The following is a 144179-nucleotide window of genomic DNA, read 5'->3' on the forward strand; positions in this document are numbered from 1 at the left end:
TCTTCTGAAAGTTCTTGTCATTTTCACTGCAGCAGCCAAGAAGAAATACAGGACATGTTTGGGTGGCTCGTCAGAGAGGGAAGATGACCTGCAGGATACAAAGAGGACAGAATGACGAGTGTCAGCCGAGCAGCTTTAGATAGATTGCACGTATCTCTGGAAGTGACTCAAGGTAGCTGTTCATTAACCCACCACACAAGTGTCACACAAAGCAACACGTCCTTTCCGACAGTAAATTGAGTTTCCATCATCCAATGAGCATTTATTTGAAAAACAAGCGCTTCTTCATTTTGCCAGCCTCCTCCACCAGCTCCACGTAATTACACAGCATAAATAATTAAAGAAGTGAGCAGCTGATTATTGCAGACTTAATGACTCACTCAGTCTCTCACTAACTGCTTCCTTCCACCGAGGACTGACAAAGCCTGTGTTATCTTCCCTGCTGGAATGTCTCGCTTCTGATATTTGCAATTTCTTAATTATACGTTTTATGGAATTCTGAGACAGATATCAGATCTCAGCTGTATTTGCTTTTCCACTCATTTGATATCATTTTGGTTATTGAGAAAATTCTAAATGAAAATTTGGATGACTTTACTCAACCCAAATCTCATTAAGTTCTCAGCTTATAAAGGAGGATGTAATATCTTTGTTTTTGAAAGTATTGATGAGCATTTTAGACATTATGAATCTGACCTAGTAAAAGGGACTATATGCCTACTGTATATTCAATAAAATAAGTAATTGTAAACTCAGTGTTCATAATTAAACAAACAATGCCATCTAGTGTTCAATGAAAATAACAAATTATTACAAAAAAAAACAATGGTTGTTTTATGGTCATTATGAGGACAAACTACTTCACTAAGCGTTATTTATCTTGAATTAAGTAATAAGGGAAACAATATTTTGAAAAATGTGTATAGCCTACAAAATGTTAAATTCTTCTAACACACCCATGCTCTTAAGGTCACCACGAAATCAAAACTATTCTTTTTTTTGTGGAACATTACAGTATTTGTTATAAATGATATCCGTGAACATCATTATTTTTAATAATAGTGCCCTAGTATTCTTTAATTAAATGAATCTCCACTACCCATTGCTTCTCTTCTCTTCTCTTCTCTTCTCTTCTCTTCTCTTCTCTTCTCTTCTCTTCTCTTCTCTTCTCTTCTCTTCTCTTCTCTTCTCTTCTCTTCTCTTCTCTTCTCTTCTCGAAATTGTTCACACTTGTTTCCAAGTCAGCTCAGATTGCACAGGTGACACAGCTGCACTGACTGTTGATAACAACAATATATGGAGACAATCAGAGAGGAAGAGGAGGAAGAGTAAGAGGTGGTAGACAAGGAAGAAGAGGATGTGGACGAACAAGGCGTGTTGTCAAGGCTGGATCTTTTTTGAGTGTACCGTAAAATGATTTATCTTTGACCTTTTGGGCTTTTGCATTTGGGCTAGATGTATTTTTACAGTATGCAAGTGCCGAATATACAGACATTCGATACTACACAATATTCAATACAATAATATACTTGCAGTACACATTATATTCACCTTAAATGCACTGTACTTGTACCTGTAATTTTATGGCTTTAAACAGAATGGCCGGACAGAATATATCTTAACTGTCAGAGATATAAATCAGAAACGAATCCAAAAAAATGGCTTCAAAAGGAAGAAAGGGTCAGTGAGGTTGATACAGAGAGCACACTTTCTCATACTGCCATTCATTTCATAATACAAAAGTGAAAAACTTTCATTCTACGTCATTCCACATGTCAGAAAAACTGTCTGCAAAAGATCAAATGCAGGTGTTACTGAGGGTGGACAGTCATCCCGAATCTATCACAGCAGGACTCAAATGAGCCGGACACCCTCAGAAACCAATTACCGCTCTGATCTTCATATTCAACGGATATCTGTGCCAGAATATTTTTAGTTATCTGTTGCAGAATGTTTTAATGTTCATTACTGTCTTGTTGAAAGTTTATTTGATTACATTTGAATGTAATTTATTATTGTATATATTTTTATTATTATTTATTTTTCCAATTCTGGCATCTTCCCATCACAGTTTTTACTGTGTATTAATATTTTTTCAATTGTAGTTAGCTGAATAGTGAGTTCCCACTCAACATTTCCTATCCAGATAAAAAAACAAAGAAAAAACGTTTAATTAGTATTGATATTTTCTCAATAAAGAATAGAGCAGGCACTACTAGCACACCACAGCTGAAACCCTTTCACTTTGGTGAGGTAGTGTGTGTAAAGAACCCAAACGCAAATGAGAACTGCTTTATTTACAAGATATTCAATGAGAACTTGTGTGATTTTCATTGAACTGTTGTGTTATTAGGTGTCCCATTTCTTTTAGCTGATGCAATGTATGTACACACATATTTGAGGAAACAAAGAATGTACTTTTGAGTCATTTTCACGTTGTATCAAACCCGTGGTAACTTACCTAAGAAATTGTGCATTGAAATATTGATGCTGAGGTCTGGTAATTATCCCTTTTTTGCAGCTCACAGGTAGTTTAGTAATATTACAGACATATTTTCCAACACTAAAGCTCCTGTCATAATAAAAGTGATGAAAAAAACACAAGACATGCATCTCTAAAGGCATTAACTGTATCACTCGGACCATTCAATCAGATTACCAGATATGTTATGAGCCATAAACATGCTGAAAACAAATAATAACCCCAGTCATAATGGGTTCATTTAAACATTGTAATTAGCATATCAGATTACATCAAATAGCAAGTCTTACTGTTTATGTTAAATGTCTTATACAATCAAACTGTAAATGTAGGCCATAAATGAATAAAATCCAATTTCCAAATAAGATAAACATTTTAGTACATAACAACCAGCTTTTTTCAACATGTGCCCTGAATTAATATTAATTTCTGTCATTGTTCAGTAACTTAAACGTACATTTAAATACATTAAAGGCATATATTAATGTCAAGTCCTGAAAAAAAATCCTTCACCCGCAGGAAAACTGAGGAAAAAACCACACAGTGCAGCAAGTTGTGTATTACACCACAATGTTATTCAGTGACACATTGGAACAATGAATAATTCAGTGGTTTGGCCTCATGACTAACAGTTTTAAACACATTTATATAGGGGTCAAATAAGAGCCAGAGTGCGTGTGTATAACACAGGACAGCTAAATAATGCACCACTGAATCTCAAGGGGACACTAAACTGACCGGTTTCAAGAAATGGACCAGAAAGTTGCACTCTCAACTACCAATGTATCGACTGTGCTCTTTCTCAGGGGAAACATTCACACAGCAGTCTTATTATAGAGCCTCATTTAAGTCATACAGCTAAATGCAAGAATGTAACGTGTAAATCATGACATCCAGCATTGAAGAACAGCTCATAATCTTTCATCGGGTTCAGATGAAGGCCTATCCATTTCGTAGCTCTTTTTACTTTACATCCTATTTCACAGCTGTGGGTCTTTCATAATAACTGCATCTGGATGTATTCCATTCAGTGTTGGATTCATCAGCATCAGCACAGAAAACATATTTTGTGTATTTCAATAGTATTTCAATATGAAAGTCAGATTGTACCTATACTGTATATCTGGCATGTGATACCAATCTAATCTTATACAATATGCTTTTTTTATCATTCCTCAGAGGACGCCATTCTTTCTCTAGATCAATGAGGACAGGGCATAGATCACACAGACAACTTTAATTGAACCCCTGGGTTTTACCCTGATTGACTGTAATCAAGAGAGACTAAACCCAAACATAATGGCCTGGATGCCCTCATGAACTGAGATTCCGTGGACATCTGCGTCATTTTATTGTCTTGCCAGAAAGCATTCAGGAATAACATCTCTGTTCTTCCTAAAGGCAATAAAACTGCAGGATCTTTAAATTAGTAATTTTCTAGTTCATTGACTTTAAACATCTGATGCACATAGCCAATGATTAAAATTTGGAATTTTGCACTTTATACTTCTCATTTTCTGTAGACTAAATTATTGCTTATATTTCTGCAAATCGATTTGTGATGGGCGTTGCATGTTCCAATCAAGTTCACAGTGAGAATATGAATTACATTGCCCAGAATACATCTGACTTGCTTGTTTGTGTACTCCCACCATCCTATTCTGCTGAAGAGAAACACCTCTGATGGCTGTACATCCTTGTCTAAGCCAAGGGTGTATATATATGGCGAGCGGTGACTTTTTTAACCGGGTATGCTGGTTGACGTGTTATGTCCAAAATGCACCTGGTGCATGTTGGGGTGGTTTATAAGAAGTGCATTCACTCTAGACAGTATTCGCTGCTCAGTTGTTTACGCTCATAACACAAAGTTTCCTATATTTGACCATTTATTGAAAGTAGCCTACATTTACATGCCTTGACAAGCATCAGTAAAAGCTGTTGAGTTGAGTCAGGCGCGGATATATATGGATGTACAGTATATGTATCCCTGCCTATATATATATATATATATATATATATATATATATATATATATATATATATATATATATATATATATGTATATGTGTGTGTGTATTCCAAATCATTTTAACTGGCCTGAACATTTTGGTGACCAAATTTTCAGTGCTTTAGTTATAATTATAGTATTATAGTTGTTATTGACTTTTTAATCAGGCTACTTGTCTGGTCACTGCTGGTACTGTGATGAATTGATGTATAAAGTTTCAGTACACTGGAAGTCACTTGACCACCAAAAAATGAAAAAAAAAAAAATCTAATGTGTGTGAAGAGAAATACTCTAATCATTATAAGGAGGAAAAGTACCATTCATTTTCATCCATTTGTTACTTGTGACAGATTCCCGGGTTGAATATTTGCTGAGATTTACAAGTGTTAAGCAGTTGAAGTTGAAGCCTAGGGCTTCTACCTATCCCTTTTCTAACAGTTTGATTATTATGCTACACTGTAAAAAGTGAACAGTTGGATCAACTTAAAAAAATTACTTCAGTTGGTAACACCTAAAGAAATGAAGTTTTCTCAACTTAAATTATCACGTTTTATCGTGAAAAATGTGATAATTTAAGTTGACAAAACTTAATTTCTTTAGGTGTTACCAGTTGAAGTAATTTTTTAAGTTGATCCAACTGTTCACTTTTTACAGTGTAAAAAAATTGTTTTGTTTTTCTTGTTTATTGTTTTATTTTATTGATAGATATTTCATGTGTTGCTGTCTTTTGTTCAATTTATATTTTAATTGTTCGAAATAAAGATTTCATTCATTCATTCAAGTTTCTTTTTTAAGTTGATGACCCCCATTGTATTGATGTACATTGCTTTTACTCATCAAAATAAGTTGAACAATTTTCAACCTTTTTTGTATAAGTAATACAAGACTCAACTCTTTTAAGTCAGTTAAATGTAATTTAAGATGACTTAAACATCCAAGTTGATTGTGCTTAAAACATTTAAGGCATCAACTTTTTTTTTTTTCAGAATTAAAACTAGTCTAATTTTCTTTGTTAAGGGTGTATTAAACAACTGCACAATTCATGAAGACCATAAGAAGTGCTGAAGAATAATAATGTTTATTGATAACACAAGACAACCATTAAAAAATAAATAAATAAATAAATAAACATAAAACCCATGCTGTTTTCTTACATTCTGCGTTTTGATAAATACTTGTTGTCATAGATCTCGTAAGTGATTCAGAAAACAGATTTCCACCCTGCGTCTTTCAGGCATGACATTATGCATCAAGAAAGGATGATGGATTTGCTTCTTTTTATTGATTCAGATGCATTTCAGAAGAAATGAGTTACAGTTGGATCCTCTGACACATTCACACAATTTTCCAAAGCGTGAACCAAGTCTCATGGCGCAGCGGGACCCCACAGCACACTACAGAAAGACACAGAGAGAAAGAATTTCATGATCAGATGTGAAGAAGAGCGTGATCATGTTGTTTTACAAGACCTTTGAAGCAAATGACTTATAATATGCAGAAAAAAAGGTGACAAAGAAATGGAGCAATATTTACCTGTGCAATGCCACGTTTTTCTGAAGTTGGTAAACTGGTCTTATATCTCCCCAAAAGTGCAGTCATAGCCTCAACCTATGCAAAAAAACATTTTTTATTTGAGATATAAATGAAAATACTTTTTATTCCAGTCAGATGAAAACAGTCTAAAAATAAGCACAAACAATTTTAACACTTCACCAACCAATTAGCAGCCTATTCAGTTTTTGGTTCACGTCCAACTGGCCACATGTCAAAAGATATCACGCTACAAAGAAATATAAACAAAGCTATGCAAATGCGTTTCATTTCGCGAATACTCACTAATTCGTTCTCCGTTTCATCCTGGGACAGTTGTGTGTCTTCCGAGGACAGTTCTAGTGAAGTTTGTCCAGAGCACATGACGATAAAAAGGCCGACTATGATCAGTCCGGGCAGTATCTCTGAGCTCGACATGGTCCAGACTCCAGTCAACTGTCCGGGTCACTGAGGTGAGGGGAGGTGGGCCACTTAAGTAGTAAACACGGTCTGTTGGTGTTTAACAGGTCACTGGCTGCTTTATAAACTGGTTTGCCCCGCCCTGACTTATATCGTGTCAGCTATTGGACAAAGAAAGGATATTTATTTTCCTGAAATTGAGATTGGAGGCAAACATGCGGTTTATTGCATGTTTAACAGGCAATTCTCCTTCCTGCTGTCGTTTACTATATGCAGGCATATACTGCAGCCGTAGAAACACGAATAGAATAGGATAGGACAGCCTTATTATACTGTAAGTAAGGGATAATGTATAGCGAGGCGGTTGTTATAGCAAATAACAACCCCGACAGGCTGAACGGGGTTGTTATTCGCTATAACAACCGCCTCGCTAGACATTATCCCGCTTATTACATGGCTACCTACAAAATAAATAAATCATTTGACAAAAAATATTGATTTAAAAAGTAGTTTATTGATTTAAAAACGATTATATTGCTTCCGCTAAAGAAAATAGTCCGCTCCGCGTCCATAGCAACGCTCTGTTTTTCATGGCAACGGTGTGTTATACTTCGCAGCGGTCTGTTATCAAGAAATAACAGACCACATTCTACATTGGAATTCAACCAAGCCATGTAATAATAATTTTTATACCATGGTCTGGGTGAATACTCGATTCTGATTGGCTGCAGCCTGGGTGTCCATTAAAAAGTGATAATGTACACCTAGGAAAGGCGTCCCGTCAATTTGCCTGATGACAGTTCTAAATGATTGCGCTGGCTCAAACTCTGATCAACTGCTGCGGTCTGGTCGCTGTGGCCACGTTGCTTGGCAACGCCTGTATACGGGAGATATTAAATAGTGCGCTCGACTTAATAAATTAAAACCCTCACGATTTTTACTCTAAAACACATTAAAGTATTATTAATTGATTAAATATTTCTTTCTTTCGTAAGTGACCATGGTATAAGCGGGTTAATGCCCTTCGAGGTGTCCATTGTCAGGTATTAATGGACATCCGCTGCGCGTCGGACGGTTCACGCCTCGCCGTCGTCCATTAATATCTGATAATGGACACCTCGAAGGGCATTAACCCTTACATAATTATTTTATGCCGTTTGTGTGAGCTCATATTAGGCTACAATTTTTATGAATTGCTAAAACATGAAATCCCATTCTCTGAGCCTATTCCAATTTGTTGAATAAATCACTCTTTCTGTAAATTATTTAACAAGTTCAGGTAGTTAAGACACCATTTGTAAATCTCAAGCACTCATTTTTTTGCAAAACTCTAAACACATTCTGCACTGTGATGCACTAGTGTTTTTAAAACGTTAAACACAGGCAGGCAAAAGTTAAACACAACTACAACACAGTTGTCATCGTTTACACACAACGACTCAAAATCGTTTACACTTATTTCTAATTATGTGGTCAAACCAACTGTACATAATACAAGTCAGTTCAGAGTGCCACAATTGACTCGAAATGTTGCACTGAATGTTGATATGGATGGAAACAAAATAAGAAGGAGAGGAGGAAGAGTATGTGTAAGAGGTGGTGAACAAGGAGGAAGAGGAGGAGGACGAGAAAGAGCGAGATGTGGAGGATGTTATCAAGGCTGGATCTGGCTTTGTCTGTGATGTGGACAATGTGGACCCAACATGAAGACATGAAGCTAAAGCAGAATCAATCTCACTGACCTTGATTCTGCATTTGCACAACTCTTCTGAGTGTACTTTAACATGCTTTTTCATTTAGAGTTTTTTACTGTAAGCTTTTTGGCTATTGTAGTTGGGTCACTGTATTTTCACAGCATACAAGTGCTGAATATATAGACATTCAATACTAAATATGTTTAGTACAATACTATACTTGCAGTGCATACAGTAAACAATTTATTCACCTTACTACTGTAAGTTGTCATTACTATACTTTTTTACGTAATTGCAAAATTGATTTACCTTGTTACTATACTTTTTTGTGTAACCCAATGCTTTAGATTCTGTGTTCTCCATTTTTGATCAGTAGTGCTCATAATATTGACTCGCTGTGTGTGTATGATCTGAAAGCATTGTTTTATTTTGAGCACAGGTAAAATGATTTTGAGGCAATTGTTTGATTTTGCCAGAAGAGTCAGAGGTTCTCTCAATGTGGTTTCAAAAATTTGGTTTTGTGTTTAAGGTTTTGAGAAATTGAGTGATGGTTTCAAGAAATGTGTTGGAAGTTTGCTTAGGCCCCCTGCTGGAGAATCACTGGTATCACTGGTGGCAGACGATGACCGGTGTGGCCTGTAGAGGGCGCTGCAGTCACGGTTAAAAGTTTTCAAGTGATTTCTTGAAATGGGTGTTTCCTGAAACACATACTTCAGGATTTAGGAAGGAACACGCCCATGACATCAGTGGGTTTTCAGAAGAAAAAAAAGTAACTGAAACCGTGCAGCGAAGTAAGAAGGGGGCCAGAGGTGCCTTCTCAAGGTCTAAATATAAATCCTAAAGGACACAGATCTGCGTTGAGAACTCAGAAGGAAATAGGACTAACTTTTTGAGAAAACATGTCAACTTCTGAAGAGACAGACGGTCAACGACCGAGATATGGGTGTAAGTAATATTAATACGTTTTCTTTAGGCGTTCTGAAACATGTTGCTCAGTGTGTTACAAGAAAACTTTTCATTTTCATTTTATACAAATGCTTTAATTCAAAGAAAGTGCCGTTCAATTGCTTTTGATGCTTTTAATACCGTTGCTCGTGTTTTTAATGCTCAAGTTTGCATCGGCATGGTTAACAACTTCCGCATTATAATACTGTATGTGCTGGGGCGAACCGAGCGGGATCACATGGACAGCGTTTTTGAGCAAGCAAACATGTTGTTTTTAATGTAATTTTACACAAATCATCGACATTCAGTTCTCTATGCTGAGAGAACTGCTGTACTACTCAAGAAATATAAACATGAAATATCTGCGCACGGCGTACATACTCTCTGCACACCCTTGATATAGACAAGACCGTTTGAAAAAAAAAAAAAGAGTTTTATTCTCATTTTGAGAAGTTTTCTCTCATTAATGAGTGTTGACTTTATTATTCAGAAAACCAATCAACCTAAACCTAAACGCACCAATGAAGGTCGGACGTCACTACCAGTGAAAAACGCGTCTTTGTATCGTGCGCTGCTATTTATTTCCACCCCAGTCAAACCAAACAGACTAGCCTAATTATGGAGTTACTTTGCTGCAGTAAAGGCGGTTAACTGTTTCTGGTACTAATACAGTTTCAAATATCTGTTTCACTAGCTGACAACTCTGCGAAACCACTCATTTCGAAAAGTATTTCGCTTTAGTGGTGTGAATCACCTCACCTGAATCTTTTGAATCAATTAAAATGATTCATTTAGATGCGCTCACTGATTCGTTAAGTAGGGCTTTATGGCGGTGGGTGGAGCCGAGTCTTTTTGTGCGTTATGAGCGAGTCATCGAATCATTCACTCATCGATTCGTTAAAAAAAAACACTTGGTTGACTGAAACAAGGGTTTAAAGAAACTGCACGATTTTAATCAAAGTATAAAAATTAAACTCAGACCTAAAGTAAATAGGAGTTTAACCCCTGGTTTCACAGACACAGCTTATAGTCTCAGACTAAAATGCATGTTTGAGCTGTTTTAACTGAAAGCAAGTTGCACTGACATATCTTAAAATGTCAGTGCCATTGTTTTGTCTCAAGAAAGTAATGTTTATTTTTTTCTTTCTAGGGCACGTCTTCAAAAGCTACTTAAATACCCTAATTGAATTCAGGCCTAATCCTAGTTTTAGTCTAAGCCCTGTCTGTGAAACCTGGCCTAAGTGATGTAGGCCTACTTGGTGACTTTATTTCTGCATGGTCATTGGCCATCAGTAACTTTTAAACATTCAGAATCATTCAGCCCCCTTTGCTTCTTTTCTTTCTGTGAAGGATTGACTTGCATGATAAACTGAACAAACAATATTTTTTGTTAATGTAGATGTCCGAGTTCATTCTGCTTTTCCACAAACTGAGTTTCACACTCTCATTCAGTCTGAACACACTGACTCGCCCAAATTAAGACTTCTATTTGGCAAGTAGTTTGTTTCAGCTATAAATGAAATGTAATATTAGTCATTAAAGGCACTTAAAAAGGGAGAGACTTCAGTGCATGGAAATTAATGAGAATGATTTGTTCAGAAGAATCAGATTGGTTCACACAAATGAAATGCCAGATTTTACATGTTTTCTTGTTGCAAGCTAGTTATTACTTACTTAAAGGTAGGGAAATATAACAGTTCAAAGGAGGCTTGAGTCTATTTAGCTCTGAACAACAATTATTTGGTGGTTGAATCATGTAATTTTATTATCTTCTAGACTTTTTTTTTAATCTGTATGCAATGGAAAAATGCCATTAATAGTCTTGTTTTTGGAAAACCTTCTAGAGCAGTGCCTGAAACAGTCACTGAAGAATGTAATGAGTGACATAGTACCTTAAGATTACCCTCGTCATAGATCTGTTCACGTCTGAACATGCAAACATCATTTTGAATTGGGTTTCTTTGCAGTTTGTTGCAGGGTAAAGGATTGGTTTGAGGTTTAATAATTCTAAATCTAAGACTGGAATACTATTATGGTTCGCTCACTCTCTTTTAAAATGTAAAATTTATTAAAATTCACAATTTAGGATCTACTCACTCTGACTGCTAGGGATGTGAATCCCCTCAGATGAAAGCTGTTTTCAGAGTAAGAGCCTTGCAGCCTGATTTATTCCCTTAATGTTTATTTTCCAACAGAGGTTTGACTTACAAATGCATCAAATAGGTCCAAAGTGGATCATAACAGTTCAGACCATTTTGAATGTTCCTGTACGACTCTAGAGACCGAAATTAGAAGCTTTTCAAATCTCAGGCCATATTTAAATTTTGGCAGGAATAAAAAAATAGGCATAGAAGTACAGTGTGTTCAATAGATTGTACTGCTGTGGTTCATCTTTTTAAAGAAACACTTTCAGTCGACAAAAACTCCATGAAACGGTTTTGAAAGTTGTGTGTTTTAAAAATTACATGATAGACTGTAAGTCTGTCCCTTACGGTGTCATTTTCATTCGCATAAAATTCAGTATGGTGTCTGTCCTGACTAAGGTCTTTTACAGATGACTGTGTATTTCCAAAGTTTCCTCCTTATTTCTTCTGTCTGAAGTATGTGCAGCCATTAATAATTCAATTTATCTTCTTTTTGAAGATTATATGATTTCAGTATGTGGAATAATCACAGAGGTCAGGCTCATAAGACGTTATATATATTACAAAGTTTGCATAAACTGCTGAGACGGTTTGGTTAGAATGGAGCAGTTTAATTACATTTTATTCTAACCATTTGAGGGTGACTGTATTTAAGTGATTATGTACAGTATGTGAGAAATATATCTAGTACTGTTCTCTTTTTGAACAAAGGCTGTTATTTTAATATATTTTAAAATGTGAATTTTCAGCATCATTACCCCAGTCTTCAGTGTCACATGATCCTTCAGAAATCATTCTAATTTGCTGATTTGCTGCTCAAGAAACATTTCTTCTTTCAAAAGAAATAAAAATCTTATTGAACTCAAACTTTTGAACAGTGCACAGTAAGTGTGTTTCATTCTCATGTCTCGTATGTTTCCCCCGTCATTTTAGCTGTCCTGGATGGTGTGGAGCGGCTCACTGCCGAGGAGATGGATGAGCGGCGTCAGCAGAACATGGCCTATGAATACCTGTGCCACTTGGAGGAGGCTAAACGGTAAGAGTCCAAATCTCCATTTCAGCCCCTCGGCAGTTGTGCTACTTGATGACGGTTAACAGTTACGGTTAAAATAGCAGCTTAGCTTTCAGTTGGTGGTTATTTAATGTCTGGATGAATACTTGTCACATGATTTTGGGTTTGTATCTGCATGTCTCAGCAAGACCTGACTACAGTGAATTTCTAAATAACTCAGACTCTCCATGAAAAGATAGCCCCCCCCCCCCCCCAAAAGCCGTTGTTTTCTCACCCCCATGTCATTCATTACAAACCTGTAAGACTTTCTTTTTTTCTGTGGAACAATTGAAAAATATTTGAGTATTTCAGCTGTTTTTGTCCACACAGTGAAAGCCATGAAGGCCCAAAACTTCATTGAACCCTAAAAGTTTTCATTTTATGTACAAAATAAGTATAGAAACATTCTTAAAAGTATCTTCTTTTGTGTAATGCAAATGGAAGGTCAAACAGGTTTGTAATGACATAAGGGTGAGAAAATAAGGACAGAATTGAAATGTTTGGGTGAATTGTCCTGTAAATTAAAACAGGTTTTCAAGGAGTGTGTGGAAAGTGAGATCTGAGTGCGTAATACTACTGTTGAAAAGTTTGGGGTTGGATTTTCAGCATCATTACTCCAGTCTTCAGTGTCACATGACCCTTCATAAATCATTCTAATATGATGATTTGCAGCTCAAGAAACATTTCCTATTATTATCAATGTTGAAGCGATATAAACAGCAGTTGTGCTGCTGTTTATATTTATTTGTAAACCATGATAGCTTTTTTTTTTTTTCAGGATTTTTTTGATGAATAGAAAATTCAAAAGGGCAGCATTTATTTGAATTGGAAATCTTTTGTAATATTATGAATGTCTTTACTGCCAATTTTGATCGACTTAGTGTGTCCTTGATGAAAAAAAGTTAAAGGGGTCATGAACTGGCTTTTTTAATTTTTTTATATTGTTGACTGAGGTCAACTTATGACGTTCGTTTGTTTTTTTACATTAATCAAAATGATTAAGTAATAGGCTATTTTCTACCCTGGTTTTTTTATGGGCGTGTCACATTGAAGACTTGGAAGTAAACGCTCACTGCTATGATTGGATAACAGTTTTGCATATTATAATGAGTTTCATGTAATGTGCGAATCGGTGGGCGGGGCTAAACAGGCAGTGTTGAAGTAGGCGTTGATCTTCTTCTGCGGAGGCGGTGTTTTATACCCTGTGACATCATAGATCCCCATTGTCATCATAGTCGTTCGCTGTGCCTGGTGTCAATAAAAGCTTTTATTGGACTAACAAGGAAGTTTTCAGTTCTGAAACTTACAGGATATTCTATATGTCAAAAGCTCAAGGAAAATTTGATTTCTCAGTTCATCACCCCTTTAATTTCTTAATAAAAAAACCCTATTTCTTACTGACACCGTTTGAATGGTTGGGCAGATTTGTACATTTTCATAGGTAAATTTGAGTAGTGCTTCCCTCAGGGTGTTTCTGTGCGGTTGCTAATGTGTTGTAAGTGATTTTAAGCATGTTGCTGTGTGGTTAAGCATTCTAGATCATTACTAGGTCCAGTTAGGTGGCTTGGATAAGAAATGGCTCACCTCCATCAAACCACACAAGGTGTGTGATGAGTTACATGCCAAAGTAGAAGTTTATTTAAGTCTCTAATCAGCTGTATCTATATTTTTGGGATCTTTTGGAGATTAAGGCCTGTCAGTGCATTCATTACATACACAAAGACACATTAGTGGTGCAAGAGGAAGTGAGTCAGTCCCTGTTGATTTCAGTATCTCACTTTGTAACTGTGGCAACATGAGGTTGTCATAGAGACTGGTTCCGGTGTCTGCGTGTTTGAGGGAATGAGTGCGTGACATAGTGGGAGAGAAAGAAACTCCACTGCATAAGTGGGCAGATAAGGTCAAAAGAGTCAAAGTCATTCTGCTGTTTATACCCTCTTCAGGTGTCCTCATTTGGCCTGCTGTGGCATCCGAAATTTACAGTGCGCCTGCACTTTAATAAATCAACTAAAACTCCAAATTGTTGCTATTCTTGACGTCAACCATCATGCTTTTGCCTGGAGGACGAGAGAAAGTTTCTTTCTCAGACCTTGTTGAGCTGACAGTATTTGCCCTCGGGCTTGATCTCTGGAATTCTTGGAGTTTGCAGCGAGTGTGACGTACGGCGATCTGCGGTATGATGGGAATTTTGCAGGTTTATATGCAGTGTCTGAAAGCAAAAGCTTGTGAATTTGTGTTAGTTGTTAGAATACCGCTGTGCTGATATTTCCAAACGAGCTTTTATCTTTGGTTTATTTCCATACCACAATTTACTTTAAAGCATGAAAGCCTGCTCTGTATGACGGTTTGCTCAAATGAATTGCGTTGGTCTCTGAGCTATGTAATGCAAATTCTGCACTTACTTTATCCATTCTTATTTCCATCTGTGACTATCTAGGAACCACTGTGCCATTTCTTATTTTGCACTCTTGAGCACTCATTTGGTTCTAAATGGTTCTAGAATAGGTTCTTTGGAACAATAGCGTAACCCTTTTTAAAAGTTTCCATTAAGAACCATGCTTTGAAAGTACTATAGAACCCTAATGATTTTATGAAGAACCTGTATGTGTTTCTTTGCTCTGTTGAACACAAAAGAAGATATTTTGAAGAATGTAGGTAACCAGACAGTTGATACTGACTTCCATAGTGTTATTGCTCACTTTTTTTTTAAGTGCGGGTATAAAGAACCCTAAACTGTTACTTAAAGAGCCATTTCAGCATTAAAGGATTCTTCAGGACAATGTGGTTCTAAGAGTGAATGATGTCTTCTGGAAATTTAAACAGTATGAGTTCAACAGAAGGAGACCTGCTGTAAAAATTGGTGTCAGCAAGGTCAAGAAGATGCATGAAGGTCAGGGCACAAGGTCACAGTTTTGCATGTAGAGTTGCATGCCCCCCCCCACCTTGTGGGTGGGAGTCAGCCATTTTTGATTACCTTGCAGTTCAGATGCTTTTGTTTCCGCTTTTTTTTTCTTCATTTTCTTGAAATGTTTTTCAAAAGAATATGAAGGAGTACATTTATAAGAATTGACACTCTTATTCGTCATTGACCTTACAACATTACTCAGCTGAAGTGCAAAGCATCTTGGGAAGACATCTGTGTCATGATGAGGTCTACTGGCAGTTTGCCGTCTTTTTTGGAGTGTTATACAAACCTCCCATTTTGCCTGCTGTTAATTGTAGGTTTTTGTACTGTAAATGTTGAGAAGAGATTGATCCTGAGGATGCAGGGAAAGAGAAGTGTGAGCGAGGATTGAGAGAATATAACCTGTGGTTTGTATCTCTCAACATAGTTGTATGGTTCACCACTGCTATTACTGGCAGTCACACTGGGATGTGTGAATATTTGGTCCAGCCCTTCAAAACTGGTCCTTTCTAAACTACACCCGCCCCTCTCATAACTTTGTGAAGGTGTAGCCTATGTCAGATTCCTCTGTTATGTTGCATAGTATTATACATCTTAGTATCACGTCAGTAAAAAGTAGTTTGTTACATGCTTTCCTTTTTTTCCTTGAAAAATACTTAGTTCTCTTTTATGGCTATTAAAGCATCTTGCATGCTTAAATCAGTTCAGTGCCAGGTCAGTTCAGACCTTAAGCTGAAGGCTGTCGCCTTTAGCTTCAGATAAATTCTTTAGAGTTCCAAGGACTCAAGTTATTTTCATCATCCATTTGAAAAAAAAAAAGAGAAGTGTGAAATATTACACATTAATAAACAACTGTATAGTATATAAAAATATTATATTTAATTTACAAGTGTCATGTAGTCATTTTTATTCATCATTTAGGGTATACTTTCTTACTATTAAATTAGACACGTGATTTTCGGGTGTATTCACACACACTAGGCACGGTTGCCTTGTACCGTGCCCTGTCGCGATTGTCCACCTCTTCCAAGCTGGCCAGGGGCGGTTCAGCAAACAGCGCCCGGGCACGGTATGAAGCGATCACACTAGTCCAACAAACCAGAATTTGGGGGTCAAACATGCTCTGGCACAGTTCAGATCGCCTAGTGTGAGTACACTCTTAAAGGGGTGATGAACTGAGAAATCAAATTTTCCTTGAGCTTTTGACATATAAGAGATCATCATACTATAATAATATCCTGTAAGTTTCAGAACTGAAAACTACCTTGTTAGTCCAATAAAAGCTTTTATAGACATCAGGCTCAGCAAACGACTCCTTTTTCAAAGTGGGGATCTATGACGTCAAAGAGGATAAAACACCGCCTCCACAAAAGAAGATCAACGCCTACTTCAACACGGCCTGTTTAGCCCCGCCCACCGATTCACCCAAACATGCTAAATAACATAGGATGACATGATGATTGCTAAACCGGATCGAGCTACTTCCAAGCAATAAACATGCTGTTTACTAAATATTGTGCGTGCCTGTTTGTGGAAGAAGACAGTCTGCATAAGCTTCCTTCGGACTCCAGCATGGTTAAACTTTATTAAATCAGTCAATCACAATTTCCCGACGGATCTGCCAGCAACATGTAAGTAAACCATGTGTATTCTAATGCCTGATCTGCGATCAGTGATTTCTGATGTGTAATTATTCAAGTTCAGATATCTTTCTCTTAAAATCGTTCAATACTATTAATGCATCAGTGACTAAACGATCAACTTCACATAATTTCTCGTAGTATTATGAAAATAATCTTTTTTAAACTGTTATTAAATTATATACAGAAAGCGATCAAAGAACGATCCATTTCCATTCGCCCAAGCTGTCAATCAAACAGCACAGCGCGAGCCGCGAGGGCTTATCTGGACACTTACCAAACTCGTGATGAAATAATGACACTGTTACACTACACAACGAAGCTCTTACTGTGTATTCACATCGTGTTTGCATTGTGATTTGGTGTAAGCATTTGTGAGAGTGCAAAAATTGCATTGCAATGATAAGATCTTTATTCACGCGATCAACAGACTGTCTGTCATCCGCTCAGTGCTCATCATGCTGCAACCTTTCATGTGATGGAATAGATTTACATATAATGCTTTAAACGATTCTTTTCACGATTTGTTAATCTCGATAGCTGTAATAGTAAAAACGTAGTAAAAGTTTTCGAGAGAGTTCATGTAATACTAGCTATTTCATATGCAAGCATGTCAGCCAATCACAGCAGTCGGCGTTTGCACTGCAGTCTCACAGCAGACACGCCCCTTAAAACGGAGCGTTCAAACCTGAGGCTGAAATCAGGCTTGGAAAAATGGCTTTTATTTATAAATTATGACAATTTTTGATATAAAAATCATACTAACATTATAAGGGCACCCCAGGCAACATTATAAAATAATAAAACAATCCAGTTCATGACCCCTTTAATGATATCAATTCCTGCTTTATTCAGGAAAAAGAAGTAACTTATGTTATTTGTGTTTTTTACTTTTCTTTTTATTAGACTTTTCTACTGCCCCCTTAATAAATAAAATTCTTACTTGGTGGGCACTAGGACCTGGAGGGGGCTGTTGCACGCGCTAGTGACTGTTGACAGGTATAGAGTGGTGCAGGGATGATGTATTTTTGTAGGCCAAAACCCGGAAACAAGTTAGCATTTTAGCACTTCCGGTTCCGTCGTCCTAAAGTAGGGGCTTTGGAGGAACGTTTTCATTGTTCCTATAACTTTTGGCAGTAGTACACTTTTTGCCGTGTTTGCACCGCAGGAACTGGGAACGATTTTAGTTATAGTAATGCCTTTTGGGTGGACTAAATAAGCTCTTAAGAGTAGAGTCTTAACCCAGCACAATAGGAACTATTTTTGAGTAAGTGTATGTTGATTGGCTGAACACATGCCATTGTGTTCTTGTGTTCTTTTTTTTTCAGCCTTGATGATATAGTAGCACTACAAGTTGTCGTGGAAGGTTTAATCTCTTAGCCCTCATTTTTGCTCGTTTAATCACATAACTTCTACTTCTACATTCCATCTGTTATCACAAAACCCACGACACACAACACAGCTCCGATCACGGCGTCCGGCGTCCTCCATCCTCCAGTTGTGGATGCTGTTGAATACCACGATTAAATGACATTGCTGTCGGCCAGCTTACATCACTTCAGAGTTCTTAATGGTGGTGTCAATGCAATCAAGACAATGGCTCTAGGGGAAAATTAATTTAGTTATCGGGGGACCGCCGTAGTGGCTATTTCCAAAACTGAGTTCCTATAAACTACTCTGTGAGAGAGCCCCTATTGTGTTTTAAAAAAATAAATAAATGTATTATCGGTTTTTGGTTAAATGCTTGAAATAAGGTCTGTGGTGAACACAAGCCCAAGATATTTTCAATACTCAATCAATAAAGCCTTTAGGCTACTTGTCTTGTAAAAGGCAATTGCTAGCAAGTGGCTAAATGGGACTATATGACATTAAATGTCAACAGGTAAACTCATCTACTCAATAGTGCACTTTCATAGCCTTGTTGTGTTTAAAATCGGTTCTTGCAAACTATTACAACTCAAACTTTCTGAGAATTTCTTTTTTAAACAAAGACTGAAAGAGTTGTTGGATGCTTAGTGATGGTGAATAATCCAAAAGCCAGTGGACATATCCTATTGGGTTTTTGTAGAGGGAACCAGGGTAATACTAACTTCCAGGTTTGCCTACAAAAATATGTCATTATAGAGTTGTGCAGGGATGACATTAAATCCCGGAGGTCTAATTCGCCACTGGTTCCCTCAAGATTGTCCTATGGGTTTTTATAATATGGTTCTTCAATTTACAGTAAAATAAGGTCTGTGGTAAAAATAACTTGCTGATACTTGAACATTTTGCTCTACAATGTTACACACAACCATATAAAAAACGTGAATTTTGTAGCTGTTCTGTTTATTAAAAAAAAGTATGTTTCTAATAAGTAACTAGATAAGAACGTTTGGGATGTGAGTGTGTGCGGTTTACATTGTAGAGCAAAACATTGAAGTATCGCCAACGCCAAGACATGATTACCATAGACCTTATTTCACTCATAAATTGAAAGACCCATTAAAATCTCATGGAAAAATCTTAAGAGCACCAATGCCGAATTAGGCCCTGTCCCAAATAGCACACTTCATATAAACTTACGGTCTTGTGGACTTAAAATGGCCGCCATGTACGCATGATTGTGATGTCCAGGAGTCCATAGGGTGTACCATTTGTCATTTTAGGTTTCCGATATGCACCCTCGATGCGCACTTTTGCAGAGCCCTCACTGAAGGCTTCGTCCCGGCAGTCAAAGCAGCGTTACATCGCGAAAGTGTGGACTTGTAGGAAGAACGTGAGTGTTTAGGGTGCCATTTGGGACTGGGCCAAAGTCTTCCTGGTTTTGACATCATCCCTGCAGTACTCTATTCAAACCAGTCACATCATTCTGCACTCGCATGCTCAAGGTCAAGGTGGCAATCCGAAAAAGTGAATCTAATAGGGCTGCAACAAACGATTATTTTGATAATCGACTAATCTAACGATTATTAGAACGATTAATCGACTATTCATCGATTATTTCGCCGACTAATCAGTACTTTTGGAACGATTATTCAGCCTTTTCAATTAGCTAAAACACTGAGTTATACATATTCTAACTATAATATATATATAAAAAAATCACTTCAGCTTTTGAAATGGTTGTTTTAATGAACTTTGAGCAACTAAACAGGTCATTCTATTTAAGTTTTCAGATTTCTGTCCAACTCAAATCACACACAAATGCTCTCTAAGCAACATTGGTTAAATATTCTGTTCACTTTAAATAGAAAAAAATAAACAAAAAAATTATCAGCTGCATTACAGACACACTTAAACTGCAAACAATTATTATAAGAATTTTTTTTTTATTGATATGACAATTGAGCTGAGCTGACAGAGACATTCTCATTCACCTTTTAATTTACAGTATAAAAAAATAACTGACATGATATTCTTCATAACATCTCCTTTTGTAAGTCTTCATGAATATGTAACAAAATACAGGCAAGGGATAATACTGTAATAACGTTACCTAATAGAGCTACAATAATAAAAACAGCCCTGACTCCTAAGCTCGATCAAGCTTTATTCTATGCAAAAATAAATCATCACATTACTGTAATTATATTATTATTGTTAATATTATTGCTATTAGTAGTATTGCATTCTCTAAAAAGAGATTTACTGCTAGTTATTTAGCTTCAGCTGGAGAACATTCACCTCTCACTGGCTCGTCTTGTGCCGGTGTGTTTCCTCTTTAAGTGCTTTAACATGCATGTTGTGCTCCCGTGAAAAGCAAGTTACGCCTTGCATGTATTGCATACGATAGTTTTGTGAAACTTTACACACCTTGCTAGTTCGGATTCGTTTGCACTCCGTCATAATTCGCGCTGTGTTTTCTTCTACCGCAATAGCATTTGTAACGGCTGCATTACACTCTAGCGCTACAGCGCCGTAGCGGTCAAATCCCGATATTGCAGGCCCTTACATTAGGTCACGTGGGATCAAACGACTACTCGACAACAAAGATATTTGTCGACAATTTTTTATTGTCGACGTTGTCGACAATGTCGACTAATCGTTTCAGCCCTCAATCTAATCACCATATTATGTTCACTTCAAGCATGACACCACAGCTGATCTTATCACTAGCACTCCTTGCACACATGTGAGTTATGCAGACGCATAATCAACAAGTCGTCTTATCAGCAAGGCATATTCATATAATCTTTTCATATCAGACCAATATGTTACATTTTAATATGTCAATATGTTACGATTCCGATGACATTTCAATAATATTGTGCATCTCTAAAGTTAAACTTTTGTCAACTCTGCCCACATCACGCCACAGGTGCTGTTGCTTTCCTTGAAAAGAAGGGATTTCAGAATTCACTTTTGCTGCAGATCACTGCCAGTGTGAATGGCATTTAGGCTGCTCTCTGTGCTTAAACTACCACCACAAAATACTGAGAACTGAATAGGTTGGAAAATAGCTATTTTCCACAATTTTTTTTCCACAAATGGTAAAATGAAAGCAGACTGAGAAAGGTCAGGTTTAATGATAGTTTGCTTGTCTGTCCAAATTTTTTATTAAATTCACTTATAAAAACAGTGACCTGTTCCTCTTATTTAAAAAAAAAAAAAAAAACACTTTCATGCAATTTCCTGTTGAGCTACAGGCAGTTTTAAATATGCTCTCAGAGTGAGGTAGAGAAACCTTGGCTGTCTTTAGGGAATAGAGCTGTAATAATTGTAACAATACAGAGGATGTGGGGAACTGTGCAATACGCTGCCCATTGTTTACATCTTTTTAAAAATATTTAAACACAATGTAACTTAATTGACATGAAATGAAAATGTAATCTATTTTTTAAATGCATCTTATTGTGAACTTTTCATCCATGCATGCATGTTTTATTTTTTGACCTCATATTGTAAATCAACACTTAACTAGATCCAGTGACAATGACAGACTTCTCTTTATGCTCAATCATTTAGTTAGTTGAAAACCCCACTCAGGGTGTACGTATTTGTTGCTACTTTCATTTCATTGTGACGTTGAACTCTATGGACAGCATCTGTTAATTTGCCTCGGAAAATACTTTAGACTAGATCAAGAAAAAAAAAATATTTGCAGTAAGGGTGGGAATCTTTAGTTACGATTTAGTTTTAATTCAGGAGTCCTGGTCCAAAATGATTCTCAGTGCATTTCTGCCTTTCTGTAGAAATGTAGGGTCAAGCTTCGGTGTTTTAGCTGCTGGTAATTACCTGTAAATCACCAGGCAATGGTGGTGAGAAAATGAATATTTTTGGTGTCAGGGAGGGGGAACCAATGACATTCACTCCCTAACTTCTGCTACGTTATAGAATTATAATTATACTGAAGCATGAGGTCATTGTTCATTATGTGATTTGCTTTAGTACGGCTCTCGTTCACTCACACATTAGACAGCCTCTCCCTTGTTTGGACAGGAAAAAGCCCACACCCCTGTGTTTGTCTGCTCCACCCTTCATTACCCACTGCTTTTTTTCCCTCAAGCCTTTCACAGGTGCTCTTCCCAGGAAAATGGCAGCGTCCACTTGGCTCTGGTTTCAAGAAATGAGCCTTAGTTCGTGTTTTTATGATGACTGTTTGACCTGACAAGTTACTTTAGTTTATTTATTTGATACATATTTGGTTTTAGACTTCTGAGACTTCCAACATTTTCTGTGAGAATATGTGGGGGTGAGATTATTTGTCCTCCGTGAATGACTTTTTCTCTTGAAACAGAAATACTGTACAGGGTCTCTTGACCCCTGGGTCACAGCTGTGATACCAATGAAAGAAGCACACACTAAGTCCATTGTCACACACTAAAGTGAGGAAGGGGAGACTGTTCGTTTTAAAACCAGAGACCCATTTTGATGCCTAAGCTTGTCTGTAATGTTTGGGAAATTGGAGATGTTGGCTGCAAGGTTCATTTCCTCTACTCCAAATGCTTATAGTGGCCCTAAAAGTGGTATATGAGGACACTTACACATTAAATGTCATTGCATTAGATAACTAAAATAAGTGATACTTGAATTGATATTTATGGAAATATATTACAATCACTTTTCAATCAAAATATTTAACAAATAGAAGTTCGATTGGATTTTACAAATAATGTTCAAAATGAAGACAAATTTCAAAACATTCAAAAACAGTGAATCATGTTTAAGGGTGGGTGATTTATGACAAATTGAATGTCATCATATGAGTAATTTCTTGTTTATTTCACATTTTTGTTATTTTGTTTCAACTTATTATTAAACTTAGGGAGATTTCACACCTGAAAGTCCGAACCAAAGTTCACGTTTTGATACATTTTATACATTCGGTTATTTATGCAATTATGCATTCGCAATTATGCGAGCGCACTAAAGAACTTTACATGACATACTTGCGTCCTGTGGTCATCATCTTGACATTGATTGGTTTGTAAACGGACATGCGTCTGACGTCAGCGTGTTGTCAATTTGGTGGGTAACTTTGACAAAAACTTTGACAAGAATGAATGAACAGACGCATATCGTTGCCACTATACTGTTATTATTACGGCATTAATACCTGCAGCACCAACTAATACTCGAGGCTAATAAATTCGCCAAATGAACATCCTCGTTGTGCGAACATTTTATCGCCGCCGGCAGGAAAGAAGATGAAGACTGCAAGCAATCCAGCGAGAACCACCGGAACTTCCTGTAAATGGTCTGAAAGTTCGAACCATACAGAAAATTGTTTCACACTAGAAACGAGCCAAACCTTTGTTCAGTTTGATCGGGACCGAGACTACCACTTTTCGTCTGACCAAATTTCGTCTGTTTGGTCCGGACCGTGGTCCGGGGGAGGTTTCACACCTGTAATTTTGATTTGGATCAAACTGAAAAGTCAGAAAATCTGGACCAAACAAGGTAGGTGTGAAGGGCCCTAAGTTCAACGATGCAAATTACAAACAACAGGGCAAATACAATAATACTAAGAAAGACACAAATGAAATAAATTCTGATTACTTGAATACTATTGACATAAGTTTGCCTGCATTTGACCATTCAAGTGCAAAAAGCCTTGAAAGAGAACTAAATTCAGAATCAGGTTTGAGAGAGACTTTCTGTACATGCACTTGGGTGTGTGTCAGACAGCATGAGTACATTGAGTATTTTTTCACAGTGGTGTATTGTGCTTAACTCTGTTTTTTTTTTGGGGGGGAAATGTGTTGTATTATTTATTTGTAGATATTTGATCCAAATACCTCTTGGGACCAGTGTATTGGTTCCCAGATGTATGCAATAGAGTGCAACAATGCTCGCCCCCCTTTTCAGCTGCATTGGTTCCAGAAATATTTTTTCCATTCATTTCTCCCATAGGGATTTAAAAAAAAAAAGAGTCTTGGTTAAAGAGTTATAAGTCGTGAACCAAGCCAATCAGCTATGAGGTGAATCACACCACTACAAACTTTGATATGAAGACAAACATTTTTGGAAAATCCAACAAAAATCCAAAGGTAGAAGACTGTGTACTTAACAGCTTCAGTGAGGGAAAGAACTACAATCCCATGAAGTACTGTGAACCGCATAATCATAATGAAGCATAATGGAGAAATATAAAACTACATTTTACAATTTTTTTTTTTTTTTTTTCATTTATATTTATATGTGTCCCGGGCTTAACATTACCTTAATACCTTCCTGCAAAGTTCAGCTCCAACCCTGATCAAACACAACTGAAGCAGCTAATTAAGATCTTCAGGGGCACTAGATAATTAGGTGTGTTGGATCTGAACTCTTCAGGTAGGTAGATCTCCTGGAATGTTGTAAATATGTCACGTAATGTTACATTAACCTCAAAGCCATTCAATGACCATAAACTTGTTAGACATCTAGAAACTCTAGAGAACTCTAGACTAGAGAGGAGCATTTTGCTAAATATATGCTCTGTATTGCATATTCATTGTATTTTTATGTACGTTTTATGTATGTTCTTCAATATTTAATGTATGTTTAAATAAATACATTTTATGATGACAGCCACTATTTAAATGCTTATATTTCAAAAAATGAGTAGAAACATTATTATGCCATTAAAAAGTTATAATCAGGCTTGACATCGACACTCCAAATGCGGCTGGATTTCAGCAGTGGCGTGTTACGCAGTCCTACTAGCCACTTTGACGGGTTGATTCTTTTTTTTAAATATAATATATACATTTTCAATTGTAGTCTTTTAAAGCTATCTGAAATAATAAACTAAGTGCCAAGGTAGTGTTGTCAAAAATATAGTTTTTTCGATACATATTGATACTGAAATATCTGAAATGCTGTCAATACTCATTTTCTGCAGAATAGATAAATGAAACCAGTTGCGCTTTCTCGCTCTCTCATCTCTCCGACAGTGAGTCACACGCAAACCCGCCTCCCCTCACTCATTCGTTTCTTTTTCTACAGATAAATATTGTTGCTGTTACAGGGCTTGAATTACGGCGGGGGATTGCGCATAATTTAATTTATTCCTGCAGATTTTGTGCTCACACCCAAAGTGTGCGCACATAAAGCTGCCTCTCAGTATTAAATTGAGTTATTTTGTTGAGTTGCTAATGACTTTGGAAAACCACAACAACCTGTAATATTATAGTAATGTACTAACTGGGGCTCCCTGTATTAGTTTACAGAATTAGTTGAGACATTTTTCCCCTTAAATTTGCCATGTACTGTACCTGATAAATCGCAATCAGTCAATATCGAATGGAATTTAAACAAAATTGTAATTTAATTGAATCGCAAGCTTGGGAATCTAAATCAAATTATGAAATTTGTCAGTACCCAGCCCTACAAGCAGAGTGTTTTCATGGTAAAAGTTTAGTGATTGCTTGATTGTCGAACACGACTGACTGAATTAATTCTTTACTATAAGCGAGTCTCTTTTGAACTTCATTAAACGAATGTGCGTGTGCCACTCAAACCAGCAACAGATAAAGGAGCAAACAATCATCTAATTCAGACTGTACTTTGTGGTTTGATAATGTAAATGCTGTCTGGTGATCATGCAACATCAAAGTCATGTGTCAGAGGTGAATATATGCAGGTTATAAAGTTTTTTCTTAGGTTTCTTATGCAAACTACATGTTATAATTTCTAGAAAACAATGAAAAACAGAGAAAATACAAATATTTACAGAGTACTATTTGCCTAAAATAATGCTGTGCCAAACATTTATGTTAAATTTGGTCTGAAAAATTGTCTGGAAGGAGATCTGGAATTTTGAGTCCGGAAAAGTCTGGAATTTTTAAATGGAAAATGTGTACGAAGTAGGAACCCTGAGTTGAAGATGTGGCAAACAAGCAGCAGTTCATAGGGGTGTTTCAGGGTGAGTGAGTTTCAGACAGTGGCTTCCTGTAGAGAGGTGATTCAGCTCAGTCTGTTGCTGTGTCTAATTTCGTAGGCTGCATCCTCCTTAGGTCGCATTTGTCGGCTGCTTTTGAGGCTGATTCGTTTCAGTAAACTGACCCCTACATTCCAAAGTCATTAAGAAGTTACAACAATTTATGCTTCACTAGGAATAAGTCAATTTTATAATGGTTACTGTTCTGAAATAAGGCAACCTTTATGATGTATGCGGCTGACAAAAGCTTTCGAAATGAGACACAGCTTTTGCGTGTCTGTGGCACCTGATCATGGAGGTCGTCCTGCACTGAATTCCTCCTCTGCAGCTGAGCATGTAATGGAGCATTTGGCTACTGCACGCTGTGAAATGCTCTCCTTCTCGTGCCAGGGCTTTTCCTGTCATTATCTTTCTGCCACAATCCAATCTTTTTTGATGCATTTTTAATGCTTATATGAGACGAAATGTAGTTCTTTTAGTTTTTGCCGTCACAATGAAATGCTGCTGGGTAGAAGGTGTGTCTGTGCCTTTCTCGGATATTAGTCAAGATATTTCAATATGGTCAGATAAGCTCCACCACTGATTTGCCTGTTCTCTGCCCATCTGAACTGGTCCAGACAAAGGTGTACAGCTGGTTGTTTCATGGCACACTCTGTTTATAGTGAGAAAAATATGTTGTGGTCACAGACAGTTTGTGGTCTTTTGGAACAAGCAAACAATGCTAAGGCATATTGTTGTCTAATATGTGTGAACATTCTGAACAAAGTTGAGCTAGTCACATTTTCTTGGTCTAGTCTTAAGTCAAAATAATACGGGTATGTTTTCAGATTAAATGAAGTGTTTACATGACATTTTAGAAGACATGTAATTGCTTAATCTAACTGCAGTCAAAGTCCAAGTAAGCCTACATTTGCCCAAAGAGGAAACGCATGACAAAAAATAAAATTGTCATAATTTACTGATATAATCTGTCATTCCAGATCCATAAAACTTTGGTTAATCTTCGAAACACAACACAAGTTGATTTTATTTTCGGTGTTTTTGCCTTTATTTCGATAGGATAGTATCGAGAACTGACAGGTAACTTAAGTGGGAGAGATATAGGCTAGCCCTTCATTGAATGTCAAACAAAACTTAAAAGATCCCAAAAAGTGATAAAGACGTCATTATCATTATTACAGACTAGGAAGAAGTTTAATCAAAGTCTTTTGAAGAGATTCAAGCACTTTATATAATGAACAGATTCAATTTAAACAATGATTGACACGCATACATACAAGTATGGCACTCATGTATACTCACTGTTTTTTTTTGTGCATCACACTCACAAGAACCAATGAGGTTTATTCTAGCGCATCACACGCACAAGCTTCTGTTTTTACTGTACAATATGTAATGTGCTGTCTGTATGCATGCATGTATGTATGTTTACATGTGAATAAAAGCTTCTAACCCTACCTTTTTAAAATTAAGTTTTGGTTAGCTGGACTTTCAATGGAGGGGACAAAAACCTTTCAGGAATCAATAAAAAATCTCTTCATTTGTTTCAAAGATGAGCAAAAGTCTTATGGGTTTGGAATGAGTAAATGAGAGAATTTTCATTTTGGTTGAATATGCCTTTAATATCTAAGGGAACTTCTAACCCTTTAAAGGATAATTTGTATAAGTTTCTTTATAACTGAGAAAAGTATTCTATGTAAAATAATTTATGTATATTACATCATTCAGATTTTGCAGGGTAAACTTATGAGCAGAATTGTAACTGCCTGTAAACTCAAATGCTGGAGCAGTGGTGTTAAGGACTCCCTCTATAGGCTCCTCCCCTTCGTTCAGTGCTGTGCTTTGACTGGTGGAGTAACTGTCTAGGACTTTGCCTTTGAAGTTTTTTTTTAATGTGTGAGGAAGTGACTGTTTGTGGTCTGCAGCTGTGAGGCGGCTCAAGAACCAAAGGGGTAAAAAAGTGCAGTTAATGCATTAAGAATCGTTGAGTCACATTCAAAATGATGTTTACTGATAACACATTTACTGATAAGTGATTCTCAGTTATTAATATGTTTATCCTGTGATTTTATCTTTTTTTTTTCTCCCCCCATTTATGTTCAGTTTTTTTGTAAAACAGTTACTTTACTGTTTCTAACTATTCCTCTCTCTTGGATGTAACCTTTTTTTTTGAGGCTGTGCCTTTAAGACTCCTATATAATGCCCTCTTCTCATATGACATGTGGAACAGTGCTTACTGATGGGTTACAGATGTGTTGTCTTATCCAATATTCAGTTGTTTTTAACTACCCCATCCTTTAATAACAGTCTCTTTGCAAAGTAGGGGTGTAATGGTTCAAATTTCTCAAGGTTTGGTTTGTATCATGGTTTTAGGGTCACAGTTTCGGTACGGTTCAGTGTTAGGTTCAGGGAAAAAAGGACTACTGTCAATTTTTTTTTTTTAAGAAAATAAGAACAAATAATCAAACTACAAGAAATGGCACAAATAAATACAATAGAGCAAAGATACAAATAAAATAAACAGTGCTTTTCATGTTTTTCAGGTAGGTCTAACAGTAGTTTTCAGGTACAGATTTTAATACAGAAATTAATAATGTCGTTGTCATGAAAATGTGGAGGGATTTCTGACTTCATAGATCTAAATATGTTCTTTTTGGACTGGTTTTTCCGTTCTTAGTACTTCTAGGGCTGGGAAATAGGTAAAAATTCATATCTCAATATTTTTCCAAATTTTTATGATAATGGATATGATAGATATTTTTGCATTTGCTCTTGAAAAATGTAAAAAGGTGATATTCCCCTCCTAAGTGGAAAATATAGAACAGTTAATGTTACAAAGTACAAGTTGTTTACTGCAAAATAAAGAGTTAATTTTTTTTTATAATTTAGACATAGTGACCACTTACTGCTGTTTACTAAGTGGACACAAAAGGAACATTTTAAAATCATATTTAAAATTACGAGAACGTTTGAAGCAGATGCATATCAGCTAGTCGTGAGATGGAAAAAGGGAAGAGAATTTGGCTTACTCTCTTTATGAATTAACTTTTAACATCACAATATTCCCTAATAACAATCGCAGTAATATCACTAATATTCATCATCTAGTCCAGGGTCCTGGAGGGCCACTGTCCTGCAGAGTTTGCTCCAACTAGCCTCAACATGCCTTGATGGAAGATTCTAGTATGCCTAGTAAGACCTCTATTAACTGGTTCAGTGTTTAATTGGGAGCTGAACTCTCGGGGGACTAGACACCCCTGATCTATCCATAGTTGAAACTTTAATTTCAAAAGATCAAGGAAAAGTTGGACAAGTTGATTCAATGTTCTCACTGTATGACCCCGATATTTTTCTTGGAGTTACATAACCGGAGGGGGAAGCCTCTGTGTGTCTTCCTTGGAAGCTCACTCTCATCTCTTCTCTTCCTATTGGAATGACCTGTGAACTGTGTGCAGCTTTTGTCTTCCTGTGTCACTGAAAGGAAGTCTGTTGTTGTAGATACTGTTACACTTTCTCAGCTACAGTCTCAGTTTTTATTGGATTCAATTTGAAATGTCTCCATATTGTATGGTATAATTAATGAATAGTTTCATTTCTGTTAATGATAGAATTCAGCTTTTTTTTGTGTGGTTTTATTCTCTGGCCCCATTAAAAGCATCGCCTTTGGTGTGTCTCCTGTGTGTGTCTCCCTCATGAAGAACCATTGCAGTTTTTTAGATGAGAGAGGGAATGAAAGGAGGGTTGTTGTGCTGCTGCTATGAATGTGTGTCCTGTGTGGACGTTCACAGCTTAGTTAGAGAGCCTTTCTGTTGCTGCAGTTCATGCAGTGCAATAATGATTCCCGTTTTCACTTTCATGGAATAGATCACACCAAAATACATGTGGCAATAGAATCGCCATTGGCCAATTTGATTTGATTTGGTTTGGTTTACCTGGCAGCTTTTGACATACTATAAAAGTAAATATATATTCCAAATCAAATCAGCTTTGATTTGATTGGCCATCTCAATTATTTTGACATTGGGTGAGCACTTATACTGCTGAGGCAGACCAGCAGTTTGACCATTTCTAATTATTGGGGGAGACTTGTCCCCCTAAGTAGCCGCCTTTCCACTGTTGGGCCAGTGCGAGCCAGGGCTTTCAATGGGCCGGGCTGGGCTAATAATGAATTTATGTCAAGACTGTACATTAGTCACACAGAAATAAAGTGGTATTTACTGTTATTTCTCAAAAGAAAGATGACACATGTACTTATTCAGTCGCATCTGTTTCTGTTTTTTGTTGTTGTCACAGGACAGTGTTTACATCACATTTATAAAGAATGATCATTTCTACAAATTTTCCACCAAAAATACGACCTGATGAGCTTTAGCACTCTCGCAGTGACAGTTCCACAGTTATATTTTAAGTCAGAGAAACAGAGGAAGGTCCGAAAAAACGGAGTTGCTTTATTTTAATGCGAAGCTAAATATGGATATCAGACAGTCCGGTATAAAGAGATGATGAGACACACTGAGAGATAAAATAAATACACGATTGTGATAGCCTATATGATTTGTCTTGATTTCTTCAAGCGGACGTATTTACCATGTTTACTTTGGTAATGGTTAGCACCTATATTCTTTTGCATCGCATGTAAATATGTCTGCCTTATGTGGTGATCAGAATCCACATCGGATCACAAACAGAAGTTATTTCAAACACTCTGCTGTCTGAAAGTGAGTTTTGAGCTAAAATGGTTTTAAAAGTCTTTAATGCTGATGTTAGCTGATCGCTATGTGAAATCATCCTGCGCTGCCGTCTCCAGACTCAGGTAAACTCCGCCTCTGTTCGTAACCACTCCTCAAGCCCGAGTTGGCCCGCTTTGGACCGAGGTTGTCGGCAGGCCAAAAATTCCTGGCCATTGGCCCAGAGGAAGTCCCGACGAGGCCCGATCAAACCCCGGAAGTGACAGTGGAAACGCGACTAGCTCTGGCACGCACTAGCATGACCGCTTTGGTCCCGACAGTGGAAACGCGCCTAGTGTCTATGGTGGGCCTACAGCCCAGCCACAAAGACTCTTCCACTACATTTAAGATTGTGTTGTTTGAATTTGCATGTTGGTAATGTTAAGTCAAAACATGAAGCAGCTTCTACAAAACTTTTTGCTCTTACCTGTGAAGTTGATTAAGCTCATAGTGTGTGACTATCTAGATATGAATTAAATCAGGCTAGTTTAAAATTACACCTAACTGTAACGAAAATCACCTGTAACGGCAATACCTAGAGAGATGATCTGGCTGATGTAAATTGTTCAGATCGTTATTTAATATTTGACTATTTGCATAATACCTTGCACTCTTTCACCTTTAAAACTGAATGCTGGAATTCGCACTTGTATACTAGTACTTCTTTGCTTTGATTGGCCAACTCAGACATTTTGACATTGAGTGCCACTAGACTGCTGAAGCTGACCAGCCTAAAAACGTTTTGTCATCCTAACAACAAACAGCAGTCACAGTGTGTAATGGAGGGCGGCAGAGCAGCATTGATAATATTGGGGGGTACATTTTGGTCATTTCGAATTATTGGGGGGAACTTGTCTTTGGTAACATCCATGTTGTTCTCATGGCCACTTAAAATGCATCAAATAATTTAGGGCTGGTCCGAATACCATTTTTTGAGCTTCGAAGCTTCTGTAGTAATGAACATCGAATATTCGAAGCTTCGGAGAGAGGGGGATGAACACATTCTTCTCTCTAATAAAGGCAGGAATCTCTATGTGTCTGTAAATCCGTTTGCATTTTGATTATTTCGAGAACCGTTCATCCAATCGACTTCACAAGGGAGTGCAGTGTTGCATTTGGTGCACGCGAGATGCGACACGTTCAGAATTAATAAACTTTTAGTAAACTACAGAACAGCGTGAGCGGGAAGCGGCGCGCCTCACGCGGGCAGGGCTTATATGCTCCGAGAACGGACTGCACTATAGTGATATAAAACGCACACAAACAGGTCTGTTAAATTAAGCAATACTTTTAAGGTAGTCTAATATTTTTCTGACTAACAAATTACTGACACAGTAAAGGGTAGATTTAAATAAAGAAAAACGAAATTTAAATAAAGAAAAACGAAATTTAAATAAAGAAAAACGAAATTTAAATAAAGAAAAAAACTAAATTTAAATAAAGAAAAACGAAATTAAGTTAAATTAAAAACGAGATTAATTTAGATTGTTAATAACGGGTAAAAAGGCTAATACATTTTGTTTCTATTATTCTATTTTCCACAATGTCAAAGCAAGGCAGCTTAACCCAAAACACAAGCTCAGGCATGCACTTCGGTCCATACAAACTCCGCTGTTCTGCGCTCTAGCCAGAGAACACTGCCTGCGTCGGTTCTATTTCTAGCATGCACGCGTTTTCCGCGTGGCTGAGACGCGTCTCACGCAGGCAGTGTGCAAACTCCAACCTGTTAACATGGGAGCCGAAATAAACGGACACGCAAGGCAGCCTGTGTGTCGCAGGCCTTATTCAAGCGCGAATGAGAACCGTTTCGCGGGGGATCCCAGGTGTGCAAAAAAAAAAAAAAACGATTATTCGAATGTCAAATTTTCAAATCGAATACCAACCCACCGAACGAATATTCGAACATTCGAATATTCGGGTCCAGCCCTAAAAAAAGTGCAAAAGTAAATTCCTTATACAAAGATATTGTATGGCTTTATTTGGATGGCACAGTTGTATGGATTACTTTGATATTTTTTGAGTCCTTTTTGAAGCTAAACTGTCCCCTAGTCACATTCTTCTTTCTTCTGAAGAACACAAAAGGGAAGTGATTCAGTTTTGGAGCATCATGACATTTGAGTTGAGTTAATCTATGGGTAACTGTGCCTTTAAGAAATGGACATAGCGAGTCTGCTGCTTTTCTAGAACAAACAGAATTAGCCTTTGCAAAGCAGACAACTAGCATTATGTAAATTACATGTAAATCGCATGGGAACTTTGCATCATCATCTATTGTTACGTCATCTATCTGACCCGCAAGTAGATGACAACCATAGCAGAGCAAGATATTTTGTTCTCCTTTTCAGAACCTGGTTTTTGTTTTTAACATATTTTCCAGATGTTCAATATTTGATGTATCTTGTCAGGTTGTGTGGTTTCTTTTTGAAAACATTTCTTGGCCGCCTTGGAATGTTTTTGTCTATTTCAGCAGGTTGAAATGTACAGGAGAATGTTGTCAATGTGATGCACATGATATAACCAGTTGGTATGTGGTATTTTGTTGGTCTTTGGACAACCAAAGCCTCATAAAAAATGAAAAAGAGAACAGGGTGTGCTAATGTTATGAAAATGAGTGCCACCTTTTGTACCGGTTCTTTTATATTTGACTTTTTATTTGAGTACATCCCCCAGAGGTTTAAACTATATAAAGGTATTCAAATGTGTTTGAAAACTCTGCCAAGCCGTACAAATGCAATATAATGAGCAAGCCTAACACGATGACTCCATAGCAAGTCTCTTTTATAATAGCATACTTTTGCATTGGTAGTTGTAACTTAGTAACTTGCATCGTGTACAGAAGTGTGCATTACCTTGCTGAATATAATGCCGTGTGTCTTTGTGTTTCAGATGGATTGAAGCGTGTTTAAATGAGGATCTTCCGCCCACCACCGAGCTGGAGGAGGGCCTGAGGAACGGCGTGTATCTGGCCAAGCTGGGAAACTTCTTTGCTCCCAGTGTTGTCTCTATCAAAAGGATCTATGACCGCGAACAAACACGTTACAAGGTAAAACTTAAGTTAAAAAACATTTTCAAACGCACTAATGTGGAAAAGCAGAAGGTATGGATTCACTTGTTGCTTCTTTGTCCCATTTGTAGGCCACTGGGCTCCATTTCAGACACACAGACAATATCATCCAATGGCTGAATGCAATGACAGATAAAGGCCTTCCTAAGGTGAGGAGTGTAGGTGGTGAACACGAGTCTGCATGGTTCTGTCATTTGCAGCATTTCTACGGCTTTGAGTCACTTACATGACAGAGCTTGCCTCTGATCTCCTTTCCCATGTTTGGAAACAATCCTGTATTCAATCTCATCAAAGTACATATACTTGTCTCTCCCTGTCAGATTTTCTATCCTGAGACAACAGACATCTACGACAGGAAGAACATGCCCCGCTGCATCTATTGCATACATGCTCTCAGGTACCTAGTGTGTCTCTGTGCTCATTCACAAATATGGGAAAAAAATATTAGTTTTATTTTTATTTTGTGTTGCAGTAGTTCTGCTGTGTTCATAATTGTAGAGCTTATCCAGTAACAAAATATTAATGCACGCACACAGCACTACAATTAAACATTCTCCTAAATAATTCTCTCATTTATCTGGCTCTGCTAAGTTTACATACACCACCGTTCAAAAGTTTGGTGTCAGTTTTTTCTTTTATTCAGAAATGACGCATTAAATTGATCATAAAAAAAATGTATCATGGTTTCCACAAAATATTAAGCCGCAAAACTGTTCTCAACATTCATAATAATAAATGTGTCTTGAGCAGCAAATCAGTATATTAGAATGATTTCTGAAGGATCATGTGACTGAAGACTGGAGTAATGATGCTGAAAATTAAGTTTTGTTTATAATTAAAATAATTTTAATTCAAATAATTAGCATTTTTTAAATGTATTACAATAGAAAAGTTATTTTAAATTGTAATGGTTTACAATATTACTGTTTTTACTGATTTTTTTTTTTTTTTTTTTTTTTTAATCAAATAAAAGCAGCCTTGTTGAGCATAAGAGACTTCGTACCACCCAAACTTTTGAACAGCAGCAAATTAATACGTAATACTGAATCATTTAGTTAGTCTGTTCATTCTCACACTTTTAATTAATTTTAGTAAGCTAGTACATTCAGGGTTTCATGTAAATTAACCACTTCACTAAATCTACCCTGTGTAGATTTGATCTGCATCTACACTTCCTCAACTTGGATTTAATGAGTCAGAATTAATGAGGAAACCTGTTCTGATTTCTGTTGAGGCGCTTAACATGAGGCTAGAGAATCCTGCCATTTGTAACTCTCACATTCCTGCTCAATGCAGAATTGACACTGGGCCCAAAGGCCATAAATCTGGCCTTCAGAAACAGGAAATAACAGCATTTAGGGGGCGAGAATTTGGCAGAGGCCTGGCGTGGGGTGAGGGGTACTGAATCCAGTTGTGGGTCTCTGTAGCAAATGTTGATGAAGGGATGTGGGTTAAACTTGAAAGTCATGCAGATAACATCTGACTCTCTTTTCAGTAGTGCCTTTTCCCGCACACACCTGTGGAATAGGATCGCTCTCCTCTGGGAAATTAGTTTCTCATGATCTCTTTCTGTTTTCTCTACAGCCTCTACCTGTTTAAACTTGGCCTTGCACCCCAGATTACAGACCTGTATGGCAAGGTCGCCTTCACAGGTGAGTCAGCTCGCTGTGGTATCAAACAAAAGCTTGAGTTTATACAATAACAGCTGGAAAAGCCCCTGTTCCTGGGAGCTGCGGTCAATGTGAAAATCATTATCAATTGTATGAGTGTTTCCTGCCATTTTGGCTTGCCCGAACTGCCTGCCAAGTCCATGAATGGAAAACATTATTTACCAGACCTATTGAGAACAATGTCCAGCCAATCACATTAAAGCGAGGAAAAACACACAGCCAAGATTACCTTCCAAAAGGTTACCATGCTTATTACAGCATGACATTGCAGTGTTTATCCTGAGTCTATCCAGATACTTGTTGTATAAAAAAATGAAAACAAACAGAATACTTTCCACTGAGACAAATAATCCCTTTTTTTGTGACATTTCTCAAATAATCCCATTTCTTGTGTGCTGTGTTTGTTTTTTGTCTTTTCAGAGGAGGAGATTAACAACATGAAGATTGAATTAGAGAAATACAACATTCAAATGCCATCATTCAGCAAAATTGGGGGGATTTTAGCTAATGAACTGTCAGTGGATGAAGCAGCCTGTGAGTATTGTTTCTGCTTTTAAAGTCGAATTCCTCTTTGCTCTTTGGCGCAACTCCTTCCCTTGTAAACATAAACAACTAGACTTAACTTGCACAGCCAAGAGTTTAACAGCACAGTAATTACGATCTGTTTTACATTGAGAACAGCATTATTTTCTGTTGCAATGATTCAGTGCACGCTGCTGTTATCGCCATCAATGACGCCATTGACCATGGAGTCCCTGAGGGTACTCTAGCTGCCATGAGAAACCCAAACGCCATGTTACTGCAGATGGATGAAAGCGCTGCCCAGCAGTACCAGGACACCCTGTTCCAGGCCAAGACTGAGAAAGTGGCCAACTCCCGAAAGAGAGTACGAACTGCACTCTACTGTTCTTATTAAAAGATTTGTAATAGTTGGGTAACTAAGGTTGTATACAGGGCTTAAAGTATTCCGGCACCGTGCCGGATCTCCGGCGTGCGGCCGTGAGGAAGAAAAAAAAAATCAATATTCAATATTTTCGAGTCAATTGATTTCACCTACCAATCATATGAAAGGAACGCAGCTCTTACTAACGTTACAAGCCTATCAGAAGCAGGGCGGGGCCTGGCAACACAGTGTGATTGAGATTTATACGTCACGTTAACGTTGTGGGGGAAAGGAGCGCTAGTTCATGAAGCTTGGGGATGATGTCCTACCCACGGGCGTAATTTCCTATGGGGACACTTTACAAAATCCCGTTGTCCTCCCCACCCCCACTCATATTCGTTTGTTATGATGTTTAACCGCACGCCGTCATTGACACGGAGGAGCAGGACCGAGCCTGTGTAAAGTAGCTCACTGAATGTTCTAATGAGCAAGTAACTTAGCGATTGCAGCACAGACAGCGATGAAACGCCAGAAACAACAGGTAACGGTACGTGACTTTAATGTCATCATGGATGAAAAGAAAGAAAGGAGATGTGAGTTGGTTCAGTAAATTAGCTCAGGTCAGGATAATCATATCTGTCTACACCTGTTGATAACTGAGCTAACGTTAATACACTGCTGCTTGGTAACTTCAGACTTGGCTAAATATTTAATTTTAATATTTAATTAAATATTCTGTGTAGCTTACAAAAAAAAAAACATTCTGTGTAGGCCTACCATGAAAACGAGTCCACTTTAAACCGCAACATTTTCTGTCAGCAGCGGCGGGTATTAAAGTGACAGCAATTCTCTCTGTTAGTAAAGTTAACCAAAGAACAATGGGAACAGAGAAAATTACTAACTGCTCAATGCTTAAGGATTAATCTATTTTTCATTTATAATTTATGCAGTGCAAACTGTTTTATAAACGTATTCAATTTCTATATAATTCACATCGGTTAGACAGGTAAGGTACAGGTAAATATTACATTTATTATCCGGGTTTAAGTGATGATTGTTTTAAGTTTACTTAAGTTGTTATTTTTTTTAAGCCTAATAAATGTTTCAAATTTTGGAAAAATACATTTTCATCGAGACATAAGTAGCTATATCAGTGATACTGGTCTTCATTCATAAAAATATGCCATTAACATGCTTGAAAATAAATGGTGCCAATAAACGCCAAGCCCCCCCCTGAAAAATTTCAGGCTCAGGATTTTTTCTCACTTTAACCCCTGTGTATATCTCTGTCAGTAAACCTAGCGACCTGGCTAGCTAGACAGCATTTTAAGGCATCAGATGTAGATTAATTTTTTTTTCCTAACCGACAACCGAAACTCGTTAAATGATCATTTAACCGTTAACCGACAAAATTGTTAAATTAGAATGGATAAGTGTCTATGACCCATTAAAAATTACAAAATTTGATTTCGAGAGGTTTTGTTTTACATCACGCACCTGCAGCTCTTCTGTGAACGGACTTTTTATTACGGTATAAAAGGACTAAATACGCAAAATATATATCACTGAAATAATTCACAGATTGACAAAATGAAAGAAAAAAATGTGCAACAAGTAGTTGCCTATATGCGGAGTTTCGGTTCATTTTTGTGACGCGCTCCCAAAACATGGAGACTGAGACGGAAGAAAGAGCATCCTGTTGGTTTTCTTCATTTTACAAAAGCACAATGTTTTGTCTTTATTGTGAGTGAATAAAAGTAAGCCCAGTTTCTAATTATGTTGTCTTACTCTTATCTGTATAACCATAAATGACGGAGTATTTTAAGTTGTTTCCACTGTTATAAGAGAAAAAAAAAAATTCAAGTGATCGCGCAGACGCCTCATGCGCACACACAACAAAGCCTATCAGCCCTTGTGAACATGACATCACAGCCTGTTCATTATCAAAATAAAATATAGTCAAACCAAACATACGAAAAGTTACACGGCTTTATTTAAACAGTCCATAGTGCAATCTGTGCCGTTCAGTGTGAGCACCGCCCGACTGGGAAGTTATGCCAAGCACATTTCTGCGTATGTGAAGAATGATGTTTCATGTGGATATTCTAACGTGAGTGAAGTACAAAGCCTAGTTTACATGATAAATAATAGCTTAGCATCCAAATACATCGCGAATATGGAAACATCTGAATTTGTACCGAATGAGAGAGGTTATTTACGTGAGCCCAACGTCGGTTTCTGTTTCAGTTTCGCTTTAAATTAATGTTCTGAATACCGTTAAATGTAAAGTATTTATTGTGGAGAGAGCTGTGTTTTTAATGTTTATAAACATTTCATTTTATTTAGGCCTGCTGGTATTTTACATGAATGTAATAAAATGCGACTTTTCAGATTTTTTTCCCCCCTCTCAAAAGCTAAATTTTATATGTGTGGCGTTTTTTTTTTTTTTTTTTTTTTTTATCAAGCAGCAAACATTTTCAAAATATCTAGAAAACTTACTTTCGAAATTCGGAAGGTTTGTAAATGGTTAATTATGAGCATCCCTAATCAGAAGTGTGATGTGAAGGTTGTTCTAAATAGTAGGCTGCATGATTATTATATATTTATAATAAAAAATTCTCCTAAATTCTGTCCACTATCTTGGATAAATTTAACTGAAATAACAAATTCTGGCCAAGCATGCACCCCTCATGATTCATGAACATATATTCAAGACAGCAGAATGCCATAAACATGCTTACATTTTACTCAGTAAAATGTATCAATAAAAACAGCGCCATTAAATAAATAAATGTCCTTTTTTTTTTTTAGCTTATCAACAATATGTCAGATTATATATTGGAATTAACTAAATATAGAGCGCTATTTGTGTGATGCAATCAGCTAAAAAAATATTGACAATCAGTGTAATTTTATTATTATTTATATACCATTATAGTATAAATTAGCTGTTTATTTTTTCAGTTTTTATTTTAATTTAAGTTTTAGTAATTTTATGAGCTTATTTTTATTTTTGAATATTCCTAATTAGCTTTCATTTATTTTTATTTCAGTTTTAATAGTACTTCAAACTCAGCTTATTTTATATCAGTTGCCAAGGCAACATTTCTAATATTTGTTAAAACGTTTTTCTAATTTTATTTCAGTTTATGAAAACTATACTTTTAGTTTTATTTTACAATAACAACATTGTTGATAATCTATCCATTGTGTCATAGTATAAAGATAAAGATTTGAATGAAATGTGTATTTCTGTGGTATAGATTGGCGAGAATGCTGAGGCTGAAAGGGATGCTTACGATGAGCTGCTTACACAGGCTGAAATCCAGGGAAACATCAACAAAGTCAATCGTATGTTCCTCACCCATGTCTACATCCATCTCTCTGTGCTCTTCTGAAGTGAATGATGTTATCTGAGTTCTGTGCTTGTGCGGATTCTCAGTGTCCAAGGCCTTGAATTCGGCAGAACAGGCCCTGCTGGGCGAGGATGAGGACAAGCTGTATGACGCTCTCCGCACCCCTGCGTTAGGCCTGCAGTCAGTGCAGGCTCAGAACAAGGGATGGTACCTCAAACAGCTGCTGGCCGATCGAGAGCAGAAGGAACAGGTAACAGGTTCTGCTCCTTGCAATGCTTTGCCACTTATACAGTAGTTTGGTCAACTTTTGTCAACGAGGTTCGATTTTTTTTTTTTTTTTTTTTTTTCATGATGCCTTTAGAATTCTAAATATTGAATGCACATGCATTATGTGCTGTCCCTTTTCAAGAGTTCAGGGACAGTTAGTCAGACTGCACATCTCTAACAGAGCTCAACAGAAATATATGCTGGTCAAGATAACCATTAGCCTGACAAGCCAGACCCACATCAAGATGTTGGGTCTGGGAACACACCATAGACACGGCTCAATCCGAGGGGCGGGATAAACGGTTGTCTTCCCTCTGCACGCGATAGGATAGCACTACAACCAACCAGAGCGTTTTCCCACCAGCGGAGCTAGTTGATAGATTCAACTTTTGCCGTATGCGGTCGGCAAAACTCCAAACACATCTTCCTGTTTTAAGATTGACTTCAGTGCCGTTCTTTGTTCTTTTCTCAAAGAAAAGCTTAACTCCAAGTCCTCCAGAGTCGCGGCCAAAGCCGATTCGAAAGACTGCTGTTCGCCAGCAGCAGGAGCTCTTCTTTGTTTTCAAGTAGCAGGGAATTCACACGGAACCGTCACAACTCTGCCGTCATTATGTTAAGCCCGCCCACCGACTCTATACACGATGTGATTGGCCTGACTAGAGTTTGGTTTTTTCAGCTCGCAATTCAACGGAGAGTTGCTAGACGACCCTGGCTGCAAAATAAAATTTGCTGTAATAACGGCACTGAGACGTTTTTTTTTATTAAAATGCTTAGTTATTAGTGATTTGTGCTACTTAATCCTAAACAAAACTCCAAAAAGGGTAAGCAAATTGTAGATATCACAAAATATTAATTTTTGTCTGCAAGAGTTTTTTTTTCTGCAATATACAGAACTGTTTAAAAATTTGGTGTCTGTAAGAAGTCTTCAGAAGTCTACAGAGAAGAACAATTATATTTTGAAATATTTTTAGTTTAAAATAAATTAATATATTGTATTTATATTTTTACTTTAGTCTTCAGGATCCTTCAGAAATCAATCTGATATGCTGATTTGCTGCTCAAGAAACATTTCTTATTATGATTATTAATGTTGAAAACCGTTGTGCTGGTTAATATTTTTGTGGAAACTGTGAAACATTTTCTCAGGATTCTTTTATGAATAGAAAGTTCAAAAGAACAGCATTTATTTGAAACGGAAATCTTTTGTAACATTGTAAAAGTCTTTAGTGTCACTTTTAATCATTTAATGCATCCTTGATGAATAAAAGTTTTAAAAAAAATTCTTTTTCTTAAAAATCTTACTGACTCAAGCTTAGAACTGCAGTGTATGGCTTAATGTTTTTTAAGCAGTAAATATTAATATCACTATCAGATTTACATTGGCCTGTGTTTACGATGTTAAAATTTTGGTTATCTGTATTGGTCTCAGATTTCCTAATCATTGCACACTCCTATTAATTAAGTAACAATTCTTTACTGTACCACAACAGATTCATGATACAAACCAAACTGTGAAAAATATGAACGGTCTCTTCTAAATTAAAAGTATCTCATCATTTTGGCTTGTGTCATTCTTCCTCATGCCTAGAATGCCCCAGGAGAGCCGCTGGTGAAGGAGGAGATACAGAGTGGAGTAGAGGCAGCCAATTCGCATGCAGCGGACTATCAAAGATGTGTGTACTCTTTTATGTTTCACTACATTATTTTTAAACTCATGAAATATTTTGTGTGTTCAGAGAACCGTACATCAGAGACGCCAGTGTTTTCTTTGTCTCTCTTTTATGCGTTCATTTATGCTGTCCTACAGCTGTCACTCTGTGAAAAGAACAATGAGATGTGTGTGTGTGTGTGTGTGTGTGTGTGTGTGTGTCTCAGTGCTTCGGGCAGTGGAGAGGATTAATGGTGCCATCAGAAAAGGTGTAGCTGAGGAAACAGTGAATGAACTGATGAACCCAGATGCCCAGCTGCCGCAGGTTTATCCTAGTGCTGCAGATCTGTACCAGAGAGAACTCGCCAGCCTGCAACAGCAGAGCGCAGAGGTTAAAACACACAATCTCTGCTCACTCTTGCACATTATTTTCTAATGAGACAATAACTGTCTCCAGAACCAAGAGAGCTTCCTATGGCCTACACAGACAGCTGTGTACATCACCTTACATTGCAGAATCCTAATGGTCATGGCCCCTATTAAGTGCTCAATGTGGATCAAAACAAGGCTGTCGCAGTACAACAGAATTTATGATAATTGTGACATTTAAAATTATTATTATCATCATCATGTTAATACTACACATCCAATAATATCGTAAATAATCCAGCACCACTCTGGTTGACCCTCTAACATAGGTGGTGATATTGTCACCCCTCTTAAAATGGAAAAAAAGAAGACACTAACACAGTGTGTGACTACTACGGTCACACAGAATCCTGTTAGTGTAGATGACGGATGAAAGTGAGACACTCTACCTGCGGCAAAAAAAAAAAAGATCTTGCCAGTTTTTTAAATTCCGTAAAAAAAAAACCAAAAAAAAAAAACAAGGAGCTAGACACTAGGGTGCAGGAAGTGCCGATCATCAGTTTTTGGTGTGCGCTTGCCAAACTAATGCCACAATACTGTAATAAGACTCTCTCTCTGCCACTCTGCACAGTTGTATTTTGAGTGTGATTCATTGGCCAAAGATTAAAGATGAATTTGATAGCATTGACTGATAAAATTTGATTGACTGAAAAAAATACCATGATAATACCGTTATTGTGAATAACTTGGTTGTGAAAATCTGATACTGGGACAGGCCTGCTCTTGACATATCTCTCACGATGTCCGTGTATTTTTTCACTTGTCAAAATGAATTCTGGGATTGCTTTCTCCGAGAAGGATACATGTAATTCTGACCTAGAATACAGTCAAAATTTGGCATCTTAAGAGACAGCATATTTAAAGGCCAATTCACACAGCACAGACAAACACCAATAAACAGATTTTTTGGGTTTTGTCGGATCATTGTGTTACCCCTGTCAGCGTTGGTCAGGGTTTGTATTCACACGACTGAATATGTTCAATCAGCGTTTGTCGTGTCTTTTGGGGCAGTGTGAACATGACAGTTATATTTCATAAAATTCTAAATCCAACGACCAGCTTGTTTGTTGGTGTTTGTCTGTGAAGTGTGAATTCAAGTTGTGCACTTATGATGCCTTTGAAAGCAGCTCACTAGGTTTTAGAGCAGAGCAGATTTTTACATGCAGTTTACATAAGTTGATGAACTGTAACCTTTTAGTTTAGTGTGAGTGATTTTGGTGCTTTGCTGGACTGCACAGGGCTCATTGTCTCACCCCGAGCTGTTGGTTGCTGTGGAGATGCTGTCCTCGGTGGTGCTGATAAACGAGGCGCTGGATGTCGGGGACCGGGCAGCAGTGTGGAAACAGCTCAGCAGTAACGTCACTGGCCTCAGCAATGTTGAGGACGAGTACGCCCAGAGGTGAGAATGAGGCTTGTGGTTAAAGTCAATTTGCAATTGAAACGGGTCCCATTTACTTCAATACACATTATTGTGCACAAATTTTTTTTGTGATCTTAATCTTGGCCTTTCATCAAAATACAGCAACTTATGTCACGGTTGCCACCCATACACTTCATGGCTTTCAAAGGCCATATTTACACTTTTAACTTAATAATATAGTGCTAACCACTTTTAATGCAAAAGACTCCAAATGTTGAATTTCATTCGTGGCAGCGTTGTGCGTCTGCTTGCTGAAGAAATATGCTCAACTGTTCATCTCTGGCCGGCCATAATGTAGTGATGCGTATTACAGTAGTGCTGTCATATATGGCCACCAGGAGCTGGTAACCGATAACACACTCTCATATATATATATATATATTTTTTTTTAACCATTTTTGGAGGAGTTAAGTTTACATATGTGCCTGCAACAACCAGATGCATTTACATTTGTCCGGTTTCATCTGGAACGTGTCTCAAACCAGCTCTTGAAGTGGTTTGAGCGATCTGATTTAAATCCATCTCAAAAGCATTTCGGAAGGCATTTGCACCTTGTTTTTTTTCTGATCGGATTGCTTTGTGGGGCAGGCATTGTCCAGAGGTGTGGCGACATTGGCATTAAAGTCCTTGTAAGAAAAATAAACTAAAAAAATCTGAACAAAGATTTTTTGAGCACTTGTGATCCATAAACAGTACCTGTGCAGTATTTCAATGACTAAAAACCGCTATCTTGATTGTGAAAATACCAGAAATAGTCAGGTGTAAATGGGGCCCAGAGTCGTCAGATTACTGTTATTTTTACACCACATCGCCGATGACAGTTCCAGTCAAAACACATTTCACACTACAGTACTCGCAGACCATTCTAGATATATGTAACTTGATAAATATCTCTTGGTCATCAGCGGTTCATTGGATTTCTCATCGTCTTTGATCATTCAAACAGAGATTGTCATTCGCGTGAACGAGCACCGAATTTCCAATTTTGGGCTTTTGTCTGCAATCTCCATTACCTGTCGGTGAGCTGAAAAGCAGGGCTAAAATCATTAAGTGTGTGTGTGATGTTATTACTTGGCCTCTGGAATATCTTTCCTTTCAGCTGAAAGTCACAGGCTATGCATGGGCCATTACATTGTAATGCCTTACTAACTTGCAGGCTGTATTCTTGTATGGAACACCCACTTTTCACGATCAAATTATTTTCCGATTGATAAAATTAGGTCCCAGCCTACTTTGTTTTGCTCAGAAATATGCCAAACCACGGAAGTAAAATGTGTTGTGAATGAGTTTCATGTTGACTGCAGAAGATGCCAGTCTGCCAGATTGTTTCCTGGTTTTAGCCACTGCTTGTTGATTCCCTGCAGGTATATAGATGAGCTGATACGTCTGAAGGCAGTTGCCCGTGAGGAGGGCAGTGACTATCTCACCTGGAATGACATCCAGGCCTGTGTGGACCAGGTCAACGGTACTGTTCAAGAAGAGCATGAAAGTAAGCATGGCATTCGTCCTCATTATGAGCGGAGCAAATTCAGATTGTTCTCCATTATGAACAGTGTACGTGTCCTCTTGCATTTTCAGGGATTGCTGCTATTGGTCTGATCAACGAGGCTCTGGATGAGGGTGACCTACAGAAGACAATGGCTGCTTTACAGAACCCAGCCGGCAAGCTAACAGATATAGATCCATCTTTGGCCCAGCATTACTATGATATACTGCAGGAGGCAAGGAGAGAGAAGGCCCACGTACGTACTCTTATACAAACCCATAACAATAACAATAATAGTTTTTAATATCTATTTTGAACCGTTCAGCATGTTGGTTCACTCCCACTGCTTTCATCCACTCATATCCGGTTCCATTTTTTAGTTTTTGTTTCCTCCTCTGTCCAAACCCTAATGGGAGTTTGTCACACTTTCTGAACACACAATAGCATTTTCTCCCATTCTTTATAACCTGAGGTAGGTTTACAGCTCTAACTTTACTGATTGCCATGAAGTGCGCGTTATGTCATACAGATGTCAGTGACATCAAAGGCAGCTAGTTGTGGTTGTATTCAGTGAACGCATATAAACATAATTTTCAAAATTCAGTTTTAAATCTGAAAATGTAAGGCATTTAAAAAAAAATTTTATTTAGCTCTTCAGACATATTCTGCTGATGTGTGAAGATAGCCGTAGTTAAAGTGATCTGGTGAGGAGGGTCTGCATTCTTAGTCGTTCAATGAGTTCGGCTTATTTGGAGAACAGCTGATTGAATCCCTTCATCAAGAGAAGTCTAAGATCTGAAAATAGGGCTGCATGTTTTGGGTAAAAAAAAATCTAATTTCTATTCGATGTTCGTTTATTTATTTATTAAGCTCTAGGTTTGCTGTGCATTTTGACCAAACATTTTTATGATATTACTATATGTAAAATAAATGTTTTGGAAAAATATAATAATAACTTTATTTTACAGTAAAACTGTAAAATTACAATATTAATATGTTTGACTTTTATTTTGGCTGAAACCCACAGAAAGCCCTTAAAGCTCTTTTGTTGTTAACAGCGGTTTATAAGTGCTTCTCATTACAAGGTTTGGAAGATTCCCAAATGTATGTTATAAGCGACTCACAATGCTTACAGAGATAGAGTTCGTGTGGTGCAGAAGTTTCGGCACATATTTATTTGATTCTATTTTATTTCGATTAACCGTGTAACCCTGTCTGAAAGTCTGTGTCTCTCTCTCTGTCTCTCTCTCTCTCTCTCTCTCTCTCTCTCTCTCTCTCTCTCTCTCTCTCTCTCTCTAAACTTGCATCATGTGGGTTTTCAGTCTGAGCTTCTCATGACTCAAGTCTAATGACATCATTTGCGCTCATACAGTCTCATTCCTCACCCTCGTATTTTGTCTGGCTATTATTGGCCAGCTCGCCTCTTTTTTTTTTTTTTTTTTTTCTTTTTTTTCTCAGTAGAAACCCCCTTACATTTTCAAATGACTGTAGTTTCTAAAAATGACTTTATTACGATTCATCTCACCTTTTGAGGAAAGTCATCTGTCATTCGGATGAGTTGGTAAACCGAGGTCCTGACTCTCTGTGGTCATTAGGAAAACCATGGCACTTCTCATAAAGAGTTGGAGATGTAACCCCAGTGTCCTGGCCAAATTCCCTCCATTGGCCTTTATCAATCTTGGCCTCATAATAATCCCCTCCACCTATGGCTGGTGTGTGGTGAGCGCACTGGCGCTGTTGTTCTGTGGCTGCCGTCAGATCATCCAAGTGGATGCTGCACACACTGGTGGTGGTTGAGGGGAGAGCCCCTGATAGGATTGTAAAGCGTTTCGGGTGTAAAGTATTACATAGTAAAGTGCTATACAAGTCCCTCTTTCAAAAGGTTTCTGTCTGTATGATAATAGAACATTTTGGTTCTAATCTGAGGTTCATGTTTAGGGTATTTCAGTTTTGTTGTAAGTCACGCCCCACATGTTTCCTGTGGACGTGAACTGAAACCTCAGAGATGCAGGTGAATGGGCACAGGCCATGGTTTACCACAGCAGTGTACCACTGTGGTTCAGAGCTGAACTGAAGATTCTGAGGCAAAGAGCAATCTTTTAGCTCTAGAGAAAGTATCCAGAATACCCGTTCACAGGCATTATGGACACCAAATCCCAAATTTTGGGGATTTTCTTACTAGTTTAAGTAATGATATTTACCCTTTAACTACTCTTTTAATAGAGGGTCGCATGATAAAACATTTCTTGGGACTCGTAATTGCTGCCAAAGTCAGTTCTGAACCCATGCGCCCCCCACAAAAAAAGAAAAACATGGCTGGAAAAACAAAGTGTTTCCTATCAAAAAGATTTGCACAAGCATCGGAAATAACAAGGCTGATGGCTTTTTCTCTGCCTTAAAAGGGCAAAATTCTGGTCCTGTTAGCTGGTGTAGCTCAGTAAAGGGTTTTTAGCGCTGACATCACTCCTCCAGGCTTACGTTAGCTTTAGGTCACTACGAAGTGTGAAGCACAGATAATACCAGATCTGCTCAACTGACAGGAAGTGGTTTGGAAGGAAGTTTGTTCATTTGTTTTTTTAACTTCTGCAATTTTAAATGATCTCCAATAAGCAAGGATCTCAAAAGATGGAGAGATATGTGACCTGACAGAGAATAACAATTCAAGGCATTTCTGTTTGACTTCAGTAATCACAGCAAATATTCATATGGATTTTAGTAGTATATTTGTATAACATCCTGTGTTAAAGAAGTAGTTCCTCTTCTGTCATTCATGGTTGTAAACAAGCTCAGAAAAGATGGTAATGTAATCTTGGACATTACACTCCACACCCTTTTTCACTTCCTTAGTTACAGTTGGCAGACTTTATTCAGATATTCAGATCCTGATCATTGCTACTCCACCCCACTGGGACACATTAAGTCTTATTTGCACTCTAATTCAGCAGGCATTCGTTTTATACAGCCGACGAACTGTAACACAGTGAAGCGGAGCCTTATCAACCCTGAAGGGACAACGTTTTCCTCTGTTGCACAATTTGCCACACCCTCAGGTTTGGTGTGCTGCGCTGCTGTACGTTTGCAAGAAAGGCGGGCGGACTGCATAGAGGGACCTTTGCATTCAGCAAATCAGAGAGCCGCGAATCGTGCTCCGGAAACTGAGCTCAGCATGCGGTTAGGAGGACTACTATGATAGGGCAACTGCGCCACCTGGTGGTAGTAGTAATGAACCCCTCCATTAGTATGTGTTTATCCTACAACTCCCTGCAAATGATAATAGAAGCAGGTGTGATTCATCTAGTGGTGAAAATTATACAGGTACCCCTACATATTTAGATTATTACAGCCAAAGAACATGATCTGATTAAGTCAGTCATCTCAGTGTTGTTTATAGTTCTCCTCAGCACTTTCAGAAGGACAGTGCTATTTTCCTGAAAGGCAGTGTAATTGTTTATATAATTTTGGAAGTTATATTGTTGAATAATTAAATACCATTTCTCTCTACCAGTTCTTACAGCATTTGTTGTGACTTAAATTACCTTGATGTGTTTTACATTCATTATTCTGTTCCTGTTGACAGTCAAAACATTTTTGTTAATGGAATTAAAGTGACAGTTCACCCCAAAATAAATACTGTCATCATTGACTCCAAACCAAACCTGATTCCAAACCTGGATTTTGAAAAATGTATGTAATGACATTTTTTTAATTTTTTTGGGTCGACTATTCGTTTAATGTCTAATCTCATTACAAAAGGTTTAACTGTGACTTAGTGCCCATATGAGTGTTATTCCTAACCAACTACTAAATCGAAACCTAGTTGGAATTGCTTAATCCTTATTGAAAACATGAAGATTTTTTTGCAATTCTGTTTGGTTGCACAGAACTTGCTTCGCCTTGGAACAGAGTTCCCATAATCCTGAAAAACCTCCAATTTCAAAAGTGTGATTTCCAGTCCTAGATAATCCATGGAAAAATCTATAGCCAATTTAAATGTTTATAGTTATGCTTAGTTCTCAATCATTTTTTAGCTAGAAATTACTTAAAAATTATAAATCCTTTTTCAGTCATCAAAATTACAAGTCAAATAATAGAAATTAATTTTCCACAAAAGTTTCACTAGAGTGACCAGAACACATCTTAATTCTTTGAAATGGTCATTCATTGGTAATTGATTCCTTGTTTTGTTTTCTTGTCTTTCCAGGAATGCGGAGATCCTTCTGCAGTGCTTTGGCTGGATGAGATCCAGGATGCGATCATGAGAGCCAACAAGGACTCAGAAGAAGCTCTGCAGTGTAATAATCCTCATTTCAATCTTAGCTTTAATATGAACGATGATTCTTTTCGTTGAATAATCTCAGTTTTTCTAAAGAATGATCTTCTTGTCCACCTTCAGTCTCTCAGGCGATCCAGGCCATTAATGAGGCTGTGGATAACAAGGACGCTTCTCAAACACTGGCAGCCCTGCGTTCACCTTCTTCTGGTCTGTATGGAGTCACATCTGAGTGTGCGCAAACCTACCAGGATGACCTGTTTCGCATTAAAGAGGAGAAGAATAAGGAAGGTGAGATGGGTTCATGTGCTGATTCTGTGGTATTTGGTATAAAAATCTATCGTAATCTCTAAAATCTACTTATGTTCTCAGTTAAAAGAATTTATTTGAAACTATTTGGTGATAAATATACACATTGTGACTGAGAGTAATAGTGTTTTTTTGGTAGGGGATAATGGCAGTGAATGGATGAAACATTGGGTGAAGGGAGGACACAACTACTACTATAACCTCAAGACTGGACAGGGCACCTGGGATACTCCTGCAGAGTTCGTTCCGAACAACACTCAGCTCAACAAGGAGGAAATACAGGTAAATCTTATACTTCTCTGATACTTATATTTAATTATATATCATTTAAAACAATCATAATATATTTAATTCATATTTTTGTTGTTATAATTAGATCATTATTATTTTCTTTTTCTGATTTACGTACTGTCTGTGTCTTTGTAGTCTGTTGTGTCAGGAGTAACCACAGCATATAACCGAGAGCAACTGTGGTTGGCCAACGAGAGTCTGATCGCCAAACTGCAGGCCCGGTGCCGTGGTTTTCTGGTGCGACGTGGAATGAAAGACCGTCTTGGGTTTTTGACGACTCAGGAGCCGTCTGTTACATGCATACAGGTCATTCTCCTCTTTCTTCCTTCAGTTAGTCCTAAACAAGACTTCAGGACATTAATGCAAAAAATATTTCATAACATCTATGGGTCTGTAACAAGTCAATCATGACCATCTGGTTCTGTTTGCTTTATAGGCCCACTGGAGAGGCTTTAAGGAAAGAAAGAAGTACAATAACAGGAAGCAGTACCTGAAGGATCACTCTGAAGATGCTGTCAAGGTAAGATGATGAGAATCAGCATGAGATATTCTGATGGAATATAAGAGCCATGCTTCTTGCATCATAAAATGTCAGGATTATACTCGCTAGGCTATACACTACACAGCTGAAAATATGTGGTCATCCCCTAATTATCGGGTTTGGCTCTTTTATTTGAGTTAAGATCAATCTTAATATGGTGAAATTTGAGTGTGGGTAAATATATGATTTTTTTTCCTGTAGATTCAGTCGATGGTCAGGATGCACCAAGCTCGCAAAAAATACAGAGATCGTCTTCAGTACTTCAAAGACCATGTGAGTTTTAAGTCAAACCACAGGACTTGTGTATTTTTATATTTAATATAATCTGATCTTTGACCACACAGTGGACGGTCTTTAATGTTCTACCTCCAATTTTCTCATTTCAGATAAATGATGTGGTGAAGATTCAGGCTTTCATTCGAGCCAACAAAGCAAGAGATGACTACAAAACTCTCAGTAAGCATTTCATGTACTTCCTTTAAATTTTGTTTCACATCCTCTCACTTAGAACATTTTAAAAAATCTATGGAGATTTATGTCATGCATTTGTTGTGTCAGTATACTGTTGCAATTTTGAAGTGACCACGAAATGGCTTATTGACCGGAGTTCCTCTCCCGTGTTGGCATTTGGTTTTAAGGCTTTTTTTTATGTCACAGCTAAAGAACATTGATTTTCTACTTGCTGGTCAGTTGCAGATGGTATTAAAGGAATAGTTCACCCAAAAATTAAAATTCTTTTATTTACCCACCCTCATGTCATTCCAAACCTGTATGACATTATTTATCCTACAGAACATAAAAGAAGGTATTTTTGATGAAGGTAATTTTTTTTTGAGTGAACTATCCCTTTAAGGGGAGGGACATTCAAGAGAACATTTGATTGGACAAAAATTAGAGTGCAGGATGAGTCATCAATATTTTTGTTCTGTTGTCCCAGAAGAAAAAGACTACATTTTAATTGTGTATACCTGCAAATGGTTTCCACCAGCTAGTATAGAAGTCCATTAGCATAGACACACAAAAAAACACAAACTCCAAATTCTGTTTTTAACAGTCAACGCAGATGATCCTCCAATGGCAGTCGTCCGTAAGTTTGTCCACCTGCTGGACCACAGCGACCAGGACTTCCAGGAAGAGCTGGAACTGATGCGGCTAAGAGAGGAGGTGATCACCAACATCCGCTCCAACCAGCAGCTGGAGAACGACCTTAATCTGATGGACATTAAGATTGGCCTGCTGGTAAAAAACAAGATCACCCTTCAGGAGGTGGTCTCTCACAGCAAGAAGCTCACCAAGAAGAACAAGGGTGAGCTGTCCAACCTCATGATGATGAACAAGCAGAAAGGAGGCCTGAAGGCTCTCAGTAAAGAGAAGAGAGACAAGCTGGAGGCATATCAGTTCCTCTTCTACCTGTTACAGGTAAACCTCATCAAATCTAGTCCAACAATTGTTTGAAAATCAGTGTCTTAGCAGGCCTGTTCATTTTCCTCTCTGTTTTCCTCAGACAAATCCAACCTATCTGGCCAAGCTGATCTTTCAGATGCCCCAGAACAAATCGACCAAGTTCATGGATTCTGTGATTTTCACATTGTACAACTACGCTTCCAATCAGCGTGAGGAGTACCTCTTGCTCAATCTCTTCAAAACAGCCCTGCAAGAGGAAATCAAGTAGGAACTGAATGATGTTCCATAAATGATATACTCTTTCCATATTTATCAAGATGCATTTGCACTCTTTTACCAATTCTCAGCGATCTCTCTCTCTCTCTCTCTCTCTGTCTCTCTGTCTTGTAAATGCAGATCAAAAGTGGACCAAATCCAGGAGATTGTCACAGGAAACCCCACAGTCATTAAGATGGTGGTGAGCTTTAACAGAGGAGCCCGAGGTCAAAACGCCCTTCGGCAGATCCTGGCTCCGGTCGTGAAGGAAATCATGGATGACAAGACTCTCAACATTAAAACTGACCCAGTTGACATATACAAGAGCTGGGTGAACCAGATGGAGAGTCAAACAGGAGAGGCCAGGTGTGTTCCTCAGCCTTTTTGACTTGAAGGCTTCTCGGCATGGATCACAATATTTTAAGGCCCCCCTAATATATTCCTGCTATATATATATATATATATATATATATATATTTATATATTTATATTTATATTTATATTTATATTTATATATATATATATATATATATATATATATATATATATATATATATATATATATATATATATATTAAATTAAAGTGGTTAATTTTTTTAATATATTAAATTATGTAACTATAATTAATTTTGTGATTCTAGAGGTTATGTTCTGTCTTCCAGAACTGTGAGTTCGTCAATAAAAACATTGAGGGAAAATATAAAGAAATATGATTTGTTTACATCCTGATTGGGTGTTTCTTTTTCTCGCATTTTAATTTAGTTAGATTATTATTATATTATAATAATAATAATTTATTAATTTAAATTATTTGAAGTATGCTGAGGCCCCCTTATTCTGTTTTGCAGTAAATTGCCATATGATGTGACTCCAGAGCAGGCAATGAGTCACGAGGAGGTTCGTACCCGCCTGGAAGCCTCCATCAAGAACATGAGGACGGTCACAGACAAATTTCTCTCTGCCATAATTGTTTCTGTGGATAAAATCCCGTGAGTTTACACATCTGCCACTGCTGGATAAAATTGTCTGTGTGTGTGTGTATATGTGTGTACCTAATATCCACCACCTGAATTTCCCCCTGGGAACACACCTGAATTTCCCCCTGGGAACAACAAATTCCATGTCTTGCATCTATATTTAAAAGCACCTACCATAAATCATTCTTGAATATATGAAAATGACTTTTAGCAAGCCCAGATTTGAATATTCAAATACATATCTGTTACATGAGCTGTTTCTTTGTTCATGCTTTTGTACAAGTTAATGTTACACCGCTGTTAAAAAATGTTGCTGTGCCGCAGCTGAATCATATTTTTCTGAGCTTTCAGTTTGAAATAAACCTAATGAGTTAAAAAGGCAGAGTACCACACACACAAAAAAAGTTTTTATATGGCCTTTACTTCACCGATTGGTACAGCAAATGACTCTTTATGAATCGGTTCTTTTAATGACTCATTACAAACTAATGAACTCACATGTTATCACTTTTGATATTATTCTAATAAATAATTAACTGAATCCATCAGAGCTCAATTAACAATTATGAATTAATTATGATGCAATTCACCGATTCATTGAACACAAACTCATCATAACATAAATTTTTGAGTGAAAGTAATTCAGGTACCGTTGAACCATGTTAAGTGTACTATTTTTAGAATAAGTGGTATTTAAACTAAAGCAACATTCAAATATATATCAAAAGCAGAATTCTGTAGGAAACACTGGTGTAAGTCTCTGCACATTTGATTGATTTTGTTCCCCTGTAGATATGGCATGCGATTCATTGCCAAGACGCTGAAGGACACACTTAATGAAAGGTTCCCTGATGCCACAGAGGATGAGCTTTTGAAGGTTTGTTACATCACAGCTGCTAGAAATCGCAGCAACGTTTGGCTGATGTAATTGCACACTTTAGTCTCCAAACTAAGACAGGCTTTATTCAGATGTCTTAAACACTCTGATTACCTCTTTGCTAAACTGGCACCCGCTGCTGTCCCACTTTGGAACATTGTCCTAAATCCTGAGCATGTCTCTGCTCTCGTGCGTCTATTCTGTTGTGATAATACAGGCTACTCGCTCTGAATACTAAATGTGGTTTCCATCTCTTTCCTTTTCTCCTGGAAAGAGATTCCTCCTCCTTTCTTTTTTTCTATCTATCTCTCCCACACTTGCTCTGTCTCTCTCTTTCTCTATGCCCTGGCTTAAGCTCTCCTCTTGGCCCTTGCTTTATACCCTTTTAAAGAGGTTTTTGATGAGCACCCAGCCCAGGTGAGCCACATCTTTCTTATTCTTGCCTTGCTGCTTCTCTTTTTCCTCAGTAATTGTTTACCCCCTTGTAGAAGCAGACGATCTTTAATTGCACAAATATAGAAACATATATAATAGGTTTTAAAAAATTCCAAATATATTGTACTTGCTTGAGAAGAAGAACATACTCATCCTTCATATCTTTTAAGATTGTGGGCAACCTGCTGTACTACCGCTACATGAACCCCGCCATTGTGGCCCCCGATGCCTTTGACATCATAGATTTATCTGCTGGAGGTCAGCTTACCACAGAACAAAGGCGAAACCTGGGATCAATTGCCAAAATGCTGCAGCATGCCGCCTCCAACAAGATGTTTCTTGGAGACAATGCTCATCTGAACCCCATCAATGAATACCTCTCCAACTCCTACCAGAAATTTAGGTACAAGTGACATCAAAATGCTTCTGTTTGTTTCTTCATTTTTAGCAGCTTAATTCATAATATACCCATGCTGATGCAAGAACGTTTCTGTCTCCCAGACGTTTCTTTTTGTCCGCTTGTGACGCCCCTTCTCTGGAAGACAAGTTCAATGTGGATCAGTACTCTGACCTGGTCACCCTGACCAAGCCTGTGATCTACATTTCCATTGGGGAGATCATCAACACTCACACGGTAAAATCTGAGACTAAAGGTCCAGTCACATCAAGAGGAATCCTTTGAGCAGTGCTTTAAGCATTGCCACACTATTGATAATAGACAATGGATCCTTTTTCCTTTGAATTTTCCTTTGAATTTTCCTTTGAATTTTTTGACCACACCTTTATGGAAGAGATCACATCCAGTATAGTTGGTTTTCAGGATTGAATATTTTGTGTGATCTTCTTTAGCTCTTACTGGATCACCAAGATGCCATCGCACCAGACCACAATGATCCCATCCATGAGTTGCTAGATGACCTAGGAGAGGTGCCCACCATTGAGTCTTTAATAGGTGAGCCTTTGAGAAATGCTTTAAAGGGGGGGTGAAATGCTCATTTTCACTCAATCTCCTGTTAATCTTGAGTACCTACAGAGTAATATTGCATCCTTCATATCTCCAAAAAGTCTTTTGTTTTATTATATTTTTAATTGAAAGATTGGCTGTACCGAGTCTTTCCGGAAAAAAACGAGCGGCTGGGGGCGGGCCGTGTGGGCGGAGCTAAAGCTGTGCTAACGCGCCGAGCTAACAACACACAGAGACATTTGTTCAACAGTTTTACTCACCGTTCCAACGCACGACCGCGAACCTTTATCATTGTGACTGCTCGATCCTTAAGCATTAGACGATCTGCAAATGTCGATCTGGGCTTTGTTTATAAAACAATCATCGTCGAAATGCAGGGAACAACAGTCTTACACAACTCCGTTTATGCTCAGGAAAACAAACTCCATCCACGGGTTCCTTAACGCTGGGTTCTTTGGGAATCTGTGCAGGGTTGTCTTGCCCTGGCAACCAAAAACACACTTCTTTGGTGACATTGACTTCCCTAAAGCCGAGCAGGGCGCTTTGATGGGCGTACTGCTTTCACTCTCTTGCTCTGGTCTACGGTTGCGCGCGCGCCCGCGATCTTACCGGAGAAGTGCCCTTAGGACCCATATAAGGAAATTCCGCTCTATCTTACGTAAGACAGATCCATACTCGAAAAAAACTTTCCGAAACTTGTGACAAACCGGAAGTAGTATTTTTGGAACAGAAATACTCCTTCAAACGTACAACTTAGTTTTTGAAACTTTGTCCATGTTTAGCATGGGAATCCAACTCTTTACCAGTGTAAAAAACTCAGTATGCATGAAATAGCATTTCACCCCCCCTTTAATGTGTCAGGACGCTGAGTTCCTGCCGAGTCAGAGTAATGGATTGTTGCTCTCTCATAGGTGAGAGCCCACTTCCCGCTGATGATCCCAATAAGGAAATGATGGGTAAGACAGAAGTCTCTCTCACCCTCACCAACAAATTTGATGTTCCTGATGAGGCCAATGCTGAAATGGATGCTAAGACTCTCCTTCTCAAGTAAGGACAAAGCCTTACTCAATTGTTCTGTTCCAAAACCTAGTGAGATATCTTGATAGGCAGTTGCATAAGGTATGATGCCTCCTAAGATACTTCATTTTACCAAATCCTTCCCAGAGAAGACAGCTTGATAATGCAATGTGGCATGTTCTGGAACGAATGTTTTTACTTGTTAATGCGGTTTTGCTTCTTTTCTAAGTATTTACCATGAATCTTTGTCCATTCATCTTGTTCATTTAGCACCAAGAGGCTCATAGTAGATGTGATCAGGTTTCAGCCCGGAGAGACACTTACCGAGATCCTGGAGACTGTAGCTGCACCAGAGCAGGTAATATAATGGGTATTTCAGAATGAAAAAAAAACTCCATCAAAGCAGTGTTGTTTTGTTCATGTTGGTGTTTTTATTTGAAACAGGAAGCAGAGTACCAGCGTGCCATGCAGCGACGAGCCATTCGTGATGCTAAGACCCCGGAGAAGATGAAGCAAGCCAAACCAGTTGTGGATGACAGCCTTACCTTGCAAGGCAAGAAGGACAAGATCAAGAGCAACTTGCAAAGACTAGGAGAGTTGGGTAAAGTTCACCCTGAGAAGAAATACCAGGATCTTATCAATGACATTGCCAAGGTACCGATCCTATGTCCTCTGACCTCTGCGTTCTGGGATTTTTCAGACTGTACTTGAATGCGAAATTTCTATTTCGCCCTTTAATTTTATACTAAAGCGTCTTGATTTATTTGTTGATGATTTTTGTAGGACATCCGGAACCAGAGGCGATATCGTCAGAGGCGAAAGGCAGAATTGGTCAAGCTTCAGCAGACCAATGCTGGTCTGAACTCCAAGACCACTTTCTACAATGTGCAGATTGACTACTACAATCAATACATCAAGACCTGCATGGACAATTTAGCCAGCAAGGGCAAGTGAGTGTTCGGAGTATTTACTGTCCATTTTAGTTCACGTCATTATCTCTGATTGGATAATTGCTGTTGAGCTCTTGTCGTGCGCTCATGGAAAATGCCTTTGCTTCACACACAGAGTTTCTAAGAAACCTGGAGACAGTAAGGCAAAGAAGAGCAAGCAGGTATCGCAGAAGTACACTGCAGCCCGTCTGCATGAAAAGGGAGTGCTCATCGACATTGAGGATCTGCAGACAAATCAGTGAGTTTCAACAACTTGTTGTGTATTTGGATTCATCTGCTGTATTCATATCTTATCGTACTATGCGTTTATATATCTGCATTTCCTCTTGTTGTCCTTGATAATGATATGCTTTATCTTTTACAGGTATAAGAACGTCATTTTCGAGATCTCACCATCTGAGATTGTGGGAGTGTTTGAGGTGAAAGCTAAGCTTATGGGAGTCCATTTGGAGACATTAATGTTAGAATACCAGGTGAAAGTTCTTCCCTTGATATTTGTGTGTGTGTGTGTATCTAATATAGTCGGAAGGAATGTTTGATTTTTGCAAGGATTAATGGCCCATTCACACCTAAAGATAACTATCTATAAAGTTTCAAAAACTGTAAGAAAAGGGAAGTCCACACCACAACTATAACGATACCAACACAGAAGAACGATATTGTTGAAATGACTTTCAGAGTGATTTTTTTTTTTTCAGCTGACATTGACAGCCAATCATAATCCAACAGACTGTAAAGAGCTTGAGCGTTTAAAGCAGCAGATGACATGACTGCAGTGCACGCTTATAATGACCAGAACGTTTTCGCTCATGTGGTTTTATATATATATAGATGCCTTTTTAGACTTGTCATTCTTGGAGTGAATGGGCCTTAACTGTATATGTCTTTTTTTGTCCTCTTTAATATCAGGACCTGCTCCAGTTGCAGTACGAGGGGGTGGCAGTGATGAAGCTGTTCGATCGAGCTACTGTAAATGTTAACCTCCTCATTTTCCTGCTCAACAAGAAGTTCTATGGCAAATAGAGACTTGACAGACTGTTGCACACAAAGTGAAGCCCAGACCACATACATCTTTACAGTTTAAATATGAGTATGTCTGTGTACCTTTTGTGCCTTTCTCGAAGGATAGATTCCTTGAATGTACATTATTATACTTGTCGTAGACCGCCAATCTGTATCTTCCAGATATGTAATGGTTGACTGTTTTCTGTTTTTATTGAGATGATCAGTGTCCAAAAGAGTATCAATAGTAGTTTGCTTTGATCTTTTTGCAAACTGTCCTTGCATGAGCTTTGAATACTTGTACATGATATATGTAAAATTAACATTTTTATTACCTAATCTATTCTTTAGGAGAAACTAAACAGTTTCTTCGTATCCCTATCGTATAGGAAAGTGATGAGTGTTATAGCCACATTCCTCGAAATGTTACCAAAATATATTTATCAGAGCAATTGGTTTTTTTTGTTTATTTGTAAAAAACCTAGCTATGAATGGGTTCATTGGCTGGTCAAAAATGAGGACTTAATGGATTTTTTTTTTTTTTTTGTTGAGCACTTGGAAACTGCATGCTGGATGAGTTTAAGTGTATGTCCCTGTAATTTTTGCAGCCTTGTGTCCTTTTTTTTCTTTTTTTTTTTTTTTTTTTAAAGGTGCCTTAACTTGAATAAACTGCTGGGAAAATGTTATCCTATCAACACATTGTACTTATAATGTCAGTCCATCTCATTGTCTGCTGTTGCAGTTAATGTCTCTTTATATATATATATAATTAATAAATATATAAATATATATATATATATATATATATATATATATATAGAGAGAAAGTTGAATGATGATTACATATTTTGACTGATTAGTAATGCTGGTTTATACACTTATAATGTTCATAAAATGCAGTAATGACATAATAAACGGAGCAATTATTACATTTAATAGATGTACAGACACATTTTCTTTGAATTTTATTCAAAAACCATTGCAAATATCAAGTTGGATTTGAATTCAGTCCATTAAACAAAATTATTCAGGTTTTAGAGCAGAACATCAAACTTATGTAACTGGTCTTATGTCTGACTGGGATGTTTTCAATTACTGTACTTTTGAAACAAAATGCCACACTTTTTTCTATTCAAAGGTTTTTATAAAGCAGTATGAAGGTGTGTATTTTTTTTTCACATGTGCATCCGATATGTTTTAATGTAAACAGTCATTTTGCTAATGTTACCAGAGACACTTTAAATGCAGTTTACATAGATGCTGCATGAATGACACGGGATGATAAATTTCACTGTCCAGTGTTTCATACGGCAGAAAGTAATCAAACCTGATCTTCTTTGACCTCAGTGTATGGTTCAAAACACAAAGTGCATGCTTGAATATCTTCTCAATGTAATGTTTTTTTTTTCCTCTTCATGAATTGCGATAGCTCAAGCAGTCAGTTGTTAAAGTAGCTGTTTCACTGAAAACTTAATAAACTGTATAAATGAATTTGCTTTTGTTCAGAACCCCAAACACATTCAGATGATCATTCTGTTTTTTTATATTTGAAAGGTGCAATTAATTAGACTTCGATATTAATTTGTATTATGCTTTATACAATGTAGGGATGCTGTAATAAGATAAAAATCTGGTGTAATATTTGGGCATTTCAATTGTTTGATGTGTGTGTATATATATATAAATAATATACATATATATATATATGTATAAACATATAGCCTTTGCTGCAACAGTATAATTATACTATACGGATCTGGAAACTGAGCATAAAATAATAAATGAGATTTTTGAAAAAGCATGTAATGTAAATGGTACATATTGCATTTCCAATACTGAAGCCCTATTAACAGATTTAATCACTAGGCATTTCTATTAATAAAAGTTGAAAAGTATAAAGGCCTCTGAATAGTTTTAACCATTTGAATTCATGAGAAAAGGTTGTAGGTGTGTTTTTTTTTTTTGATAAAAAATTAAACTTAAAAAACAATGACAATTGGTAATGTTACTTGTGCAACTAAGTTGAAGAATTAAAATAAAAACAAATGAAATAAATACAAATGAAAGCAAATATTTAAAAAAAATTGAAAAATACTAAAATTGAAATGAAAACTGCAAATATATATATAAAAAAGCTATTGAAATTAACAATAAATACAATAATATGTAAATTATACAACAGAAAAACTGGTATGTTGAACTAGTTAATGATAAATAGATAATGAAAGTGTACAGTTAATATAATAGTTCTAAATATTATGCAAATATTCCAATTCTGCTTTTCACAGAATCAACTGGAAGCAAGGACAGTATAGCCACAAATTTTATGATCTCAAACTCGGGTCACCTGAAGCCTCGCAATGTGTCGGGGCGCTGCAACGTTAATAATGGAGTTATATTTACAGCACAGGGAGTAGAGAAGAGTGCTACAGTATATAATCATTCTAGTATTCAGAGACTGAGTTGAGGATGTTAGGATGATTCAGTGGTGCTTCAAACCCCAAGCCTTGGAGTTCATGATGAATATCGAAGTCACTTTGATATTGAATGCCGAGTTATATTTTTAATATGATCATTCTCAAATGCTCCTCTCATCTGAGCGTGACAAGACACTATGGACTGCAGTGGCCATATCATCCTCCTTTAATCTCTTTTGCCCATAGTGCCGGGCTTCTTAGAACGGGCACAATGGAGGTCTTCTTTAAGTATAAAGGAACTATAGACTACATGAATGTCGCAGGGTTTATTTTTTTCTTTGTATACGAAAAGAAAAATGGCAGATGATCTGCACATGCCTTCGCAACAAAACTGAGGATGAAGTTACAGCCAGGAGGCCCTGAGTAAATATGATCAATGGTGGAAGATTTCTGGGTAAGTGGCACGGACGGTCCTGAAAAAAGAACGAATAGTGTTAGGAAAAAAGGCAAACTGATATCGCAGTAATGGTAGTCACTCTGTCTACTCTTTTATTTTACTGAGATCATGTGGATTGAAATATCAATTCATGTGTTTGGGCAACCTATAGAGTCTTTTAATTTTTATATTTTTAGTTTTCCTGTTAATTTTAGTTTAATTTGTATTAATTTCATTATGTGCTTATGAGTTTCAGTTTTCATATTAGTTTTTATTTAGTTCCAGTAACTAATTTTAGCGCTTCATAAACTTAATTCAGTTTATTGCCAAGACAACAACAGTATTACATAATGTAACAGTATCATAATGCACACACATACATTTTTGCATCTTAATTCATGACCACATTTTTGTAGGATTTGAAGAGTAGAAGTTTTCAATTTCTATTTTTGCACGTTTTATATGACACCTTTAACATGAATAATAGGGCTGTGTATCCCTTTAAGAGAACTCCACTGCCTCCTTGTGGACACAACTTTAAAAAATTGGTGTACAGTTTTGGGGCAGGCTAGTGTATTTTTTCCTCGGCTTGTTTTCACTCGGAGTGAGGGATCGAAGTTGACCAAACAAATGTGTGCCGTGGAGTCACGAGTCGGTGTATCACAGCTCAGGTGGATCTAGATGATGGACACGGAGAAGAGAGTCCAAGGGAGTACACGCGGACTACACGATCAGATTTCACCGCTGCATTTCACGAATCAGTAACATCTAAACATTTTCTCTGACTCGAATGACAACAGCGCTCGATCACTGGCCACTGGTTGTCCTGCCGCAGGACAGTGAGTGTCTGTCTGGTGCAGAGTTTAATTTGCTACCTTGCTGCAAAGTTGCTGTCGCGCTTAGGCTACCTGTTTATATGAGTTTTGAATGCGTAATGAGGTTTACATCGGCGAGACCACTTGTTGAAATCTCACGAAACTAAGTTCAGTGTTGTGAGCAATAAGATTGATTGAATTGACCACATAAATGGGTCGCTTGCTGTCATTTACAGTTCGTTTGTGACATTTCGTTGGTGATATTTTGATTGAGTCATATCGCTCATTAGCTGGTTAGCTGTTACGGCTGACTTTACCCTGTACCTGACCGAGCAATATCTGTCAATTACACACATTTAGACAGTTATGTTATCAACTGTCTACCTTAATTCATAAATAATGGTAGGCAGTTAAATATTTATGCGTAAATCGTTAAAAAAAAACCACACAATTAAAATGCTTCTCGTAAGAATCTAAAGTATTTAGCTCGCTAGCTAGAGTCGTTACTCAACTTGTTTCGTAAAGCCAAGTGATTATTTAAGCTTTTTTGTTTGGCATTGCACAGTATTCCACATCTCATCCTCTTTCCCCCCCACGATACAAGACAAGAACTTGTTTTAGTGATGCCAAACAAAACTGTCATAACGCTTGAATATACAGCGACGTCCAGTTTCCTGACAAACTTTTAGCAAATTCGGCTCATCGCCTGTATACAAAAAATAGCGTTATAAGTTTAAGGAATTCCTTTATATCATCGTTACTTTGTACTTCAGCTGGTTTAAGTCCATTAAGTTGTTATTTATACGGTTTCGTCGCGTTTTCCAGCTCATTAATGGTGGCAACGCTCTTGTCATTAAAGCGACCTCGTCAAACCTCTCTAAAGCATCAGGACTGCACTCTTACACGCTTTTCAGACATGGAGGGACAACTTAAACACATTTGACTGCCATATCGACAACATTCAACAGTCAGTTCCCTGCGAAGTTGATCTCGAAACTCTGCGGCCCAGCCATGTCTGGATCCCCGGGCTCGAGTGGCTCCAACCCGCGGAAGTTCAGCGAGAAGATCGCGCTGCACAACCAGAAACAGGCGGAGGAGACGCGGGCCTTCGAGCAGCTCATGACAGACCTCACCGTCTCAAGGGTAAGCACAGCCAAATTAGGAAGTTACCTCACTCCCTCGATTTCACACATCAAATGCAGATGCCTAAATGTGTCCTATGCGCAACTGAATCACTGTGAATGTGAAATGCCCGACAGATCGAGCTCATGAGGAGGGATGAGAATGTCAGCGGCTCTCTGACCGCTGTCATTCACACTGCGCGCATTCGATTCACACGGACATAATTAAAGCGATCATACTTTTAATTGATCTCATCATATTTTCTAGTCATCACTTCATGGTTTGTTCTTTATGTTTAGTCTCAGCTGTGAGTAGCAACAATCGTCTTTTTTCTTTAAGTACAGATGTTTTTGATAGTCATGACCCGCCTAGACAGTCAAGTCACTATGGCAACCGTAGTTTTCAGCCAAGATACCATAGTTACCACAGCTATTGTTACTACAATAAAACTGTGTTAATAACATGACAGAATGAACACAGAAACAGAGATGTTTCTATGATGTATGTGGATATGTGGGGTGGGGGGGTAGTAGCTCAAGTCTAGGAGAAGTTTAAATAAAATGTTGTCTTTAAAAATATTGTTTGAAATAATTTTGTATGTGATTTCAAACAGAATCACAATGTAAAGTAGTTCACTTGAATACACTTTTATTATTACAATTTTGGAGTGTGAGGAATCTGATGTAAAGGTTTTAAATTTGCACCTCTTTTTGGATATGTGGACGGAGGGAGTTTATTTGCTTGCGTTTTGTAAATGGATAATGTGCAGTCAGTCAATTGTTATTGGAAAATAAACACGTCACGGTTATCGTGTGTAACCACTGATCTATATAGAGTGACATGTCATTATATAGATCAGTGTGTGGAACGCACCGCAAAAACTAGCCTGACAGATGCTCGCTGTCGGCCTGGTGTGTCCCTGCCTTAAAGGGATGGTTCGGAGTAAAATCAACCTAGGGTCCTTTGCACTGTGACCTCGAGCCAGAACCTGCGCAGAATTCACTTTATAAATCCCAGTCAGCGGAAGATTGTGCGCACATGCGTCTCCACCCCGAAATAACCATATATGGAGCTTACAACGCCTAGTTTTACTATGCAGATCCTCATCTGGATATCATTTGGATATGATTATTCATCCACATGATAACGTTTAACGGTACAAGACACATTACATTAATAAAAATCAAGTCATCGTCATCCATAAGTCCGTTGAGCTCTCCGCAGGACTCATGATACACTGTTGGCAGTGGCAGCAAGCCACCCATTCCTCATTGGCTTTCGGGTCGCTTGCATCCCCATAGACCCCCTTGCAACCAGTACAGGGGTCACTTCCCTGTTGAAGTGCTGGGTGGAGAGGGTGGCCCAGTTGTGAGGGTGGTAATTCAGGATAATAAGGTTGATAATTCTGTTACTTATGATGTAACAATAAAACTTTTGCTTTTACATACATTTATGCTGTCTGTGTATTAGAGATTAATAACAATGAGCATCTAACTGTATAAAATATTTGTGAAAATTAGATTCACAGCACTGTCCCACTCAACCTGAAATGCACTGTCCCACTCAACCTAACACTGTCAGGTTGAGTGGGACAGTGCTGTGAATCTAATTTTCACAAATAGTTTATACAGTTAGATGCTCATTGTTATTAATACCCAAAAGCTTAAGTGTCCCACTCAACCTGATGTCCCACTCTACCTGAATTCACCCTAGTTGCCTATCTTTGCCTTGTTTTTGAATACATAAATCAAATAGTGTAAAATACATTTCAGAGAAAGTTTTTCTCAATCTTTTCCACTGGCCGAATTGTATTTTTAATTGATTTATATTTTTAATGGAAACAGATAGGCCTTGGGCATTATTTGCACAAAACTATTTTCTCAGACAATCTGCTATTATCATGATAAGCAATTATCTCTGTGGTTAAAACATTAAAACACGCCACAGGAAAAGTGTTCAAAAACAATCGCATCCAAAACAAATATTTCTATTGATTGAATATAAAAAATGTTGTAACTTCTCAGTAATGATTTCATGTTTAAGTGTTTAACTCCATTAATTTGAATGGCATATTTAATCGAAATGTTTATATCATAAGTAAAACATAGTTTAAATAATTATTTTATTTATTTCAACTGTTATTTGCGTCAGTTTCACTAAACGGCCAATTTAAGACATTTAAGAAGGGATGGATATTTGCTTCAGTGACAGGCTTGGTGAGTGAAATTATATTTGTGTTATCTTTCTGTATATGTTTAATTTTCTTTAGATTTTCTGTCTAAAAGTGACCAAAAAGACATTTAACTCCAGTTCACCATCGGTGTCGCCAAACTGCTCCATCTCCAAAACGTTCGTACGCATGGGTCAGAGTTTACGTGCAGGTGCGCAAATTTTCCCGTCAAGTTTGTTTTTATAAATCACAACTTATGCGTCGGAAGTGGCGTACGCCTCTTTCAGGGCCTGTTTTGTGCGTACGCAACGGTTATAAATGAGGCCCCAGGTCTATGCAGTGTTGCCCTTGACATCAATCATTATTCAGAAATACATGATGTAGCGACTGAACCAGAATCAAGTATTCCAATGAGTGAAAAATCAGCAGAATAGAACGTAAAAGCCATTTAACACTCTTAAATATAAAGGCTTCCAAAAAAAAGTTTTCGCAGTAATGCCATAGAAGACCACCACCACATACACACACACACACACACACACACACACACACACACACCCCACCACCACAGTTATTAGAAAAAAACTTCTTCTTTTTTTTCTCAGTGAAGAACATTTTAATAATCTGAAGAAACTTTTCCCCCTCATATCACACATGGAATCATCAATGCCAATAAAGAACCTTTATTTTTTTAAAGAGTGCTAAAACTTGACTGATTTTATATTGTGTGGTCACTGACCACCCTTACTCATGCCCCCGAGAAGATTCACTTAATAGGCTAATTTATGATTTTAAACAAGAACTAGTAGCCTAACTGGTGTTTTGTCAGAAGCTGTGGTAAACATTTGTTGGGGTCATGTTGTCAAAGGCTTTTATTGTGCTGAGCTGCTTTGCATTTTCAGTTTAATTTACATGGACTGCATGTAAACATTTAGAGTAGCATTTGTAATGGTGAACATCATCCCCCTAGCTTTGGACTGACCAGTAGAAGAACATGTTCAGGCCGCTTTACTACTTTTAGTTGTGGAAAAATGCTTGTGTGTATCTTGAGTTTGTTTTTGTTGATGTCTGCAATGGAATTTTTTTTGAAGTATGGCTTAGAGAAAGGTTAAGAAATGTCGGTCAGGTGTAGTGGTTCAACTGGAGGTCTTTCACCAGTGGGAAGTGTTTTACCAGAAAGCAGCGTCAGACAGCGCTCTGTCTCTGTGTGGAGTCTGTAGGCGGGAATGAATGAACATGATCTGCCAGTTCATGATTTGGCTGCCTCCTCTTCTAGGGCACAAGTACATGGTTGTGTTTGTGTTATAGTACGTTGTCAGAGTTTAAAGTCATAACTCTTTACACACAATCTTTCTTGACAATGGAATGAGCCCTAGAGGAAAATGCTTGCATTTCAGAGAGGTAAAAAAAAGAGGCAAGTTCTCTCAGCATTTCTTGAATTTTACACATTGTTCATTTTTAAACATTGTGATCTTTAACAAAACCGCTCAATACTACATCAATAATTACAAATGTTTCTGTGTTGGAGAGCTGACAGAAAAAAAAAAAGAAAAAAAAAAGATTGTTGTAGGAATTGCACTTTTCAGAAACATTTACATTGTATTGTATCTTTCCAAACCTTGTTAGCAATGATCCACCAATGAAATGAGTGTATACTGTATGGCAATAATCCCAAAGTAAGCAGCAAAGTGTGTCAATTACAAAGAAATGACTAACAATGCTTCTGGCATGTCAAAGTGACCACTTTTCTTTGTGTTTGGTTTCTCAACATTTCTCAAGAAGCTAAAATAAACAGCATTGCCGCGGTGTTTACTCTGTAAACTTTGAGGAAGTGAATCTACAAAATGCTTCACTATAATTAATTATGGTGTCTGTCTGCACATTAAACTTAGGTCTCAACAGAGGGATCATTTGACAATTTTTGTCAGACAGTTGTCTTCTTTCGAAACAAGAACACGCTGCAGAATTGGAGATGCTTTGAATGTCTTCTTGTAGAAACAGATTTGATACCTTCATGTTTTTTGTGGATCTGAGAGATTTGGCGGAAAGCAAAGACCAGGTGTTTTGTAGAGCTGTAGTGATTCTTGCAATTTTGAGTAGGATGTGATAAACAGAAATGTAAACCGAATTTGTCTGTGTGCTGTTACATCACTTGTTGTCCATAAGCCCACTACATGTTTGCAAGTCATCCAGCTGCAGGCGTGCTGACTGTCTTTTGGCATGCGCAGCCTATGCAAGTAGTGGATCAAGGTGTCTCTGTTAGGCCACGGTCACTAGACTTTGAACGTGATTTACTGCACTTTACTTCTTTTAATTCAGCTAAGAGTGTCGTATCAATCTTCTATTGGTCAGACCTTTTCAATTGACACAAATTGTCAGAGTTCACCAAACTTGAACTTTGGAACGCTGCAAAAAGTTCTTTGCATGAGCTTGCGTTTCTTGTCTCCAGCATTCACATTCATATGAATGAAAGTTAATGGAACAAAAAGTGTAGTGTCCGCCTTTTTATTTTTAGATACCAGTACCATTTTTCATCTCAAGTGTTTCTTAGTAAAAGTTAACAATATTAAAAAAAGAAAACTGAGAATTTAATGCACCACTGCATGAGGAAAATATTGAATTGGGGAAACTAAAGTGTGCTTCTCTATAAACTCTCTGTGTTTAGTTAATTTTTAATGGAAAATAATGGAAAACAGTTTTTGAAGGATGTAATTCACTCAACAATATTTAGGCCCAAATTTAAGATTATGTATAATTGTTATTGCATATAAAATTTCCATATTTTTTTTTTACTTAAACTACTTTGAGAGATTTTTGTCAGTCATATATAAATGAAACGGGTTTCTCCCCTAAAAATCATGGCATAGTATATTACTATCTGTTTGACTTTGAAAATGACTATATAGAACAAGCAAGCAATATTCAGTTAGGCTAGTTAAAATTGAGATTGAAACAAATTAGATTTATTAATGAGAAATATATAAACCTGTTTGCTGAGTATTTAAAATATAAAATCTAATTATTAGTACTATTACAGAAATCTTACCTGTCTTAACTCTTTTTCTTAAATCATTTTTATATGTATGACAAATGTGCATCACATTAAAATTATTAGTTTGTTTATGTTAAAACTGTGTAATCAAAATGGATGGACGTTTTATATGCAATTCAAATTCGTAATCTTAAATTTAGGCCTACATTTTTTTTATCCATATCCACCATATCGGTATCAGCCGATATATGTTAATTTTTAATGTTATAGTTATCGAACCGATAAAACAATTTGGCTGATATATAAAGATGATAAATTATGGATTATTTCCTTAAGCTGAGATGCTTCAGATGCCCACTGTTCACCATGATGTTTTTGAATTGCTTGAAATATGATTGAAATCATTTTGAAAAGGAAAATACAGTGCAACATGTGCAGCGCAAGTCTGTCATATAGGCAATATAAAATTATAATGAAAACACTCCTGTTTAAGAATGTTTAGAATTATTTGTGCGCCTGTGTTTTAGCACGTTGTTATGGGAAGAGCGCATCCACAACGGAGTTACACCTTTATGACAGGACAGTCGAGTTTGCTTGTGCATTCACAGCCTTTTGTTTTGTACAAAATAATGTTAGTTGTAGTAACATTGTTTATTTTGTGTATATGCATTCAGAACATGTAGCTCAAACAGCAATGCACAACATTAACAACTATGATTGGGGGACTGTCATATTACATAACATTATGAGAACACTATTGTAATATTGAATTCTTTGGGGTTTAGTCACCGTGTTTCAACACGTTGTTGTTATGGGAAGAGCGGATCCACAGCAGGAGTTACACATTCTGATAAGCATGTAACTTAGTTCAAGTTCACTTGTGGATTTGCATCATTTATGCAGATTTAAGTTGTAGCCTAATATGTTTATGTTGTATAAATATCTCATTAATCTCAAATAGGATGCGTTTCGTTGATTTAATTTACCCGCTAACAGAAAGCTTCAGTTTACGGCGTTCATTCAGCTTCAGCGCATGCAGCTCAAACAGCAATGCTGTTATTTGAAACAGTAATATTAATTTCAGATGTTTGTTTTTCAAAGATATTGATGCATTCATTATTATTAAGAACTAGCTCTTTTATTTTTCTCGTGTCATTTTCATCAACAATATGGTTTAATTAAAATCATTTTATGATTTTCCGTGCAGAGGCTATTTAATTGCATTTATCCATGGCACATGCATTTTGATTCTTTATACGCAAGTAATGTTGTCCAATGACTTGTTTGCATTATTTAGTTTATTTGTAAGGCAATAGATTTTTTTTTTTTTTATTAAGGTAAGTTGGCCATAGGAGTGTAAAATTAATTTTAAAAGTTAAGGAATCAGTGGTTCAAAGTAGGCTACTGCTGTATATGTTTGATTTATGTTGTGAAAATTGTTCCCAAGTGCTTGGGACATTTCTTTTAATGTTAAATCTTTTGTTTTTGAAATCAAGCTCTCAGAAATTAAATACAAATTAGATTTATCAGCCAAAATATCGGTTATCGTCTTTCAAATACGTAGAATTATCGGCTATCAGTATCGGCCACATTTTTCATATTGGTGCCACCCCATGTAGTAACCATCCTCTGCAATGTTGTGATGTCGACAGAGGAGAGGAAGAGCATAAGCTTAAGCACGCTCCCCCAGGGAAATCCTCGGCTTCACTAAGCAGCTTGGTCCTACTCCACAGCTGGGGTGTCATTGTTTTGATAACGCTGTACATTGAAAGGCTGGATGTTAAACTCCATGGCGTTTCTGAGCTGTCTGTCTGGGACAGTGTCAACACTGGATTTGAAGCAGCATCTTGCTTACGCTTTGAAACGGTGTGTGTGATGAGTGGGAGATCTTGTGTTTTGTTGTTTTATGGCCATTTTTTTTTAAAACACAATAATCTAGAGTGAGGTTATATTGGTAGATGCCACTGTGGACAAAGCCATGATATATGAGTTTCTGACATCTAATTACGGCAGCACAGTTAATTGGTAAAGTTTGCTTTTTAAAATTATTTTAGGGGAAACGGGCCAAAAAGATTAACACATCATGCACTGACTGAACAGATTTTTTTCCAGTCAAATGCTCTCTAGAATGAAAGTGTCCCTGCCTCTAATACTACCTGTCATAGCAGATAGCAAATTTTGGTTCAATGCAAGTAAAGCTTGTTGGGTGTCTTTTTACAAAGGGGCAAGAGATGTCAAAAGGAAATATGTCACAAGAAAGCAAGCTGTTTTGACCCAAATCTTTTTTCACTTTATTTTATTGTTTTATATCTTTATTATAAATTGGAACAAGTATGCCAAGACGACTGCGTTCATATGAACACTGTGTGTTTTTGACATAACCTTGTGAGCAATTGACAGTATAAGCGCAATAAAGCGCAAAAGTTCTTTTGTTCAGTACACGCGTAAAGTGAATGCGTAAATGTGTTTAACATTTGAAACATGTAGGGCCTAAGTAGCAACTTCACATGCCGGCTCGCTCTAACGTTAACCTAGATTAGGCACATATCCAAGTGTTTGTGCGGATTGTGGGGAAGCTAAAGTATAGCGTGTTTACTGCATGACATGGAGGCGCCAGCGCGATCACAACAGCGAAAACGACTAAAAATACTCATTCAAAACTGTAAAGGGTCTACTTTTATTTGTGTAAACTCACAATAACATGAAAATGTGCTTTTGTAAGATAAAGAAATCAAACAGGATGTGCTTTCTGCTGTCTCGGTCTCCATGAACTGGGGCGCTTCACAAAAATGAACCAAAGCTCAGCTTATAGGCTACTTGCCTCACTGACATGAGAAATATATCTTTAGAAAGATTGAAATGTCCACTTTTATTAAACCAATTCAAAACGAAAAGAAATACTCTCTGTTTATGTAATCCGTATGAAATGTGCATTTATCTATATAGGCACATTGACTATGTTGCGGAGATGGCGAGTCACCATCAAAAAAAAATCTTTAGTCGAGGGCAGCCCTAATAATAAAAAAAAAAACAGTCATAGAATGTGCACTGTAGCACGATACTAACAGTCTCTCTGTAAAGGCAGATCCTGGAGATCATCACACACACCCATCCCATAGACAGCTGTACATTACAATAGAAAAACTTCCCACTGGTGACGTATGCCATACATCGACCACCAATAGATATAAATCTCCCCTACATTTTTTTTCTCTCGTATGTACGAAGGAGAAGATCTGTCGCTACTTCTGTTTCATCGCAATTTTAAAGAGCAGCTCTATTTATTGGCAAAAAATGGGTTTCAATTTGTGTTTCAATGGAATTCTTGTATTTCATTGATATCTTAGCAGCGATGTGTTTCAGATTATGCAATATATATATATATATATGACCAAGTATCAAGGTGTCCATGAGCAGGACACCTAACCCCAGCTGCTCCCAACGAGCTTGATGGCGCCTTGAATGGCTGACACCGCCGTCGGTGTATGAATGAGTGAGTGAATGGGTGAATGTGAGGCTATATGTAAAGTGCTTTGGTCAGTTTGGTGGCCATAGGTCTGTGAAAGCGCTATATAAATGCAGTCCATTTACCATTTTTACCATATATATATATATATATATATATATATATATATATATATATATATATATATATATATATAATATAACATAATGTAGCCCTTACAACTAAGCAGGACGTAGCTCAGGTTTTATGCTTTGGCTTAATGTCAGTGTGTTGGATTAAAAAGAGGACTTGAGCTTATGTGTAGTAACCCATTGATATCATTAAATGAGGTCAGTCTTTGAGATTCAAATTTTGTCCTTTGGTTAGTGGGAGGAAGGAACGCCTCCTGATTTGCTTGTGCCTGATCAGAATTGATAATTTTCATTGTTTACTTTTGCCGAACAACAAAATTCACACTGTCCTCCAGCTTGGGTTCAGAAGTACACTTAAAACCAAACTCACTTCCAAGAATTTCCACTTTAGTTAAATACAAATATGTTATAGCAACACCCTATAATATGCCTGGGTAGACTCTCACACTCCTTTCTTTTTCAAATGCATTCATTGTGTCTTCCTCTTGATTAAAGGTGCAGTACCAGAAGATCCAGCAGCTCCGTCTGTCTCAGAACCGGGCACAGTACTACGGTGGCTCGCTGCCCAACGTCAACCAGATAGGCAATGCCAGCACTGATTTCCAGGTACCCGGCTTGCCTTCCATCCTCTTCTCAAAGTCTATTAAATCTGTCCAGCTAGTCATGTTCATTTAGGAGAAGATAATCTCCAGCCATATACTTCGCTTTTCTACCCTCAGATAAACGATGTCAAGAGACGGTAATTGCAAACCTTCTCCTTATAAAACAAAGAGTGTGTTTGTCCTCACCTCTTAGTTTGCCCTCACTTCGCCTACTCCTTCAGTACACGGCTATCCCCACAAGTACACTTGATACAGCGGTGCGCTCCAAGAGCCGAAGAACTGTATCTGTGTCTATCCCCTATGGAGAACAGTGTTGTATACCTTCAGGTGAAAGTGCTCTTGTTGCTCTGAATAAAGCTTCTTTGAGACACCGAGCAGTGATCCCTACTTTTTGTTCGCCATGAGAAACCAAACCTAGAGAGGTAAAAGCACTTTGGAGTAGACTGAATTCACCTGGGGACGCAAGCTAATGGTGGCACTTTGAATACTTTACGTGTGTGTGTGTGTGTGTGTGTGTGTTCTGCATGCTTTATCAGTCCTGAATTATGAACACTGTATTTTCATTGACAATTTTTAGGCTGTTACTATTAAAGGCGTTTAAAACAGATTCAGGCATTTGTGTGCAGAATGTTAACCAACATTTTATTTCTCCACAGGGGGGGTTTCCCTCCGGCCTGGACTCTGTGCGAGGGACTAGACACCATGGTCTGGTGGAGAGGGTCCATCGAGACCGCAACCGGATCAACTCACCGCACCGCAGGCCCATTGACAAGCACGGACGGCAGATATCCTTTAAGTTCACTGCTGTAAAGGCCTTTGTAGAGGGAAATAGTGAATTATAATCTGTGAGGGTCTTTATTTACGCTAGTAGATGCATCATTATTATGAGCTCAGAATGTTGTATGTGTGTGTGTGTCATACATGTTGACCTTTGCTCATGTGGGAAGCTTTTTTTAGGCTTCAGGCTGTTGATGATCCTCTATGTATTGATATTCCCTCTTTTACAATGTGGGTGTGAATGAGTGGGTAACTGCAATAACCTGCTGTTTTCTCCCCACTCATGAGAACCGTTTAGAAATGTAAAAATCAGTACTCTGGTGTCCTCATTAGTGCGTGATTAATAAACCTTGCCGCAGATCGTCTTGAGTGTTCTGCCGCTAGTTCTGCATTCATTCATCTTGCAGGTTGATGAAGTCACGCCGGCCCGGCCGGTCTTTTATCATCCTCGCTTGTGTAGTTGATGGTTTTCTTTCATTAATTTTTCAGTGGTTGTCTGTAAGCTTAATCGTCTGTGGGCTCAAAAAATAATTTCGGTCTGCAGATTTAGCTTAGTGCTAAAGATTAAATAAAAAAATAAAAAGGCCCTAATGCTTTCTGAGTTACCATTCTGTTTTGAAGATGTTTAGGGCATGAAGAGTCTTCTGCTGATTTAGTTTTGATTTCATCTTCGGTCTTTTAAAGCCAGAGAGAACTTTTGGGGTTTGAAAAATCTATAAACACAGAAAGAAGCTACTCCGTAGTCATTAAAATTTGAATAGTTTGGGAATGGTCCACTTGCTCAGATGCCATGTCATACGAAAAGACAACAAAGACAGTGTGAGGGAGACAGAAGGAAAAAAAGTGTGGCAGAGTTGAGTTGCGTAAGAACTGTGAATGATGGGTTCAAAGTAATTCCACACTGTGCGCCACGGCCGCCCTTCTTCTTTGAGCGGGAAAAGGGCATTTGTGATGGTGACCGCAGTCATGCTAAAAACTGCAGGACCTGTTTGTCAGAACTCTGCTCTGTGAATTGAGCCACTCCCTCCCCTAGAGCTGAAGATATTCTTGCGTATTCTCACGGGTTTCTTCAGAGTCTCAGATGATTTCGTTTTCTTCACCTCGTTGTGTGTACTGTTTTGCTTTTGATTGTTTGCCTTAATTGCTGACACTTGTTTCTAGTTGTCTCTGAAACAAAGAAAATAAATTTAATGAGTTTAATGAGTAAATGGTTAGCTGGGTTGTTAACGTCTTCAAAGCTTTTTGCTCTAGGCCCAGAACTTTCTGTTTTTTTGTTGTTGTTGTTGTTGCTTTTAGTTTGAGAATTCAGCATATGAATAAGACGGCTTACGAACACACATCTGATGCAAAGAGTCCAGACTGATTCCATTCCGACTTGTTAGTAGTGTCACTGTTACTATTTCTCATCATGCTTTACATTTGTGACTGATTTTACATTTACATTTAGCTTTTTTTCCAAAAGAACTTAAATTGCTTCATGAAGCTATACATTTTGTCAGTTCATGCATTCCCTAGCAATCAAATTCATGACCTTGGCGTTGGTGGCACCATGCTCTACCCTTTGAGCTCTCTATCAAAAACAGTTTCAAGCGGAATTACATTTTTCAGAAACGCAAGTAAATGCCCACTGCTGTGATTTGCAAACTAAATTGCACCATTTTAATGCTCGAGATGGCCAGTTCTATAATAGAGCCATATATGTTTTCCTCAGAGTCAGATCCCAAGGCAGAAGAAAATGAACCAACATGATTGCAACAGTTAGCGTGGTAATTGCTAAAATCTATTATCTGTATATAGTTCTAAAACTATTATTAACTTGTTTTTGGACTGCTTTAATTAATTGATATTTAGAAAAACAGGCAGCATGTTGAGAATAGTTAAGAAAAGAGTATGTAGTGAAATGAGATGAACAAACAAAAAATGAAAAGTATAGTCAAAAAGGAACTTCAGTCATGCATTTCTAGCAGTTTGATCTTTTGGATGCAGTTTTGGTATGCAGTACAGTTAGTCTACATCCAGGTACAGAACAACATCAGACGGTCGTACTCAACATCTCACTCTCACAGCAGTAACGCTCTTGTGATTTATGGAGAGACATGAGTAGTTAGGAACACATGTTAAGGGTGTGCTGCGAAAAATCATGACATCAGGAATGGGGCGATTTTAAATCCTGGTGTTTTAGATTTATTATGTGTGTCAATAACAAGGACAACTATCATTCTACTGCTTTTTGTTTAAGCTTTTGCTATAAACTGTGCGCTTTTTTTTTGCCAGCGTTGACATGTCTGCTTATTATAAGCATCCTTCAAATCTTTGAGATTTTTTTTTATAAATATGGGCAGTTGTGAGATATATTTTTAGCATTATTTTAGGCTTATTTATGTGAGGCAGATCGCTTATTTTGGGCTTGTTTTTTTTAACCCAGTTGTTGCTTTTTCTAGAATGATCTGGCAACAATGTCTCTATGGACTCTCTAATGTATGTGGTGCCCCTAGACCACAGGGCCTGTGAAAGCAAATACGGTGCAGAGAATAGGACTTGTCAAAATGTGGGCTTGTCAAAATGAGACGAGATGTATTTCCCGGTGATTTGTTTGCAGTGCTGATAGAAATGAGAGGCATCTCTGATGCATGTTCAAATACGTCATTAACGTCCATTCGTTCAATTTGATGTAATGTTAATTCAGTTGTTACTACCTTAGTGCCTGTTTACACCTGGTCACTTCATTCGTTTTCTCTGATCAGATCGTCTCAAACCACTTCAAGAGGTGGTCTGAAACGCATTCCAAACAAAAATAGATAAGTGTAAATGCATCTGGTTGTTGAAACCACATGTCATTTTTGCTCCTCCAAATTTTTTTTTAAATAAATGTGTGAGAATGTGTTGTAGGCTATATGACACGTTACTGCAACACGCATCGCCTCAGATGAGTAGCTGAGTATCTCTTCATCAAGTCAACGCACAAACTGCCGCAAATGAAACACAAAACACAATCACCTTTATTAAGTAGTGAGACTAAATGATCTTTCAAGTGCTGATGCTGCTCTTTCTCCTATTTTGATCTTAGTATTGTGGTCATTATAATAAATTATAATGGTATTCATTACCATTCATCTGCAGTTTTTCCTCTTTGTCTCCATCTCTGTTCAAAATTGCAGTTATTCGCGGAATTATCAACTTTACGTGGGTTGTGCCTCGGCACGGCACAGCGCGGATGAATCCAATATTTTGAGGAGAATGTGCGGCTGTCAGTCACCGCGCTGGTGTGGATACTGTCATTCGCAATCACAGATTCTACTTTTTGGAAGTATGACCAGCGTAAGAAATTTCACCGGAAAATGTAATCTGACGATCGCTTATCATATCACGTCAAACCGTGCAAATTATACTTTGTTCTCAAATTGTTAATGTAAACAACATCAGCATTGCGTGACTGCATTTCGAAATTTATCCTTGTTTTCGCATGGGCCCGGTTGCAGTCTCTTTTATTTTTATTTTTTATGTAGCCACTCCGAAGTCCGAAGTCTTTTGCATTTTACAATGGGTGAATCTTGTCGTTTGAACCTTTCTGGATCCGCCATCATCAAATTGATACGTTTAATTATATCAAGTTCTGTGAGAAAAGGCTATAAATCTCCACCTCCAACATCCTCACACGCAATATAGCCAACTGGCCGAGACGCCTTCTTTATGTGTACAAATGTGAGGTAAAGACGCAAAGACATGCTCGAATTTCCCTCAGAAATCCACCAATACCACTGGAATTAAAAACATTATTACAAGCTTACCATTTTGAATCGAGCTAAGGCAAGCAGATAGTTTTGAACACTGTCTGGTTATGTACTTGCTCACATTTATTTGGGATAATTTTTTTTTAACCCAAAAAAGTTTCAAATAATTGCAGCTTTAAATAGTCGTCAATTTAAAATGCATTGTAATATTTGAAAATTCCTTTTTTATACTGAATACTGGAGATAAGTATTATACCTGTGGCTTCAGTAATTCACAAGACTGTATAATGCATCATAAGGTGCGTTACAAATCATAAATAATACTTTTTGCATTTTAAATAAAGGTTTTAAGTAAAATGTTACCAAAATCGTTTTCAGTAATTGAAATAAAGCTTAAATGAAATCAAATATAATTCTTAGATTAAAAACTTATTTTATTTCAGTTAGTTGCCAAGGCAGCATTTCTAATTTCCTTTTAAGTTGAATAACTAATGAAAAAAATGAATTATAGAAAGCTAAATAGAAATGTTTTAAAGAAAACAGATACTAATAAAAATGACCAAAGCACAACAAAATTACTGAAACTTAAATTAAAATGCAAACTGAAAATATAAAAATAAAGCCTAATTCAAAATATTAATAATTACTATAGTAGCATATAATAAATAATACTAAAATAACACTGATGGTCCTGGAAAACACCCTGTCGTTATGATGTCATGTTTTTCACGGCCATACGCCACTCACATTTTCTTTAAAAAGAAAAACAATTTTTAAATCTTCTTGAACTTAAAACCTCACTCTGCATCTAATCGAAGTAAACAAAGACTCTCTTAACAAACATTCACCCACAAGGCTTTTCTCTTAATGTCTAAAGCATTTCATTTTCATGCCTCTCTAATTCTGCTGAGTGAGAGAAAATGAGGGAGGATTCAAAGGCCAAATTTGCTTTCACTTTGATTTTTTTCCCTTTATTGCCAGATGTCCCTCACAGTGTTGGCTTGTTTTGCTCCCATCGATTCAACCACGTCTGCCAAGATTACACTCTCTCACAGGCTCGCCAGCCAACCTAACGCTGTCCAACTTCCTCCTAACCCATGTAGTTGCCTTCAAGCCGCATATATCATGCCAGATGCCTTGATTTGGCTTTGTCTGTATTTCTGGAATCATGTCCTATTGGAGGGCGAGCGGTGTGGGTCGAGTGTGAAATGTCAGAGAGAAAGGTTAGCTCACCCACGCCATCCTGGAGCTTCTGAGATGAAGGTGCTGTCACTGCCACCCTGTCTCTCCACACCGCTTCAGCAGCCATGGGCTAATTAGATCTTAGCAAGGATCCCTCGTAATCCAAGCCGCCTGGCTTATGTCATCATCTCTCTCCCCAGGCCGAGCATCGACAACAGTATTTACACAGTCACGCCAGGGATTTCATACAAATGATACGGGGTATAACATACAGTCTCAACTATGAAGTGGTCTAAAATGGTTTTACTGTGGCCTGGCTTTGGCTGCTCATTGGTTGGTTGTGCTGTGTTGTGTCATGGTTCGGGTCACGGGGCGGGCTGGTGGTTGAAGAGTTGGCATGAAGAGCTCAGTCTCTCATTACTGCAACAGAACTGATGGCTGTGTTTTCCAGGCCGGTGCAGATGTTGAACAGAAAAAGACTGTCCTGCTTTCTGTCTTGTAAATCCACCCCTCCCCCATTTTGGATGTGAGAGTTTTGGCACAGATGGAAATGACGAGGCAGCATTGTCAACATTGGTCTGAGTCGAAGTAACAGTGTTTACTCAAGGAGTTCTTCAGCTGGGCTATATTCTCTCCCATAATTCCTGGAACTTTTGTTTTAGTCTTGAGTGGGTTAGGACAGCAAATGTACGTTTTAAAGGGGTCATATCATGAGAAATCAAATGAGAAAAGTTGATTGTAATATGAAAATGTTGTGTAAGGGGCCGTTCGCACAGAATGTGTTTTTCCATTCCACTGTGCTACTTTTCTATTGTTTTTCAATGCAAAGCAACGCGCTAGATGGACGTCTTTAACCATTTTGCTCGCTTCTCGCGTCTTTTGCGGTGTCTCGCACATAACACTGCATTCTCAAAACGCGGCACTCAAGTTAAAATAAGTTCAACCTTTAAAAACGCGTTTCTAGACCTTTGTTTTTTCCTGGTTCCGCTGACCTGCTGTCTCGCGTTTTTAACAGCAAAAACGCATTCTGTGTGAACCGACCCAAACTTTAAGAACTCAACACTTCTTCAGTCTGCAGAGCATCCATTGAATCAAAGCTGCAAAGAACAGCTTGAAATCAAATGTGCATACCTGGTTTTCAGAGATGTTGCCCATCTGGTCACAGTGAGGTAACAAGGAGAAAGTATGATAGATTCTAGTGTTGTCAAAAATATCGATATTTCGATATGTATCGATACTGAAATATCTGAAACAGTTCCTCATCAGAATATCATCAGAAACTCCTCTTCTGCGGTATTGATACACTGATACTAGCTGCGTGTTCTCGCTCCCTCTTCTCTCTGAAGGCATGTTGAGTGTTAGGTCCTGAATTTCAGCATGGGGTTGCGGGTATTGCGAATTTTTTTACCTTATTCCCTCAGGTTTCTTGCTCACACCAATAGCGTTCGCACCACTGATCTATATCAGTGTCGCGTAGCCGCGCACATAAAGCCGCCTCTCAAACAACTCACTTTCACATGACTTTCATGACTTTCATTGAAACATGACTTTTTTTTCCTGCAAAACACAAAAGAAGATATTTCTAAGAATCTTTCAATTGTTTTGGTTTGGATGAGAACCGAATTTTAATTTTAGGATGAACTATCCTTTCAAATCTTTGGCAAACTTTGTAGTATTCATTGCTGTGTGTAGTGTATGAGAGGGTTTTTTTAAGCCAGTTGACATGCCACTGAAAATCGTACACATTTGTTGATCTTGAACAGCCATTTTGGTGCCTTGCAAACTTGTCGAAAAACAATGTTAAGTTCTGTGAAGTATTCCTCTGATTTGTTAAAATATGCTGTTGCAGAGATGCTGTTAGACTTCGAGATTGTTTTCTAACAATGAATTTGAGTTATATTTATAAGTGTGTAATCTATAGCTTGTTGCACATTTTCATTTTGTGAAGAAACAAAACTGTAAGAAAAAAATATTTTCGAAAGTAAACATCTTTAATTGGGAAAAATTTTTAATATTTCTTTCAAAAATAAAAATACAGTACATTGCTAAAAATGATGTACAATTTTAAACTAGACAGAGAGTGGAAAATAGTCATGAAAAATTAGATTTATGCCTTTTTATATAACAAGGTTTGAAGCACATGTGATTTTGACATTTGCCTGTGAAAACTTTGGAGGCTTTCCTTGACTGAACTACGCTGAGAGTTCTCCATATGGAACGATGTACCTTTCTCCTCCCCCTGACAACAGCTGGAGAAGGTGAGTCCTCATTTATTTACATTACATTTATGCATATGGCAGATGTTTTTACCCAAAGTGACTAAAAAAAGAAAAAAAGAAAAAAAAGGAGCTACGACGGTTGAACTACAGGAAAGATGCCTCCCCATCAAACTATAAGGACGGATATAGTCCTACACACACCCATCCATGCCAACAAATATGTGTTCGGTCATGCATGACGTACAATGTTACATTATACGTCATGTAGAATTTGATCATATCTTCTGTTAGTTGCAGGGCAGAGTGCAAAGATGATGCCATCTTAGTGACATCAAGTGGTGTTGCAAGAGAGATCATGTCACATTTGAGGGAGTGTTAATACATGTTTTGCATTTGCATAGGCTATACCTACAGATGCCTGAAAAGAAAACAGTAACGATGACATGTTTTTTCAGCATGTGGAAAATCCCATATCCGCAGCAATGACAGATAACACCAGTAAAAGGTTAGATAAAAACAAAACAAAGGTGTTCAAAGAGAACTACGCACATCACTGTGTCGTTCTCGACTCTCTGGGTGATTAGAAATCCGTTTTCTGAGAATAAATGCTCACGTTTGCTCTGCACAAATGTCACTCTTCTGGGTTCAGCCCCAGTGAGGTGTAACCATCGGACGGTTTTCCTCATTTGTTTACCGAGGAGTGAATTGCAGCCAGTAATAAAAGGCTTAAGGAAGCTTCTCCTCATCATAGTCGTGTTTTGAATGCAGGCTTGGCCGACGGCCAGCGTACCTTCTTACCAGCAAGCTGCCTCGTCCTCCATGTTGACTCTGCGACTTGTAAAACTTTCAGAGTCCACGCCCTGTGGCATTGTTTACACCTGAAAACTGGTTGGCCTGATCAGCTTCAGCGCTGCCTTCTGTTCCCGCTGTGGCGAAACACTGCTGTGACAGCCATATGCCGTTGAGTGGCTCACATTCAATACTAAATACAGGGCTTTATATTATTGCTTTTAGTTTGAAATGTGAAACTACAAGACAGTTCAAACACTGACCGAATTGCATCGTATATGTTGTTGTTGAGCAAAGCAGCACAGATGGGGGTAGCAGAAGATGAACCCTCATGCGGAGTTTAGCTGAATATATGATCTTAGGCAAACTTCAGAGCTTCATTGTAAATGCATAAACCGTGAGCGGTTCACTCCACTTCAAGGGATGTCTCGGAGGCATCCTATGAATTATGAAACATAGGATTCAGAGGATCAAGCACAGTTAGATCTTCTGATTCTACAATGTATATTTCAGAAATTTGTTTTAATTATATCCAGTTTTCTTCTCGTCTTCAGGAGTGTTGTCTTTGTGTCCTCGTGAAGGCTGAATACTAACCACAGCATTTCTCTCTGATTCTAACAGTCTTCTTTTTTTTCTTCCTCAAGGATGAATGTTCAGCTATTCTTTAAATCTTTTCTCAGTGTAAACAGCACTAACTAAACCTGCCAGATCTTTTGCTAGCTACCCCTCAGAGCCGCCCTCCCCCAGAACAGATCGTGAGCTCAGCGTGTTTGTACGCCCCCCTCCCTTTTTACTCTGGACCAGATTAGCATTTGGTAAAAACCGTAGTACATGTTTTGGTTTGGTTTTTGTTTTATTTCCGCTTTGGCCGTTTGACCTTGCATATTGTATATTGAATAGTGAGTGTTCTGCTGTCTCTTTTTATTTTCTATTGGGATCTTGCGCTGTAATATCTCCTCACGTGATTAAAAGGACCGAACAGATGTTTTCTGTCTGCGCGGACATTAGAGGTTAAGCTAGGTTTAGGACGAGTCAGAGAGCGATTGCAAATGGTTTTTGGCATTTTTAACAACACATGTTGTTTGTGATGTCTGCAGTTTTTTTTTTGTTGTTGTTGTTGGTCTTGACAGTGTGACACGTCACACAAAATCTGCAGATTTACTAGTGTTTGGTTTGTGTTGTTGTAAAAGGGATGTTTGTGGTGCTTTAACTCATGTAAGAGAAGGGAGGAGTTCTGCTTAAGGGAGGAATCAAGGCCAGTTGGCAACAAATCAGTGATTATGGTTATAGAGCAATGTTCGTGAAAGTTCAGTGGGAATTTCCATGTGATGTGTACAAAATAGGGCCTGAAATGATTGATCTCCCCCCTCCCTGTAAGGCGATGTGTTTAACCTTCAGAAAATATCCTCAGGAGGTTAAACAAATTATATGAGCATTATTTTCTGAGGTTTGCAAAATGTCAACTTTTTAATCAAATAGACAAAAATGTAAAAGATAAATTGACAAAAAGACTGGGTAATGGTTGCTAATTTTATCTAAATGAAACTGTCATTCAGGAGCAGAAAGCAAATTTGGGATCAAATGTTTATTTTATTTTTCTCAAAGGGATAGCTCACCCAAAAAATGACATTTCTATCATTATTTACTCACCCCCCCCCCAAGTCATTTCAAACCCATAAAACTTCAGCTAATCTTTGAAACTCAAATGAAGATATTTCTTAAGAAATCTGAGAGGTTTCAGTCCCTCCATTGAAATCCTAACTAAAAATTAGTTAAAGGCGTCGTAAAACAATTCCATATTGTTAAAATGCCAATAGTTTCTCAATTATTATTAATTTACTTTCTGCTTAATGCTTGTTTTGTCTTATTTTAGATCATTTTAAGTTATCTTGAGCCCCCTTGGTTACATTTAATACTCATTAAATGAGCATTGGGTGCTGGTATGAGTAGTCTGTAGGGGATTGGTCATGGTTCTCTATTGGTTTAGGAGTGCAGTGGGCAGGTGTTTGGCCAGCAGAGGATGATGGTCCTGTTTTCCTGGGAGGCCCGTCCTAACGTATGCCCTCGAGGAACTGTTTACAGCTCTCTCAACACATCTGTTATGCATTACCTACTGCAGCACACACTGGTTAAGGGTTAATGAGCTGAAAAAGGCGTTACCCTCAGCTCATTAACCCTTCCTTTCCCTTCACCACACAACTTGGTCCAACCAGTGCAGATTTCTGTAGCTTATTCACACAATAATCTGATGTATGGGTGGCGGATGTGTTTTGTGGTCAGTTCACAGGCCTTCTCAGTTCTATCACCAGAAAAGGAAATGTAAGAGGACTGAGGTAGTATGTTGCCAATAAAAAGATGTTGTTGGCATTGAAATGGTCTAGAGAAAGAGAGCCCAATACTGTAACATTAATATAAAGTGTTTTGGAGATTTTTATCGTCCATTCCTAACACATTTTTCTTTGGTTATTTTTTGACACAACATATTCTCTGGTCAAGATAAACATTGTGTGACCCTTCCTGAACTAACGTTAATGTTGTGTACACTCTGAATCTCTGTGTTTTAGTGTGCCCCAGAGCTCAGTTGCATCCGTAGGGACGACATCGCTACTATGATACTTTCAGGCTCAGTTCTCCCTGGGCGACAGCTGTCCCTCTGGTGTCTGGGTAAACGCGGGCTGGTTCTGAATCCTAGGCAACATCCATATGTTTCCCTGTGGAGTTCAGCTGGACTGGGTCAGGAACTCGGGTCAGCGCTGTTCTCTTAGTCCCACGCTCTCCCATCCTGAATCTGAGCCTCTGCTCTTCCCAGACAAGACTTCCTCTGGGAGGTTTTCTAGAAAGACATTAGACTCAAGTGTGATCCAACAGCAGTTGGATTTCATTGAAAAAAAAAATCTCTCCGTTTTTGGTGGTCTGCCTGATGCCAGTTTGAAAACATCTGCTTTTCACGTTGTTTGTGATCAAGGGTCAGATTTAAATAACAAGCTGTTTACAAAGCCGTTTTCTAGTAACTTCCTGATGCGTTTCTATTTATGCCATATACTGCTGCCTTTTAAACTCTTCTATTTTAAGTCTCCAGCATGGGTGGTCGATGGGCACTGACTTTAGTGCTTCATATGGCATGTGCAGCTAAGCCATAATGCACTTCAAAGCAAGGGGAACAGACCGGCTTTACAGAATCATTAGAAAGAAGGCCACTTTCTGTTGTCACAAGGAGTATCTTTATTTCCCTTGAGCATTACATCACCCTAGTGTGGTCTGGCATACTGTAGCATCTCCTTAGCAGCAGAGCAGGCTGCAGGAAATCTGTTTATTATTTCTCTTTATTGTCTTAGTGATAGGAATATGTTAACCCTGTTAGTGGGAACCACAGGCTACATCTGCTGGGCTTCTTACGCATCTACACGGGCGAACGTGGATCATTATACATTCATGTCTTGCACTCGCCGTGAGTAATGGCACAGCTGAGTTATGATATCAATAGCTGCTTTGATAAGCAGTTACAGATATAAAGAAAGAAATATTTTGTTTTAGATACACTACCGTTCAAATGTTCACCAAACCTGCATTTGTTTGACCAAAAATACAGAAGAAAAGAGTAATATTGTGAAATATTAAATATGAATTCAGAAATAATTTATTCCTGTGATGCAAAACTGAATTTTCAGCATCATTACTCCAGTTCTCAGTGTCACATGATCCTTCAGAAATCATTCTAATTGATTTTGATAACAGTTGTTCTTGCTTAATATTTTTGTGGAAACAGTTATATTTTTTTACGGTTCTTTTGATTAATATAAAGTTCAAAAGAAGAACATTTATTTGAAAACTGATTGTTTTTTTTTTTACATTGTTTTTACATTGTTGTCATTTTTGATCAGTTTAAAATCTGAATAAACGTATTATTTTATTTATTTATTTATTTATTTAATAAAAGTAATCTTACAGACCCAAAACGTTCGAACGGTAGTTCATTTAACAGTACAGTATGTATGTTCCCTGGAAATCGAACCCATGACCTTGCCGTTGCTAGCACCATGCTCTACCATTTGAGCTACAGGACTAGACTAGAGTCTATTTGGATTTAGGCCTGAAAGAAACCCTTTCTCTGTCCTTGTCACAAACCTCAATCTTTAAGGTCACAGAGCCTTTGCTTTTTGTCCCTGAATTGCATGGCTGTCACAAAGATTAAGGCTTTTGTGTTGATTGCGTTTGTGGCCAGTAAGAAGTATTTGTTTATTTGGTTTAGTCTACAGTGTATATCCTGATTTCCCAGTGTGGTTACTCTGCTGCAGCGTTGCCTTTGTGTTTCTTTCATTAACCATTAAAGATATTACAGCACTTTTGTTTGCTCTCAGACGTAGCAGATCCAATCTAATTGAAGCAGTAAATCAGCGCTGCACACAGTATTAGACTAACCTGGGGGAATAGGCTCTGATTTCTATGACTCTCTTTAAGTTTTCCTGAAGGTGTCACAGAGAAATCTTCACCCTGTTCGCTCTCTTCTTCTCTTTGTCTCTTGCTTGCTCATCCTGCTGTACTAACCCCTGAGCCAGGGCTACAGGTTCAGTACAGTAGTGAGTAACACGTGACTGTTTCCATTTCTAAAGGGAGCAACTGCCATGGACTGAAGAGAAACGACCTGGATTTAGATTAATATCACAGCTTAACAGGTGACCTTTGACTTTCAAATTCCTCTCACAGATCTCCTCTGGACCTGTCTTATTTGTTTTTCTCTCATTATCACCTTCTGCAGATCTCCTTCTCTCGGCTCATTCTCCTTCTTGTGTTTTAGATCTTATTAAATCTGTTTCTTTATCAAGTCTTCATACAAACAGAATGATTTCAAGCAAATCACAGATGCCGGTTCTCTACTTGGCCGACTATTCTCTGTACATTAATATTTCACTGTACCAAACTAATCCGAACCAGGGATCATTATTTCTACTAATCTGTTTTGTTTTCTTTCCCCATCACTACACTCATTATTGTGACATTTAAAACAGGTGTTTTCTTTTTCAATGTCACCTGAGAATGGTTTAATGATCAGACCTGATAAAGGATGTAAAGCAGAGAGAGGCTCTGGAGGACAGTGAAGTGCTCTTGAGTGTGCCGTCATGTGTAGTTGCTTAATAAAGGCAGTGAGCGAGGGCAAAGGGTCATGTGGCCATGGCTCGGCTCAGCAATTTATTTTTTATTTTTTTAATGATGGCTCACTGACCGAGCTGTTTTTCCTCCATCCTTCCCTTCTCCCACAGAACAAACTCTGACTCAGCTCTGCACACCAGCGCCATGAGCCCAAACCCACAGGATCCTTTTGGCATGAACCAGCAGATGGGCAGAGGACCTCCTCAGCGGAACGGTGAGCTCGGCTTCCTCCCTCTAGGCCTGTTTACATACTAATTTTGAGCCAGTTTAATACCTACACAACCATATTCTAATCATTGTTATTGTGTGGCATAACAAAATTGCACAGGGGTCAAATGGATTGCACAGTGTCAGGCATGGATGATAAATCAATGATTTTATAGCAGACCCAAATCAAACCGTTGCACCCGTGGTGCAGCGTGTTTGCATGACACAGCTGGAGCTCACTGTCATGATGTTTATCTAGTTGTCTTGGTTACAAACGCAGGCATTTCAGATGGTATGCTGAAAATGGTTGACAATTAGCCCGGCCCAGTGTGCTGTTAAAGGATGTTCCCTCTACCATTATTTTTCTGTGATTTCTAGAGCTCTCGTAAACAAATTAATGTACATCCCCATGAGCTTTACAGATAGTCTGGCTCATCCTCCCCTAAAAAGACAGATAGCCAGAGTTCATATACACATGCTGCAGTGAAGATGTTTGTAAGACTATAGGATTATGTCATAGGGCGGGATAATCTTCCTCCATTCTGCATTAGCAGTGAAAGTGTTTCATCATTGTATTAGTTGAAGTCTGGCAAAGAAATTTGCGGCTGTGCCAATACAATAATATGATAAATCTTTTTTTTTCATGATATTGCATCAGCATTTCACTTTTATTGAATCATGGATTCATTGAATCAAAAGTACAGTAAACATTTATAATGTAATAAAAAATCCTATTTCAAATACTTTCTATCCAGCAAATAATCCTGATTTTTTTTTTTTAGTCACATTTTCCACAAAAAAATTTCACGATAATAACAAGAAATATTTCTTGAGCAGCAAATCTGCACATTATGATTTCTGAAGGATCATGTGACACTGAAGTAATGGCTGCTGAAAATTCACATTTTAAAATATATTAAAATAGAAAACGGTTGTTTTGCATTGTAATAGTATTTCACAATATGACTGTTTTTACTGATTTTTATTTATTTATTTTTTATCAAATGGTGAGCATAAGAGACTTCTTTCAAAGACATTAAATGATCCTTTCTTTTATCTCAATACTAAAATGTCAGTTGACCAGACGGTGATTCATCTTTTCTGTTAAATCATTGGTGTCCGGGACAGCGTGAGCCCAGAGACTGTAGTGTACACCGTGAGTTTATAAATGCTTAGCTTAAAGGTGTGCTATAAATGAATAGTGCTCATAAATAGCAGTTGAGAATAGTATTCTCACTTGAAATGAAGTAGAGGCTTGAACCATGAAACCGTATTTGATACTTCACGACTAGGTTTGAGTACCATTTTAATTTTAGCAAATCCGATTCTTATTGATTCGTTTTGTTTACAATATGGTTAAAAAAGAAATTTTCAAATATTTAGTTTTAGATATCAAACATATGTATGTCTTTTTGCAAAACATTCTGTTGCAACTGAAAAAACAAAAATCAGAAGCCTATAGCAAGTGCTAAATTGATTAAAATGAACCTCATTGTTGAAGCTCAAACATGCGTAACACGATAATGAACCTTACTGGTTCTCGCTGAAACTCAAACGTGCTGCGTAACACAAGAATGAACCTCATTGGTTCTTGCTGAAACTCAAACGTGTGTAACACAAGAATGAACCTCATTGGTTCTTGCTGAAACTCAAACGTGTGTAACATGAGAATGAACCTCATTGGTTCTCGCTGAAGCTCAAACGTGCTGCGTAACACGAGAATGAACCTCATTGGTTCTTGCTGAAACTCAAACGTGCTGCGTAACACATGAATGAACCTCATTGGTTCTCGCTGAAGCTCAAACGTGCTGCGTAAAACAAGAATGAACCTCATTGGTTCTTGCTGAAGCTCAAACGTGCGTAACACAAGAATGAACCTCATTGGTTCTCGCTGAAGCTCAAACGTGCGTAACACGAGAATGAACCTCATTGGTTCTCGCACGTCAAGCAAACATGCTTGAGTTCCGTTTACCACAACTGATATGAGAGTTGATGAATGTTTATATGTGAATAAAAGCCTAAATTCAATCTGTTCATCATATAAAGTGATCGTGCCTTTTCAGAATTCACAATTCATATGGATTAGTTGTACGATCTCTTTATGAACTTTTTAAAGCGTCATTGTCTTTTGCGTAATGTCAGTGGAGGTACAGAAATCTCTCAGATTTCATCAGATTTCATTATTTTTGGGTGAACTAACCCTTTAAAGTAACAAGTGATTTGCCTTGCCTAATGTATTTACATTTTCTTTGCAAATTTGCTTAAAAAAAAATAGATAAAACTCAAGAATGAGTCTATTATTTGCTGTGGTAATCAGCATTATGTCAAAAAAAAAATTAATAGTGAATCTGTAAAATTCCTGCTCTGTCTTACTCTCTATTGCGCTCTTTCTGTTTATCACTTGCTCTTTTATGAATTGATTTACACGTATATAGGCTTGAGTTTGCAGCACATCTGCACTGCGTATCCAAAATAAAAGCATCTTTGTGTATCAGACTTGTTTAGTCAATAGGTTTAAAAAAGATAATGAGTGAAGATGTTGAGCAAACCGAGATATGGAGCATTATAATTCAGAAGGCTGTCTCTGGCCCAGGGCAGTTGTTTTCACAGAGACACTTCAGTTCAATCTGATAAGAAACTGCTTCATTTAAGGACAATGCAGACATCATTTATTTAATATCTGTCTGGGAGCTCATCTGAGCTATGTAGACAGTTGACAGTGTATGGAGGTGTGCAGTGAGGCTCGTGTAATATGAACAAGTACAAACCAGCCTCTCACATGGGACAAAAATTTGTCTCGCTTCCGCTATCACAGTAGTCTCATTCCAAACCTGCCAGCCAACTTGACTGTGTGATGCAACTGTGCTATTCATGTCTAGAGCTCCCAAAAGCATCAAGACCGCGTGCCACATTCAACCGCTTGAGTCTTACCCTACTGGGATTTATGAATCGACACCAGCTATAATAAGAACTACTGTTTTTAATGCTCGATTTTAGCTTTTGGATAATTCTTGATAAACGTAATTGTAAATAATGTACTTCACATTAACTTGAACTATGCGTTTTTTAGGTACTTTTACACTTCAAGATAAAAGTGATGAAACTGTGGACTCAAGCCAGTGTTTTTCTGTTCTGGTCGTCTTTTTCTGTCAGTTATGGCATTGAATGAGACTCTCAGTGAGGGGGAAACGAGGTGTTGACATACTTTTTGTTTGATTCATTGTGCGTCGCAGTTGGGCGTCTGAGACCGGCAGCTTTGCTGAAGTGCCAGAGCTGGTTGATCTGGCTTCGGGCCCACACTGCATCTGTGCTGGGCCAGCATCAGCAGAGGAAGTAGAAAGGAGGTTTGTTTTCCACAGGATCTCTGTGGTGTATGGAAAACAATGCCTCTCCATTGATTCACTTTGCACTTGTGGTCACAGATTTCTCCCGATATACATTTTTTTTGTCTCCTCTTTCTCTTTCCCTTTCCCTTTCATGGGGGGTTCCTTAAAGAGACAGTGCACTGACTCTAAGAAGCTGTTTTCAACTTCCCCTTCTGGAGTTTGTGCCCCGAATTTTCAATGGATGGAGTGAGTGTGCACTGAGTGACTCATTTCAATTAATCAAATGTTTGTGCGCTAACTCGCCTTTGCAGACTGATCTGAACTGTGCAGCTTATATATATATATATATATAAGCTGCACAGTTCAGATCAGCTAGACCTACACTCACCTAAAGGATTATTAGGAACACCTGTTCAATTTCTCATTAATGCAATTATCTAATCAACCAATCACATGGCAGTTGCTTCAATGCATTTAGGGGTGTGGTCCTGGTCAAGACAATCTCCTGAACTCCAAGCTGAATGTCAGAATGGGAAAGAAAGGTGATTTAAGCAATTTTGAGCGTGGCATGGTTGTTGGTGCCAGACAGGCCGGTCTGAGTATTTCACAATCTGCTCAGTTACTGGGATTTTCACGCACAACCATTTCTAGGGTTTACAAAGAATGGTGTGAAAAGGGAAAAACATTCAATATGTGGCAGTCCTGTGGGCGAAAATGCCTTGTTGATGCTAAAGGTCAGAGGAGAATGGGCCGAATGATTCAAGCTGATAGAAGAGCAACTTTGACTGAAATAACCACTCGTTACAACCGAGGTATGCAGCAAAGCATTTGTGAAGCCACAACATGCACAACCTTGAGGCGGATGGGCTACAACAGCAGAAGACCCCACCGGGAACCACTCATCTCCACTACAAATAGGAAAAAGAGGCTACAATTTGCACGAGCTCACCAAAATTGGACAGTTGAAGACAGGAAAAATGTTGCCTGGTCTGATGAGTCTCGCTTTCTGTTGAGACATTCAGATGGTAGAGTCAGAATTTGGCGTAAACAGAATGAGAACATGGATCCATCATGCCTTGTTACCACTGTGCAGGCTGGTGGTGGTGGTGTAATGGTGTGGGGGATGTTTTCTTGGCACACTTTAGGCCCCTTAGTGCCAATTGTTCATCGTTTAGATGCCACGGCCTACCTGAGCATTGTTTCTGACCATGTCCATCCCATCCTCTGATGGCTACTTCCAGCAGGATAATGCACCATGTCACAAAGCTTGAATCATTTCAAATTGGTTTCTTGAACATGACAATGAGTTCACTGTACTAAAATGGCCCCCACAGTCACCAGATCTCAACCCAATAGAGCATCTTTGGGATGTGGTGGAATGGGAGCTTCGTGCCCTGGATATGCATCCCACAAATCTCCATCAACTGCAAGATGCTATCCTATCAATATGGGCCAACATTTCTAAAGAATGCTTTCAGCACCTTGTTGAATCAATGCCACGTAGAATTAAGGCAGTTCTGAAGGCGACAGGGGGTCAAACACAGTATTAGTATGGTGTTCCTAATAATCCTTTACGTGAGTGTATAATAACGACAAGACATTTCCAAGCAATAGCCTATTTGCATCATATCCGGGACATAAGTCAGTAATTTTAAGTAAAATCACCAGCTTCATTTATCCCATGCGAATACGCCACATGAAATTCAGATGTGGGTGGGAAATTTCTAAATCACACGAGGTCCCCAGATAATACTAATCCAGTGCGAATAGGGCTATTAATGATAAATGTGACAAGCAGCAAATCAGCATATTCGAATGATTTCTGAGGGATCATGTGACACTGAAGACTGGATTTATGATGCTGAAAATTCAGCTTTGTATCACAGGAATAAATGACACTAAAATATATTAAAACAGTTGTAATAATATTATTATACAATAATATTTTTTGATCAAATACAGTAAATGCAGCCTTGGTGAACATAAGAGACTATGTTCTAAAACATTAAAGAGCTGGTTGATTATGACTTCACTTTTAGTGTGTAATGTTGCTGTTTGAGCAAAGTTCAAAGCAAAGGGAGATATTTTATTTTACAGAAATCGCTTTTTAAGGACTACAACAAACAGCTGGTAGGGACTACAATGAGCTTCTTCACGGGTTAATGACATCACTAACCCTAAAATTTACATAAACCCCACCCCGGGAATGCGATTTATAGATTATCATGACAGAATATGCTAATCAATTACTAGAAGAAAGTTAACTCCACATCACATACATAAATACATCAACTAACCATTCAGAAATGTCCTGTTTTACTCTAAGTTGTCACTTTTTCTTGAGTCTCTCCATCTTTGTCCGACTCCGGTTTGAACATAAAACATAAAACTTTTGAAATTTTCAGTGCGTGTGTGTGAGGTAATCGGAGCTGCTGACTCACAAGCTCTTGAAGCTCTGCCCTCTGTGCTGGGAGCAGCAGCTCATTTGCATTTAAAGGGACACACACAAAACAGCGCGTTCTGCTCACTCTCAAAAGTGACAATTTTAACATGCTATAAAAAATATCTGTGGGGTATGTTGAGTTTAAAGGGCATTATAGGACCCCTTTTAAAACATTTTACCGACTCCAGACTTAGTGTATATAATGCTGTTTCTTCTACACTCTAGGCAGCAGAGAAGAGTGAAGGTTCTGTGTGCAATAATTAATTACTTTGAATTCTCAAGGCGTGATTCATTTGAGACGTGGAGTTTGGACTCCTGATTCATTTCATCTGGTTTACATAAAAGCTTTCGGTCAAAGTGTTAATCATTAATGTCATTAGTGATGCTTGCTAATATATTCTTATGTCACCAGTGATTCAGTTAGTTATAATAATCATTTTTAGCATAGTTCAAACATACAACAGAGAAACAAAATGAGACGCATTGGAAGAAAGAGGGAAAAAAGAACATCCAACGAACTTGTGCCTTGACTTTTCTCATTTCAAATGTGACATGACTTTACAGTTTTATTTATGTCACCATCTTTTATATTATTTTAGTTTCTGTCACTATGTTTACAGTTTATATATCCCATTATATAATCAAGATTCTTTTGTAAGCTGCTGTGTGTACAGAATATTTCTACACTCAAATTCAGATTCTTCCTAAATTATTCTCAAAACTGGCTTTGGTTAAAAAAACGAATAAAAACTAAACTAAAGTCTATCAAGAGTGATGTTCTCCAAACATTGGAAGTACTTTTCAGCTAGAAAAACGGAAAATTTTCCAAATGTATAAAATTTGAATTTATTCATACATGAGCACAATTGAAATGTCTATGCATTGTTTAATGGCCTAGTGACATTTTTATTCTGTGAAGGGGGGCTGACTGCAATGCTGCAGTGTATTGAATGTGTATATACAGTGAGGAAAATAAGTATTTGAACACCCTGCTATTTTGCAAGTTCTCCCACTTAGAAATCATGGAGGGGTCTGAAATTGTCATCGTAGGTGCATGTCCACTGTGAGAGACATAATCTAAAAAAAAAAATCCAGAAATCACAATATATGATTTTTTAACTATTTATTTGTATGATACAGCTGCAAATAAGTATTTGAACACCTGAGAAAATCAATGTTAATATTTGGTACAGTAGCCTTTGTTTGCAATTACAGAGGTCAAACGTTTCCTGTAGTTTTTCACCAGGTTTGCACACACTGCAGGAGGGATTTTGGCCCACTCCTCCTCCACACAGATCTTCTCTAGATCAGTCAGGTTTCTGGGCTGTCGCTGAGAAACACGGAGTTTGAGCTCCCTCCAAAGATTCTCTATTGGGTTTAGGTCTGGAGACTGGCTAGGCCACGCCAGAACCTTGATATGCTTCTTACAGAGCCACTCCTTGGTTATCCTGGCTGTGTGCTTCGGGTCATTGTCATGTTGGAAGACCCAGCCTCGACCCATCTTCAATGCTCTAACTGAGGGAAGGAGGTTGTTCCCCAAAATCTCGCAATACATGGCCCCGGTCATCCTCTCCTTAATACAGTGCAGTCGCCCTGTCCCATGTGCAGAAAAACACCCCCAAAGCATGATGCTACCACCCCCATGCTTCACAGTAGGGATGGTGTTCTTGGGATGGTACTCATCATTCTTCTTCCTCTAAACACGTTTAATGGAATTATGGCCAAAAAGTTATATTTTGGTCTCATCTGACCACATGACTTTCTCCCATGACTCCTCTGGATCATCCAAATGGTCATTGGCAAACTTAAGACGGGCCTTGACATGTCCTGGTTTAAGAGGGGAACCTTCTGTGCCATGCATGATTTCAAACCATGACGTCTTAGTGTATTACCAACAGTAACCTTGGAAACGGTGGTCCCAGCTCTTTTCAGGTCATTGACCAGCTCCTCCCGTGTAGTCCTGGGCTGATTTCTCACCTTTCTTAGGATCATTGAGACCCCACGAGGTGAGATCTTGCATGGAGCCCCAGTCCGAGGGAGATTGACAGTCATGTTTAGCTTCTTCCATTTTCTAATGATTGCTCCAACAGTGGACCTTTTTTCACCAAGCTGCTTGGCAATTTCCCCGTAGCCCTTTCCAGCCTTGTGGAGGTGTACAATTTTGTCTCTAGTGTCTTTGGGCAGCTCTTTGGTCTTGGCCATGTTAGTAGTTGGATTCTTACTGATTGTATGGGGTGGACAGGTGTCTTTATGCAGCTAACGACCTCAAACAGGTGCATCTAATTTAGGATAATAAATGGAGTGGAGGTGGACATTTTAAAGGCAGACTAACAGGTCTTTGAGGGTCAGAATTCTAGCTGATGGAGAGGTGTTCAAATACTTATTTGCAGCTGTATCATACAAATAAATAGTTAAAAAATCATATATTGGGATATCTGGATTTTTTTTTTTAGATTATGTCTCTCACAGTGAACATGCACCTACGATGACAATTTCAGACCCCTCCATGATTTCCAAGTGGGAGAACTTGCAAAATAGCAGGGTGTTCAAATACTTATATTCCTCACTGTATATATATATATATATATATATATATATATATATATATATATATATATATATATATATATATAATATAATATAATATAATTTTAGAATAACTTTTTTTAAGCTTTGATATAAGCTTTGATTTGTTATTAATTTGTATTTGCATGTTTAAATTTGTGGAGGCTGTGGTTTGAGCTGTGTCTTTGTGAACTGCCTTAAGGTCATTATGCTAATTACTCCAAAAGAAATTCTGTTATTTCTTAAAAATGGAGGGGATTTGCCAAGAATAATATTCTTAGGCCATATGCCAGTCATATGATTAAATAATAAATGTAATACTCTAATGACATAATCAATCTTTTTGTACACTGATATAAAATATCAGTATGATGGTGCTTATATTCACCAGTTACACCTTAGTGTAGGTTCTGTGAATCAAGAAATAATTCATTTTAATGCTTTTTAAACGGTCATTCATTTGTAAAGTAGATATTTGACACGCAATTAATTTCAGGATCTGTTTGATGTAAAAAGCTTGTGTTAATGCATGTCACAAGTGATTTGTGTTAATATATTGTCTGTTACATCAGCAGTGGTTCAATTAGCCACATTAATGCTAAAATGCTGAAAGAAATGTCTCTCTCCTTCTCTACTGTCCTAGCTGTGGAAACAGACATTTGTGAATGCAAAATTATTGACTGCTCTTTGATCTAATTATTCTTTCTGTGTGTGTGTGTGTTTGTGGTCATGCAGCCAGCATGAATGAAGCAGAGGTGGACAATGCTGGAGATGGTAAGTAGTGATGCATGATCATGATTTTTGAGGGCCGATACCAATTATATTACAAGCTAATTGGCCGATTCCGATACTGGTTGCCGACCTCCATATTTTTCTTACAATATTTCCAGCATCACAAACCGTGAGCTTGTTGTGCCTGGTATAATATTTTCTGAGCTGGGGCATCCTCTCCTCTCTGCATCCGTCTTCAGTGTGTCCCGTCTCCGACGTGTTAACATCCAGTTTACAGACTTTGTAATATTTCCACAGAAATGTTATTTTGGGAAATGATTGCAGAGAACGGTAAAAATAAATATAAACTCCAGTTCCGATTTATGTCAGGTCGACCTATAAGTGAAGTAAATGGTAAATGTGTGTTGTCATGCTCATTGACTCTCCATCAAGTGTTCAGACCTCCAAAAGAAGATTCACCCCTTTAATGACTGCATCAGCTCTCACAATATGACACCTCTCTTGTACTCTCCTGTGATTTGCTGTGGTTGGCTGATGGATGCTGTTGTAGAATAGTTGGTGTCCCCTGCTTGCAGTCCCACTCAGCCTCATAAAGTTTACCTTAAGATACCTTAATAAATCTCCCTAATTTTTTTCTTTTTTTTCTGGTGAGTTGTAGGATGCAGATGGTGTATTTACTTTTACTCTTTTTATTTTATTTTATTTTATTTATTTATTTGGTTTTAGTATATTTGTAATTAAGCTGTTGAAAATATAAAATGATCTTTTAGTGATTTGAGCAACATTACTGGTGCAATGTGAATATGCATACAGCAAAGGATAGTAATAGGGATTATTTGTGTTATTTATTGTGGGTCTGGTTTTTTTTTTCTCTCTCTCTTCAGTGTTCTCATTTCCTGCTGTCCCTAATGAGGACAATCTACTCGGTGTGAATAAGCCACTGCCCAAACAGTTATGGGAGGCCAAAAAGGTGAGTACATGTCATGAGGACTAGGGATGTTAAATGCAAAATTTAAAAAGTCTTTCTACATCCTGTAATACTGAGTAAATTTTGGATCAAAATAAAAGATCTGTGCTTAGACTTATTAGACATTTCACTGACCACTATTACCAACAAAATAAAGAGCTGTGTTCAGTGTAGTTATTTATTAATTTTGTTTAAAAAAGGTATCAAGTATTGATTTAAATGATTGTGTACTCTGTAGGGCTGCTTTTTTTATTTGACATTTCTTTTATCATGTGTTGGTAACAAACTCCCACTAGCTTTCATGCTTGGGGTTGCCAGATATCAAGCGTTTAAATCCCCCAAACAGAGCTTTTCTCTCAAAAAGATTTTCTGCCCAGTGTTTTACTTAATCTTCCCAACCTGGCAATTATTCGCTCAAGCTCTTTCTGAGCTGCAAAAAAGCTTTAAATGACCTCTATATTTTGCTTATATATTTTTTATCTGTTCAATGTTTTGCGCTTTTAAGAAGTATTTCAGAGAAGTAGTAATTAAGTATTTAAAATTTGCATGAAACATTTTCTCTCTTATAGTGACGTATATCCAAGTATTCTTCAATTAGAGAAAAATGTAGAGCGTGAGTGCGTGACTTAATTTTGTCCATCAGGAATTATTGGATCATTGGATTGTTAAAATTTGCTAATGGCTGCGATTATTTAAAGCTGCAGTCGGCAAGATTTTTTTTATCATATTCACTGAAACCGACACTATGCTTCGACAGAACAACATAAATCAGCCGGTTTTAGAGAAAAACCTGCGCTTCTACCTCCACCTGGAGCCTGTTATTTGTTTTGAAAAAATCCACCGCTCCCGGTTCTTCTGGTCCAATCAGCGCAGGGCTGTGTGAGATCTGTCTGTCGATCACAGTTCGTGCACACGCCACAGATCCCCCCTCGCGCACGTTACAATATCACATGCACACGCCTGAAGTTCACAGGTGTGTTGGATGGTACGAAGCGTGATGGCAGAGAGAAAATCTGCTAACAAGCTTCCAGTTCCTCGGTTAACAACCAGAGCTAGGAGGTCCAAAACAACCAAGGAAAATAACATGATGCTTTGATGCTGAAGAGACGGGAGCGTTCAAAGAAAATCTGGTGCACACGCACTGACGTGCACAAACTCGATGGGAGGGTGCTCGGTGGTAGTGGGGCAGGGTCATGAGAGTTGTAAACATTAAAAATTTTGGCTAAGTCCCCTCAATCTGCCAGACTTGCCGACTGCAGCTTTAATGTGACTGACAGGTTACTGGAGGAACTGAAACTTGGATACTTTATTACTTAGCCCTCGCTTCAGTATACACATAATCAGAGAAGAGATGTTGTTATAGGTTAATATTTTAACGGCACAATGTGTTTTTATCTTTGTTTTTTTAAATGAACGATGTGCATGCATAAATAATTTATAATAAACACTGCAACACTCTGTAAACAAATAGGAATTGTCAGTTTGTCATGTCAAATGTCATGATGACTTTTAACAAAATCTTTGTGCTGTTGATTGCAGAAAATGTAGAATTGATTTGAGTATGATGCCATTTTGTCTTACTAGATTCAGTGGTGCTAATTGATTCTTTGTAGATGGTAGGTTGTTAAATGTATCTTCTTCGGTTAGTGTGAACGTTTAATTCACTTGTTGCCTGGTTGCAGGTGCAGTCTCTGTCCTCCCGGCCAAAGTCCTGTGAAGTGCCTGGAATCAAGTAAGTCAGGGGAAATTTGTGTGTTTGTGTGTTTATTGATATTTGCTGTACATTTAAACATCCTGAAATGGTCTGTCTCTGTTTCTCTGCAGTATATTCCCATCTCCAGAGCAGAATGCTGGTCTGTCTCACTACCAGGGCACGTTAAACACTGGCGGGTCTTTGCCTGACCTCAGTAACCTGCACTTCCCCTCTCCGTTGCCTACTCCGCTGGACCCCGACGAGGCTGGATATCCCAACCTGAGCGGAGGCAGCAGCACCGGAAACCTGCCTGCAGCCATGATGCATCTGGGCATTGGAAACTCACAAGGTCAGTGAGGTTGACTATATCCAGCATAAACAGCCACATTAATACTTGTGCTGGTTTTCGCACATGCGTAATCTTATTCACGCACAGTCTAAAGATAAAAAGAGCTTTTGTTTGTGACCAAATCGTTATTCAAGGAGTCTCATTTGCTGTTAAAGCATCTCCTGGCTTCAGAAGAGCCTGGCTGAACACTTTAGTCTTTGTTTAATGGCACACTGTAGGCTTACACTGTAGGCGCTTTCTGGGGAATGAATGCCATGTGTTTTCTAAAGGGCCACATCCATGCAGAAGACTACAGCTCTCCTCCTCTCTCATCCCCCCTTTTTAAATCCATCCGCCATCTGATCGCTCTCTTTGACTTCCATTCTCTTGAGCTTTATTCTTTCCATTCGCTCTCATGTCTGGGAACAGGGTGTGCTGGGATGTTTCTGCTGCCCGTTTCAGCTGTGCTGCTCGCTCATTGGCTGATCCCCAGAGACACAGATGACCTTTAACCCCTGAATTGGCTGCTCATAAACGGCTCTTTTCTCTCTCGCTCTCACTGGTCCAGTAACCTGCAGACAATTGCTCAGTGTCTTCTCTGAGGAGTGGACATCAGGACAAGAGCCAGCCTGCACGCAGTGACTCATAAAGCCATTATTGGTTTATCTCGGTTTCATTAAGGCAGTTCAAGAGGAACTTTTGACCTCAGAAGCTGATTGTGTCTTGTTTGTTGTCCTCTCAGGGCTGTCATCCTCTCTAAGCAACCCTTCCATCCAGGCGTCCCTCAACAACTCTCAGCTGCACTCATCTCTCAGCAATCCATCGCTCCACACGTCCCTACGTCTCTCCTCGCTGTCCAACCCTCCTCCAACGGGCATGGCGAGTTCACCCAGGAGGCGGCCGGCACCCATTAGTCCTCTGACGCTCTCTCCAGGGGGTGATCAGAGACGAAGCCTGAGTAAGCAGCTCTCCCCGACAATGTCGCCCTCACTCTCTCCGATCACACAGGTGAGAAAGTGCTCATTAAACGCCTCACATGACATCTCACATTCTGCAGTGGTATCTTTTCTCAATATTCATCCAAAAGATCACAGACTTCTTGTATGAAATTGCACAGGGTTCCAGACTGCATATTGTTAGACTTCACTGGTGCGACTAAACATAAAAAAAAATCTTTTTCATTTTGCACTGCCATTTTCTGCTGTGTGCGACGATTGCTGAAGGGCAAATACTTAGATGTGTGGTGATACAGCACTAACAAATGAACCATGCAGCACAGAACCAATTATCTGCACGGCATGAGTGGATTGCAAAGGGTTGTTTATTGTGAATCTTTGAATAGCGCCCTACTGATCAGTTTTGACCCCGCAAGGCATTGTAACAGATTTCTGTGTTGAATTCAAATGGATGCACTGTGCAACACTCAAATTGATCTGGACCATGTGGTGCAGCCACATGGATTCAACACCAGATTCTCTGCTACAACTGTGGTAATTCCAAATGGCTTAGAGCTTATAGTTATTATTCAAATTCATTATGTACTTGTCCGCATGTCATTCCAAACCCTACTGCTGTTTTTTCTGTTGTACCTTGGGCTGTCTAGTAAAAACATAAAAAAAATGTTTTAACAGTAATTGCAATTTTCAGTTGTAGAGGCTCCATGTTGATTCCTAAAATCCCAAGATTAATCTTATGCTCTGTGCCACTGTTTTCTTTCAGTGTTGACTCTTTTAAACTGATTCTTTTTATGGAATCATTTAACTAGACTCTTTCGTGGGAGTTTATAACTGAAGTTTATAATTTATAATAATTGTACTCATTATTATGAGTTTGCACATGAAATGCAATCTAAAGTTTACTTGAGTTGGTATCCACAGAGCAGTTATACAAATATACACCACCACTTGGTTGTTGTTATTAAAAAGAAGTCTCTTATGCTCGTCAAGGCTGCATTTTAGGGCCTGTTTAAACCTGGTCACTTAATGTGCTTTCTTTGATCGAATAGCTATCCGATTTGTTAAAACATTTACATTATCACTTGGCCATATAAATGTCTCTTAGTGGAGTTCACGTCAGCGAAAGCAACATATATGAGCATGATTTTATTTATCATCAGTTAATTTCAAGGTCAGAGACTACAATAAGAGAGAGAGCTGCGTCAGGACTTGAAAGATAATTTAGTCCCACTACTTTTTAATGAAGATGATTGTGTGTTGAGCTTCAGGATGTGACGCCAAACTTTGAGTTTCATTTGCAGCAGTATGCGCTTGAAGGGATACTCAGCTACTCATCTGCAGAGGGCCATATCTATGGCAATGTGTGTTGCAGTAGCGCTGTCATATCTGGCTACCAGGAGCCGGTAATAACATGCTCTTACACCTTTTTTTTGTACCATCTTGGGAGGAGAAAAATGTACATATGTGATTTCAACAACTAAATGCATTTACACTTGTCCAGTTTTATTTGAAATGCGTCTCAAACCACCTCTTGAAGTGGTTTGAGTGACCATTTTTAAATCCATCTCGAAAGTGTTTTTGAGGGTATTTACACCTGGTCTTTTCAAAATTGGATAGCTATCAGATCAGAGAAAACACATAAAGTGACCAGGTGTAATCAGGTGTTTTGTTATAAAAAAAAAAGGGGGGGAAAGCACCATAAAAATAGTCAATATGACCTGTGTACTTTCAAAGTCTTCTGAAGTCATACAACCTTTTGTGTTTGTGTGATTTTGTGTGTGCAGAACAGACTATGAAACCAGGTGTCATCTGTATAACTCAATGCCATCGCTCTCTTAAAAAAAATTTTTGTGGAGCGCTGTGTTTAGAAATATTGCAGCTGGTTTATTGTTCGTTTTTGCCAAGAACAGAGTGTTTCTGGTGCATGCCGTAGCCCAGTCAAATGATTTTTATAACTTTCCTGTTCTCTTTAGGGGGTTGCCTTGGACACCAGTAACTTGCCAATGGAACCGCCCCCTCCCTACCCCCATTACCAGCAAACTCAGCAGCCCCTGCAGCAGCAGCAACAGCCTCCCCAGTCCCATCAGTCTATTCAGCAGAGCTCCCAGCATCCAGGGGTGCAGCAGCGACAAACAGGTGGCCAACAGCAGCAACAACAGCACCAACAGCACCAGCCCGTGTCCCCGCTGCAGAACGTCCCACTCGACTTTAATTCCAGCGCTGTGAGTTCCAATTGAAATCAGCTGTTAATAGAGACAGGGCTCTGAGGGGAGAGGCTAATGTTCAGCTGTTTCACTGGCTGGTTATTTTTGGCAGAACAGGAAAACACTGAAACATATTAGGATCAGCCAAGACTGTAGAAACACTTGGCACTATTTCCGGCACTATACAATGTATATAATGTCATTCCAATATGAGATTTACAGTCCTGGGGGCCTATACCATGAAGCCGGTTTAGGTGGATAGCCAGGTATGTTTCAGTTTAGTTTGCGCCAATCCTGGGTTTTAGGCACCGTGAAAGTGGCTCAGATTTTAGGTTTGTTCATCACCATAGTAACTCTCCACAGCTAACCTGCTCCGTTGCAAGTTATGTTCTAGGTAAGAGATCTCAAACCAAAATTGGACCAATCAGCTGTGAGCAAAGTGACACTTGTCTGATGCAAAAAAGCAATTCCCCCTGTTACTCTTGCTCCAAATTAAAGGTCACTACATGCTAAAAGATTTTTAAATAAAAAATTGTCTGGCTTTTAGTAATGATTATTAATTAAAGTTATTTTATATGATTTATATTTTATTTATATAATTATTATACCTCTAATTCATTATATTGTTAAACATTTAGTTTAAATGAACATATACAGATATTATGTAATATAAATAAGCATGTCAGAGTCTTTGTATACCTATATACAGTGCTATGCATAAGTTTAGACACCCATGCTAAAGTTGACTAAAAAGAGGAATAAAAAATCATCTTTTGGAAATTGAACTTAATGCCTTAATTTAAAAAATTAGGAAAAATCCAACCTTTAAGGACACCAATTTTCTTTGTGAATGAATAATGTATTGTAAATAAATAAATGTTCTTCCTTAAAATACAGGGTGCATATGTTTGGACACCCCTATGTTAAATTCCCATAGAGGCAGGCAGATTTTTATTTTTAAAGGCCAGTTACTTCATGGATCCAGGATACTTATTCATTCACAAAGAAAATTGGTGTCCTTAAAGGTTGTATTTTTCCAAAAAAAAATTAAGGCATTAAGTTCAATTTCCAAAAGATTATTTTTTTATTCCTATTTTTAGTCAACTTTAGCATGGGTGTCTAAACTTATGCATAGCACTGTATATTATCAACTACATTAACTAACTTCACAACTTTCACTTGCGCTGATATAGCAAGATATTTTCTTCTTGCCGTGTAAATGCATTTATGTTGAATTGCACAGATGGTGAATTGCAAAGATTAGTTGAGTCTAGGGTCAGAAAACCTAAACTATATATATATTTATATATATATATATATTTATACATTTATTTATTTATTTATTTATACATTTATTTATACATTTATTTATACATTTATACCTACACAACCACATGTTGTTTTGGAGGTTTCAAGAAAAATGCTCCTCGCTCATCCAAAAACAAACTCCAGCATATTCAGTTTTCAGACACGACTGGAACTTCAAAACGGATGAGATTATATGGTCAGTTGAAACTAAACAAAAAGAGTTGTCTTGCTGCAAATTCAATAGATGTGTTTGGTGCAAACAGGGATAAAAAGTGTCCCATGCATGCCCACAGTTAAATATACCGCTGGATCTTTAATGTTGTGGGCCTAATTTTTTGCTGAAAGTCCTGGACATCTTGTTCAGATACATGGTATCATGGATTCTAGCAAATACCAACAGATAAAAAAATCAAAACCTGACGGCCTCTGCTAGAAATCTTATAATGGGCCGTGGTTGGATTTTCCATCAGGACAACAATCCAAAACAAACATCAAAATCAACACAGAAATGTGTCACTGAGCACAAAATGAAGCTTCTGCCATGACCGCCCCAGTTCCCAGACCTGAACCCTATAGAAAATGAGTTGGCTGAACTGAAGAGAAGAAGCGCCAACCTGGATCTGGGAATCTGAAGGATCTGGAGAGATTCTGTATGGAGGAATGAACTCATCAGGCATTATAGAAGACTTAGTGCTGTTATATTGACAAAAGGAGGTTGAAAAGGATAGAATAAAAGCCATTAATTGTGTAACGTGTTTTGGAGAAAAACATTTATTTCATAAAGAGACCCCCCCCCCCATTTTCTATTATTTATTTCAGTGAAAGGTTCGATTTTTATGAATTTTCGAAATTAAAAGATTAAAAGATTCACAGGCTTCTTTGTTCATATTTTCCAAGGATGCCAATAATTCTGACCATGGCTGTATATAGTGTGAACATGTTTATAACTTCTTCTTGCTTCTTTTTGCGTGCAGCACAACAGCATGGCAGCATTCTTTAACGATCCCTTTATGGAGCTGCAATTCTCCGGACGTCAGTCAAAGTGTTCGTCCTATCAGGTAAACGTATAAGATCCTGCAGTGCACTCTGGTTCCCAAGTTGCTCATCTTTTGTCTTATAAACACTGTAACAAATAATATGCATGTGTTTAAACCATAGGATCAGTATAACATGTTGGAGAATGTCATGAGCTCAGTGGCCGGAGGATTTGACCCTTCCTCCAACCTCTACTGCTCCCAGGCTGCCCTCATGGGCTTGGGTGGTAGCCATGGCAACCTGCAGGACCACCATCAGATGAGGCACAACATGCTTTACTCTAATTGTGGAGGAGGAGTGCCCAACATCATCCTTACAGGTACAAGCTCTGATTCAAAAAATGAGTCTCATTCATCTCATTCATGGACTATTGCTTTTATGTAACTGGCAATAAAAGGGAAATGGAAATAGCAAGGAAATGTCACTTTCAAAAGATATCCTAGTTGATTATCACTTAGTCGTCCAACATCTGTTTAGTTTATATAGTAAAAAAAAAAAAAAAAAAAAAAAACATTTCATAGGGGTATTTATTTAATTTTTTTAGAAAGAAGTCTTATCCTCACCAAGGCTGCCATTATTTGATTAAAAATACAGTAAAATAAGTATTACTGTGAAATAATATTATTACAATTAAAATTTTTATTTGAATATATTTTAAAATGTGATTTATTACTGTGATCAGCATCATTACTCCAGTCTTTAGTGTCACATGATCCTTCAGAAATCATACTAATATGCTGATTTGTTGCTCAAGACATGTTTTTTATTCACATATCATTTTGAAAACGGTTGTGCTGTTTAATATTTTTGTGGAAACTGACTTTTTTTTTTTTCCTTTTTTTCCGGATTCTGAATAGAAAGTTCAATAGAACAGCATTGATTTGAAATAAAATTATTTCGTAACAATATAAATATTGTCCTTGCCGAATAAACATATCAATGTCTTTAACAACAAAATCTTACAGACAAGTGGTAGTGTACATGTGAAAACAATTGGTGTCTCACTGCATTTGTTTTGAGTATCCCGACACAACCGTTTGAGTCTTAATGGTATGTGGAGTTAAAAATAGTGTCTTGAGACCTCAATATTTTGTTCCTACATAAGAATGTGTCTTATGTAAATGCCCCAGAAGAAACGAAAAAAAAAGTTATTAAAAAAAAGTGAAGTTTTGCACATCTGTTCTTTCACATCTCCTGTATTCACTCACGATTCTGCTCTCTCTCAGACGACTCCAATCCCAACCTGTCTAAGGACATCAGCAGTGTGTTGTCTGCAGTGCCAGAGTGTTTGGACTCAGAGGGAGTTTTCCCACTGGAGGATGAACTTCGTATTGAGCCGCTCAGTTTGGATGGACTGAGCATGCTCAGTGACCCTGATATGGTCCTCCCTGACCCCTCAGTAGAGGACAGCTTTCGAAGTGACAGACTTTAAAGAGCCACATCATGCATGTATACACACATACAAGTCCATGGACATGACGACTTAAGCACAGAACCAATAGCACTCAGATTTCTACAAACATATACAAAATATCTTTTTTACGTTTTCTTAAACACAAGGCGCATGCATAAACACTACATGTTGATATAAAACGAATCATCAAGTTCGCACGATCCACCCGGACGCCGTCTCTCAGCGGCCGCCATCGCTCAGCATGCTCCATCTGCCTCCCGAGACAACGCTCATCACTCAACAGATGTGTGAAACCAATCTGGACGCTTCACAGTTGCTTTGACCTGTAAAGACGACGAAACAAACAAACATGCTTAAACGAACGAACCTGCCGTGCATCTACTCCTAGTGCCGAGTGACAATCAGAACACCGAAGCCATAGCAATGCCAAACCGATTGGCTGGTTCGGGCCGTTGCATTGCTGGTCTTATTCAAAGCCATGCAACCAAAACAAAATGAATGTGCTTGTTTTACACAGTGCTTTTTAATGTTATCGTGTCCCACCAGCTTTCAGTGACATTTCGATAGCAGCAAACGGATGGGACGGTCTTGAACGCGAAGACGACAATGTGACGTGTTATGGAACAGGAGGAGTCGACAGCCGGCCTAATACCAGCCCATATTGAGGCACCAAATGCTGTGATACGAGACACCAGCAGGATGGGTTGAGCCTCCCCCCTCAAACACCACCCAACCTTTGTTTCAGAACCAGGACTAGAACGCGCTCGGTGTCAGCCGCTCTATTGAATCGTCTGGCTCGGGCTACTGAGCAGACGCATCTAAACTAACCAACAGTCTCTGGCGTCACTGCCTGAAGTTTAGAGCATACGCTAAGCTAACCGCTCGATTTTGCTGCGCGTTAGGTTCGCTGACCAATCAGCGTGAGCCAAAGCGACTTGTACATGCTTCAGTCCTTCATAATGTGGCCAGTCCCCATCATTCAAATGATAGAAGACGAGAATTCATGAGATCTCTTCCTTCACAGTCACATACTAGAAAAAGAGGACGGAAGAGTCTAGATGATGTGTATAGAGCGTTATTTTGCATATTTTTTGTATAAAAAGAAAAAACTATGAAAGAGAGCTTTGCCACATATATATGCCTCACAATTTTCTGACTAGAATGTATTTTTGAAACAGAAAAAAGGGCAAACTGTTTACAAAGATAAAGTTTAAGAACTACGAATTGTGAGTAGGCGCTGAAATTTTTATGATTTTGGTATAAATCTAAAAGAAAAAACCTTTGTATCTCGCTGACATTGATCCAGTCCATAGTTGGCTAGAAGCTTTGGCTATGCAGAACTTTAGCACAGGACAGTCTCAGACGGCTGGAACAATCTAGACCACAAAAAGGAACTATTTTATGTGTATATTTACTATATCTTTGTGCTTATTTCAGATTTTATACAGACTTGTAATGCGGCTTCTAATATGTCAGTTGTATTTGTACTTGTTTATGTTCTCTCCCTTTGAACTTTTGTTGTGGATGTCTTCTTCAGTGAACGTTTGTCGTGATGGTATTTTTCACCGTTGTTCAGCATGGGCCCTCTCTCTGCAGCTCTGATCCTGGGGTTATGAGGGGTTTTTTTACGGGAAAAAAGACACTTTGGAATTTTACAGGTGTGATTTGTGGACGTGGGACACACGTATCATTGTTATTGCTCGTGTTTAAGTTTGCACTGATCTGAGCAAAATTGAAAAAGATGTTATTTCCAATGACGTAAAGCTATCCGCTTGATGTTATGCGTTTGAGGACTTTGAAATGAATGCAGTATATTTTGTGAACGGCTAGATTCAAATGACCAAATATTTTGAAATGAAGATGTCTAAATATAGCTCAGGAATGTATTTTTTCACCGATATCGTGAGTGGTCTCCTGCCTCTTGACTGCCAGATCCGGGCAAAATGTTCCCAGATTCCCAGAGAAACTTTTATAGCAAAGATCCGATAAGTTGAAACGCACTCTTCTATCTGTTTTGTTATCTGTGTAGCTTTCTGTTCCAGTTACAGAGGTGGTAATAGAAAGCAATAGCAACGTTATCTGTGTGCCATGTCCACAATTGTTTTTTTTGTTTTTTTTTTTTGGTGTGTTTTATTTGCATTCATCAAGGTCATTGTAGAGTTTTGGTCAAAACCATCTTGTTGGTCAAATCAAACCAGGTAGTCTTGACTAAAATTATTCCTCTTTTTGTTGTGCATTGTTCATTGTGGTCCAAGTAGGCAAAAAGAGAGGACGATTGACACAAGCAGAGATTTAAGGTGCGGTGACTGCGCTTAATTTGGCGGGCAAAAAGGTCCATTGTCTATTATCAATAGTGTTGAGATGTATGAAGCACACCTAACACTTTCAAACCAAGCAGCTTTGCTTGAACCCGTCGCAAGATCTGCACAGTCTTTCGCCCTCTCGTGAAATTCCAAATCGCTTAGATTCCTATTGAAATGACTGGATTTCGACAGCAAAATAATGACGAACAACATAAATGTGACCGCACCTTAACGAATGCCTTTATTTAGTATCGATAAATCGGGTACGAAAGGCAAAACAAGATTTGGCTTTCACCCCCTGCAGCTGCAGTTTATTTTTATTTTGTAATATTGTTCTTTTAGATGTATTATAAGCATCTATTACAAGAAGAACATGATTATGGGTGATGCAGACACACTCTGGGCTGTTGAGCATGTTGCTGCATCCTGTTTCTGCAAAAAAAAAAAAAAAAAATTCTCTTTATATAACTAACATCTTTTAATCGTCTCTCTCATTCTGTCATCTTCCCAGTTAACTTTAAGTTTTTCATAAATGTTAACAGTGGCATCAGATTATAAGAGATGGGAGTGAAACGTTCTTCAGTGGTGTTCATTGGGTCTGATGGTTTGTTTCAGCCCCATCTCTCTCTCTCTCTCTCTCTCTCTCTCTCTCTCTCTCTCTCTCTCTCTCTCTCTCTCTCTCTCTCTCTCTCTCTCTCTCTCTCTCTCTCTCTCTCTCTCTCTCTCTCTCTCTCTCTCTCTCTCTCTCTCTCTCTCTCTCTCTCTCTCTCGTCTTCTCCTGCCTTATTCTTGCTCTTGACCACTTGCTGTCCCTCTGAGTGTACTGTGATACTTTCATTTTTTTTTATTATTATTTTGTTTGTTTTTTCATTTCCAGGCCCTGTGCTCTAATGGCAAAAAAGGTGTTTATTGGCTTTTTTTTATTTTTTTTTTTATATATAGTCTTCATAACAGTCTTCTGTTTATGGAAGGTATTTTTATTTTGTCTGTTTTTGTCACCTTTTTAAAAATGTACAGTTATATTATTTAAAAAAGATTTTCTTGTCCACTAGTGTTACTTCCTTTTTTTGTAATATGCCATATTGAAATCTTTCTTTTTCTGACATTACAGATTTGTTATAGCAGTGTATTCCGGTCCTGGTCCTGGGGACCCAGAGCACTGCACATTTTGTGTCTTCCTTTTTTAACACGCGTGATTCAGATCATCAGCTCATTATCAGAGCTCCATGAGAGACGAACAAAAGGTGCAGTGCTGTGGGTCCCCAGGGCCCGGATTGAAAACCACTGTTCTGCACCACAAGGCGTTTGGTTTGTGAAGTATGTTATAGTGCTTTCCTTTGATTTAATATAAACGAATAAAACTCTTTACCGTCTCAGACACCTGCTGTGAATTTTAATTTCTGTGACAAACTTTCTGGTTTCAGCCATTTTCTCTTCACTTGATGTCTTTTTATGTTACACCACTAGATGGAGTCAGTAAGACATTTGTGACAACTGTAAGACATACAGTACTGAAGGATATGGATGCAGAGAAATGTCTGGAAAGACTGTTCTTTTGCACATAATGATAATATATGTATATATATATGTATGTGTGTGTGTGTGTGTGTGTATATATATATATATATATATATATATATATATATATATATATATATATATATATATATATATATATATATATATATATATATAAATATATATTATTATACATACACACACATACCAAAATATATATATACACACTTATACATGCATTATATGTATATATATATACACACACACGCACACATACATATACACACATATATATATGTGTGTGTGTAAAAATGACTTTTCTAATATCAGCATTAAGCAATCAGAATCCTGACCTCTTAATTGATTAATGCTTCCTTTAAAGGCATAGTTCACTCAAAGGTGAAAATTCTGTAATTATTTGCACTCCCTCACGCTGTTCAAACCCAAATGAAGAAGGCGTTTTAAAGAATGTTGTAACCAAACAGATCTGGGGTCCATTGACTTTGTATGGACACAAAAAAAACACGAGACATTCTCAAAATATGATGTCAATTGCATTCTATAGAAGAAAAAAGTTATTAAGGTTAGGAACGACATGAGGGTGAGGAAATGGTGACAGAATTTACATTTACATTTACAAATGCTGCTTTTTCGGGAGACTGCACTATGAAGATCACAAGAAACAAGGGTGAATGAAGGGTTGAATTCCTGTGCATGGAGAAGAAATCCCATCTGCTTTGATGCCGTTGATGTACTAGCTTCTGGTATCTGGTAATCCAAGGCATGACACCATTCGATATTGTACAGTGCTCATACAAACTGATGTGGGCTGGTCCTGTAAATGTTTTTATAAGGTGTGAACAATCTGTCTGGTTCAAATGCAGCAAAGTGTGTAACATGCCTCAAATATGTGGAGAGATGCCCTGGCAAGCCTTTCATTACTGTGATACAGTACTCACAATAATGGATTTTAAAACACAGGTAGCCTAGTAATAACATGTTGGACAAGCAGTGAGAGGAAGAACATGATAAGAGCATGCTAATCTCTTTCACCGCTGGAATTCACATAAACTGGAAAAAGACCAGAGATGATTCCCTCCAACCCTGTTTACTGAAGCGAAGCTGAACTTTTTCATTTTTGTTGCTTCATTAAAAGAAACAAACTGAGTCAAGATACTGTGGTCAGAACAAACAGTACCGTGGGCTTTTAATGGTTTGTTTATAAGACTGTTTGCTGTGTGATAGATCTTGTTTCAGAATTATTCCCTGGGCTTTTTGGCTCCGAATTTATGCTAATTTGAATTATATACAGTTGTTCTCAACCAGGGGGCTGGGGCCCATTAGAGGGCATTGGCAAACTTCCAATGGGGCCCCAGTAAAATGTAGTTACATTAAGAATCTTAATTAAATGTCTACAAAATAAAGATGTACAACATTAAACTGACATTATGTTTTTGAGTTTATTTGCTTTATTATGTTATTTGTAAGGTACAGATCAGCTTATACAATTTTTTTTATAATGTTTTAAAAAATGGGAGATGATTTACTTAATAGATTGCAGTCGTGTTCTGACTGGAAGTTTTTTTTAAAAAATCTAATTCTTTAAAAAAAAGTATTTAATTGACAAAATCCAGGTACTAAACTACAATATCCATAATCCTGAAGAGAAAAATCCACCAATCAGAGAGTCATCACAAGCAAATGGCCCAGTCAGTGGCTGAAAAGCATCCAAGCTCAATGCTATTAATATTCAAACATCAAATGCTTAGAAGAGTTCAAGATCTATGGAAAAACTTAGTTACAGCCAGATAAAATAGCATTCTAATCTCAAATATTGAGAAAATATTTATTTACATGGCTAATGTGATTAATCAAAAGTCATCTGAGAATGGGTGTTTTTAAATGGGCCAGTGTGTGTGTGTGTGTGTGTGTGTGTGTGTGTGTGTGTGTGTGTGTGTGTGTGTGTGTGTGTGTGTTTTTCCAGAATGGTGGAGACCATGCCCTTGCATGTACATTAAATCATATTTTCTCTACAACCTGAGAAGTGAGCTTGTGTTTGTTTAGATGTCAACTGGTAATTCATTGACAGATGACATGATAGACTATAAATGGTCTTCTTAGTTTAATGAATGGTTCAATAGGGTGTTCGTTTTTTTTTTTTTTTTTTTTTTTTATGGAGGATGCCAGATACTACTCCTTCATGCAAAAGTTACCAAACTATTTTATTTCTTACTATATTTTGCGTTTGCAGATAAGCGCTCACATGGGCTTGTTAAATGTTCAAACCCCTGGGATGTGTGCTGTATTTAGCTGAGCTCTTCTGGGAGCTTTTCTTACTTTAGTCCTTTCTTTTACTGTCTATGCTTTAGTCTCACTAATTGCTTTCCCTCATTCTGCCTGTTGCGTTCAGCTGTCTGCTTATTTGATTCTATCGGCAACATTTCAAACTTTAAGACTGATTGTGTTCTCGGCTTAACTTCTCGCTTTTTTCCTCCATCCTCTCAATAGCCTCATGTTTCTTTTGTACAGTCATCTCTGTTAATTCTTGATAAAATTGAGCTGCCTTTTTTACCTTTTTTATTTAGTTTAACGTCAAGTGAATATTGCTTAAATTGATTTTTCTAAACTCTTCTTGTTTTATGTAGCCTACTTTCTTGAATCTCTACCGCCATTAACGGCTGCGTATCAGTCCGCCCATCCAGGTAACTGAAACTGGCGCTACTTTCATCTCTCTCTTGTTTCCTACAGACGCAACTGGCACCATCTTGCATCTTGTTATCAACTGTTCTGAAAATGACCTCAAGTATTTTTTCTAACTTACAGTTATACAATTATTTAAACTCAAGTTTAATTTCCTCATGTTTATTTATTTAGTGAGTAGCCATGTAATAATGTGCTGTCAGTCGGTCATTATTGCAAAAGAGCAAATCTTTTATAAATTGTTTATTTCAACCTTACTTCTGAGTGAATCAGTGTTTCATTCCTCAGCTTCAAAGTGACTTCATTGCATTACTGACTTTTGTGAAGGTTTGATCATGGCTAATTATTCAAGTCAAGTCAAGTCAAGTCAACTTTATTTATATAGCGCTTTTCACAATACAGATTGTATCAAAGCAGCTTCACAGTATTAAATAAAATAGTACATCAGTGTTTGTTTCTGGTGTAAAACATCCACGTTTGGTAATGCAGATCAATAGCACTGGTGAATCGATTAATCAATTTAAGCATCCCCAACTGAGCAAGCCAAAGGCAACAGTGGCAAGGAACCGAAAAACTCCATTAGGTGACCTAATGGAGAAAAAAAAACCTTGGGAGAACCCAGGCTCAGTCGGGGGCCAGTTCTCCTCAGTCTGGCAGGACTAATTTTATTCTTGTTTCAGGGCCCCTGAAATTTGTGTTTTTTCCTGACGAATGTCTTGTCCTCATTAGAAGTCTGGGAGGTAAGTAAGCAAGATTTATGTCTTCTTCCCGGACACACCACAGGTTTCGTCACTCATTTGCCACCCAGTATTATAAACAAAGGGGTGAGAGCCTTTTCCACAGGTCATTCAGAAACTGTGTGTCTGGACACGGCTGCTGTTTTTCAGACTTCCGTTTCACTATGACTGTTATCTAAATCTTTTTCTCGTACTCATTGCTGTGTTTGTGACTGTTGTCTCAACATAAACGTGTAAGAATAGCAAGTCCATCAATAACTTTCTCCAGAGATTTATTTCAAACAGCTACACTCACTGGAATAAATTTAGCACACAGTCGTCCAGCTTCTTCTGGGTGCTTGGATTACAATATATTGGCTTAGTGGTAACAAAAATAGCCAACACTGATGTAGGATCAACTCACAACCACAAAGAAATAATAGCCTAGAAGTGCTTGCACACGTATATCAATTTTTGACGATAAATACTTAATTTAGGAACTGACATGTTTGGGAAATAAATTAAATAGAAACATGTTACTTCCCTAAGATTATGTTAGTAACCAGTTACCATTGACTTTGTATTTTTGTCCATATAATAAAAATCTGTGGGAACCAAAACTATTTTGTTACTAACATTCTTCAAAATATATTCTTTTATGTTTCATAGAAAAAAGAAAGTCATAAAAGTTTGGAATGATGAATGAGGATGGGTAAATGAAGACTTTTTTCATTTTAGGGTGAACTATCCCTCTAATCTTGCTTAAATTCTTGTCCATTTTCATTAGATTGTTTGGAGGATGTCATGGTCGTGGACTTCGTTCCATCTAAGGCTAACATTCCTACCGAGGTCTTATGTTATGACAAAACAAGCAGATTTAACCATTAGTGTGATTAAGATACAGCCAACTACTCTGACTGACATGCCAACAGAGAAACATCTCACACAAATGTGTCTACAGACACAAACATACTGACACTGTGAAATGGTAATTGTGGACATAATCTTGTGTTGAGTCAGAGAACAGCTGTGTTTTATAGAAATACTCTGAAGTGGTTTATTCACCCCAATCTCCTCAGGTCCCCTTCCCTTCCTGTATGTCAAACTACTGTACTCCTCAAGGACTCCACAAAATAAAATGTGGTGGAATGACTGATCTTGTATTTATTTGTCCTAGAGTGCTATCAGTAAATCTCTGCACAAAAGGGGCCTGATATAGTGATAGAATCATGGAGGGGAACTCCATAGTTTATCATGACAAGTCTTGGGATAGTTTGCACAGCTATGCTGCTGTAAGCATGTAGCCATGCAAATAGCATACATGAAATTACCCGTAGCAGATCTAGACAGGTGGAGCTGGAGGAGGTGGAGGGTTTCAGAGGAACTCTGATAGCGTGCTGCAGGACTAGCTCACAGCGAACAATGAACCAAAAATGTTAAGCAAGCAATCTCATTGGCTGCTGATGCAACAGAGACCAATCAGCTTGTTCCATATAGTAAACGATAGCAGCTAACAGATTACATTAATGACCTCTCAGCCTGCAGAACTAGATATTTACAAATGAAACATGAATTAAAGTCATGGTTTGCATGGATGTCAACCAATAGTCTCTTACTTTGAACGACACTTTGAGAAGAGACACTATGTTTGTATGACCACGAGGGAAATTCCCTCTCTAAGTTCCATCCATCTTCTTCCGCTTATCCGGGGCTGGGTTGCGGGGGCAGCAGTCTAAGCAGAGATGCCCAGACATCCCTCTCCCTAGACACTTCCTCCAACTCTTCCGGGGGGACACCGAATTGTTCCCAGGCCAGCCGGGAGACATAATCCCTCCAGCATGTCCTAGGTCTTCCCCAGGGTCTCCTCCCGGTGGGACGCGCCCGGAACACCTCCCCGGGAAGGCGTCCAGGAGGCATCCGGAACAGATGCTCGAGCCACCTCAGCTGATCCCTCTCGATGTGGAGGAGCAGCGGCTCTACTCTGAGCTCCTCCCGAGTGACCGAGCTCCTCACCCTATCTCTAAGGGATTGCCCAGCCACCCTGTGGAGAAAGCTCATTTCGGCCGCCTGTATCCGGGATCTTGTCCTTTTGGTCATGACCCACAGCTCATGACCATAGGTGAGAGTAGGAAAGTAGACTGACCGGTAAATCGAGAGCTTCGCCTTGCAACTCAGCTCCTTCTTCACCACGACAGACTGGTACATCGACTGCATTACTACAGAAGCCGCCCCGATCCGTCTGTCAATCTCCCGTTCCATCCTTCCCTCACTCGTGTATACTTGAACTCCTCCACTTGAGGCAGGAGCTCTCCACCAACCTGAAGTGGGCAAGCCAGCCTTTTCCGACTGAGAACCATGGCCTCGGATTTGGAGGTGCTGATTCTCATCCCAGCCACTTCATACTCGGCTGCAAACCGTCCCAGTGCATGCTGAAGGTCCTGGTCTGATGGTGCCAACACAAGTCAAGTCAAGTCAAGTCAAGTTTATTTATATAGCGCTTTTCACAACATAGGTTGTATCAAAGCAGCTTCACAGTAATAAATTAAAACAATACATCAATGTTTGTTTCTAGTGGAACGTCCACGTTTGGTAATGCTGATCAATGGTATCGTTGATTGATTAATTCAATTAAATATCCCCAAATATCCCCAACTGAGCAAGCCAAAGGCAACAGTGGCAAGGAACCGAAAAACTCCATCAGGTGACCTAATGGAGAAAAAAAAACCTTGGGAGAACCCGGGCTCAGTCGGGGGCCAGTTCTCCTCTGGCGTTTATGAACTAAACAACAACATCATCTGCAAAAAGCAGAGACGAAATCGTGTGGTCCCCAAACCTGACACCCTCCGGCCCCTTGCTGCGCATAGAAATTCTGGCCATAAAAATTATGAACAGAACCGGTGACAAAGGGCAGCCCTGCCGGAGTCCAACATGCACCGGGAACAAGTCTGACTTACTGTTGGTAATGCGAACCAAGCTCCTGCTCCGGTCGTACAGGGACCGGGCAGCCCTCAGCCAAGGGCCCCGGACCCCATACTCCCAGAACACCCTCCACAGGATGCCGCGAGGGACACAGTCGAATGCCTTCTCCAAATCCACAAAGCACATGTGGACTGGTTGGGCAAACTCCCATGAACCCTCCAGCACCCTGAAGAGGGTATAGAGCTGGTCCAGTGTTCCACGACCGGGATGAAAACCGCACTGTTCCTCCTGAATCCGAGGTTCTACTATCGGCCGAATTCTCCTCTCCAGTACCCTGGCATAGACTTTCCCAGGGAGGCTGAGAAGTGTGATCCCCCTGTAGTTGGAACACACCCTCCGGTCCCCCTTCTTAAAAAGAGGGACCCCCACCCCGGTCTGCCAGCCCGAAGGTACTGTCCCTAACCACCACGTGATGTCACAGAGGCATGTCAGCCAAGACAGCCCCAGAACATCCAGAGACTTGAGGTACTCGGGGCGGATCTCATCCACCCCCGGTGCCTTGCCACTGAGGAGCTTCTTGACTACCTTGGTGACTTTAGCCTGGGTGATGGACGAGTCCACCTCAGAGCCCTCGGCCTCTGCTTCCTCAATGGAAGATGTGTCAGTGGGATTGAGGAGGTCCTCGAAGTATTCCTTCCACCGTCCGACAATATCCCCAGTTGAGGTCAACAGCTGCCCAACTCCACTGTAAACAGTGTTGGTATGGCACTGCTTCCCTCTCCTGAGGCGCTGGATGGTTTGCCAGAATCTCTTCGAGGCCAACCGGTTGTCCTTCTCCATGGCCTCACTGAACTCCTCCAAAGCCCGATTTTTTTGCCTCCACAACTACCCAGGCTGCAGCCCGTTTGCCCTTACGGTACCCATCAGCTGCCTCAGGAGTCCCACAAACCAGCCAGGCCTAATAGAACTTACTTCCGGTGTCCACCACCGGGTTCGGGGATTGCCGCCTCGACAGGCACCGGAGACCTTACGGCCACAGCTCCGAACAGACGCGTTGACAATGGAGGTGGAGAACATGGTTCACTCGGACTCAATATCTCCAGACTCCCTCGGGATCCGGTCAAAGCTCTGCCGGAGGTGGGAGTTGAAAATCTCTGACAGGGGACTTGGCCAAACGTTCACAACAGACCCTCACAATACGTTTGGGTCTGCCCCCCGCCATCGGATCCAACTCACCACCAGGTGGTGATCAGTTGACAGCTCCGCCCCTCTCTTCACCAGAGTGTCCAAGACATAAGGCCGGAGTTCGGATGAAACGACCACAAAGTCAATCATCGACCTCCGGCCTAGGGTGTCCTGGTGCCACGTGCACTGATGCACACCCTTATGCTTGAACATGCTGTTCGTTATGGACAAGCTGTAACTAGCACAGAAGTCCAATAACAGAACACCCCTCGGGTTCAGATCAGGGGGGCCATTCCTCCCAATCACGCCCCTCCAGGTGTCACTGTCGCTGCCCACGTGGGCGTTGAAGTCCCCTAGTAGAACAACGGAGTCCCCAGTCGGAGCACTTTCCAGCACCCCTCCCAGAGACTCCAAGAGGGCCGGGCACTCTGCACTGCCGTTTGGCCCATAGGCACACACGACAGTGAGAGACCTATCCCTGACTCGAAAGCGCAGGGAAGCGACCCTCTCATTCACCGGGGTGAACTCCACATGGCGGCTGAGCTGGGGGGCTATAAGCAAATCCACACCATCCCGCCGCCTCTCACCATGGGCAACTCCAGAGTGGTAGAGAGTCCATCCTCTCTCAAGGAGTGTGGTTCCAGAGCCCAAGCCGTGCGTGGAGATGATCCAGACTATCTATAGTTGGTACCTCTCAACCTCACGCAAAATCTCAGGCTCCTTCCCTGCCAGCAAGGTGACGTTCCATGTCCCCAAAGCTAGTTTCCGTGTCCAGGGATCGGGCTCTTGGGGCCCCCGCCTTCGACTGCCGCCCGATCCACTATGCACCGGCCCCTTATGGTCCCTCCTGCAGGTGGTGAGCCCACGGGAGGGCAGCCCCACGTCGCTCCTTCAGGCTGAGCGAAGGAGCATTTTGTTTATGTAACATAAACATTTTGTTTATGTTACAAACAAAAACATTTTGTTTATGTTACAAACAAAAACAAGGACTGTGACGTCGCCTGGCATGGTGCAGCCGGGGCCCCACCCTGGAGCCAGGTCCGGCTGGTGGCCGGGCCTGGCTCCAGGGTGGGGCCCCGGCTGCGCCGTGCTGGGTGATGTCACAGTCCTTGTTTTTGTTTGTAACATAAAGGGTTTATGAACTGCTCTTAGTCTGACCCGTCACCTAGGACCTGTTTGCCTTGGGGGACCCTACCAGGGGCATATAGCCCCGGACAACATAGCTCCTATGATCGTTCGGGTACTCAAACCCCTCCACCACGATAAGGTGGCAGTTCAAGGAGGGGCCTCTCTAAGTTCTTTAGTAATTGTTTGTACATTTGATAGTATTTTGTAAATCTTATTTTATTCTTTCCTCTTCTTTTTTTGTCATGGTGTTTGTGCACATTTCTTGCTGAGACGTTGAAAAAACTCTCACACATCTGCTGCCCTCTGGGCTTTCACACTGTGAGATTATTCCAGCTACTAAGCAGCTGTTCTATATTTTAACCTTTAGCTGATGATCCTCTGAGATTTCATTCCAGATCACTCAGCTATTTACATCTTGACGAGCAGAGCATGGTATGCTCTGCTACCTCACGGGTCAAAAAAGTTGACGTGCTTGTTAATTTTCCTATTAAACTCAATTTAAGTCAGAATAGTGTTTGGGGTAAGTAGTCTCTGAGCTAAAAGATGTCATGTAAAGATCTGTCAACACACAATTAGTGGTTTTCTTTTCCTCTCTAGTAGGAATGAAGCCTTTCTTCTTGTTGTCTCTTGTTTGTAAAGCGTATTGTACATTTTAAAAAAGGTCTGGTAGACAGAACACCTGTCTATATGTAATATTAGTAGCTGTTACCTATCAGACATCCGCAACATCTGACATAAACCATTTAGTGCCATCATAAGTGAAGTGTGCAGAAGAGACTCATTCCTCCAGAGACCTGTTATCATCTCTGAAACTCTCAAACATTTGTGCTATCTGGCTCACAAGGCCTATCCCAAAACAGGCCTCACCATGAAGTCATTCCACTCTCACATACCTAGTAACTGCACAAAGGGAATGGATTCATTTGCACTGTGGGATACATCACAACTGCCACTAATAAACAGCATGTGAGTTGAAGGCTAGTCAGGTTGCCTGGGCAACTATTAAATTTTGCACTTCCTGAATGCAGAAGAGTTGTGTACTGATATCTTTATCAAGAAAGAATGTAAAAACTAGCTGTTGTTTGTATATAATGCACAGCAATCATGTATATGTTTGCATGTGATGCTTGTATAATATGAAGTGATTAAGTGTTTAGATGCCTCTTCATTGGACTTTTACACTCAGCAACCCCCAAGTTCTGAAAGTGAGCTCTAGGTTGAGTGGCTGTAGGGCAGTATTAGGTGGAGAGTTATTCATTTTTTTATAAACTATATTTATGCAATATCACACAAGCAGATAATCACACTTCTGCTGATATTCGGACCAACAGCATGACTGCAAGTGTGACAGTTTTTATACCACTGTTCAGTACAGAATGTTATTATACAAGACAAAATATTGCTTATTTCTTTGGTCTATTTATTCTCCATCAATAAAAAAAATAGTTTCAAATGAAGCTGATTTAACTCTTGCACCTCTCTGAGCAACACAGAGTACTGGTGTTTTCAGTGTTTTAACAATCGGTTGAATGAGCGAAGCTGCATCCAAAGTCTGTTAAAAAAGTAAATGCTATAGTATGTATGTGTTTATATTATGAATGTATTCATTCATAGTATGAATGAAATCTGGATGTATTACATCCCCATATTGTCAAATGACTTACGTGTGTCCAAAATCGCATACTGAGTAGGTGGTTGGTACAAATTGGGCTTGAAACCTATTATGTGACCATTAAAAAGTACATTCTATAGTATGAATGTGTGTAGTATGAATGAAATTCGGACGTACATGCCTTCATCCACCATGTTGTCATTGTCATGTGACCTACACATAGGGACCTACAGCGTCAGTTGCGTCGCTACACTGCCAATCACAACTTCTCTCACGTGGCCTCATGGGAGGAGAGTAAAGTGTCCATCGAATGCACACTTCAGAATCTCGGCATAAGTAGAAGGTCATCCAGATACCTTTTTGCCTATACTGTTTGTCGAATGCTTTGAATTCGAACATACTATGTTAGCATGTTGTTTTTGAAAAAGTAATTACTAAGCGACCGTAAAAAAAGTATGTTTTATTATGAATGTAACGTTAGCATTAATATAATTCGGAATTAGGCCTACTTACATTCGTTATGTTGTCATTGTCATGTGACCTACCAGCAATAGTTGTGACAAAGCACTAGAAGGCAAGTCTGCAACCTTTAGCCAAAAAAGCACAGCAGCTAATGCTAACGGTACGGTGGTATATAGGCTACATAGACAGTAAAAGAAATCGACACAGCGACCCCATTGGATTCAACGGAGAAAAGTGAAGTCAATTAGAAGCACTCACTTCCTGATGGTCGAGCGTACTGCAGACTCAAACTGTGCTTGACGATGTAGATGTGACGTGAGCAACCCGTCTGTCTTCTAGTAGCTGTGCCAAGAGAAATCTGAATCATTCCCTTACGAAACTTGCAGAGACGGAGAGTGTGAGTAGGAGGTGTCCATGAGCTAGGAGCAGGAGAAACTTTTGCTAAGTATTCTGATTAATTATTTTGTCATTTTGCCTCCACGTCCCCCCGATTGCCCGCGAGATTCTCCTCCTGTCTATACGGTAATTCTCTACTGTGCGACAGAGAGTCGCGCGTGGTTATGACGCAGTCGTTTGCCTATTTTTACAAAAACGGCTTCTACGGGGCCATAACGTAAGATACAAGGTAATGGAGCCTTTTATACATTTTCGTGTTTCTTTAGAAATAAATAATGGACAAATGGAGTCTTTAAACGCCTCAGATGTAAAGTTATTCGCTGTCAAAGTGATGCCAAAATGAATGGGAGTCAATGGAATGCTAACAGCAGGTGGGGGTCCGCTAATCAATGGCGGCGCCCGGGGAAGCTTACATTTTTTCCGAATGATTGCCCCCCTGGGTATATATCTATGTATGCAGGGAAGGAGAACAGAGGCCATTTTTTTATGGATGTTATTGGCGAAGAGGCATCACTACACCGAATAAACCGCTTTTGTGAGGAAATATTTTATCATTTAATGAATCGACTGACTGTCCACTAATCTTCAACATGTTTTACGCTAAACAATTATTTTGTTGGGAACGATATGTAGATTTAAGTATGATAAAAAGGTTATTTTATAAGCTGTGTCTATATGATGACATTTTAATGAATGATACATATAAATACATATAATTTTAATTTATTAAATATGTATTAAAGTACAATTAAGTTTTTAGTGTAATCTTAAATGTAGTTTTACTTTGCATCTAAAAGAGATATTCACACTTTTTTACGCAGTAAAACACATTCCACAAACAATGCAGTCCTACTGTACCTTTACTAGTGATATATCATCAAATATAGAACATTTATACGGAAGACCAACGCGCTAATAATACACAAGAAACTGATAAGGTAAGCTGGAACTGACTGTCATAAAACTTTGAACTGCAGGCACCGACTTCACCATTACATGATAAGGTGAGGTGCCTCACGTGATCCAAGTTAGCTATTACACTTTCTCTATTTTTAAATGATACAGACCCTCTCTCCCTATAATAAGACAATCTCTGTCTCAAGTCGGACAAAATTTTGAACCAGCATGCACTGCTTCAAGTCAGGAGCCGATCGGTCTGCACAGCACTGCATGAAGTCGAACAAGCCTAACCTCTGGTTGTGACGCTTTACTGCCGTATTCACAAATTCTCTCATGTCCATTGTCATCAAGGCTACTTTATGCCTACAGTTTATGAATACTGTGAATTAGGATATACTCACATACTATTATTTACTTACTATACAGTAGGGAAGTATACATATTTAGATGCAGCCATAGTCACTTGTTATGTTTCTGAATGAATTAGTGTTTTGAACAAATCTGTTGAATAAATGATTCAATTATTCAGTCGCAAAGACCTACTGGCGTAATGATGTAACCTGCAAAAGTAATAAATGAACCCACTCATACAATTTTATGCACTTGAGAAAGAGATGACATGAGACAGAGATGTTGGTGCACTGTATTGAGGATTCTGTTGGCAAAATCACAAGTTGAGTCCAGCTGTCAGTGTCAGGGATTATAGTCATAGACATGCCGATTATCTGCCTGTTAGTCACACAGGCATGGAACTCTGGAACATTGTCATTCCCAGTTTTTTTTTAAATTCAGCTGTATCATGGTTTACTAAATATTGTTTTGGTCATTCTGATTGACCAATCAGTTGGTTGTTGGTGGGGTCATACATGTTTAACCTGTAGGAATAAACAATGAAATAAAAATGAACATGAAATGTGAGATGTGTGGTTTGTTCCAGGGCCATCGCTAGTGGGGCGAAAGGTGGCAAAAGGTTCCCCACAGAATGCAATTTCAACTGAGGAGGACACCCCCCCCCCCATACACCCCAAAACCTGCACCGGGGCCCCAGATACCCCAGCTACAGCCCTGGTTTGTTCACTGCAGCATCTGTTACATTAAAGACACAACTGGGACTGTTAGCAGCTTATGCATTTACTCAATATCGCTACACATTCAGTTTTCAAGAAACATATGTTGTTAAGCAACCACACAAACTTCCATATATCAGTAAATGACTATGTTTGACTCTTTAAATCCGGGATTGAATACAATGCACGGTTTATCCATTTAAAAAGCTGACTGGGAATCTCCTTACCTGTATAGAGATTAAGTGGTTGTGAATCAGAGGTTGACTATGTTTATTGAGGAGCATAAAGATGTGGTACATGCTAAAGAAATTTCTCTGCAAGCTGAAACTTGTCATTTGAGGCTCTGGGGCACTAACAATCATCGTGCTCTGGTGCTTAGTAGAGTTGGCATTGCTTTCTTTTTTTTTTTTTTTTTTTAAATAAAAGGGCCCAGAGACAAGAGATATAATAACGCCTGGTCTGTGGTTTGTATGTGATAATCCATTGCAGTTGATAGGAGTTATTTTAGGGAGTGTTTCCATGGTCATGGTTGGAGTCTGAGCTCAATATAACTACAGCTACTTGTTGAGCTGTGACCTGTTATTGTTGTGATATTTCTACACATCTTCAGTGACTATAAAATACAGTAACAAATCAATGAGTAGGGGTGAGCGGGGCAACCTAACACGGGGCTAGTTGTAACGCACTTTTTTTGAATACTTCCACACATGCTAGCATGACAAAACTTAGTTACTAGTTGCCATATCAACATTATATCTATATTTATATTCAGAAAAAAATTAGAAATCTTAGGAAGATATCACTGAACATTTATTTAACCATAGCAAAAGTAGATTTCTTACGTTAATTTTTCATCTCTGTTTTTGTGTTTGTTTAAAATGAGACAAATCTGATATTATTTTAATCTTATATCTGTTATTTAACAATTGCGAAAGTTCTTTGATGCTTCTCTAACCAGCAGAAGACAGTAGCCTGGTTTAAATCCCAGTTGCGCAGGTGAGGCATGTTGTATGCGTTACAATGTGCCCTATTTAGAACTATGTTTTTCTATACTATACTTTTATCAATTCTATTAAGAAACCATGAGAAAAAGGTGAATAAAGACTGAGAGTCAATGTTCAGAAATGATTAATTTGTTGTCAAACTCAAAAATGAGTTTATTTTTAATTATTAAAAATGCCATTATATGAAAAACGTAATAATTGTATTTTATTGAGAAAATATTTTAGTTTGTCTTGTATATTTTTTGATTAGATCAGATTTATGGTCATCTGTCATATGGTACAATGTGCTCCTCACATGTTACAATGTAACCCACCTATGGGGCATGTTGTCACATTTCACTTTGAGAAAAGATTTCAAATCAAGAAAACCACATAATTGTACTAGACGTGTGAAATGAATGCGAGGAAACAATAAATATTCTGAACCAAAAGTAGGTCTTTGCAAACTGAGAAAGTCAAAAAGCGTCAAAAAAGTTTTTCCCCGCTCTCTCCTTTTTCTCAATAATGATCTGATGTCTGTAACCCCTGAGCATCTTAAAAACTTTAGAATTGCACCCAGTGAACCCAAACAGTGTATTTTTACTTTTGTCAAATTTTGGTCAACCCATGCAGCACAAACCAAAAGTCAAAGAGGTTAAATATATATTTACAAGAGGAATGTTTCAAACAATCTTTCATACTAATTTATGCAACAACAAATTACATTTTCACGTTATAAAGAAAAAACTCTGACACTGCCTGAGTTGTTTCCATCACTCAATATAATAGGATTTTGTTTTAAAAGCCTATAAACTGACGTTTATCCAACCGTGCCAAAAGGCAATCTGGCTTTCTCAAAACGAGCCTCAACAGATTGAGCTCGAAAATTACCTATAGAAAATCCATTTTAAAAGGTTAACACCTCTGGAAGTCATTTTCTAATTTACACTCTTGATAGGCTAAGCACATGCTTCAACTTATTTGAACTTTCTGTAAGGGTCACAATACAAGGACAATTAAGTAGCTACATGACCGAACTACAGCTACTTGAGCATTTACACGTTGAATTGGGCAACATTCCGTTTAAGAGGGGCGTGTTTACTAGTTTTTCATCGGAATGTAGGCACACACTGGGCTGAGCTTCAGGTGGACGCGGCGGCACGCAAGGCTCATGAGCACACACTCATTCACATCAATACAAACTCTGACAAACGCTGGATCCTCGCAGACGCGCGCGGGCTGTTGGACGGGTAACTCACTGCTACATTGTTATGCTTGATGCATGTCTATGTGTTACTCTAACACAAGATGCTCTGTATAACCAAACTGCATGTGTACTGTAAACAAATATTTCAATATGATGTTTTCATCTGTTTAATAAGGCACAGCAATTTCTGGCATTTCAACTGAGTTTCAACTATATTTTCTTTATCCGCCACGTTTGTGCAATTAATTTATTTAAAGGTTGTCACTGCTTTTACTGATATAATAAGACAGCAATTAACTGTGACATAACGATTATGAATTATGATATTATAATGTTTTTTATTGTAGCTTAAAAAATATCCCCTTGAGTTATGAATTATGACTCATGTTTGTGCAAAGATCAAATTAGAACAAACGCAATATTATCTCTTCTCAGATGATATATATAGCGAGTGAAGGTGTGGATCTGAAAGGGAATGTGGAATCTACCGGAGGATCAAGTGTCCTGACCAAAGCGCCGTTATTTTCGTTCAAGGAAAACGGATGTGTGTGATTGAGAGGCTCAGGTAGAGTTCACCTGAAGACAGAAGATCTGAAGTCTGACGCTTATAACCTCACCTTCTGCTTGTGAGGTCGGACTCTGGACACTGATATGAAACTGAAAGCCATTCAGAGGTTTTCTCTATGAAACAGCACCTTGCAATCATGGAGACGCGAGAAGAACCTTAAATAATGCAAATAAGCTGAGACGCCTTGAAGCAGCCTGTATTGATTTTCAGTTATTCGTTTGTGTTGAGGATTATGTAGGTTTCTGTAAACAGCTCATCCTCTTTGGGTTCTGCGTTTGAGAAAACTTCAGGAAAAGTACCCAGCAGAGGAAACGCTTGTGGAGCATGGATGCAATTAGGTTTCCCCACTTTTTTGATGAGAAAAACGATTGGGATCATACACCTCGTGGTCTTTACTTTATCAGATGAGCCCAGTTTTAGATCTCAAGAGGTTTTTAAAGCGTGACACCTGACGAAGACCTAAAATGAAGACGTCAAACAACAGGTATGTGGATCACATGCTCCTCTATGGAAAAACGTATAAATTATTTCTCATTTTTATCATCTCAGACATCCTCATTTTCATTAACAGATGTGCTGTTTTATTTGTTGTAATTACTAAGCCAAATTTTATTTCAGCCACAGATATTGAATTAACTATGCTCATGTTTTTTTCCACATAATCAGTTTAACTGGAAAATCACTATATTGATTTATTTTGAATGTTTTTAATATGTTCAACAATAGCTTTTCAGCACTACTGGCAATTTTAAATCTGCAACACCAGATCAAAATAATATCATTATAAGCTTTTGCATTGCTGGTGGCTTGATGTAGCCTAGTTTTAGGTTATTCATCTTGTTAGTAGAATTCTTGAGTAAAATGGTCTATTCCAGCATCCAGGAAACAGCTGTTTAATCTAATCTTTAAGAGGAGAACAGTTTACTGTTCACATAAACTTGAAGTTCTTCGGCATGACCCATAAACAGATTTAAGACTCCAGTTATGTACAGATTTAGCGCTTTTGTGGTATTTCTGCCAGAAACCTAATGGTTGCAGAGACCCATTTAAGGTTTCTTTCATGTGGCTTCATATGATTTAACTGTGAACGATATACATACATTTAACATTTTAACCATTATTAATGTGAAATCACATTGTTTTTTTTAGCACATGGTCAATGGAGGCTCAGGTTTACGTTCTTACCTTCAGGCTACAACAGCAATCAAAATGAACATCATTATTGTCTTTCAACTATAGACCCCTTGACCCTTGACCTTGACAATAAACTAAGCCCTAATATGCTGGACTGTTGAGTGCGGGTTGTGAATTTTAATTTGGATAATTATGATGCATTACTTACTGTCTGTATATCTTTTTTATCTTGTTTATTCAGTGTCTGTGATTAGGAATGGACATGTAAGATGTATTTCATCATACTGTTTTTCTGAAACAGGGAGTGTATTGTTTATAATTGACCAGTGTCCACTCTAAGTTGTCATTAAAATAAACCTTTAGGTCCATAAGCACATGTCCACAGAAGATTAGGAAGAGGAAAATTGTTTGTACTCAAATGTGTGCTGGAGAAATTAATATTGTGGGATGTTTACATCAGTTTCCCCCTGTAAACTCACATTTCAAAGTCTATGCGACAATGCAAAGAAGACAGTTGGGCTTTAGCAAAGCTGTAAAGAGTTTCTGAGAAGCTGCTCTTTTGATGAGTCAATCGTTGTGTGGTCTCTCAGTATTATGACCTCATTGGTGGGAGTTAGACTCATCCTCTAAAAATGCACATAAACATGTTTTCTCAGTGGCGGTGATTTCTTAATGTATGGGACACAGTGTCACTATTTGTTGTCATGAATCAAGAGGCTTTGATGTAGAGCAACAACACCCTGAAGTCGCTGTCATTTTAAAGTCAAATGGCGTGGTTTGTAAGTGGATTTGGTGATTGATTTACATGATTTATTTTCTCTGTCTCTAGGAAACTGTCTCTGTGCCAGGCCCTCACCCTCATTACACTGCTGCTGTCTCCAGGTTGCCTGTCATCTATACCTGTAAGATAGTCCCTGTCCCATTATCCTTCAGTTTATAGAATGTTTGCAGAAGTTATTAGCTTATTAGCCAATTATATATTGTATTTAAGGACCACCTTGAACAGTCAGTTGGGTATGCTCAGATTGGCATGGCTCTCTGCCAAGGTTTTGCTCACTTTAACTAGAGTGTTGTCTTTCCCGTTGATTGCCAAGAGCAGAGCTTAATCAGAGCAATTCAGGCAGGCTCACCTAGGGGGATTCAGAGACTGGGATGCCACCCTGTATTGTTTCCAAATTGCTGTTTACACACAATGCAAAATGTGCAGTTACAAAAACATGACATTTGGCTCATGCTCTCTTTTTAATCTTTAAAGAAATAGTTCACCAAAAAATGCTAAATTCTGTCATCATTTACTCACTCACCCTCATGTCATTACAAACCTGTAGGACTTTCATTAATCTTTGAAACACATATGAAGATATTTTGGTAACACTTTTTAATGCATTATTTATGCCTAGTAATGCACCTTATAATGCATTGTATGGACTCATGAATAATTGTAACCACAGTTATTATACATTATAATGTAAGACTGGAACCATTCGAGACGCAAGTCTCACCTCAGAATCATCCTAATCTACATCTCTTTCCCTCTTCCCCCATTCCTCCTCTCTCTAATGCTGAGATCACCAAAATTCACCCAAGAATCTATATGGTATAATGTGAATAATTATCATACAGTATATGTTTGGTATCATTTGAAATGTCTCAGTGCGACTGGTACAAATGTGTCCTTCCCAAAGAAGTAAACCAAAAGGAAATAAGGTATTTAAGAGTTTAGAGATATCTTGTTAACTGCTGTGGGTGTGCCCCCATGTAAATCAACTCCTGTCCCCAGTAAGTCTGGGACAGTGATTAATGCAAATTCCTACTGTGAACTCATGTTTACTTTTGAAAAGAGGTTTCTGCCTTGGTCTGAGTATTTAGGGAGATGCTAAAGAGGGCTCGTGGCGATTTGTAACTCAAATTAGCTCGTGATGCAGAGCGTGTATGCATTGTGTTAACGTGAATGTGACCGATCACAGGTATATAGCAATTACCTCTGTTTGGTGACCAAAACTGACGAGCTTGTGAACGTGAGACCCGCGTTTAAACAGAAGACGTGAGGACCTCTGAGTGACATAGTTTCCTAATCTGAATGAGTAAAATATACTTAAAGAGTTAAAAAGAATAATCCAACATTTTTCATTTATGGAGTCAGATGAAATAACCAGGTAATACATATGAGAAAATGTATTTCATTTCATCTTGTTGTGTTGCGTAAAAGGAAAGACAGTAACGCGCAGAGACCTTCACCCGTCTTAGCGGAAACCCCCATTTGGACAGATAAACGGGCTTACAATAATATACCTTTAGAAAGTATAATGCATTAAAACACGAGAAACAACTAATTTCAGATCTGTGAAGATTATAATGCATGTTAACCTCAGTTACAATTATTTATGAAAAGAGATAATGCATTATAACTAACATTATGAATACCTTTATAATGTACATAAAGGCTTTAAGAAAATTTACAATATTTGTAATGAAACCTGAGAGATTTCTCCCTCTATTGAAAGTACATGCCACCAAAACTTTGAAGTTTCAGAAATTTCAAAAAGACATCAAGGAAGCGCATTTGATCTTCTGATGATCCAGTTTGATGTGCACTATCTATGTGCATTTATCAATGTTTATATATGAATAAAAGCCTAAATTAAATCTGTTCATCATATAATATGAATGTGTCTCTTCAGAATACTCGATTCATATTAATTACTTTTCCATGATAATTATCAAAGTTTTGGTGGAATGGACTTTCAGTGGAGGGACAGAAATCTCTCAGGTTTCATTAAAAATATGAAATTGAAAGTCTTATGGGTTTAGAACAGCATGAGGGTGAGCAACTCATGACAGAATTTCAACTTTTGGGTGAACTAACCCTTTAAGTTTCACTGGTAACTATAGAAAATGTTTGCATATACTACTCTACCTTTGGTACCTTCTGGACCTCAACCAGTAATTTTCCCAGTTCCCCTCCCAAAGTACGAGATCCAAGCTAGATCATTTCCACCAGTCATTCTCATCCTCATTCCACTGGAATGACTTTCACCATCTGTATTAAAAACACAAACAGGACCTATCGACAGAAAGCTAACAAGCTCATTTCAGAATTATGAATTTCATTTCCAAACAAGATCTCTTTCCAAGACACATACTTCAAAGTCAACATGTGTGTTTTTTTTTTAAAAATCTTGCCTTTTGGGGGGAAGCTGGTGTTCTGAAGGTGAAAGGTCGATTTTATTAATCCGCCTTGCCCACGGGCCCCATGGAAGACTGTCATCAACACTAATTTGAGTCTTTGCTACAGTAATGAGGGCAGTAACAGGTCATTCTGGTATTGAAGATGATGGACATCGCTAATAAAGCGCTATTGTGTCTGTGTGTGTTCAGTCATCTGTTATTTTAACCCTCACAGATAGACATCCTGACTCATTATCAGACTTTTATCCACCACAGGTCTTTAGACTAAATAAGGTCAGAAGATTTTGACCATATTCAATGATCTCCTGCCATGATACCCTTATTAGATGAGTCCAACCAAACCTCTCTTTTTTGTAATATTTCCATTGAAAGGGTTAATCCTTAGGAACCGGTAAAAAACTCTGCACCAAAAAGCAGTCATATGTGTGCCAGTAAAACATCCCTTTAGGGATCAAACTTTGGAATGCAAGTTCAGTGCTCTGTTTGTACTGTGAAATCATTTCATTTTGTTGCAATGTGTTTACACACCTCATGTGACTCTTGGTGTTGCTCAAATTAGATTTACGTGATACCATGGATGAATATTATTTTAGGAAGACAAACAGCTGCTGTGCATGAAGTTGTTTAACATGATAGAAGCAGAAAAGCATGCTCTACACACCTACATTACATTTACAAGAATATACACACACACCTTCAGGGGACGGTTAGGCCTTAAGCAACCTATGGAAACTCCTCACTCTTCACGGGCTGTTACTGCCTGTTTGTCTCGGATCAAAGCCAGCAGCGGATCTAAGAATGACAGAGTAATGTTATCCTTGAGGACTATTAGTGGTGGTCTGATAGGAATACCGCTTGTGTAATGGAGGCTGTGTGCAATAGAGCTAATGTGGCGTCCTCAGTCGCGCACCTGGGGAACACTCAAACACTTCCACAAATGTCAAGTGCAGTCTAGCATAACCGATGAACAGGAAATGTTTTGGTGGCCTCTTATATCATATGTCCTGAGCACTAGTGAGCAATAATTTCGGCTGTAAGCAAAGGATACCTTCAGTTTAGTGCTTAAAGTGTCATGAAACCCCCTGTTTTATCACTGGTTGTTCACACCACAGATTTGAAAAAGACTCAAGAAATGGGTGTGTAAAGCTGTGGAAAGTGGAAGTGTAGAGGGTGGGAAGAGAAGAGAAAACAACCAATAAGACCACTAACAACTATTATGAACAAATCAAACAAATGAGCACTACAGTCTCTTAACAAATGGCACACATTCGTTTAACACAGAAATAATAAAGGCATAGTTACTTTCTTTGTCCATTCTTCTTTGAATTTTCGGTCTACATCATTGCCTTCTGTGTATCAGAATAATCCATCGTGTCATCGCATTCATGATGTAAACTCGCGCTCGATCGGCCCAAAGTCCGACTAGCGCGGAAGGTCTCTACGTGTTACTGTCTTTTCTCGTGGCAAAGTATTTCTTAATTAAATGCAATACATTTGAATATGTATTCTCTCGTTATTTCATCTGACTCCATAAATGAAAAGGTTTTAATGATATCTGTGCATCATTAAATGTGTGCAAATGTTTGACTATTCCTTTTATCATGCAGATTACATAATCAATTCAAAGATAATCGATACAAAACATCAAATGCTCTGGAATAAAGAAAAGAGATGCAAACCCAACATTAAGAAATACATGAAGCTGAGAGTCTCACAGTAATCTGAAATACAGAAAAGGCCCCGATCTTCACGTTGCATTTCATTATATAGACAGGAACTTCTTTCACATGGAAACATCTGCTAACAATGGGAATTTACATTCAGAGTTGACACCTTTTGGGGGGTAGGAGACCATTTGTCTAGAGACCACCTTTCTTTGTGTGCCAGCTATCTCTAAACTCTTAAAAACCTTATTAGGGCCCAAGCCCTGAAAGGGCGAAGGCCCTATTGTTTTCGTAAGGATTATTTTTTTTTTTTTTCTTCATTATTTTTTTTTTTGCCTTTTTGCCACTTTTGGGGCCCTTAACATGCTCAAAAACTCTTGAAATTTTGCACACACGTCAGAACCTGCGGCCATCAGGGCCGGGCTGAAGCTGGTACCGGGGCGTGGCAGGGGGGCTCGACAGCGCCCCCTGGAATGGGGTCCGAAAACTTGGTCCATAAATCAAACACGCTTGCATGTAATAATATGAAACTCAGTACACATATAGATCTCATCGGGCCGAACAACTTTCGTGCTCTAAGTTTTACAAAAGCCCAACAGGAAGTTGGTTATTATACGTTGTTTGGAAAACGCATACAATGGAATGTGAAATACTCCTCCTAGGGATTTCATCCGATCGCCACCAAACTCGGTGAGAATAAAGTCAAGACATTGAGGATCAATTCTTGCGAACAGATTTTTGATATCTCGAACGGTTTGGCCGTGGCGAGGAAACGAATTTATGGCGAATAATGGGACACAGGAAGTGTGTTATAACTTCTGCATACATTGACTGATCTTGATGAAACTTCAGCAGTGTATTCGTTGTAAGAGGCCGATCACATGGATGTGACTATTGTGAGTCAAAGTTATAGCGCCACCAACTGGCAGCAGGAAGTGTGTCACTTTCAAAATGCTTTGAAGTCACCCTCTTACTTTTACCCGATTTGCTTCAAATTTTATGTGTATAATGTAAACACACGGCAGATGTAGACCTGTGAAAGGATTATTGATATCTTAGATACTGTTGCCGTGGCAACGCATCAAATTTTAATATTCTTTTCGGATGCGTTTGAGACTCTTAGCATGCTTGAAATTGGATGAAACTCGACAGACACATAACACTTATTAGCCAGTAGACATGTGAAAAGATTCAGAAACGGGCGTGGCAGGGGGGCTCAACAGCGCCCTCTTGAACAGGGTCTGAAAACTTGGTCCATATATCAAACACGCTTGCATGAATTAATATGAAACTCGGTACACATATAGATTTCATCGGGCCGAACAACTTTCCCTCTGTCAAGTTTCACACCAGCCCAACAGGAAGTCGGCTATTATGGGTTGTTTGGAAAACGCTTGCTGTGGAATGTGATGTACTCCTCCTAGAGAATTCATTCAATCACCTCCAAACTCAGTCAGCATGAAGTCAAGACATTGAGAATGCTAAATTGCGGACGGATTTTTGATATCTCGAACGGTTTGGCCATGGCGAGGAAACAAATTTATGGCGAGAAAAGAGAGGAGACGAAGTGTTATAACTTCTGCATACATTAACTGATCTTGATGAAACTTTAGCAGTATGTTCGTGGTAAGAGGCCGATCAGATGGATGTAACTATTGTGAGTCAAAGTTATAGCGCCACCAACTGGCAGCAGGAAGTGTGTCACTTTCAACATGCGTTTGACAAAAGTGGGTGGGTTAGTTTTACCAACAGTTACAAAAATCAGTATATATATTGGTCTCACCGAGCCGGACAACTTTCTAATTTACAGTTATTAGCTCCGAGCAAAAGGAAGTCAGATATTTTGGTTTGAATGTGGATTTTTTGGATATTTCAGACTCTGAGTTTTTGAGCTACTCTTCCTAACGGTTTTATTTTATTCACACCAAACTTTTTCAAAATGATAAAGATACATTAAAGATGCTAAATTGTGAACGGATATTAAACATCTCAAACGGTTTTGCTATAGTGAGGGACTAAAGTAAAGTAACACTTAAAGCCTCATCTTCTAAAAATGTAATTAAACACCATTTATTTCTATATAAAAGTATAAAAATGTCACAACTAAACCCATTTTATTCTTTTTTTTTTTCAATTTAATAAATATTTATAAGTTTAAAAATAGTAATTGTACTATTTAGTCCCATAAAAGTCAAGTCATACATAGGGCTATACTGCCCTCTTGTGTTCAAAATCAGGTAGGCCTATTGTATCTACATAAAAATATACTAGGTATGTGACGGTGAGAATATTTTACCACCGGTTAATCGACGTGTGACACCGCTGGAGGCTTTTGAATCGCCAACTTAAAAACGAAAGTAAAATATGTTCGTCCACACTGACATTGATAGTGGTTGAGCGAGCGTTTCAAATGAATTCCTATGGAAGTAGGAATTAACTGAAAAACGTTCACTCTGTTCTGCTCGTTCCTCGCCGTGGATGCGCACCGTTATGAATGCCCGTGCAGCCATGAGCATTTTAGTTTAATTTTAAAATTAGCGCCTTTCGGGGGTTGATTGCTTGAAATTATTTTACAAAAGCACAATGTTGTGTTTTATTGCAACTGTACACAAATATAAGTTAACACTTTGCAGTTTGAATGTCGTCCTGTATAATGACGGAGTATGTTTTTATGTGTCCACTGTTCAATCGCGCCCACACCACACACACACACCCACCCACACACACACGGTTTACTATCTTTGTGGGGACTCTCCATAGATTTAATGATTTTTATACTGTACAAACTGTATATTTTATCTCCTTACACTAACCCTACCCCTAAACCTACCCACCACTGAAAACTTTCTGCATTTTTACATTTCCAAAAAAAACTCATTCTGTATGATTTATAAGCTTGTTTACCCATGGGGACCTCTATTTAGGTCCCCACTGTGACACGAGTCCCCATGAGTCTGTGTGCATTCAGGTTGAAGTCCCCACCGGGATAGAAAAACATGAACACACACACACACACACACACACACACACACACACACACACACACACACACACACACACACACACACACACACACACACACACACACACACACACACACACACACACACACACAAACACACATTCCAGCATTGCAATCTTGACATCGCAGCCTGTTCATTATAGCCTTAATAAAATATAATAATAAAATAGTTAACCTAACATATAAAAATTACACTGCTCTAAATAGTCAGTAGTACAATTCGTACATTCACAGTAAGCACCGCTCCACTGTGATGTTTCAAGCACATTTTTGCGCGTGTGAAGAGGATGATTTTTTCTGTCGATATTGGAACACGAGTGAAGAACAAAGCCTATAATAAAGAATAGTTTAGCATCCAAATACATCGCAAATGCTGAAACATTTTGATTCTAATGAGAGGGTTACGTAAGCCCAACAGTGCTTACTTTCGTTTTAATTTTTACATTAAATTTAAAAGATTTGTTGTGGGATATTTTGAGTGTATCATAAAATCAGAATAAGCTAATAAGGTTTCTGTCTTATATATATATATATATATATATATATATATATAAAATATATATATAAATATAGCTGCGAGCAGCGATGAAGGGCCAAAGCCGGTGGCACCGCCACCCCGGTGCCTTTATGTAACTAAAGGCACCAGGGTGGCGGTGCCACCGGCTTGGGCCCGTAATCGCTGCTCGCAGCTATATTTACCTTTTGTTTTACTTATTTGGAAATGAGACATTTGTACCAGTCGCACTGAGACATTTCAAATGATATCAAACATGTATAATACTCGATGATAATTATTTACATCAAACCATATGTATTTTGGGGTAATTTTCATGTGGTCTCAGCATGAGAAAGGGGGAGTGGGAAAGAGGGGGAGAGATGTATTCTGAGGTGAGACTTTGCGTCTCAAATGGTTCAAATGTTAATTAGGGCCCAAGCCCTGAAAGGGCGGAGGCCCTATTGTTTTCGTAAGGATTATTATTTTTTTTTTTCTTCATTATTTTTTTTTTTGCCTTTTTGCCACTTTTGGGGCCCTTAACATGCTCAAAAACTCTTGAAATTTTGCACACACGTCAGAACCCGCGGCCATCAGGGCCGGGCTGAAGCTGGTACCGGGGCGTGGCAGGGGGGCTCGACAGCGCCCCCTGGAATGGGGTCCGAAAACTTGGTCCATAAATCAAACACGCTTGCATGTAATAATATGAAACTCAGTACACATATAGATCTCATCGGGCCGAACAACTTTCGTGCTCTAAGTTTTACAAAAGCCCAACAGGAAGTCGGTTATTATACGTTGTTTGGAAAACGCATACAATGGAATGTGAAATACTCCTCCTAGGGATTTCATCCGATCGCCACCAAACTCGGTGAGAATAAAGTCAAGACATTGAGGATGAATTCTTGCGAACGGATTTTTGATATCTCAAACGGTTTGGCCGTGGCGAGGAAACAAATTTATGGCGAATAATGGGACACAGGAAGTGTGTTATAACTTCTGCATACATTAACTGATCTTGATGAAACTTCAGCAGTGTGTTTGTTGTAAGAGGCCGATCACATGGATGTGACTATTGTGAGTCAAAGTTATAGCGCCACCAACTGGCAGCAGGAAGTGTGTCACTTTCAAAATTCTTTGAATTCACCCTCTTAATTTTACCCGATTTGCTTCAAACTTTATGTGTATAATGTAGACACACGGCAGATGTAGACCTGTGAAAGAATTATTGATATCTTAGATACTGTTGCCGTGGCAACGCATCAAACTTTAATATTCTTTTCGGATGCGTTTGAGACTCTTAGCATGCTTGAAATTGGATGAAACTCGACAGATACATCACATTTATTAGCCAGTAGACATGTGAAAAGTTTCAGAAACGGGCGTGGCAGGGGGGCTCAACAGCGCCCCCTTGAACGGGGTCTGAAAACTTGGTCCATATATCAAACACGCTTGCATGAATTAATATGAAACTCGGTACACATATAGATCTCATCGGGCCGAACAACTTTCCCTCTGTCAAGTTTCACGCCAGCCCAACAGGAAGTCGGCTATTATGGGTTGTTTGGAAAACGCTTGCTGTGGAATGTGAACTACTCCTCCTAGAAAATTCATCCCATCCCCACCAAACTCGGTGTGCATGAAGTCAAGACATTGAGGATGCTAAATTGCGGACGGATTTTTGATATCTCAAACGGTTTGGCCGTGGCAAGGAAACGAATTTATGGCGAATAAGGGACACAGGAAGTGTGTTATAACTTCAGCATACATTATCTGATCTTGATGAAACTTCAGCAGTGTGTTCGTTGTAAGAGGCCGAACACAAGGATGTGACTATTGTGAGTCAAAGTTATAGCGCCACCAACTGGCAGCAGGAAGTGTGTCACTTTCAAAATGCTTTGAAATCACCCTCTTATTTTTACCCGATTTGCTTCAAACTTTATGTGTATAATGTAAACACACGGCAGATGTAGACCTGTGAAAGGATTTTTGATATCTTTAATACTGTTGTCGTGGCAACGCATCAAACTTTAATATTGTTTTTTGATGCTTTTGAGACTCTTAACATACTTGAAATTGAATGAAACTCGACAGACACATCACACTTATTAGCCCGTAGACTTGTGCAAAGTTTCAGAAACGGGCGTGGTGAGGGGCTCAGTAGCGCCACCTTTAGTCATAAATGGGGGGGGGGTTAGTTTTATCAACAGCAACAAAACTTGGTATGTGTATTGTTCTCATCAAGACGGACAACTTTCTAATTTACATTAACGATCTCTGACCAACAGGAAAAGAGATATTTTGGTTTGAATGTGGATTTTCTGAAGAATTTTCTCTCCCTCTCTCTGTGTCTCTGTGTGTGTGAGGGGAGGGGGGGATTTGACTATTGCTTTTATATTGTTAATCAAGGTTTCAGGGGCTTTTGGGGTCCTTAACGTGCTCAAAAACTCTTGAAACTTTACACACAGGTCAGAACCCACGGCCATCAGTGCCGGGCTGAAGCTGGTACCCGGGCGTGGCAGGGGGCTCAACAGCGCCCCCTTGAACACGGTCTGAAAACTTGGTCCATATGTCAAACACACTTGCATGAATTAATATGAAACTCGGTACACATATAGATCTCATCGGGCCGAACAACTTCCGCAGTCTAAGTTATTAGCTCCGCCCAACAGGAAGTCAGCTATTATGGGTTGTTTGGAAAACGCTTGCTGTGGAATGTGAACTACTCCTCCTAGAGAATTCATCCAATCGCCACCAAACTCGGTGTGCATGAAGTCAAGACATTGAGGATGCTAAATTGCGGACGGATTTTTGATATCTCGAACGGTTTGGCCGTGGCGAGGAAACAAATTTATGGCGAGAAAAGAGAAACACGAAGTGTTATAACTTCTGCATACATTAACTGATCTTGATGAAACTTCAGCAGTGTGTTCATGGTAAGAGGCCGGTCAGATGGATGTAACTATTGTGAGTCAAAGTTATAGCGCCACCAACTGGTAGCAGGAAGTGTGTCACTTTCAAAATGCTTTTATCAAAAGTGGGGGGGTTACTTTTACCCACAGTTACAAAAATCAGTACGCATATTGGTCTCATCGAGCCGGACAACTTTCTAATTTACAGTCATTAGCTCCGAGCAACAGGAAGTCAGATATTTTGGTTTGAATGTGGATTTTTTGGATATGTCAGACTCTGAGTTTTTAGTTACTCCTCCTAAGTGGTTTATTTTATTCACACCAAACTTTTTCAACATGATAAAAAATACATTCAAGATTATATATATATATATATATATATATATAAATATAGCTGCGAGCAGCGATGAAGGGCCAAAGCCGGCGGCACCGCCACCCCGGTGCCTTTAGGTAACTAAAGGCATCGGGGTTGCGGTGCCACCGGCTTGGGCCCGTAATCGCTGCTCGCAGCTATATTTTCCTTTGTTCTCTCAGAGAGTAGCTCTCTCTTCCCGTTTTTCCAGTCTTACATTGATCAGATGTACTGCTGTATAAGTGTTCTTATTTGTACATATAGGCTATACATTTAAGTTGAAGAAGACTCGATGTATGCACAATCGTAGCATGTTCTCGCTACATCTGAAGCACGTCCTTGCGCTAATTTAGGCTACACAAAGGACAAATGATTTGCACACACGTCCAGTGTAGAAGCCTCGCAGTTGATGTAGACATGGGACAATAACTGATTTTACCTTTTAATTTTAAAGCACAATTGCTATGACAAATAAAGGACATAATATCATGTATAATACCAAATATAAGCCCAAATGACCATCAGTGATGGAACAGTATGAGCCTGCAGCTGTTAGTGGATAATGCAAATAAAATCTTCCAATGCTGAAAAATATATCTTTGCTTTTATTTTCGATGCTCTAAGTTACATTTACAATCAAAAATTATTAAGTCTGATTCATATGAAATATTATTTGTGTGACCAAGTGTTTTAACTGAAAAATAAACATGCATTACTTTTAAATTCATGGTGTGATCTCTTTGGAATGCAACAACCCATCACATGGTTAAAAAGAACCCACCTATAGACCTTATGCACAAGAGAAACAAGGGCGCAGCCATCTTTTGAATATTGTCTTTTAACTTACGTTTTTGCAGTCGCTCTATGGCATTGCTGTCCAAGAGTAATTAGCTTTTGAAGTGGATTTACTTAATATAAAGTTAACGAAAATGAACGAAAGTTATCATGAGGATGGTAATGTTTAAACCAGATGTCTTAACAAATGTCAGTAGACCGGGAAGATTTTAAAACGAGCCGTTCATTCATAAATACGCAAGATCGCTGTGAAAATAAAACCGGAAGTCAAAAGACAACGAGCGCAGCGCTGAAAAGGGGCGGGGCTAAATAAGGTCTATATCTTCTCTACAAACAAAGAGTGTCGTAATACATGTATTTAATGTTTAAAATATAAACAAAATGGCTAAGACCAAATACACACTCACACTTTCCCCTGAAATAACAAACATAATGAGTGCTATTATCACTGATGTGCTATTTCATTGATGTGTAACAATCTGTTAACTTATCAAATAATGTTTTAGGGTTTCATGACCCTTTAACATACATCAAATGGCCTAATAACTAAAATTTCTCTACAAATATATATATTTTACATACTGTTGTTCTAATGAGTGAGCTTGCTAAAAACACAAGTTAGTCGATCAAATCTGCCACCCCTGCTGTCTCTCTTTGTTGTTGTTCTGCAACCTTTCATGCACTTTGTTGTTTGTATATTTGCAGTCATCCAGACGAGTAGAGATGGGACGTGAGGGGCCACAGATGCGTAGCCAAATGCATTTCATGAATGAGTGGGCCTCGTGGGGCGGTTGGTCTGTGTGTTCGCGCTCCTGTGGTGGAGGGGCCTCTGTCCGTTCACGCACCTGCATCACCAGGTTGATTCAATCTCACCATCTTCTCTGCTGTCAGATAATGATTATACATTCGTTCCCTTTAAGGGTACTCCAGCGACAAGCTGTTGTTGCCCTAAATGTTTAATTTTAGAAAAAAAAAAAGTGAAGTGAAGAATGCAAGAACACATCCTGTGTGAATGGCCTTTTGGTGTTCTGCTTGATCATGCTCATGCAATTTGTTTATAACGTTAAATACACTAATTTGTTGCATCTGACATCTTTGTTATTTTTTCTCTCTCTAGAAATCTGGTTGGAGGGCCCTGCCCAGGGGACACCAGGCAATACAAGATTTGTAACACAAAGGTGCAGTAAATTCTTTACAGTTTGAACAGAAAGTCTAAATATTCAGTCACACCTTATCCTCACTGCATAATATCGATAGCATTTATGTGCAATTAGTTCTACAGTGTATTCTATTGTAATTATTGCTTGGACAAAGAGGTCGTCTGGCCTCAAACATACCAGATTTCGAATGGATGGTTTTCAATTTCATAACTTCACCTCATTATTATATATCACTTACTACATAAGTGTGTTGATGCACATTAAAGTTCCACTATTTTGCTTTTTCGAATATTATCTTTTGTGCAATCGATTCTGAACTGCCTGAAACAAGTCATTTCGAGCAATTGCAGTTAACACTTCCTGTTACTAACTAACAATGTAACAAATTTGCATAGTGGCAGCTATGGTCTTCATTGCAAACATCTACTTTGATCCACCCTCAAACACTGCATTTATAGGCCTGGAGGAGTTTGGTCCATGTTGTCAACATGTCGAGGAGATGCTATATTTAGCCCTGCAAATCCAGTTTGCGTGCACTTCAAAAGGATGAGGACTCGCAATGGAATTGATACAGAAAAACAGACTGACCAAACAATGCAGAGAAAGCTCGTGGAAAGGAGGGGTTTAGAGAGACACAAACCATTTTCAGACTCTTTGAGAACTGAAGTGATGGGCAATGTATGTTATGAGAAACGTAAAGTGTTTTTTTTTTTACCTTGAATGAACTCCAAAACAAAATTAGGAACTTTCAAAATTATAACATACCACCAAAAAGTAAAAAAAAAAAAAAAAAAAAAAAAGCATTTGTAAATGCAAATTGCTCATTTTAAAATGAAATTTAATTCAAGATGCTATATTTACTGTCAGGAAAACCGAAGTTCCATGAAGTCTTGTGTATGTAAATGTATAGATTATGCAAAGACATAATGGCAAATGGAAAAGAACGGTTTTCATATAAAGTCCCTGTAGTCAATCATTTTATCCCTTAAAACTCCCCTTTGATCACCAAAATTACATATTTAAATGTTTTTTTTCCCCTTGAAAAGTGTCATGCCTTAAAATAGCTTGAATGTAACTACACCCTTGCCTCATTTAGTTTTCGCAGTTCAACTAATATATTAGCCCCGCCTCCACTCACTCACACCAGCTCAGAGATCCACTCATTGATGATCACACGTTAACGTGATTGTGTTCAAGGTAGTTAGTGACGTCAAAAACAGTCTTTACGGTTTTAAGGGTAAAATACTCAGCAATGGTGTTGACCTATGCATTTGCACATGGTTTGTCTTAAAGCATATAAAAAAACACCACATAGACATATAAACAACATTAAAAGCTTGATTTTAAAACCCCCTATTTTAGTACATTTGATGATTATCAGATGAGTAAGCGGCCCTTCACTGTTATCTGCAATGCGTGAGGTGTGTTAGCGTTTACTCTACAAATACAATATGGTGATATGTTCCCAACTACCTCTGAATGTGGTTTAACTGAAATGATTTGTACCCCATTTGCCCACTTGTGATCCCATCACCCAGGACAGATGTTAATACCAGGTTTAAATGGGGTCATTGTGTCATTGTGTTGTGTTTATCCTGAGTCCTCCAAAGCTGTTCTAATGATTTAGAAAGTGTTAATGAATCAGAGCTTTAGGAGCTTTAGATGTGCGTGTTTTCTCTCCTGAGCTTTGCGTCTGTAACATCAGGAGTGTCCTGCTGACTCTATGGACTTCAGAGAACTGCAGTGTAAAGCTTTCAATGACAGACCCCTGGTCGCTGGCAGCAGTTACCATTGGACTACCTTTCATGGAGGTCAGTGAAGCATGACTCTCCTCTTTGAAGCATGTGTTGTGTTACTGTGTGGATTTCTCCTTCTGCTACGTGCTTATACTGACTGAAACCTGATTTAAACCTTGCTTTCAGGCTCCAGCCCATGTGAGCTCAGCTGCCTGGCTATTGGACACAACTTCTATTACAACTTTGGACGGGTGCTTGATGGCACGCCATGCCAATCAGATCAGGGGACAGTCTGTGTGAATGGAAAGTGTCTAGTGAGTAGCTGTTTCTTAAAGTTTCATAATAGCTAATAATCACAAAATGTACACCCTCACGGAAAATGTGCAGGTTTTGCTTTAAAGAGCTATTACATCTACTTATTCAGATGACATTTAAAAATGACTTTTGTTAGAACTAGGAGTGCCACTTATAAAAAGAAGGAACAATTTATCAATGAATTATTAAATAACTCAAACATAAAAAAGTAAATATAATATATTTTAATACATTTCTATATATTTTAAAGACAAATAAATATACATATTTAAATAAATATATATAACAAATAAATATAACAATAAAATAATTAAAATGACATAGATATATTAAACAGTCCTTTTTAATTCGTGTTTTAAATGAAAATCATGTTTTATTCTGTCATATTGTAAATTTTTTTTTGAGTTGACTAAAACCAGTTTATTCAGAAGTCTCAACATAAAGCATATTTTTAAGTTACCTTATAAAACATTTTTACAGTGCTTTTGTCCTGTTCACACGCTTCTAATCATGTTTTGACTTGTATTGATTCAAGTATCAGGGTATTTTGGACATGTACACCGGTAACCTTGTTACCGTATTTTCACTACCATATGTAAATGTATTTATTACCATGATATATATCATAGTATTATTATCTGATACCATCAAAGTATCATGGTTTCACCACAGGGTATTTTTTATTTTTATTTTTGCCAGTACAATAAATATTTACATATTACAAGAAACTGTGAGCATATTCATGAGACCCACATAGCATTTGATCACTGGATTTACAGAAATCTTTTCACTTTTAACATTGCATATCTAATCAACTCCTGACAAACACGTTAATTATTATTTAAATGATCACTTTTGAGTCATTTTAACTAGGTATTACTGTCTTTGAAAGACTTTTGTCTTTCAAACACATTAATGTGCAATGTGTGTGTGTGTGTGTGTGTGTGTGTGTGTGTGTGTGTGTGTGTAGTCCTAAAGTCTTGCTGGTGTGAATTTGGTTTTCATCACATGAGGACTGGAAAAGAGAAGCACATGCATAGTGGGGCCCAATCATTAGCAACATGTGGCAGATTGAATCCATATGTGTGAAGCACACCTTCACCTTGTGTGTGTGTGTGTGTGTGTGTGTGTGTGTGTGTGTGGTTGCCCCTCTGTGAGGCCCCCTCAATCATGGGAATGTGCCATTGAGAATCATTATTTTATAAACTACTGAGATTAAGGATGGGCAGAGAAAGGCAAAGAAAGATAAGATAAGGAGAGACAGAACAGGAGGTCACGCATTAGGAGGAGGGTTGCACCTGCGTGGAATGGAGTGCATGACGGGTCTAAAAAGAAAGAGGGGCTTAATTATATCCTGCAGGAGTTGCTGAGGACAGTGTAGTCCTTCTACCTCTGATGTCTCCTCCTCCACCCCTGCTCTCAGGAGCTTAAGCCAAACTTCTGCCTGAATGCTCTTGATCCCTGCCTGGGCCTCATGATCCTACTCTTGTTTGTGTGTGGTGGCTCAGAGAGAGATCTCTGTCATTCTGCTGCCCATCTGTTTTCACCTGCCTCTGTTTGGACCTGTGGACCTACACACACACACACACACACACACACACACACACACACACACACACACACACACACACACACACACACACACACACACACACACACACACACACACACACACACACACACACACACACACACACACACACACACACACACACACACACACACACACACACACACACACACACACACCTTTCAGGATGGTGCAGCTTTACTTAAGGTTATCTCCCATTAAAACATATCAATTTGAACTTGTTTTTCTTTTTCTTTATTTGATCTCCGTATTGAAGAGTAGATTGATTTTGGATTACTTATTGTTTTAGTTGATGAAAGTTGATATCAGAAATAACATATATTTATTTATAATACAAATAGTATTCTGCATTCTGACTTGCTCTGTTGTTTCTACATAAAAAAACATTCCAAAGGGGTCGAAAAGATTCATGTTTTTGAAAGAAGTCTCTTGTGCTCATCAAGGCAGCATTTTTTAAAATCAAAATAGAGTACAGTAAAACAGTAATATTGTGTAATATTAGTACAATTTAAAATATTTTTTATATTTTAATATACAGTATATTAAAAATTGAATACACTCTTTTGATG

General features: G+C 38.4%; 4 protein-coding genes across 7 annotated transcripts in view; 3 read left to right on the forward strand and 1 right to left on the reverse strand.

Annotated features, from left to right (window-relative positions):
* Positions 1–5776: 5776 nt before the first annotated feature.
* On the reverse strand, positions 5777–6458 carry cartl (cocaine- and amphetamine-regulated transcript-like; the record flags this gene model as incomplete). Its single annotated transcript, XM_081391416.1, has 3 exons — positions 5777–5884; positions 6024–6098; positions 6327–6458. The coding sequence occupies 3 exons, from the start codon at positions 6456–6458 to the stop codon at positions 5777–5779; spliced, it is 315 nt and encodes a 104-aa protein (XP_081247542.1).
* Positions 6459–8839: 2381 nt separating this feature from the next.
* iqgap1 (IQ motif containing GTPase activating protein 1) lies at positions 8840–59123 on the forward strand. The gene is made up of 37 exons (XM_081393258.1): positions 8840–9079; positions 12157–12259; positions 33779–33935; positions 34028–34105; positions 34277–34353; positions 35541–35608; positions 36047–36160; positions 36334–36512; positions 39773–39860; positions 39952–40115; positions 41721–41805; positions 42008–42171; positions 43448–43608; positions 44994–45118; positions 45208–45371; positions 49317–49407; positions 49509–49676; positions 49834–49976; positions 50121–50291; positions 50422–50505; positions 50728–50799; positions 50913–50982; positions 51581–51945; positions 52031–52194; positions 52327–52551; positions 53035–53175; positions 53956–54040; positions 54646–54878; positions 54977–55109; positions 55325–55427; positions 56351–56486; positions 56727–56814; positions 56901–57110; positions 57240–57406; positions 57522–57644; positions 57771–57879; positions 58316–59123. Exons 1-37 carry the CDS (start codon positions 9034–9036, stop codon positions 58427–58429), a joined length of 4968 nt encoding a protein of 1655 aa, XP_081249384.1. The 5' UTR covers positions 8840–9033; the 3' UTR covers positions 58430–59123.
* Positions 59124–61821: 2698 nt separating this feature from the next.
* Positions 61822–108322, forward strand: crtc3 (CREB regulated transcription coactivator 3). 4 transcript variants are annotated; one of them, XM_081359836.1, is made up of 16 exons: positions 61822–63219; positions 72453–72563; positions 73216–73344; positions 80446–80507; positions 85868–85930; positions 86516–86619; positions 95682–95720; positions 96563–96648; positions 98328–98377; positions 98470–98687; positions 99409–99674; positions 100924–101025; positions 101596–101844; positions 104109–104192; positions 104293–104488; positions 105396–108322. In XM_081359836.1, the coding sequence occupies exons 1-16, from the start codon at positions 63088–63090 to the stop codon at positions 105599–105601; spliced, it is 2097 nt and encodes a 698-aa protein (XP_081215962.1). In that variant the 5' UTR covers positions 61822–63087; the 3' UTR covers positions 105602–108322. The 4 variants fall into 4 exon arrangements, with proteins under 4 accessions (XP_081215962.1, XP_081215964.1, XP_081215963.1 ...); XM_081359838.1 differs by lacking the exon at positions 100924–101025; XM_081359837.1 differs by lacking the exon at positions 85868–85930.
* Positions 108323–124455: 16133 nt separating this feature from the next.
* Positions 124456–144179, forward strand: part of adamtsl5 (ADAMTS like 5) — a 28901-nt gene continuing 9177 nt past the window's right edge. The window contains exons 1-7 of the mRNA XM_081359845.1: positions 124456–124722; positions 125115–125731; positions 127211–127283; positions 139514–139665; positions 139926–139986; positions 141674–141779; positions 141891–142018. Of these exons, the coding sequence (XP_081215971.1) occupies positions 125712–125731; positions 127211–127283; positions 139514–139665; positions 139926–139986; positions 141674–141779; positions 141891–142018 (540 nt within the window). The 5' untranslated portion in view covers positions 124456–124722; positions 125115–125711. The remainder of the gene's footprint in view (positions 124723–125114; positions 125732–127210; positions 127284–139513; positions 139666–139925; positions 139987–141673; positions 141780–141890; positions 142019–144179) is intronic.

The sequence above is a fragment of the Scardinius erythrophthalmus genome, assembly GCF_964197995.2.
Source record: "Scardinius erythrophthalmus genome assembly, chromosome: 2".
Classification (NCBI taxonomy): domain Eukaryota; kingdom Metazoa; phylum Chordata; class Actinopteri; order Cypriniformes; family Leuciscidae; genus Scardinius; species Scardinius erythrophthalmus.

Excerpts from the sequence above, each read along its gene's own strand:
- iqgap1 (XM_081393258.1), top strand. The coding sequence starts at position 9,034 with ATGTCAACTTCTGAAGAGACAGACGGTCAACGACCGAGATATGGGT. Across the intron at positions 40,116-41,720 it reads ATCGAGAGCAGAAGGAACAG|AATGCCCCAGGAGAGCCGCT; the intron begins GTAACAGGTTCT and ends CCTCATGCCTAG. Across the intron at positions 54,041-54,645 it reads CAGAGGATGAGCTTTTGAAG|ATTGTGGGCAACCTGCTGTA; the intron begins GTTTGTTACATC and ends ATATCTTTTAAG.
- crtc3 (XM_081359836.1), top strand. The coding sequence starts at position 63,088 with ATGTCTGGATCCCCGGGCTCGAGTGGCTCCAACCCGCGGAAGTTCAGC. Across the intron at positions 73,345-80,445 it reads TTGACAAGCACGGACGGCAG|GCTGAGAGTTCTCCATATGG; the intron begins ATATCCTTTAAG and ends TGACTGAACTAC. Across the intron at positions 104,489-105,395 it reads GCCCAACATCATCCTTACAG|ACGACTCCAATCCCAACCTG; the intron begins GTACAAGCTCTG and ends GCTCTCTCTCAG.